This window comes from Meriones unguiculatus, chromosome 6, assembly GCF_030254825.1.
Source record: "Meriones unguiculatus strain TT.TT164.6M chromosome 6, Bangor_MerUng_6.1, whole genome shotgun sequence".
Classification (NCBI taxonomy): Eukaryota; Metazoa; Chordata; class Mammalia; order Rodentia; family Muridae; genus Meriones; species Meriones unguiculatus.
In genome coordinates this window covers 45,565,297-45,686,818 of record NC_083354.1, presented here as the reverse complement: position 1 = coordinate 45,686,818, position 121,522 = coordinate 45,565,297, and the positions used below count along the sequence as shown (strand labels likewise).

General features: G+C 39.2%; 1 protein-coding gene across 8 annotated transcripts; it reads right to left on the bottom strand.

Moving 5' to 3' along the window:
• Nucleotides 1-3,871: 3,871 nt before the first annotated feature.
• Nucleotides 3,872-119,762, bottom strand: Atp2c1 (ATPase secretory pathway Ca2+ transporting 1). Of its 8 annotated transcripts, none has more exons than XM_021639865.2 (29): nt 96,622-96,760; nt 96,153-96,335; nt 95,303-95,314; nt 63,996-64,106; nt 61,174-61,290; nt 60,206-60,295; nt 58,396-58,431; nt 55,027-55,088; nt 53,831-53,939; nt 46,906-47,061; nt 46,135-46,203; nt 45,014-45,089; nt 41,922-41,988; nt 38,353-38,477; nt 37,511-37,608; nt 35,575-35,670; nt 35,397-35,486; nt 32,875-32,979; nt 29,032-29,188; nt 26,434-26,604; nt 24,674-24,771; nt 16,728-16,778; nt 15,871-16,037; nt 14,364-14,432; nt 11,955-12,071; nt 10,263-10,410; nt 9,722-9,817; nt 6,962-7,103; nt 3,872-5,573 (listed from the first exon to the last, which is right to left on the bottom strand). In XM_021639865.2, the coding sequence occupies exons 2-29, from the start codon at nt 96,156-96,158 to the stop codon at nt 5,443-5,445; spliced, it is 2,772 nt and encodes a 923-aa protein (XP_021495540.1). In that variant the 5' UTR covers nt 96,159-96,335; nt 96,622-96,760; the 3' UTR covers nt 3,872-5,442. The 8 variants fall into 8 exon arrangements, with proteins under 8 accessions (XP_021495540.1, XP_060241362.1, XP_021495539.1 ...); XM_060385379.1 differs by having other exon boundaries at nt 96,153-96,220; nt 96,622-96,757; XM_021639864.2 differs by having other exon boundaries at nt 96,529-96,667.
• Nucleotides 119,763-121,522: the final 1,760 nt, after the last annotated feature.

Sequence of the window (121,522 nt, the reverse complement as noted above, 5' to 3'; positions counted from 1 at the left end):
GCAGCTCCAGCCGGAACACCTTCACTTGTCAGCTTCTCAGTAACAGCTCCGCATGAGTGATGCCATACAGGGGATTAAAAGAAATAATTTAACATTCATAGTTACAGCTAATTTTTGGGCTTTCCAGACCAGTGCCACCTGAAAAGATAATTGTGAAATATAATGGAATCCTACTACACAACTGGACGGATGGCTATGAGGAGAGCTGCATCAAAACACACTACTATATAACTTCCTCAGGTTCATCTAAGCATGAGCTGCAGTTTCTCATGTCTTCCCTACATAATTCTTTACACAATCAGCTACGTTATGTAATACAAACTTGTTCTATACTGCTTCATGGATAATGTTTTGTAAGCCTTGTACACCAGCCTCATTCATATTATGGCTGTAAGATGCAGACCTGACAAACAGGAGCTAACTGACCATAAGATGGCACCAAAATGCCACTTCTCAGCTAAGATTCACTTCAGTATGCTTACAACAGGAAAACTTTATATATGTATTTCTAAAGTATTTTAAAAGCTGTAAGAAAGCACATTTTGTCAGATTTAAAGACATAAATAAACCACCTCAAAACAAATCTTTTAATCAAATCTAACCATTTGTCCAATTTCTGCTCAGAGACATTGGAATATGTGCTTTCTGTAGAAAGCATTATCAAGAGGAAGAAATGCAACTAATACTTCTAAAATAAACTGAGTGTGGTGGTACATGCTTTCATCCCAACACTCAGGAAGAGCCAGAGGCAAGTGGATCCCTGAGTTTGAGACCAGCCTGGTCTACAGGGTAAGTTCCAGGACAGCCAGGGCTACACAGAGAAACCCTGTCTCAAAAAGCACCCCCCCACCAAAAAAAAAAAAAAAAAAAGGAAGAATATTTTAATTTTGATGGGCCTAACAGCTACAGAGCCACCACAGAAATGTAAGCTACAGAGGATTTTGTCAGTGTGGCTAGAATGGACAAAAGGGTAACAAACAAGAAAAGATGACCAAGGACAGTCCTACTACAACTACCACTCTGAGTACACTCATGTATTGTACACAAGAACACTGACAGGCTCAGAGTCATGCAAACAAACACCACGGAAGAAGGAAAGCTAAGATTCACATTGTTTTCAGTTTTCTCCTCACACTTGATCCTATGATTCAATCTTGAATAAAAGTTCTTTTGCCTAACTTCTGCCTAGATTTATAAACAGTGACTTGAATTTCTAACATTTTTCTAAAGATGAAACCTTACATTTCCCCCTCAAATTTATAGCAGTGTTTTCCCTTAACAACCTGTACGGTGCAGCAACAGAACCATCACACACATACACCCCTTCCCCTTTCAAGGCATCTGAAGCCATCTTAAGCTGGTCTCTGCTTCAAATACAGGTGAGATCTGTGATTCTCAAAACTAAGGTTAATGAATACTGCCCCCAAAACTGGACATAGTGCTCTAGTCCTGTATGAAAGGAGGCAAATGGGGCCTCGGCTAGAACAGGAAGCAGAGCTCTCTACTTCTCCAACTCTTCATCAAGCACGCTGTTGTCTAGTTTTGTACCATTTGCCCATCACACAGCACACTTTAAACTATAGTGCTCTCAGATTCATAGACACATTCATTCTCTCTCCCTCACCTACTAAGAGAATCTAACTACAAATACTAGAGGTTCCTCCAATGGTTCAGACCAACATTTCCATTTTAATAAAAGACTCCATTTGTATGCTCTGTAGCAAAGGAGACTACCAGGTTCCTACCACTGCCTTTGTAATGTATCTCCGTTTGCTGATTGTTAACTCCGTCAAACGTTTTAAAGAATCGTGTTCTGTCAAGATGAGCTCTCTTACATTTATTTATTACTTGTACATGCTCATGTATATGAGCACAGGTGGTGTGGTGCATGCAAGGAGCTAAGAAAACATCCTGTGGAAGTCAGTTCTCTCCATCATGTGGGCTCTGGGGCTTGAACTCAGACCCTTCCGGATTAGTGGCAAGCTCCTTTAACCACTCTACCCATTTTATTAATTTGTTTTTGTCAACCTCAAAGATACCATGAGCTTCTCATGTCAAAAAGCCTGTGTCCCACTGAGGCCTGCTCAGCTTAGGACACTGTCTCAACAGTTCGAAAGCATCTCTTCCAGTATGCCACAGTTCAGCAGCTCTGCCTTCACCGCCTCCAGCCTAACTATTCAGCTCCTCACACTACCCTTGCCACCCAAACAACAGAAACTCTGTTGGTTTCGTGTTCCTTCTACTCCCCACCAAGCCTTCTGCGGATACTCTACTGTTCAGCTGCAAAGGTCCACTGCCTTTTGGCTAGAACTTCCCCGTCAAAGGAATTGGTAATATGCCACTATTCCTAGGAAGTTTTTTTTGTTTGTTTATTTCTTTCTTGTTTGTTTGTTTGTTTGTTTTTTGGCAACTGTCTCCCACAAAATTGTAATATTTTAGACAGTATATTTCACACTGACCTCCAGAGTAACCTGAAGCTCCTAAAGTAAGATAGTATTTATAAACAACACTGCCACAATATTTACAGAAAATTATGTCTGCTACATGAGCACATTATCCATTATCAGCAATAGCCAACTCTTGACAACTACAAGCAAAAGTCAAACCATCAAACCAAAGTCTAATTGAACTCAACAGTCATATCAAATGCCAGCTAAGCTCATCACAAAAGCTTGTTCAGCCAGAGACCTGTGGGATTAATATTTTATATCCTCATATGTTGATGCATACACACCACTTACAATTTAGATTACAGAGCTTAGTCTGAAAAACCACTTCAAACATTTTCAAATGCCAAAGTGAACTGTGTGCTGTATTTATTTTGATGTATATATACTTTTTAAATAAATGTACAAAGATCACTATTGACACTGATAAAAAATAGCTTTAAGTTTTCTCATCTGCTTTTCCTGTCCAAGAAGTATTGAAGGGCAAGAATGTCATTGTGTTCCTAGTACGCTAGGTACTAAATTAAATGAAAATATAATCAATTCATCTCACTTCTTCGATGAGTCATTCAAGCCAAACACACTGCACAAAAATTGCCAGGCAACAAAGGCTGAAAGCAGTATGATGCTAATTAATTCATAAAAGAAATGGTTACTGTTGCTACCAATTCATTTCTGTGAGAAACTATTTTAAGTGTGGAAAAAACTCAACTTACTTAAGATATACATCAGAAAGATCCCAAATTAAAGCAATTTCAGAAAGATTACCATTGTATCAGATGTATGGTGAGTGACTGTAAAATGTAAAAAACAACATGTCTTGTCCTCATGCAGGTCCTCAATGCAGCTGAAAAAAATCCCATATCCTAGAGGGTGGGGCTCCTCAGGTTGTATAACTTCGCTGTTACTTCCCTCGGGATCTCCCAGTGCCCAGCACAGCATACCTGTGCCTTTAGCTTTTAGCATTTGAGAGTTATCTACCTAACTGGTGAATTATTTCAAGGTCATCCCTTCTTTGATGTTTAGCTACTATGCAACTAAATAACTTAAAGAAGAAGTCCTACTGGGAGGGAGAAAAAAAAAAAAAATCAAAGGAACAGCCAGGGACAAGTCCTAGGACTGAGTGAAAATTAAAGTTGGATGTAAGCACAACTAAATGATCCATGCTTATTTGGACTAATACAATTTATAAAGTTGAAATCTGGATCTGTACTGCACATTGTTTTCAAAACTACAAAACTTTCTGTATCCTTCAGCATCTACAGATATAATTTTAATATTAACAACACTAACTGGAAAGTCATTAGTGAACTTATGAAAAAAATCATTTTATTTTATAGTTCAAAAACCAAGAGAAAAGATAGGCACATTCATTTCATGAGTCATATTCTCAACCTATAATGTAAAACAAAGAAGACTGAATATGCACTTAATATGTATTTTCAAGTCTGTAACAGAATGTAAAAACCATTATAAAATTTAGCTATGAGACATCAAACCTTTAAGAGTTGATCAGACAATGATTTCATGTTCCACCTAATCAGACAGAACAATGTACACTTGACAGTGCAGACATTCTGGCTCCTTATGCTCATGCTTCAGTAGTAAAGACTCAAACAACAGAATTCTCCTATCAATGACAGCACATCAGTGTTAACATTCACCATTAATATTCAACAAGGTTAGGAACAGTTTATCCGACAGCTTATGAAATACAAAACTCAACACTTACCTTTACTTTGTCAAGCTTTTATAAAAAACTGATGGTATTACACAAAGCAAATCATCTATTTCCCAAGCATGCCCAATGAAATAGAAGGCAGAGCACAAATGAATGGTAGAAGGGACAGACGCAGGGTTGTGCTACACTCCAGGCCAAAGCAGCTGCCTAGAAGATTCAGAGGACCACGGCCAGCACAGGATCTTTCAATATACACCCTGGTTCATATGCTATCTCTGAGTTTGGGACTTTTTTATTTTCTAAGTTTAATAGTCTACTCGCTAAGAAATAGGCTTAAAAATACATATATGAAACAGTACTAAAGGACAATTATTCAGCTGAAGTGTTTGATTTATAAGCAAGGAATGACAAGATGATACTGACAAAGTATTTTTGTATTAAACTAAGATAAACACAAGGACATATTAATATAATCTGTTATAAATTCCAACCGAGCCTTAACTTTTTTTGACTCTACGACTGTGCATTAAGTACAATTACTTTAACTGTAATACCAATGACAGCCATGAAACAATTCTGTTAGACCAAAGACTCATACCTCTATGAAAAACAGAACAACTACAAAAAAAACCAACCATTTAAACTTATTAAGAAGAGCAAACATTTACTTCAATTGCAGTATATGCTTTTCAGTCACAAAAAGAAAGAAAAGAACAGTGATCAGACAGTGGTTGCATCCTGTGCAAAAAAAAAAAAACCTTGAAATACAAAAATGGTAGCACAAGGTGTCAGTCTGCTTAGGTTGCAGGAAAAAGGAAACAGTAACTGAAATATGGCACTCCTGGCAATTTATAAACCAAATAGAATGCCTTTGAAATGATTAAATTTATTTGTGTATTAGTAAGAAAGCCCCACCACCATAAATAGTACAATATTTAAAAATAAAAAAAATATTTATATCCATCTAAGACAGATAGTGTATTTGTACATTAGAGCTCTTTAAGTGCAGAAGGTGGTTCAGGTTTTGCCTTTTGTATTTTTTAGTTCAGTACTTGCCCATATGTTTATAAAGTTCCACTCAATTGAAAAAGCCAATTCAAATCAAGGAAGGTGTTATCAAAGTTGCATAATTTCACTTGGGACTACCAACAGGTTAAAGGTTCAAATCAAGTCTTTAACATTAATATTCATTTTTAGTCAATGGAAAGTTAAAAAGTCCTTAAATCTTCATTATCTTCTTGAACTTGCCCTTCTAAATGATTCTCAGACTGCAATTCCTAGTTTGCAAATTAAAAAAAAAAAATGCAATATGCATCATACTTCAAGAAAAGACGATGATGTCGAACTAGCATTCTTCTGGATCTTTTCCCTGCTTCTTTCAACCTTCTTTATAATTTCAGACACAATGCACACTGACGAGGTAAGACCCAAAAGAAACAGCAGATCTGCAAAAAAAAAAATAAACCGAGTTTTACAATTCTTTGAAATGCATAGCAGTAGATTACACTGTGTCAGAAGTATTTCATGAGGTAGAGATCATAAGCATAAATTTAAAATGTTGAAATTGAGGGAGAACAAGGTGGCTTATATATAAAAAGTCTTGCTGGGCAAGTTCAATCCCAGAACTCACAGTGGAAGGTTAAAAGCAACTCTGAAAGCTGTCCAGACCTCTGTACATGTGCTGTGGCACAAGTGTCTGTACACACATATAAACACACACTAATAACACTTTAAAAAATCTGTATGAAAGGGAAATTGCAAATAACTTGCCCAAAGTCACACAGCTGAGAGAGAAGTCAGACTAGAACCCAAATTCTCTGATGATATTCCCTGAATCCTAAGATCACGTGACTAACTTTTAATAATAACACCAAGGTTGGTTTCCTATTTGATGGATCTCAAGTGCAAAGCACTATTCAAGAGGCAGACAGATCTCTGTGAGTTCAAGGCCAGCCTGGTCTACAAAGCAAGTCCCAGACAGCCAAAGCTACACAGAGAAACCCTGTCTCGAAAAACCACAAAGAAGTATTAACAGGACATCTGGCTCAAAGTGCCTTTCTAGTGATTGTTAAATTTTGCATGTTACATTTCCAAGCCTACAAGACTGTCTTTTAATAGTATTCACACTATCTCTACTTTTATTTATCTTTTTTAAAGATTTATTTATTTATTAAGTTTACAGTATTCTGCCTACATGTGTGCCTGCACACCAGAAAAGGACACCAGAGCTCATTAATTATAGATGGTTGTGAGCCACCATGTGGTTGCTAGGGAGTGAACTCAGGACCTTTGGAAGAACAGCTCTTAACCTCTGAGCCATCTCTCCAGCCTGTACTCTTATTTACTGCTTAAAAAACTGGAGCTATTTTTTAATTTTAATTTTTAAAAAGCGGAAGCAATGTGAACATAGCATTAAAATATTAAAATTAAACTAGCTCAGATTTCAAAGTAAACTGCAACTTATACCAAAAACATATCGGAGACTATAAAACTCACTTCATAAATATACCAATTAACATACATATATATATGTATACTTATACATATATATATTATGAACTACAATTAATCTATAAAAGGTTTTCTGAGTTTCTGTATTTCAAAATCATAAAATATGACTTTATAACAACTGATAACATACAGAATGGGGGGGAGGGTCAAATAAATGAAAACCAGTTTTCCTAGAATATCCTAAAATGAAAATTTTAAAGCCCTTTTGTTATGAGTCCTGACAGTTATTTTTTATTTCCTATTTTAAAACAGCTTTTCATTACAACAAACACATTAAAAAATACAACAACTATCAATGGCACATAGACAGTATTTTCTTTACCCAGTATACTTAGGCTTTCGGTCTGAAAAACCTTCTGAAGTGGAGGAAAGTAAATAACAAGTAACTGTCCCATGATGGATCCAAGAACTGCATAGCAAAACATCTTATTACTGCAGAGTCCAATCTCAAACACAGACTTGGTCTGTTGGTGAAACAGAGAGTTCTAATTATTCCACCCTGCTCATAGAAAGAACACCATGATTATACTTGGTCCAATTTTGAATAATTCTATCAATTTAGGACAAAATGTCCTACATTTATTATTTTTGTAGCACTCTCATTTATCAAGAAAAAGTGTGGGGTGGATGCAAAGATTGTAAGAGCCAAAAGTACAGGATATCTGTAGCAGAACAGCATCTGTTGGTGTGACAAGGCTGCTACACATGTCAGGGATTGCACGTAAGCACACACAAGCAGCTGTGACTGCATGCATAAAACTATAAGATGCAGCTAAACCTGGGCCGGACAGAAAAGATCATGAAGTCCCAACCCTAGCTGGGACGCTGCTGGCAACTGATGGCTGCTGAGGGAGAGAGCGTAAGTCTCTTCATAGGTATGGCCCCTGAGAAGTTGGCCGTGCTCAGGTAAGATGGTCCTGCAGCCATGCGTATATGGGCAACATTAAGCAGACTCACTGAGTCTAAAAACAAAAGAGCAAGTGAAGTGGGGAAGGAGGCAATAAGGGAAAATTTGAGGGGAGAGGAGAGGCAGATATGAGCAAAACATATTATATGTCATATGAGATTTTCAAACAATTAATTTAGCAGGTCATATTTATATGTTTATATATGTGTACACAACTACTAACTAATAAAAAGAGGCCATTAAGTCAAAAGGGAGTCGAGATATGAAGGACTGGAGGAAGGGGACATGGGAGAGTCTGGAGGAATAGAGAGTAGGGAAATGGTGTAATTATATTTTAATTAAAATTAAAGAAAAATAATTGCAGGCTGGAAAGTTTAATCCCCCACAACAAAGTGAAAAGCAGGAGTGACAGTGCTTCCTGTTATCACAGCCAGCCCTGGCGGGTGGAAACAAGAAGATCTCAGGGACTCAACTGGCCAGCCAGTCTCACTAATCAGTGAGCTCTAGCTGTAGGTTCAATAAACAACTCACAAACTAAGCTGGAACTCGATACAGGAAGACAAACTATCAATCTCTGGGCGTCCAGGAGGGCATAAGTAGTCACACATACCCTCTCATACAGCCACACAAAATGAAGGAAAAGTTTGTTCAGTGTTGCACACTTGCAATCTCAGTTCTCAAGGAACTGTACAGGAGGATCTCAAATTCAAAGTGGGCTTAAGCTATACAGTGATACCATCTCAAATAACAAAAGCAAAAGGAAAGAAAAAAAGGGCTCTTGCTTAAGAAGAGTCATGTATAAAAATGAGCCCATAAAAAGAAAACTTCCTTTAGTGCCTGTGGGTGGTTTAAGTAAGAATGGTCCTGGAGGCTGGAGAGATGATGGCTCAGTGGGTAAGAGCACTTGCTACTCTTCCAGAGGACCCAGGTTCAATTCCTAGAACCCACATGGCAGCTCACAACTATTTGTGACTCCAGTCCTAGGGGATCTGACACCCTCACACAGAGGTGCATGCAAACAAAACACCAATGTGCATGTAAATAATAAATAATTTATTAAAAAAAAAAAGAATGGTCCTATAGGCTCAACTACTTGAAGGCTTAGTAGACAGGGAGTAGCACTATTTGAGAAAGATTAGGAGGTGTGCCCTTGTTAGAAGGAGTGTGTTACTGGAGGTTGGACTCTCTCTCCACTCCCTCTTCTCCCTTCCCCTCCACCCCCGCTTATGGATTAATAAGTAGCCTCAGCTGCTTCTCCATGCTTACCTTCCACACATATTCTCAGTCATGATAATGGACTAACACTGAATCTGTAAGCGGGCCCCCAACTGAATGTTTTCTAACAGTCGCCTTGGTTATCGTGTCTCTTTTCACAGCAACAACACTAAGACAGTACCCTAAAGTATTAATAAATTTTACTCATATTGTATGAATTCTTTTCTATATGTTCACTAAGATAGGCAAACCCAAGCCCTTACCCAACAAACACAATTATGTGTGTATGTAAAAAGTAAAACTGCCTTTCATAAAACAAACACAAGTACTAGTTTCTAATAAGTAGTCTAAACTAGTGATTACTCACTGTGCTTGGAAAGCTCTAGTGTGAGAAATGCTAATAAATACAGTTAAGGACTCATAAAAGCCTTTAAAGGGTAAAAGACTTCTTAGGAGCCAAAGAGAAACAACAGTGTAAAACAGCAGTGAATGGCCATACAAAGTAGACTAGTTTTCAAGGACACTGCTCTCAGAGTGTACCCCAGGTTCTGGTGCCGGCAACATTATTTTCTCTCAAGAAAATGCAAACATCACTTAACATACAACATGGGAAGAATAAGAATCTCAAACTTTAACACAATGACAGATGTGACAAGGTACAAACTGTCCTTCTAACAAGGCTCTCTAAAATGAGACTAGAATCTTTACAGCTCTGTGGTGTCTGTCCTACGTTCAGATGTTAGTCTAAACATATCCTATAGCTATCTAATAAACTGAAGCTTGGACACCAACTGAGATCAAACGTACACCTTCATTGATGGCCGTCACACATCATTATAGAGAGATGAATGACACTAATCTGTGGCTAAAAAACCAAAGCTAAAATATCCATGATCTCTGTCTGCTTTCTATTAAGGCTGTTTTCAAACAGACAAACTAAGTGAAAAATTTTAAACATACCTGAGACCTGGAACTTAGTGCATTGAACATGTCAAAAAACACAAAGCAAGTGAAAGTCATTGTTGTATCCCGTGGTGTTATCACATTGTCTCGAAGCTGCCAAGAAGAAAGACAAAATGACCTCTTTTTTGTTTGTTTGTTTGTTTGTTTGTAGCTGAATAAAATGGGTAAATACTGCATGCTTTTAAAATCAAATGCACTCATTCTAAACATGAAACCTATCTGAATTTCCTACAAATCACTTAGTGAATAAATATGCTATAAATAAAAGTTTTAAAAAAACCTCATGAACTATGTATCAGGAATTAAAACACTGGCCCTATTTTAATACAGCTATGCAAGTACTTAAGATTTTCTTGTCCTCCCCAAATTTCCATGCACATACTTTACTTTTTACTTAATGGCTTTAGGTTATATTCTCTTAATCCATATTTTTCATTCACAGGACTCTTCACTTGCCAAATCTGTACAACACCCTGAAATAACTAAGAATCCCACAAACAGATGCATGTTAACACAGCAGTTTATCCAGGGAATATACCTCTCGCCAGAAGACAAACAAAGTCCCACAAACAATGATTATTGATGAAACAAGTATTTTAAGTATCAAATTTTTTGTCAAAATGCTGTCTTTCCAGTTTCGAGGAGGTTTTCGAATGACATCTTTATCCACTGGCTCTACTCCAAGGCTGAAAGGCAAAGAGAACAAACATGGTACTTGGAAATGTTGTTTACACTTACTTTTACAACCTAACTAGCTTTAATTATCTGGGAAATTAAATACTTGCTTTCAAAAACAAAATGTTGAATCATAAAGAAAATTGGCTGTGATTATTTGGAAACTACCACTGGTGGACATGCTGGCATATGTCTCTAAGTACCAACTACTACCATGAAGTGAATGGGGAACCAAGGGAGAAAGAGAGGAGAGGAAGGGAAGTGAGGACAAGTGACACTACTGATTTTGTCATTTTCTAAACTCTCACACTTATGCATGAGGCAAGGTATGATAGGCAACTGATAGCCAATTTTCAAAAACAAAAAACTTCGTTTACATATAAATTGACTTTTCAAATCTATAACCTACCATGAAAACAATATATTTCATGCAAGGATGTCTTTGATTTACTGCAAGGGCCATGACAGGCCAATCACCTACATTAAGACTAAAGTAAGAGACACTGAAATATTTGAACACATATATTACCAAGGCTCTTTAACAGAATTCAGTTATGAAACTGAACCTAGAGATGGTGTTGATACAGTATTATGAAAGTGTCTCTTACACAGTAAAAGCCTGGGACTTTTGTTAGACCTCAGTCAGAGTCACAACTCTTATCCTACTATGTACTCAGCATGCGTAACATGTGTTTAAGAGAATAACAGAACCTATCTTGCCTTGGATATCCCACGTAACCAACTTTTACAGTGTGAGCTAATGCATACCTATAATCTTAAGTTACATGCCCCTGACCCAGAGTAATACATATGTGTTTTCACATGTACTATAATCATTTGCTGTAAACACACAACAGGCTGAAAGTGGCCTTATAAAATGGATATCCTTAAGTGCTGAAAGCAGCATTAGGATACTAACCAATGCTGTCTGATTATCTGGGTTAGTGGAGTCACTGACTTAATTTCCTTTAAAACTCCAGGTAAAAGTATTATAAAGTATCTCTCATTCCTTTCACATGTGACGCTTTTTGTGGTGTTCAATAAAGGAGCCCTTTATTGGGGACAGATACGATAGACAGACACAGAGACAGATACACAGACATGCAACACAGCCTTCACGCACCATAAAATTTCAGATTCACAGTCAGAAAACAGAAGACAGAGAGAGTGAAACAGAGAATTTAAATGTTGGCTCACTCTTGGTTAGATAAGGATAACTGGGTGGGGGAAAGGAAGGCATCTCTGATTGCTTCTGCTAGTGTAACACCAATGCACCAGTGGCAACTGAGTTTGTTACTAATGCGTTCAAACTGACCTTAGGAAGTTTCTCCACTACATCCAGTTCTTAGAACTCAGCTGATGTCCTGAGGGCAAGAACTGCGACTGTTCCCTGTCACCCTCACACAATGTAAAGGGTCAGAACTACACTGAATGAATGGACAATCAGGGTATAAAAGATATGAAACATGGTGCTGAAAAGTCCCACGATGAAGGTTTGATATGTCTTATTCACAGCTGCCTTGTCTTTTCAACTTATTCATAACTAAACACTTACCTTTGAGCTGGGGGTCCATCCATAATAATATTGATCCACAATATCTGCATTGCATTGAGAGGGTTAGGGAAGTTCATTAACGTAGCCAATGAGATTAAAGTTAATGCTGCTATACTCCTGTTGAGATAGAGTCATTTAACATTAGCACAGTAAATTAAACACATTTTACTAGCACTTAAGTCTCATGTTCCTGAGGCTGGGAGCCAGCTAGTTGTGAAATACTTGCTAAGTATGCAGTCCTGCATTTAGATCCTCAGGACCCAAGTGAAAAGTCAGGGTCAGTGGTGCACGCCTGTAATCCCAGTCCAGGGAGGAAGAGACAGGAGGGGCCCTGCAGCTTGCTGGGTGGCCAGTCTGGCTAATCACTAAGCTCCACGTTCAGTGAAAACATGTTACCAAAAATTAAGGAAGGAGATGACTGAGAAAAACATCCAATGTCAACACCTAAGCTCAACACACAAAGACAACATACACATCTATGTTCACACTCACAAACACATTCACTATACATACAAAAGAAAAAAAATATGTGCCAATATTTTAACATTTCCTATTATTTCAGCTGATCTATCCTTCATTCCTATGGCTATTTTGTTAAGAAGTGAAGAGGCGTTTCTGGAAACAGCCTGACTTTGCAGCCCAGGGTCTTGCTAATCTAGACTGGGATGGCTCAACAGTCTACTCAGTTTTCAGGGTGCTGGGATCCAGAGTGAGAGCCACTCTGATCAGCAAGAGTATTTTCACAAAAGTCTTTTTTTTTTATGCTTAAGAAACAACAGCAAAAGTAGTAAGACCTCCTAATCCAGACAGAGGCTCTCCCTAAATAAAACACACCAGGCCTCTGGAAGTCTCCTGCCTCAGCCTGATAGAATGCTGGGTTGAGACATGTGCCTCCAAGCCCAGATGACAAGAATTTTTAACCTACAAAACAAGTTTTAAAAATATTTAACAATTTTTTTGGCTATAAAAATATCTATTTTCAAAAAAAGATAAATAAGAAATACTACTGAGATTTGACAGACCCCTTTCACATTTGGGGAACAATTAAATAAATCCCAAAAGTTTATGCAGATATCATTCAGTATTCATGGGAACTGACCTGGTTGCAGGATCCCCTTCAAATGCCAAGGTCCCAGTCGCTTATATAAAATGGCAAAATAGCTACTATTTATGCATTTCCTATTATATACTTTAAATCATCCCTATATAATTGATAATATCTAATTTGACCTAGACAGTATGTTAATAACTGTTAATATATTTCTTTTAGAAAACAACTTATAAGCAATCTTCAAGAATATGTCAAGACTTTCTAAGCATTGTTTAAATTTTACTTTTCAAATAATCAAGAAAGCGGACATGGGGTATGATGATCTATCCTCATTTAGAAAGACAAATGGGATATACATTGAACATATGACAGGAGTCTACCGCAGAAAGCATCTGAAAGACTCTACCTAGCAGTGCTCCAAAATAGATACTAAGACTCACAACCGGCAGAGTGCAGGGAATCATACGAAAGAAGGGGAGTTTGATGTGGAAAGGATAGGAGCTTCACAAGGACCAAACGTATCTGGGCACAGGGTCTTTTCTGAGATGGACACTCAACCAAAGTCCATGAGAGGATAAAACCTAGAACCTTTGCTCGGGTGTGACCCGTGATAGCTCAGTAATCAATTGGTTTCCCATAGTAAGGGGAACAAGGACTATTTCTAACAGGAACTCAATGACTGGCTCTTTGACCTCCCCACCTCCCAAGGGAGGAGCAGTACTGTTAGGCCACAGAGGAGGACTTTGCAGCCAGTCCTGAAAATACCTGACAAAAGGGAATCATATGAAAGGGGAGGAGGTCCTCCCCTATTAGTGGACTTGGAAAGGGGCAGGGAGGAGATGACGGAGGGAGGGTGGGATTGGGGAGGGAATGAGGGATACGGCTGGGATACAGAATTAACAAAATGTAACTAATGAGAAAAATAAAATTATAGAAAAAAAAACAAAACTAGAATAAAAATAAATATTACAAATGTTTAAAGAAGAGGTTGTGGTAGGATAGACAGCAATATAGACAAACAAGTAGAAAACCAAAGCGAGAGAAGGAGGGGTGTAGGTCACAAGACACAAGAGTCCTGTGTGGACTTAAAGATCATCACTGGGGCTGGGGAGATGGCTTGGTGGTTAAGGCTCTGGCTGCTCTTCCAGGAGACCAGAGTTCAGTCCCCAGGACCCACATGGCAGCTCACACCTGTCTGTAACTTCAGTTCCAGGGGATCCAACACCCTTGCATAGACAAATGCAAGCAAAACACAAATGCACATAAAATAAAATTAAATAAAAAATTTAAAAAAATTATAAAAAAAATAATAATAATTTCTCTAGAAAACCCATAGATAAAAGCTCTTGCAAACTTACGTGCTTAGCTGAAATCTAACAAAATTTTTAATGTTATTATAAATGCCTTTACCCTCTTCAATTGCAGACCTGAAATTTAAAAATAAAGAAATAAGAAAATATCACATAAAATGTGCCCATATATTTTGAAAATAAGTTTCCAACAAAGTAACAATTAGTACCTTTTTAAAAATATCTACTGTTAGGTACGATTAGGAAACAAAAACATTTTAATTTACCGAAGAATTGAGTTCTATTTAAACTATTTTCATTATACAAGATTCAGTTTCTCATTCTTTAAGAACAAAAACGAAACAAAACAAGAACGATAGGCCTGGAGAGATGGCTCAGTGATCGAGAGGGCGTTCTGCTCCTGCAGAAGACCTGAGCTCAATCCCCAGGATGTCAAGTGACTCACACCCCACTCTAACTCCAGCTCAAGGGGAACTGCTACCTCTGGTCTCCATGGGCAACTGCACCATCATGTACACTAATATATGTAATTAAAATAAATCTTTTTATAAAGCTCAACATAAAAATCACATATTACCTCTCTCCACACAAGACAATATTATAAATTTCTGAACCTGATACAATGACATTCTATATCCTTCATAGCTCATTTTTCTTAGTATGTTAAATTAACACATGTCAAAAATTAAATGGTGCCCGCCAGTGGTGGCACACGTCTTTAATTCCATCACTCAGGAGGCAGAGACAGGTGGATTTCTTATTGTTCCTATATAACTATTAGATTAATATGCTGTGAAGAATTTAAAGATGTGATTTACAAAAATAGTACTCAAGAATTCTCACATTCATTGACAATCTAGGAAAAAGTACATTCTTAAAATAATTGCATCTTCCAGGATGTTTTTCAAGAATAGGGAGAAAAAATATTTCTCTCCTTGAAGAAAGCTGGCAAATGTAGAGCGCTGAGCTCCAATGTGAATCAGTTTAGGCCATATCTGGGTAATAAAGCATGGCAGGACTCATGATCAGAATTTATCACTGCAAAGAGTGAGGTTCAGGTCATTCCACGGGTAGTGGAAAGGGAGATTTACAGACCTCCGCCACTAGCATTACACTGGAGTCTCAATCAACTGGAAACTATGAGAGCAAAGGCATTCAGAGCTAAGGAGCAGGATCATGAAATGTGGGCACCAAGAGCGCTTAGTAATATTAAAAAAAAAAAATACGCATGAATGTGAACTTAACTACTAATGCTACATACATGTCTCCAGTAATCTCAGTTTAACTACAATAAAGACTCTGGAGAAAGAGCCTTTCTGGGTACATTTCTATGCCCAAAACAAACGTGACAACTAGCTAGCACTCAGTAAACAGTTCTTAAATAGACTTGTCACTTATTTTATCTGTTCCATTTACACAAATAATTTTCTCTTGATTATATAAAATAAGACTATCAAAAAAAATCATGTTTTAATCTGCCCAATACTGCCAATTCTTCTCAAGGTGAATTATCTGAAGGTGAACTGTATGAAGGAGAGAAAAACAAATGTCTTACATTATGGTTTGGAAATCATCATCCACCAAGATCATGTCTGCAGCCTCTTTGCAAACATCTGTGCCAGTCTGGCCCATTGCTACGCCAATGTCTGCAGCCTTCAGAGCAACTGCGTCATTTACGCCATCTCCAGTCATGGCTACAACTGACCCGTTCTTCTGCAGAGACTACAGAGGGCCAGAAAAATAGGGCAGAGAGAATTATTCTGATTTTTTTAAAATCAGATAATGGAATAAGTATTTTTCACAAAATTAAGATGAGAAAAAATATAACTTCATTTTCAGTCAACTTCAATGCATCAAAGTCTTTACATAATAAAGCTTATGAGCTATAGTTACTAGCATTCCCATCTAAAACAACTGTATATCTGAAATGTGACAGTCAACTATACAACTAGGGGACTCTGTCTTCCAGAGAACATCTAGCAATGTTTGGTTGCATTCTGACTGTCTTGAGTTGTAAGATGGCACTGGCATCATTTAGTGACCTACTTCTAAAACATAGCTTTATTAACAGACTTGTGAAAATAATAAGCCTTTTTGATACTGTTCACTCTCATAAAACATCTTTCTTATATTTACACAGTGCCTTACCATCACTAGTCACATTGGGATGATTTAGCTACAGATGCCTGCCAGAATACACTTCTATACTGTTTAACTTCGACTGCTTAAAGGGGCTACACTGGAAAATACCTTACAGCTTCCAATACTTCCTATTTCAACTAAAGTGTTATTATTTCTCTGGCAAGCTCTTCCAGAACTGTATGTTTTGTCTCACAATACTCTTTGTAATGAAGACAAAGTAGCAATATTTTGTATAACATATTTAAGATAATTTAGTTTTCAGGCACTTACCTTAATAATTTTCATCTTGTGTCTCGGGCTTGCTCTGTAAAATACTGCAACCTGTTAAAACATAGTTACATTAAAATTCTCCAGTGTTAACAAGAAGCAGTATTCCTAAGTAATGACATTTTTATTAACTTAATTTGGCACAAAGATTGAAACTAATCAATGCCATATATTCGTCAACATCCACTTCATGCAGGGATTAAACCTTTACCAAGGAAAAGAGTATATTACATTCTTCATAGGGAACACAAAATCTAAACAAGTCATAACAATTTATATAATTAGGATAAAGCTATGAAGAGAAAACAGCTTTATTCTTGAGAGTATTTCAGAAATGAAAAGAGGGGAAATTTTCTTCTTTATCTGCGTCCTTACAACACTGGTGTACATCAGAAACAACTTTTCTCTTTGGTCCCTCTCCGAGAGGACCAGCTGCTTCCCAATGTCTGAGAAGTCATTTTTACAGTGTCATGTAGGGGTTCCTTGTCTTGCAATACTTCACAAGTCTTTCTTCACCTGGAATTCAAAGCCGCTTAGTGATCAGATTTCTCCAACCATAATTAATCTCTTTTCATCTGTGCAATCCTTTCACTGTGCTCCGATGACAGCGAGAACAGTGTGTCTTGCATCCTTAACTTTCACTTTGTTTTAGCCCATTTTCTTAGGCAACACTGCCAGCCCGTACAGCTCTCTCACACAGTACCACCAGGGGAGTGAAAAGGGGGAGCTGACTGTCATGACCCCATTCTCTTTCATAAAACCACAGTTGTAAATGTCACCGATTCACACTTCTCACTAATTGTAAGCATTCATGTTCCAAATCTCCCGGCCTCTCATTTCACAGACATCTCAAGTTCAGCATCATGGTCAATCTTTCCAGTACCAAAAAGCCACAGTGTTTTTTATATGCATACACACTCTTCTCTTTTCTAAGGTCCTGAAGGATTATTTTATATCAGATTTCTCTCCTCACTCCTCTAGTCCAACCCCTCCTCTACTTTTGCTCTCAGTGGACAACTTTATTTCTTACTTCAAAGAAAAGCCACCCAGTATCTGTGTCCAGTATTTTATAACCCTAGTGATTTACTATGGATGAACTGATAATCCTGAACTACTTGAGATCATTGCCCAAATTCTCAAAATCCTTCCCTCTCATTGATCAGATTTTTTTTCCTCACATTTAAAGTGAGAACCCACATTCCATGCCCTCCCATCTTAGCTTTCATCTCCCTGCTTCTTTTCTTCCTCTTCTTTTTCATCATCATCTTAAAGTCATGCCATCTTAAAATTTCAATCTTACCTTCTAGATTTTCTTATCTGTCTAGCCTGTTTGGTTTTGGTGCTTTGGGGCATTCATCCCTCTTTTAAAAATTTGTTTACCTTAAAACATAATATCCACAAAGGCAAAGATCTTTCCCTCTACCTTCAACGCTTTCAAGGTATATGCCAAATGAATAAAAAACTGAATCTCAGCACTGTCTATACAGACTGTTCCTGATTCCACTTTAAGTCTTAAAACAAGAGAATATTATTTTTTTAAAGCAAACATTCTGCTGAACTACAGCATCCATTACTGATTATGCCCAATGTCCTATGGGAATCATGTGATGCATATTTGGAGACTATTCTTAAATTAAGAATAAAGTTCAATTTCTATTCAGATAGTGCATAGGTCCCTCCATCTGTATTCTGGCTAAGGCCATTTTATGTTTAACTAGAATTTAATCTCTTCATGGAAAATTACCCAATTCTATTCCCAAGGTCAGGATGCCCAAGCTAACTTATCTTAGCTTCTGCTTGTGCAAAACTTTCCCCTGCAGTTGCCAAGCAAGATAACAGGACATAGTTTTTCCCTTTAAAACTCTCTTACCCAAAACACTTGGTGCTACACTTAGGTTGCTAATGCCTGAGTATAGTCCCAGCCAGCTGGAATAGACTTTCAATTGGCAATAAACTGTGTCTGAGTGGTCATCCCTGGTGAGGTTCCTGTAAGATTTAAATATAGCTTAAAAAAAAAAAAGCCATATATATACGCAAACCATACTTGTACCTACATATGTAAAAGTCTAATTATTCAGAAATTAATCATAAAGCATACACTACACTGAAATGCCAACATTAAGTGTTTGGCAAAAGCCACAGAATGTACAATATATTCAAATAAGGACTGATGATGAGTAATAATGTACTACGTTGTGCCTCTGTTCTACATAGTTTATTTTCAAAGTTGGCAAGACACTTCTCTGTAACTATTCTAGGTTACCAAAAATGAAGAGCCTGGTACTGTTTGACTGAAAATGCACTCCTTGATAGATTAGCATATTTATTAGTATGTAATAAATATATTAACTATTATAAGATTTTAGCATTTCAAGACTTCTGATTTTATCTCAAAAATAGAAGCAGCCCCTTTCAGACCAAACAGATCAATCACAAGCCAAATTGTCAACGATTACTTGGTCTTTCTCATGTGATACATATCACCACACAATATAAAATGTGTTCTTAAAGCACCCAAATAAGTTATTCTTGCTGAGTAAAAACAATGAAATTTAGCAAATGCCAAATTAAAGTCTAAAGAAATTATGTCCTACACTAAAAAAAAAGTTACTAGCAAGTGAAGTGTAACACTATCTTGCAACTGAAATCAAACTTAGCTCTCTAAGAACTAAACTCACTGCATAAATAATCCTTTGAATTTTGTTATCTGTTTGTCTAGTAAAAGAGAGTAGCAGTTACTAACCAACAAAGTACAACCACTACAGTTTGGAAGTAAAAAGTGAGGAAACAGGAAGAGGACAGAATAGTGCAAAGCTACATTACAAAAGAAGATAACACAGCAAAATATTAGAGACGGGAAAAACACCAAAGAAATATCCACAAACGGCCTACATATTTTCAGAAGCTCTCTGCAATAGCATTTCACTCTTCCCTGTTAGCATTGCTCTGGGTATCAAATTCCTGACCAGCATCCACAACTCTTTAGACTGACATAGACTGACTAGGTATGATGAGGAAAGGAAGTTAGGGAGAAAATAGGAAAGCATTAAAGCAGAGGTTAATGAGAAAGAGATTAGAGAGATTAGAATAACCCATCAAAGGTCCTCAAATCTTCTAGAAGATTGCCTACTGATGCAATGGATAAATGGTACAATGATGATTAAAATAAAAATGTATAACCTACAGAAAGTGAAACAATACACAAACCAGGATTATGAGGATTCATTAATACGCTGAATAAACAAAGATTTAGTAATATATAAAACAGAAAACAAAGAATGATGAGCATACTCAGTTCTACCTATGCATAACAGGACACATTCTAAAATAAATCACAAATGGAAAATGCTGAGAACTCCTAGGTATACTTTACAAGCAGCCAAAACTCGGCTTCCACATACCTAACTGTTCTAGGTAAATAAATAAACCCACATGTAGATTTTGAAAGATTCAGAATGTATTGTACAGAATAACAAAGAAGAAATACTGAAATGGCAAACAGATGTTAAGATGTCAAAAACTAGTAGACTGGTAATTTAAAGCTCTTATTTCTACAGTAAGAAAAAAGTCTCTGCAAATTAATCAGAAACAAAAGCAGGTGAAATAAAACCTGTTGGGCTGTCAAAGGTTTACATGAACACAAGATGAAGGAGGAAGAACAGTCCTGCTCATTAAAGATTCCATTAAGTGAGCCAGGCAGTGCTGGCACACACCTTGAATCCCAACACTCAAGGAGGCAGAGGCAGACAGATCTCTGTGAGTTTGAGGCCAACCTGGAATACAAAGTAAGTCCAGGCCTATTTTACAGAGAAACCCTGTCTCAGGGGTTTGGGGCGGGGGGGGGGGGGGGGAATCCATTAGTGTTTAGAGAAAGGGCTCATTTAAAACACATCAAGAACCTGTAAAGAAGCGATGGTATTGTACAATCCCTCTCCTAAGTTGGATACATTTAACCAATTCAAAAAACTAACTTCAAGGCTTGGGCCTTATTTTATTTTAGTCTCTTTAGAATACTGACAGGGTATCTACCATAATTAACACACACACACTCTACTTGTGAAATATGATGTCATCTGTCCACGCTAATGATATAATTTGGAATTTGCTTCTTCCTTCTCAAAATACCTTTTAGGCTTGTTTCCACAGTGCATTAGCATTTTGTCAAAGAAACAGAGGGAGAACTAGAAAAAGCAAATGCAAGGCTGGAAGCTCTAGAAAAAGGCTGAACAAATGTCTAGTGAGAAAATGTTTAACTATAAATTTTACAATCACTTGGAATGTATACTCCACACCTCTGGAGAGGCCAATATCGGATTTATTTCACAAATAAACAATAAGGTAACAGAACTACATAAACTCCCATTCAAATATGTAAACATCCTTCCCAGCCCCCCCCAACCCCCACCACCACTTAATCTCAAGCAAAGAAAATGTTCCTGCTGCCCTGAATGCTCTGAAACAACATCCATGAATGACTATGGCTTAATAACACTTCAATTTTGCCTGAGTAAAGAATGTATTTTGCTAGAAAGCAGCTCCCCCCCACCATCTGTTTACTCAAAGCAGCTTTAAGTCCAGGGACTCAATGCCACTTTGTTAAGTAGATTGTAAAAATATAAATTGACTGAACTTTGGTCAAATCATTTCAGATCAAGAATTTGGTCTACAAAAGTAATTATATCTGAAGTTGCATGTTCAAACCTATAATTAACACATGATGAATTTTTAAGTTACAGCCAGGGGCTCTAGTACCCATGTCATTCCACTCTCACTGGCTCTAAGATATCAAACTTTATAATTGCCCAAAATAGAAGTAATTAATGTGCCCTTCAAATCAAAGTGTCACAGTCATATGTTCCTGTAAGAATCATAGTAAACAATCAACTCAGGAAAGGGCATGGTGATGCTTGGTCAAAGAGCCAGCCTGGAAAGGCTGCTAATGGTGTAATTTCAACCCCATTACACTCTTGAAGTATAAAGAACAATTAAGTGAAACAGAAGGGATGTCCTATGGCAACAGGACAGTTCTACGTAACACCAATGGTGAGCAAAGTAACTACCCATTTGTCAAAATCCCCTAAAAGTAGTAAAGCTGGGGTACATATTATTTCTTCAGTTACCCTGAAAATCAAAACTTATGCTAAAGAGTATACTAATTGCTAAAATTTTTTAGGTGGGGTAATCTATCCTCTAGCCAGTGACTATATATAAAATATGTATAATGTATGCACTCTTGGTTACTACTGTTATCATTAAAACATTATTCACAGTAAAAATACATAAACTAAAACTTCACTAAGAAAATGGTTTTACAGCAGGACACGGTGGCACACTTTTAATCCCAGCACTCGGGGAGGCAGAGGCAGGAGGATCTCTGTGAGTTTGAGGACAGCCTGGTCTACAAAAAAGAATGCAGGACAGCCAAGGCCACACAGAGAAATCCTCTCTCAAAAGACCAAAAAGGGGTGCGGGGCAAGGAACAGACAGACAGAGAAAGAAAGAAAATGTGTACATAAACACATACATACCTTCCAGGTATGTATAAACTCACGCACAGTAGACAGCCACACAAAATATAGTATACCCATTAAAGGCATATTTTCTACTTGTATCTCATGATTTCAGAAATGCTGAAGTTCCATAAAATGAATGTTAAGCTTGTGAACATATAAAGTACAAACTAGGTTTCTGTTAAATATGTATTTTAAAGTTCACAGTAGTTTAGCCTACTATGCTATGTGGGCATATAACTTCTGAAATGTCTGTATTAGATTATTAATAATTTGAATTATAATTTACTGTTCAATTTTTCTATAATAAACACATTATTACTGAAAATTTCTTCTAATCAGAAAAAATATAAAAATATAATCTATATGTACTATATAAAATATATATAAAAATCTGTAAGTTGAGATATTGATATATTTTAAGGAATTCTGTATTCTAAAAAGTCAGCTTTTAAGTATAAATTGAAATAAAAGAGGCCATACAGTTTATTACTGGCAACTGATGGCTAAAACACCTAACCAAATAAATTCCAGAGAAGTACTTATTTTGAAGGACATATAAATACATATATACAAATATTAACAACATGGAAAAAAATAATGCTGCCCAACTTTTGTGACGTCAACTTCCTATATCCCTGTGTATGTGACAACCAGTTATGTAAGGCCTCCATGAAGCAAACTTCATGTAAGGAAATTGGCTTTAAAGAAGTTACTATGTTATACAAAACAGGAATGTCTTTTTTTTCCTTGTAAATACTTTGCTACAAAAGCATTAAAAGCAAAGATTAAAAAGCATTTCAGTGCCAAACCATCAGCCTTTCAACAGATGGTGCTGGAACAAGGAAATACCATGCATAACAAAGCAAATTCTGACCGCTGCAATATATACAAAAATTAAAATTCTAAATGATCACTGGCCAAAATCAAAAGCACTAAAACTGGGGGCTGGAGAGATGGCTCCACGGTTAAGAGTACCAGCTGCTCTTCCAAAGGACCCGGGTTCAATTCCCAGCACCCACATGGCAGCTCACATCTGTCTATAACGCAAGTTCCAAGGAATCTGACACTTTCACACTAATGCACATAAAAATTAAATAAATTATTTAACAAAAGCGCTAAAACTATAAACCTTCTAAAATAAAATCCTCTGTTATCCCAGTCTAGACTGATCCCTTAAATAAGAAATCACAAGTATGACCCATGAAAGTAAAGATTGATAAGTCAGACTTTATCATATTAAACACTTCTCTGTAGTTACACAGGAAAAAAAAGCTGAAAAGCTGAAAAGGCTACTATATGATTAAAAATATCAAAATTAAATAAGAAAGCAATGTAATTTTCAAAATACTTAGATCATGTAAATAAAGACCATAATATGACAAACAAGTACATAAAAATTATTTAAAATTACAACTTTTTGAGGAAAATGCAAATGAAAACCACAATAAAGTCTTCCTACATACCATGAGAGCAGTAAATGACCACTCAACGGGTAGCATCACTAAAGAGCAACAGGAACATTCCCACACTGCTACAAGAAGCTCAGCATCGTAGTGCCAATGTGTCACCCAATGTGGAGTGTCTTACCAAGTTAAGAACATACCAGCCATGTGACCCAGAAATTACTCAGGTATTTTCACATGAGTAAAACTGACTTTCACAAAGAAACTGATACACACAGCTTTACTCACCGTCAGCAAACCCTGAAAAGGCCCAACTGTCCTTGACCTGAAGAGACACAGCGCAACCACACAGTCACACTCTGCTCAGCAATTTAAGGGAAGTGGAGAAGTAGAGTCCTAAGACACACAGCAACACAGTGAAGCGAAGAATCAAACTCAAAAGCCTCATCCTTCATGATCTTATTTTTACAGAATTCAATGAAAGATGAAACTATAGGAATAGGAAATGAATCGCTGCTGCCAAGCTCTAGACCTAGAAGAGCAGTTGAATATAAGAGGTCATGAAAGAAGACTTGAGGTTGGGAAGAAACTATTCTGTGTCCTGTTTGTGACAATGTTTGTAAGTAATGTATGAATCTGTCCAAACTCAGAACTGTACTCCAGAATAGGTGTGTTTAACTGTCTGTACACACCTCAATTTCTTAAAAGGTACAAACAAACTCAAGCAAAAATAAAAACAGAATATAAGTTGTGTCAACTAGCTGTTCTCTTTTCACTTTTTACACATACAGCCCCTTGGTTACCAGTCTTTCCGCAAAGGAAATGCAGTTTTTACCAGAGGTAATTTTACAAGGTTTTCATAATGATCCCATCATAAATAACAATATGGTTTATTTCAAAGAAATTTCACTTCAGAATTTGAAGCAGCAAATTTGGTGAACATTCCTCACTGGCAAATGCGAAGTTTCACTTCGACGCCCACAGCGGCTGGCATTCAGGACACAGGCTCTCGGTATTAGTCAAGCGAGCTTACCTTTGGCACTATCTGTGAAAGCTGCTGGACCTCCATCGTGTCCACTTCTTCTCCAGACACTGACTGGGAAGTTTTAGAGTACAATCCCAGACGACTAGCTAAAGAAAAAAAACAAAAGAAAAAAATATATATAATTAACCAAGTTTCTTTGCTTGAAGAGTTGGTAAAATTATGATCATTTAGTGTGATTTTTTATTTACTTCTTCATAAGGATAAAAACTATACCAAGGGATCATAAGACAAACAACCAGTAAGATAAAACTATCTGAAATTCAAAGCAGGTCTCAAGTTTCTTGCTTGATTATTTTGTTTGTGTTTAAATTTAAGCATAAACAAGTTTCCCTAAGCCAACAAACCCTAAAAAGTAAAATTAGATCCATCAATTTCTGCTCGATAGCATAATTCTAAAGACACTGAGAATGTATTATAAGCAAACACTGGGGGCGGAGTGAGTTGCATGCAATAATGTAGTTGCACATAAACGACAGTACATGTTGAAGAGCTATTCTCCCAGCGTCTTCATTCTACTGACCCTTCTTTTTTTCACTCAGGTAACAGTGCAGTCTTTATTCTTAGCCAAATCATACTGTTACAGCTTTGACTACAAAATACATAGAGGGTAGGATACTAATCTGCTAATGCCTTTTCCCTCTAGGCAAAGAGTGGATTTTTTTTTTCCTTTTTCTTTAAATTATAATTTATTACAATTTATTCAATTTGTATCCTGGCTGTGGCCCCTTCCCTCATCTCCTCCAAATTCCACCCTCCCTCCCTCTTCACCCCCTATGCCCCTCCCCTTAGGTATCAAAGCAGAGGCTCAGACTTATAGCCAAACTTTGGGCATAGTGCAGAGAATCTTATGAAAGAAACGGGGAGATAGAAAGACCTAGAGGGAACAGGAGCTCCAAAAGGAGACAAACAGAGCCCTGGGGAATGATACCCCAACCAAGAACAATGCATGGAGAGGACCGGTCAGATGTAGCCCATAAACTTTGTCTCCAAGTGGGGTCCCTAATAAGGGAAACAGGGACTTTCTCTAGCATGAACTCAGTGGCAAGCTCTCTGATCACCTCCTCCTGGGGGGTGCAGCCTTGCCAGTCCACAGAGGAAGACAATGAAGCCAGTCCTGCTCAGACCTGATAGGCTAGGATCAGATGGATGGGGAGGAGGACCTCCCCTATCAGTCTACTGACCCTTCTTAAGGTAACAAGTTTGAAATCTTTAGCCCAGACCCACCACAAATTAATAAATTCAGAATTAACAGAGCCTGGCAAATGTTACATTTATACTTTCTAGGCTCCATGAAATTGGCACTTATACTACTCTCCACTTTATATTTCTGAAGGTAACTATAGATGACCTTCAAACCATATGAGTACACTTCTGAAAAGAAACAAGAAGTATAGAACAAGCTCTCCTCTCAGTGTTTATGTTCAAGTCTGCTTTGAAAGTTATACTTAAACTGAAAAGAAAATCTCAACTGATCCCTGAGCTAGTGTTCAGCAAGTGAATTATAAAGCTAAAAAATTCAACTACCTAAAACACAAATGATTTCATAATGAGTTAGTCATGCTTTCAATATTCTTTTCTAACTAAAATCCAGTTTGCCAACAATCTTTTGTAAGTTTGAGCAAAAACAGTAAGTTGTTATGTAATCTCAATAGCATATAAACATTATTTCCTAGCTGATGTTTACAAAAGTATACACTTCAGTGTTTATGAAAATTTATTGAAACCAAAATGCAGCAGCTCAGTTATACCGATTGCAATTGCAGTCTCCTGTGAATCTCCAGTGATCATTTTGATCGAGACTCCTGAGGCAATAAGTGTTGTGACAGCTTCTTTCACACCAGTTCTAGGAGGATCAATGATTCCTACCAGGCCAAGGAAGGTCAGCTGTCCCAGTTCCGGACCAGAAGCCAAGGCAAGAACTTAGGAAATAACAAAACACAAAACTGGAAAATACTGGTTGCGAAAACACTGAATTTAGCTAATAATAAATCACATAAAGCTATAATGTCATCTGTAGTTACTCCATATTATTTACAATTGAAACTTACCACATACCAACACATTGTAGTTCAAAGGTTCTAGACATAAGGTTGCTTTTAGGCTATTAAAAATTAAAAGAAACCAGGCATGGTGGTGCACGCCTGGAATCCCAGTATTCTGTAGGCAGAGGCAGGGATATCTCTGTGAGTTCAAGGCCCTCCTGGTCTACAGAGTGAGTCCAGGAAAACCAAGGTTACATAGAGTAACCCTGTCTCAAAAAATCAAAAAACAAAAAAACAAAAAAACAAAATTAAAAGAAATAAAACCAAAGAACTATTACCAGAGAAAACAAACGAGAAAGAATTAAGAACATTCTTTCATAGCAACCACATGCAGCCACCATGCAAAGAAACAAGCTCTTTAGAAAATAAAATTCATTATATAAGAAAAAAATGGTTTCATCAAGAATTAAAAACCCAAATTTAAGCAAACAGGTCTCTTTAAAGTTAGCTTCTAATATAGCTTCATCTGAGAAGGCTATATTAATTGTACCCAGCCTGTATGTATACAATTTCATACATGCTAAACAGTAGAAAGAAAAGTTCATCTATAAAGTGGTATTACGGTCACTAATACCAAAAAGTCTCTTTGCCTTCAAACATTAACAAGCATTTCTTGCTCATAATTTTAGCTCTCTAAGAGCTCATAACTATCATATCATTACATATAGTTTCTTGTCATCACTGGTAGCAAGATTAAACCGAATGTCATGCTCATTTTCCAAATATCACTCATCTTATTCTCAAATTTCTGTAACCTCTGGTCATTACCATTATAAATCAAAATGACAATCCTGGAGCAGGGGGATTGTGAGACCAAACACTTACTAACAAGTATCCACAAAGCACACTAAACTTAAGTGTCTCAAAGGGAGCATGCAAGGTCCCAAAAGAGACCAAAGTAGTACTTAATATTATTCAAGCAGAAAACATACATGAAGGATTGAAATATCAAAGTTGAAGGCAAGTCACTTCTATTTAAGTGTGTAGATATACTCTGAAGAAAAAGAGCTACCTGGCAATCCCTGATGCTAAGATAGAGGAAGAAGGCAATTAAAAAAATAATGACAAAGAATATCAATTTATGTGTTAGCTAACCCTAAGTATGGGAGATCATTTCTGCATACTCCCCAATGTAGGGGTGGCACTAGCCCAAACACTATTATTCTGTATTTAGGCACTCATTAATACTAATAAAGACCTACTTAAGATATTCTTTAGGTCAAGACTTGATAAAGAATGTTTATACAGAAGTCCTCTGACACAGAACAATTACTATGGTTTGAATATAATATTTCCTATACAATGTTTTCTGAGGTTGTGGAACCTTAAGGATATGGAACTTACCTGGAGGAAATGGGTCACTTTAAGACAGAACTTAAAGTTTTTAGAGCTCACCATCCTGGCCTTCTCTACTGCCCTGAGATATAAGGTAGCAACCTCACTCTCCTGTTGATACCATAAGATACTCCTAGCACCATGATGGACAGTTACCTTCAACTATGCATAAAAATAAATTCTTCCTCAGTTAAGTTTCTTCTTATAAGATAGCTGGTCATAATCACCAAAAAAAAAAAAAAAAAGAAGAAGAAAAAAGGAAAAAAATAGAAAAGAACTAAAATATATTAAAATTTGAAAATTTAGGACCACAGGCATTTTAAAGAAACAACTTTGTAAGAAGAAGCATTACTATATCAGTTAACATTTTAATGTATACATATTAATATTTAATATTTTATTTGCACATTATAGTAATAACAAGGAAAAAAAAGACCTAAAAGATAAAGATCACAGTATTTCCTAAAATTCTATGAAACAAATGTTTTCCTCTAACAATTCTAGTCCAGTCACACTGAATACTAGAGCTAAACCATGTCTAAAAAACTCAACAATTGTTCAGCGAAATGTCCCAGCAAGTAAAGACACTTGCTACAGAGCCTGGCAACCCGAGTCTCATCCCTGGATCTTACGCGGTAGAAGGAGGAAACTGATTTTTCATGTGCTATTCACTATGCCACCCCCCCACAATAAATAAATCCAACAGGAAGTTGTAGAAGACAGTTATTTAAAATATCCATCCTACATTGAGACTGCTGCCGACCTATAAAGACCCAAGAGGTCACATTTTGCTCTATTCTTGACTTTCTATTGTTTGAGGGCCGGTTCCCCAACTGTCATAAAACACGACACCTCAGAAATCACAATGGTTCTGATGCCTGGAGTAGACAGCTCAGAAGTGAAGTAGGGATTCAGCTGCAATTAAAAGACCCTTTTTCCCCAGAGGGACTATACGCAAAACAGCCTTACCTCTGAGTCCTGCTGAGCCCATCCGTGCCTTCTCTTGTTGGTACAAATCTCTCTGCTGCTGGGTAAGTGCCAAAGTCTGTCCTTTGTTGTTGTACATAGTACAATACTTAATCACCTGTTCATAAGCACCCTTCATAAAACAAATCTCTGGTCCGTCCTAAAAAGAGATACATACCAAGTTTACGTTCAAATATTCAAACGGTATATAAATATATATATATGAATCCAAAAAGAGACATCAATCTCTCATGATCCTTAGCAAAGTTATTCTAACCCAATGCTTCAAGTGGCTCTGACTTAATTTAAAGATTATTAACACGGAGTTTGCTGTATGTTCTATAAAAACATCTGTCCTATCACACTTTACACTATAAGCAACACTTTACTAAGTCTCAAGTTGAGCACTGTGAGATCCAGGACATGGTTCTTCACCATGCAGCAGGGAAATGAAAGCAATCTAGTATCAGTCCAAGGGTAATGGTTCAGGCTCTTTATTAATGACTGTGTATCTGTATCTATGCCTACCTACGTACCATGCTCTTTAATGCCCACAACAACCTTGTGATTGGGAGAACTAACAGACTTCTTCCATTTATCATAGTAGAAGTAATATTTATTGAGCATGTACAAGGTCCCAAATTCAATCCACAGCACAGGAAAAACAAATACAAAATAATCCCCAGTAGCTTCTAATGAACACCTGCAGTCTCTATTAGACCTTCTCGTTAAGAAGGCCTCATTAACAATTTACAATTCTTTCAGCTGTCTTCTTTGGTTTGTACCTCTGAGTTTTTAATATACATTTATATTTTGACTCAGTTAACAATTTATGAGCTGTTCACTGTGATGCCAATTTGGTCAGGTATCCTATATTCACTCTCCATATATCTTTACAATATAACGGAACTTGTCAGAACTTAGAGCACGACTCCTCCATACTGAGCCAAGCACAATAATGAATGCAGTGGCTCTCTAACACAATGGCTCTCTCTGCACCCCTTAACCTGAAAGTCCGATGTGACTTGTTTCATCCTGTAACTCTGGCAAGCACTCAACCATGTCCAGATGGAAATTTAGGGGCCACAGCAGTTTGCTTCCTCTCCCCCTGGCTGTGACAGTATACACTCGCTCTCAGCCACCATCCACCAGGATTATCAGCAACTACAGCATGGAGGTATCCAGAGCGAAGGACTTCCGGGCAGTGTGTGGGTGTTTACATGGACTATCCTCACTGATACATCAAATCATACTTCTCTTTCTGTTCAAGGTTTGTCATCCAAAGTTAGTATCTATTTGTTTTTATTTTTACTTAGCTTCATTTATAACTCTCATCTATTCTTCCTAAACTCTCCAATGTGATTGTTCACAGGATAAAAAGAGCAGGCAAGCAGCATTTCTCTCCTTTCACTGGAAACCTGCCTCCTTTAGTCTTCCTCTTTTCCCTTTCTAATCTGAGATGGCTAAGTTTGGGGCCTGTTGCACTAATGAATCAGGAACTCCCCTTAATCCCATCCCCAACCCCCAAATCAAAGTCTTCCTTTTCCTTGCCTTAGCCAACAATATCCACCTTTGTACTCCCACATTTCTAAGTTCTCCTTGTTTGGAGGCTTTTCTGCACAGTCTCCCAAGTGCCCAGTGTCACAGCATAAAGCACGAAAGAGCCACTAAGCCGTCTTGTGATCATCCTCTCACCTTACCTCTTTACAGGGCACTTCCTCCTACTCCAAGCACCTCAGGAGGATTTACCCATGCTTTTTCCCAAGCATCTCATCACTTTTCAGCCCTATAAGGGAGCATTCTTTCTTGGTTATGGACCTGGTATTTATCCCCTTACACTACCCCCATTTAACATAGTTTTAAGCTCACTATAAAACCTAAAAACCTTTCTATTCAGGAAATAGTTCTAGCATTATCTAACAAAATTTCATTTCTTTCTTGGTTTTTTTTTTCCTTTGGTTTTGTCTGTTTTTGTTGTTTGTTGTTGTTGTTGTTTGCTGTTGTTTGTTTGTTTTTCTAGAGACAGGTTTTTCGTTTAGCTCTTGGCTGTATTGGAACTTGATATACACAGACCAAGTGGGCACTGAACACACAAGAGATCTGCATACCTCTCTGCCTGAGTGTTGAGATTAAAGGCATGAGCAGCATAACTGGCACAATCGTACTTGCTGTCCGCTCTATGCCATTCCCACTGATACATGTGTCATCAATCTCCAAAACTTCATTACCTAATCTTCTAAGCTACTCCACTGGCTACTTCTCACTTTCTACTCTACTTCTGACAGTTATCAATTAGCACTTCTCCTTAAGCATTTTACCATCACTTCTCATAGCCTTTAGGGATTTCCTTCAACATCTGGCACGACCTTTGTTCAATTGCTCTGAGCCTATGTCTGCTAGTTCAGTCTTTATCCTTATACTAAACACTTGCCCAGTTGCCAGAAGCCCTACCTATCCATTTGGGCTCACAACTAAAGAACTAGCAGCTCACTGGGCACTGATAACACTAATTAGCTAGTGGAGCAAGGAAAGACCAAAAGTAGGGAAGCTTGGTCCTTACTATTGAAAGACCTGGGAGCTGTTCCAGCACTCTCCAATATTCTTAGAGGCAGCCTTCACACACTCAAAGAGACCAGTAAAAATAGGGCTTAGAGGCTTGTTCTTTATGATGACTTTCCCTCAGTCAGCTTTTGGCATTAAGCCTGCCAGCACTCCACTCCTATCCTCTGGTCAGACCTCCTATAAAACAATACTAACAGTATTAATGAAAGAAGCAGAAAAGGCATTTGGAGAAGAAGGGTTTCTACTGGTTCCTTCACTGACACTCAACCTCCCCTCCCATTCTTTCCCTGTATTACCACCTGCTGTTAGAAGTACTTATGAGTTTTTATCTTTTATTCTGAGATTAAAAAAAAATAAGTATTTATACTGTCATATTCAAAAGACTTCTCTAAAAACAGACTAATTGAGCCATTCTAGTTATTTTTAAATTAGCAGTTTGCCCAATCTGTCAGGCTGACTTCCCCTCTATATACATTGAATGGCATTTGTGTGTTTAAGTTTTGTCTGTTAATTCCACTAATTGCTTTCATCTTGCAGGAGTCTTCAGGTGGGAAAGTGAAAAGAATCCCACAATTAGTGTAGTTTTACTTACTCTAAGGCTAAGACATTCCTTCAGTGAAGAGCAGTTCAACAAGATAAAATCATAATTATAATTATAATGAACTATCACTGAGAAGAAAATATCAAGAAAACCAGATGTCAAAAGTTCTTAATACCTAAGACCCACTAAAGCTGTCAGCTCATAACCAAAACTAGATATTTCAATACACAAATTCTATAAAGAAGAGTGTCATAAAGACTTAAGTACACTGTGATTGTTCTACTCTAAACCAGTGGTTCTCAACCCTTCCATACAGTTCCTCATGTTGTGGTAACCCCTAACCATAAAATTATTTTCCTTGCTATTTCATAACTGTCATTTTGGTACTGTGATGAACCATAATGTAAACAGCTGAAATGCAGGATATTAAATATGTAGGATATGAATATGCAGCTATCACAGGGGTCATGACTCACAGGTTGAGAACCACTGCTCTAAGGCAACAGGACCAATTATATCCAGCGATTGGTTAGACCTAATGGTAAATTAAAAAATAAAATTGTCACCTAAGCTGAATTAGATGTGTTCTTTTATGATTTTGAAGTGCATATGAGATAAAGCCTCACCCTATAGCCCAGGCTAGCCTTGATCTCATTGTGTGGCTGACTACAAACTTCTAGCAATCCTGCTTCAGCCTCCTAACTGCTAGAATTATGTATAAAAATGTTTAAAGAGCAAGATACCTGCTGTGCTCGGTGTATACACTTAACAGCCATCCACTTTTGCTCAGAACTAAAAGGGTATTCAGCCTTTCTGATATAGTCTTGTTGTAGGCCATCAAGTCCCATCTGTAAGAACAAAATAAAATAAAATAATTCTAACCAGCATGTGTTTATTTTTCCCTTTAACAAACAATGTAAATCATAACTTGAACATGCTGAGTTAAGAGAACTGCTTTTCCAAGTATTGGTGAAAGAATAGCAATGCTCTATCTATAAGGACTGCATTTGCCTGAAGAGCGGTACTGAATTTCAACATCCAAGTTGGCTACATAGACAGAATACTAGACTGTATGTACATAAAGCCTTCATTCTACCAGTTCAAATTCTGGAAGACAACAACATACACATAAATAAAAGTGCCTGACCAACACTGAAGATGAACTTTTCCAATCAAGAAAAATCTCATATTTAACTCTTATTAGCAACTGGGATGCTTCCTGTCTGTTGCTATTATCTTTATCCTAAGCCTTTAGTCCACTGTTGTATAACAGTTTCTATCAGATTCTATCCTGCAAGGAAGGTAAGCAAAACAAAATTGTTTCAGGAAGTTCCTGACCAGATTCACTAAACCGGGTTCACTAAGCCCCTCCCTCCCCAACTAAGCAATGAAGACTGCTGAGAGGCACTCTCAGACAAGCCAAGCTACAAAGAGGACTGAGACAAGTTAGTCTCCTAGAAGAAGCAGAAAGCAACTGAGGTGCCTAGAAGAGGTTTAGATCAGTCACTTGGGAAGGACACTCTACAGCCTGTTGAACTGCCTTCCAGGCTGTAAAGGATGCTCCAGATTTCCCAGCTTTTGCGCGCTCTCACTTATGCTGGGGGTGGACCTTGGTGATGCAGCTGACTTTGGGTCACTTCTGCTTCTATACGTAACTCCTCTCCCATATTCCTGTAAGTAACCCAATAAAACTCATTGGTTCACCAAGCTGGACTTTGGCAGGGTCTGTAGTTTGGTCTGCCGTGGGTTTCCTATAGCACATGCGTGCATAGGTGCATGGGTGCATGGGTGTCTTTCTCTCTGCATGTCTCTGTCTGTATCTGTCTGTGTGTGCAGAGGCACATGCACACACACACACAAGGAAGGCAGAGAAAAGGAAGGGGCAGAGGGAGAGAGAGGAGATTGTTGTGTTTCTCCCTAGGTCTTAGAAACTTTGTTACACAACACCTAACACTCTATAAATTGTAACTAGTAATGTCATACAGTTGTTCTCACTCCCAATCCTTTGATCCCTTTGTCTCTTAGTCCAAATATTCAAATGTATTTTAGAACTATTAAAATGTCCATGTTATTAGTTTTTATTTTCTTCAGAAATGCGTTCAGAGTTCTCTTGGCATTCATATTCCCACCAAATACAATCTAATTAACAATTTCCCTCGTTAACCAACACCCTTCATTCCTTCCCTGTTAGCCAGATGATTAATCTTGACCCATTCACTCATACCTATTTATCCCGTCATGCTTTCATTCGAGCTCCTTCCTAGCTATGCTCACTAAGCCCTCTCTGTCAAGCCTCCAGCTGGAGCCTGCTCTACCTTTTCTTTGTTAGAGATGTCAATATTAACGCCTCCAGGAAATGGCTAGTAGCTTGTTAAACAGAAACACGGGAAATAACTCATACCCTATTCGTGTTTTTATTCTTATAAATGCTGTACATGTTTTCTTACTTATAAGGCCAGATGATAGAGAAATGCACCTTTCTATAGAGCCATATATCTTCCGAATCTGCTGGGCAGTGGCTTATTTCAGGGTTAGACTGCTTGTCTCCCATATGGAAGGTTGTGGGTCCAATCCGTTGTTTACATTACAATGAACAGGAGAGTGACTAAAGCCAAGAATCATCTTGCTGTAGGAATTTGCAACTATCTGCTGGCTCTTGTTCCTTTATTCAATTGCCGTGTTTTCTCTAACTATTCTTAAAAGTGGGAAAGGTTATTTTTCTTATGTAAATAGCAGGTTTCTCACTGAAATAAATGTAAATTTAGGATCTAGGCTCAATCTGAACAGGTTCCAGGAATAATACTTCCTCTCTCCCAAACACAGATTTTACTAACACTGACTTTGGGAAGTGGAGAGAAGGAAGGAAAGGTCAAAAGGAGAAAAAGCTGACTTCCTATTACTACATTAAGATACATGACGTCACTAGAAAAATCTTATTTTTTACTAATGTAAATATCCAAAAGTATTTCAGAATATTATCTTTTACTCATCTGCAAGTATTTAACAGCAACTACACAAACTTATAAAGCTTTTCACATAGAGATCTCAAAATAAAAACACATCCATCACTGGGCACTATTTCGTACCATGCAGTGAGGAGTAATTTATACTGAAATGGTTCTATTCTGTATATTCTGACCCCCAATGCAATTAAAAATAATGGAAAAACAAGTCTTGCCGAATACCTAAAAACACAGTAAGGATGAATCTGGAAGGTCTTACATTCTGCTGGCAGAATAATATCCCACATGCCAAAAATACATACCTTCATTGCAAGAGCAATTAAGGCTCCTTCGGTTGGCTTTCCCATCAGAGTGTTGTTCCTAATTACAGCATCATTGCACACACAGCCCGCCTAAAAGAAATGTATATGAACTATAAACCCATCACACTGGCTTAAGTCATTATGAAACAAGTTAGCAGTTTGGGCAATATAATTTTACCTCAACAATTCTGCTAACAGCTGGGTTATAGAATCCATGAACAACATCACCATCAACAATGACTTCACCAAACTGATTATAGCCAACTCCAGTAACCTGAGAAACATGAAGTCAGATTAATGACACAAACAGTACAATAATGAGACTTAACTGCAGCCAAACAACACCCTGAGCTATATTCATGTCATTTTCTAGTCATGCTTTGGGAATACAAATGCTTGGAGACACAAATGTTTAACAATAAAACATACCTAAAACTAACAATTTAATGTTAGAGGAACAGAAATTCTATTTAGGATACTAATTAAGCTAAAATGATATTTTTGTCTATTTAATACATCACATAAAGACAAGAAAACCATGAAAAATCTCTCACATAAGTGAACTTAACTTCATATAACAGTGTACCACAGCTTGCAAAAACCCTGAAAGCCACTATTACCATGTGCCTCTCACACAGACCCAAGTACAGGTAACAGCTGGAACCTGGTTTCCAGGCAGTCTTACACAGAGTGAAAGGCTCACCCTGGAGTTAACAGACTGCTCTGATAGCACAGTCATCCTAAAAACCATACAAGCAACACACCCAGCAACCCAAGTGGCTAAATCTAGCCAAACAGCAATCACAATGAAAATTCTAAAGTTGAGAGAGGGGAAAAACAAGAAATCATTTAATGTTTAACATACAGTGCTGGACTCTGAAGAGGCACTAATATTTTGTCTGCCATACATTCAAGCATAGTAACTCCAACTGCACTTTGCAAAGAGCAGCACATAACAGCATTAGGTTTCTTCAAGCAAGCCTAACAACCTAGATTCAACAATCCCACTTTAATATTCAAAGTCACTAATTCAATAAGATTCTATAATCTCACTTTAAGGACTATGGAAAACAGACCTAAACAAACCCAAGCATAAACTTCTGTCGATTTTTCTAATGTTTGTTTTCTTTGATGAACTATCTCTAAATTTTAAAAATTCTGTGCCCTTCATAACTACAAAGACTGTTCTAATCAGAGAGTCTGCAAAGACTGAGAGGGCATACAGCTAGCCTTCCTCCAGCATCTAAAAGAAGAACAGTAGAGACTGTCAATATGTAAGTTTATGTAGTTAATCATTTATTGATTGATTCAAGTGCTTAGTATGTCGTGGGTACCGCTGGGATGGTCAACATAGCTCCTGCTCTTAACAACTCATCACTTAATAGAAAAGAGGAAAGAAATTTTTGGCTGGAATAAAGACTGGAATGCAAAGAAAACATGGAGCATGGGACCAGTGCTCAATGCTCAGCAAGACTTTCCTGAAGAGGTGGGAGAATCAAAGCCAAAGATCAAGAGGCGCTTGGCTATTTTACACAGTGGGCAGGCAACGAGGGTCACAGGGTAAATTCTGTCCCACAGAACCATGAAACTAGCATGTTTCCTGTATCATCAACTAGGGAGGATAGCTAAGGGATAGCTAAGGAAGAGGAAGAAAGGGGCAGCACAGCCACTTAAGAGCCATAGGTCAGGATCCATAGCACAGCGGAGAAAAACAGAGTAACTTAGGGGTGACATGCTCAATGCATCTCTACAAAAGGCTCTCCAAGTACAGAGTGTGGGAACCAAAATAAATGTAAAAAACTAGTCGAAAGGATGTATCAAAAGACCAGGTGAGAGAAATGTAACATGGCCTAGAGAAACTAGCTATAAAAAGATAGGCAGGTCACTTAGTAGGTCAAGACTGGCAGGACTTGATGATGAGCGGATGAAGGAGGGATTTAAAGAAATGCCAAGGGATCCAAGCTTCTATATTGTACACACAACATGAAACAAGTGATAAGATCACATGTGAAGGAAAGAGATTTTGGAGATAAAGCATTCGAATTGTTGAGCATTTTAAACACTAAGTTTATTAACAAGAGAAGACTATTTTTAAAAACATAGAAACTGAATACCTCGGCATGCAGGCCATCTGAAGTAAAGATGTGAGTAACAGTCATTTCATTCTTCGTCAGGGTTCCAGTTTTGTCTGAACAAATCACATTGCAGCAGCCTAAAAATACATCACTAGGTGTCACCACAAGAACTAGACAAAAACCGATTACCTTAAAAAAAGTGAATGAACACCTGGAAACAGTGTTCAAGCCCTCTGAATTCACAAGCCTTTGGTAATTATAATTTCTTACATTATGTTTGTTTCATTATAAAGTAAAGTTTCTAAAGTCAGAAACAAAATTTAGATGTTTACTTTTTCTTAGGTCCTACAAAGCTACTTCATATTGGTTTCAGCCAATGACGTTCAGAATACATTTTCTAGGAAGTCTGAAAGAGTCTGATTTTTAAACCCACAGAATTTCTTGAGTCGGAGTTTTTCAAGGTATTACAAACAATAAATTGAATTTAAAACATTTTGGAGCACCAAACTGTTTTTTAAAAAGTGGTATTTTAAGAATAAAACTGTTCAATCAATATAACCAGGATATACTTATGGTTCTTACAATAACAAAGTCAACCCAAGGAGGAAATTTTGAGCTTTGTAATTATCAAGTGTCAAAAAAAAAAAAGTGTTAATTTTGCTCCAAGACTTCATTTGTAATATGGAAACCAAAACATGATCTAAGTATTAGCATACTCCATAATGTATAAAAGATCCCTCCTGAGAAATGAATTTTTACTTGCTTATTTTGAATGTTAAAACCAATCCCATTATTGCTGGGGCCCAGTGTCATTATGACATTAATAAGAGAGAAACTGTAAAGCACAGTGACTTTCTGCCTCAGTGCTCTTCAACACTTACCCAGCGTTTCAACAATCGGTAGTTTCTTCACAATGGCCCTTTTCTTCACCATTCTCATAACACCAAGGGCTAGTGTCACTGTCACCACAATAGGCAAACCTTCAGGAATGGCTGCTACAGCCAAACTATAATCAATAAAAAAATTTAAATAAAATTAAAATGTAAGTTTATTAATGTTGTCACAAAAGTATTCCTTCTCCTGCTTCCTAATTTTAATATTCTATAACCACAATTTACTTTTCTCATTCTTTTGTTTAGAGGCTGATTATAAGGGCTAGAAACAAGGAACATTTAGAAATACTTGGTATACCAGGCACCCTGACATGAACACTACCTTTTGTCTCTTGTTTAAGCAAGGTGAAATGAAATCATTTGCTCCTGGGCTTCCACTAGCCCTTACTGTACCAAAAGGCATACATCATGATTTATAAACCACATCAACAAGCCTTTTCAATCTTTCACTCTTAAGTCATTTTACAAATTACATACAGAAGAATAGATTAGAAACAGCTTCATTAGAATCTTTTTTAATCTTCCTCCAAAACTATTCCTTGTTTTGACAGTCCATATACCTGAAGTGGGTAACATCCTCTGGTTCAGTGGACTCTCCCACTGCAATTAATAGAGTGTAAACAGATTTCAAAAGACATTCCCAACAGATTCTTACAATCCTGGTTCTTCTTTGATGGTCCTGGTGTTTGAGGTTGCTTTTTACTTTTTGTTTGTTAGGGTCTCGTAACCCTGAACTAGCCACAAATTCAGATCTTCCTGCCTCAGCTGGTTAGCAAGTGTGGGCCACAATACCCAAGAAGATACACTTCTGCAGCTGTTTTGTCAGCAAGCAACGCTTCCAAAAATGAGGGCTCTTAGCTTACTGGGAAAGGACAGAACTGTGAAATATTTCTGTTCTTAGATTTTGAGACATCAATTACAGTGGTAATTTTCCCATTTCTGCATAACATTTCTTTATAATCACCGTTATACTCAGACATTTTTCCACTTACATGTAAGTAGAATAAGTGAACAAAAATAGGCATCATTAAAAATGAAAGAATGTCATCATATATTGTTTTTGTAAAAAGGAATAGTCTAGATTCTTATTGGAGACTTTATGTGATAAAGTCCTTGGTGCAAGACTAACTGGGAGAAAGGGCCTTTTCTGTTTTGTCCTTAGATGCCCTCTACACACTCCTCAACTCAGGAGCTTATAGCCCTGATGCTTCAATTACACGGTTAACTTCACCCATTTTAAAGCACAAAGAATTTCTAGCTGGTTTTCTGTATTCTCTTTTGTCTGATAATTGTCTAGTTCTGTCAATTTTCCTCTTTGCCATTATGGTACAAATTTCTAGAATTCTCACCTTTGTTCAATGAATGCCTCAAAAATTAAGTGATTAAAACAAAACAAAAAACAAAAACCTCCAAAGACCACCTTTAAAATACCTTTTATATTTTCTTATATGGGAATGGGATAGACTGGTCAAAAAGCAAACAAGGACACCTGAAAGAGTAGTAAGATACTGATGGTGTATCACTACATCAACCTTCAACTTCCAGGCAATTCCATCATCCTTTTGTACATCACTCATTTTAGGTACATACAGAAATTATTGTTAAATTAATTCTTAAAATGTTTCAAGAAATGAGAAAAATTAGATCACTAAAGATTCCTTCATGAATCTTACATTTATACATGAATCCAATGGACCCATAGTTTTTATTCTCTAATTTTTTTTTTTAATTTTTAGAATGTTGACATATCCTGGAAAAATTAAAAAAAAAATACTGTGAATCCTTATAAACAGAATTAGTTTTAAAAAGGGGTGGGGAATACTGAAGAATTACCATATGCTAACAGTACCTCAAACATATTCCCCATTTTTATTTCATATTTAATGCCCCCCACAACACACAGTTTTTCGAACAAGAGTTTTAGCCTGTGCTCTAGCTACTTTACTATGTCACAAATATCTTCAAGAGGTGCTATCTCTTTTCTCCCTATATATTCCTTCTGTACTGAATTTGTCCTTTGGAAATAAACACTGATTTCGTTGTTTTGTTTTCTTTTCTTTTAATATTTGAATTTTTCCATACTGGTCTACTACAGAGAAATGCTACTCAGAATTAATTTTCCTTAAGTTGCCTATGAGTTCTAGCCTATCAAACATGCCCATACATCATTTCCCCCTTTACTCCCCTTAACAAATATCCTGAGCATTTGCTCTTTATAACTAATTAAATTAATACTTGAGCTGGGCATAATCTACAGATTTATAATCATATCCCTCTGCTGTTGATAATCAGTGCTCCATCATCTTACAATGTAATCTGATGTTGCTATATATGAAAAATGAATGTTTTCCTTTCTTCACCTGATTAACTCTCACATCTTTTCCCCTAGTGACCTGATACAGAGTATTGTCCAATTTGTCGTTGGGCCACACTATTTATAATAAAGGGGATCTGCTGACCATCCATCCCTGAGCTGAGAAAATCATATTATCTTACAAGAAGCCACAGTCATATATTACCTGAATACAGTAACTCTTTTAAATACACCTGCTTCTTGTAAGCACTTGGTGGTAGATGAGGCTAACTGTAACCCAGGAACGCCTGAGGTAGGAACCTTTGTGATGGTGTGCCTGCGTGAACAGCTGCACGCTCTGCTGTCTTCAGGACACAAACACCACATGTGGTCTGTGAAGTGCTAGGTTATAGCAGTTATTACAACTTGTAGAGGGAATTCACAGATAATGAGAAGTCTGGGAACCACCCATCCATACTTGTGCTATAGCTGGCTTGTGTTTGTCAGCCTCAGACGATATATGGGGTGTAGCCTATAGACTTTTCCATCTGGCTTGGTATACGATGAATCCACTAAGTCTGGAAACACCCAGGCTGCACTTTATCTTAAGACACTCATACTGCTACTGCCTCCAGCATGGTTTCTTCTTACTTCCTTTTTGGAACTGATACTTGGTGAAATTTTCCTTGTTACTTCTGTCTCATCTTTCAGGGGTTTTGTTTTAGCTTTTGGTTTTTGTTTTTCTGTTTTATATCTTGAACTTCACACTGAATTTTTAATTTCACCAATCAGGATCTTATATTTCCAGGATTCTTTGTTCTCTACAACAATCTGTCACTCTTCAATGGATGGCAAAAGATACTTGATGTTTAGAGATTTTTCTTTTTCTTTGGAGGCTGATTATTCAATTATTACACTATGAAATACAGTTTTCTCTTTCATATTATGAGCTTTTGAACATTCCTTGTCTAGTTACAAAAATACAATAGTGAGTTAACAGTCCAGTCATTTAGTCTGCTTTTTCTCAGACAAATAGTTTTCCATTTTCCCATGATATTACTTCAATATATGGTTTCTGTGAGGCAAATATCATAGCTATATATACACTATACACACACAGAAACAGGATATGGCTTTTGAACTATTTAAGTAGAGACATTACACTCCTATGAGCTCCATCTAAAGCCAAGCTGCATGATTAAATAAACTGTACTAAGAAAAGAGAGGCAAGAGCCTGCATCTACAAACAAGTATTAGAACTTACCTTACACTAATAGTAAACATTTCCAGAATGTCTTTTCCTAGTAACCAGCCAACCAACATGATGATACCTAGAACAAAATCAAATACTTACAATCACCAACAAAGGATAAATTAATAAGCTCCAGGGTAAAAGAAAAGTCTCCGGACAGAGAAGGAAAAGTGTATCAGATCACAATGAAGGCCTTGCAGAAATCACTAAGCAGGATTAAAGTCCCTAGAGGCTGTCCTAAATGGGTGTGTGCAAAGGCTACAGCTTCACCTCCAGCTCTGCTGCTCCCATTTATCTCTTACAACATAACTGACAGTTTAAAGGATTGACAGCATTTTCATGGAATGAAATTGGAGAAAGATCTAAAGAATACATTTACTATCAACTTTGCAAACTTAACACTGTAATTTAACTTTACATACATTAATATGCAGACATCACACATGAAGTTTGTACTTCATATGAAGGTTTATTTGGAACTATCTTAAAGAGACTGAGATTTCTTACTAAAATTCTCTTCAACTTACCAAATTCACTAAAAGCACCTATAAATAGATATAACTGAATAAAAAAACGCTATAGGAAAAAACATCAGCTAAAAGCGAAAGCATTATCTTTCTACCTCCCAAGGAGACAAATGTTTACCAAATAGCCATAAAGAAAACAGATATTTTAGGAATTGTTTCACTGAGACTACAAAAGGTAAAGGATTTCTTTAAAATACATTATTAACTTTTAAAACACTAAGACCTAACAATAAAAACAATGGGAGAATTAGGGGGAAAAATCTACACTAAAATTCTAAATTAACATATGTATTTTATATAAAAAGATGTTATTTCAAAACACTAGATAATGGATTATAAAATTAATAGTACTAAGATAATTAACTTTGAGTAAGAAAGTTACAACTCTAACCTAACCTATAAAATGTCAAGGATAAGTATTCTGTTAAATTTAAGTTATTAACAGATACATAAAAACAAAAGGTACTTTTACACAATTCCATGCAATTTTGATGCCATCTTTGTAATACACAATGTTTAAAGCACAGAAAATACAGCTTTCTCATTAAAACAGTTAGATTTCATTCTAAACTTTTCTATTCACTCTCTGAGAGTTTCACACAGTATATTAACTTCCCCCAGCTCCTCCTGGACACACATCCCCACACACATTTCCCCCTCAACTTCAAGTCTTCACATTTCCTTCGTAGTCCACTGAGCCCAATTAGTGTTGCTCTTATGCACACGGGTGCCAGGCCATCCACTATAGTGTGGACAACCTACCAGGGGCCCACCCTGACGAAAACTGACTCTACTAATGAGCCATGATTGCCAGTAGCTCTTCAGTTCGGAGTGGGGATTCAAGAGCCTCTTCCCCTATGCCTACTAGAATATCAACTGGCTTCATCTTGTGTGAACTAATGAATTACCTAATTCAGCTGCTCAGAATTAATGATTGCAGTGGCCCTGTCACCTTCTGAACACACTATTTCTGACTCTTACAAATTTTCTGGCCCTCTTCTACGTTATTCCCTAAACCTTAGCGGCAGTATGCTGGAGTGTGTCACTCAGGGCTGAGTACTCCATTGATTTAACTGCACTTGGACTAGTCGAGTCTCTCCATTGCCCACCACCGACTACACTAACCCAGCTTCTTGTCTGACGGTGAGAGCCGCACTCATCTAAGGGTATTCAGAAGATTGCCTGATGCTGTGTCCTACAAAAAAATAACAGGTTCTCCTCTAAGCCTGTGACCTCCACAGCCTTGGGTTTTTGGCCAGGCTTACAGTTCCAGGCATAAGTACCTTGCTGTGAAGCAGATACTCTCTAAAGGAAACAGTAAAAGCAAGCCAGGCAAAGTGTCACAGACCTGCAGTTCCAGCCTCTGGGAGGTATAGGAAAACTGGAAGGTATAGGAAGACCTGCAGTTCAAGGTCATCTTTGGCTATAGAGTAAGTCTGAAGCCACCATAGTCTACCTACATGCTACCATAGTAGTAAACAAGTATTAAAATTTAAACTTATATAGTGGCTGGAGGTGTAGTTCTAAAGTAAGCATTTGACTAGCATGTGTGAGAGGCTGGGTTCAATCACCAGCACCAAAAACAAAGCAAAGCAAAAAAAAACAAGAAATTAAGAATATTTCTACAGCAATATTCTTCAAGTAAACATATATATATATATATATATATATATATATATATATATGAGGATGGGAGCTACTTTGGACGATTAAAACTTAAAATTACTTGGATACCAGTTACCTCAACAATTTTACTTCTAAAAGTGTATCCAACTAAATAAACAACGATTACAATATACTATTAACGATCTGGCTGGAAGAATAATGGCTATGAATTAAAAATAACCAGAAAATCTAAGTAAATAACTGAAAATATGTCTTGTTAGAAAACAGAATAAGTCTGTTTTCTGCTTTACACCATCATCATCTTAGTGACACGCTGTTTACAATAGAGTATCTGAAACAGAAGGAAGGAAGGAAGGAAGGAAGGAAGGAAGGAAGGAAGGAAGGAAGGAAGGAAGAGAGGAAGGAAGAGAGGAAGGAAGAGAGGAAGGAAGAGAGGAAGGAAGAGAGGAAGGAAGGAGGGTGAGTGAGGAATGGAGGGAGGAAGGGAAGGAAAAGGACAGAAGAAGGGGAACAAAACAAAGAAGAGCCAACAACACTATCATAGCTAGAGAGACAAATACTAAAATGTTTAGAGAAATATTTATTGACTATACATAGGAATTATACAATTCTTGTTTTATCTGTTTCCAGAGTTGGTTTTATAATTTAAAAAAAAAAAAATTAGTACCAGGTGAAAAGGAAACATGGGGGCAAAATAATTTTACCCTTTACACTCAAAACAGAAAACCCAAGAAGCAAATAAAATGGCTCAGTGGGTAAGGGAGCCTGTCATCTCGCCAGACATCACGAGCTCAATTCCTAGCAGCCAGAAGATGATAGAGAGAACTGACTTCCACAAGTTGTTCTCCAGCCTCTAAGCATGTGCACATATATGTGAGAAATAAATAAATAGGAAAAAAAAAGAAAAGAAAACCCAAATAAGAAATGTATACATACTCACTCTTCTCTTACCTATTATACCAAAGGAGTAAAAGGACAGCTGTTTGCCTAAAAGGTCCATGCTCTTCTGCAGAGGAGTTTTTGGTGCCTTGAAAAATTGGAGAAGACTGTCACAATAAGTTAAATTTAAAGTATTTTCCAAGTGCCAGAAACTCTGTGAAGTACTTAGGTGCACATTCCTGAGTTAAGCATACAACTCTCGTAGAGGTTAACCCTCCACCTTCACTGAAGAAACTGAGGCTGACGCACACAGTGCAGTCACACGGAACCTGTGAAAGCTTTCCGCTTGAAAGACCTGGCAGACTTGAAAAGGTTTCTCAAACTGCTTCCGAGTTAAAAATCTCAAAGATAGATAGATAGATAGATAGATAGATAGATAGATAGATAGATAGATAGATTGATTGATTAAATTAAATTAAATTAAAAAGGAGAAGAAAAGAAAATCTCTCCTGCCAGCTTCTCCAAGACTTCATTACTATCAGCTGTTCCTATCATTTTCCAATTCTCTTCTCTATAGCCACAAACATGCTGGTCACCCAGGTTTATGTTTTACTCTGTGCCTCACGCCCTGATCTGCTAACATTCTTCAGTGATCTTTCACTGCCAAGCTTCTTGTTCCACATTACATCACAAAGTGGGGTCTTGGTAAGTTAGCTAAGAAATCCACATGATTTTCAAAGAGCACAGCATTTACAAAATGCAACTTTTACACACACACACACACACACGTTGTGTTAAAATGTTGAGTAGAAGATATTACCTGAAATAAACACACAACAGTAATCCTAGGGACGAAGGGTGACATCATGACAGAACATGTGCTGAGCACATTCTACACATTGGATCAAATAGCTACCCAACATAATAACATAACAGAACCATTTTCTCTAAGAAATAAAACCTATGTGAAAACTGGCTATAAATCTCTTTCTAATATAAACAATCATAAAAATTAAAAACTTTTAATTCAACTCGGGCCCTTCCAATTTGGGGATTACCAATTGTGTTTGTATATCCTGAAGAAAATACAGTTTTCAACAGTATATCCAAGAATCTGTAAATACTTACTTTTTCACTACTTAAGATAGAAAATTACAGATTTGAAACAAACCAGTGACACAGTAAGCACTCACTTCTTCTGCTTGCATCATCTTAAAGACTTCTCCAAATTCAGAATTTTCTCCTGTTCCAATGACAATACCCTAAAGGTGAAAACAGAGAAATTCATTTCTAGTCAGATGGAATTACTGCCGACCAAAGAAAGAAGAAAGAGAAGGGGATTGGGAAAAGAGGTGGAGAACAAGGATCTTTCATTTCCTTTCTTTGGTCTTACCTCCAGACTTGAGCTATCTATCTTCTTAAATCCCTTTGCAAATGTACATGTTTACATTACTCTTATTAATATTTACTCCTTTATAATACAGACCCTGGAAACAAAGTGACCCGGATCTGAGGCCCATGTTTTAAAATTTAAGTGTTTCATACTCAATAAACATTTAATTCTGCTTCCTGTAGTTCCCCACTGCACTCCACTCCTGTGAATGAATCGTGACTTTTATATTGGTAAAGTATCAGAAACCAGGAAACAAAGTAGTTGAGATACATCACTGGATGAAAAATATGTAGTCAGAACATTATTAGAAGTACTATATTAAAAAATAAAAATAATCAAAAAAGAAGAGAAAGAAAGAAGAAATAGGTAAGTGGAATAGTTCAGCAAACAAAGGCTCTTGCTGCCAAGTCTGATGCCCTTCATTTGAACCCTTGCAGCTACACAGAGGTAGAAACAAGTGACTCCACAAATTTGTCCTCTGACCAAGTATCTTTTAAGTTTTTTGAAAGAATAGAAAAACATTTTTTAAAGAAACTGCTTTTTTTTTTTTTTAGAGAAAAATGACCATCACCTTTGCTTTGCCACATCTGACCAGTGTTCCCATGAAGGCAATGTTACTTCTTGATGCAAGGTCTCCATTAGTAGCAGCTGCTTGAGGAGCTGTCACCTTAGAACAAGGAGTTGTCTCTCCTGTCAAGCTGGACTCATCAATGGAAAGATCCACAGCCTTGGAAAACAAGTGTTCCACAGATTTAAACTTACAATGCATTTCCCATTTCAGAAGTTCATGACCACCATTTCTTCCAGTATTCACATTCCAGCCATTACATCATGTTTTATAGCCATTACTTTAAGACAAAAGACCAGATCGATATAACCATATATGTTAGATGAAGTCAACAACACCTGACACATGAAACAAAGAATGCTTACCGTAAGGATAGGTTAGCATAAAATTCAAAACACTACTAAACAGCTGACACTACAGCTAAGAAATTTTCCTAGCACAACATTATTGCTTAGTTTTGTCAAGTCTCAAAGTGTTCACCTTTCTAAGCATAGAAAACGCCATTTTAGGTGAGGAAAATATTATTTATGTGATCTAGATCTATTTTTGAAAGCAGAGCCCATAAAAAGAGTATTTCCCAAGTATAGGGAGCAGAGAAAGCCCTGAGTGAATGCAGTACTTGGGGAGTGGGGGGGGGGGAAGCTGACATAGGCACACTCATGCCAAAGACCAGAGCCTCAACCCCATGGGAATGGCAAAGCCTCCTCCTTCACCCTCACCGTGGGAGGATCGGAATTTAAGCCTCAGAAACCACACACAAAGTCAGGCAGGGTGGTGGCATGGGCTTGTAACCCCAGGGCTAGGAAATGCAGACAGGAGCCTAGGGCTCACTGACAGCAACCGTAGACTAATCTGGGGCCTCAGAATCCAGTAAGATGCCTTGTCTAAAAAAACAAGGTGGATAGCACCTGAGGAATGACATCCAGGTTGAACTCTTGTCTCCAAACATAAACATGGGCACTCACACATATACACATACACACAAAATATATTTTTAAGGATACTGAAATTCATTTTATCCCTTAGTAAACGCTATGTATTGCTGACCTTCTGACTCAAGTGCTTAATGAAGAAAAGGTCCCTGCGATTTTGATAAGTAGATTTTTTTTAAAACATGTCTATTATCTGCAAACTGCCACAGAGAATCTTATACCATCCCTCAAAAACACAGGTAAGAAACATGACCTTGGGGGCTGGAGATATGGTTGTAGCAGTTATGAGTACTAGCTGTTCCTCCAAAGGACCCAGGTGTGAACCTCAGTATAGCAGCTCACAACTTTCTTAACTCCAACTCCAGGGAATCTGAGAAGCTCTTTCAGCCTCCTCAGGCACCAAGCATGCAAATAGTGCACCAACACACATAAAGGCAAACCACCAATACCATAAGATAAAATAATAAACTTAATTAAAAAAAAAATCATGAGTATGGCTGATTTCACCAGAAAAAAATTAACTAGCATAAACCCTCCATAAGAAAGCCTATATACATCAAACTTAAGACTAGAAAAACCTAAGTGAATTGTTAACTATGCTCAAAGAATTAACAGAACAAGAAACATAATTTATAGAAAATAGCAACAGAAAGTACGTAAGGAAATAATTAAAAATCTAGGAGTAGGGACTATGGCTCAATGGTAGAACAATGACGTAGGTTGCATTAGGGCCTAAATTATATAAGACATGACAAAGTTCAATCAGTATCTATCATATAAGCCAGAAACTGAAAATAAAAACTGAACAAGAAGTGATCTAGAAGTCACTTAATCAACATTAAAATTTAAAACTTAAAAAAAAAAAAAGCAATCAACAACTCAAAAAAAATGGAACAATTAAAAATCACCAGTCTATAAACCAGGAACTCAAAACAAAAACTGAACAAGAAGTGACATAGAGGTCACTTAATCAACATTAAAATTTAAAAATTAAAAAAAAAAAAAAGCAATCAACAACCTGGACAATGAGACAATTAAAAATCACCAGTCTAGAGGCCAGGGGGTTGGTTCAGAGGTTAAGAGCACTGCCTATTCTTCCAGAGAACCCAGGCTCTTTTCCTAGCATCAATTTGAAGGCTCACATCTATCTGTAACTCCAGTACCAGAGGATCAGACAGATGTCCTCTTCTGACCTCTATTGGCACTAGGCATCTCTGGTGCCCAGACATGCAGAGAGAAAAAAATACTCATAATAATAATAATACATTTTAAATAAAAAAATAAATAAGAAATGCTTAAGAAATCACTAGTCTAAAAAGCAGAATGAAAAAGATAATAAGAAAAAAGAATACAGATGAATGATTTGTGTATGAGACCCTGGATCTCTATGTAAGAAACCATCAAGTAAAACAAGACATCGCAAGCATTTCAGAAGAAAAGTGGACAGGCAGAAAGACTATCTGTATATATAGCAGCGGCAACTTCCCAAACTTGGTAAAAGGCACAGATCTAAATAATCAAGAAGCTCAGTCAAGCCACAATGAGGCAAATTATAAAAAAAAAAAAAAAAAGCCTGGCACAATGGCACATGCCTACCTCTCAGGGAGGCAAGTTTGAAGCCAGCCTGGGCTACAAAGTGAGCCCAGGACACCCAAAGCTACACAGAGAAACCCTGTCTTGGGAAAAAAAGCAAAACAAAACAAAAAAATGCTGATGTCAAAACTCTTTAAAACAGAAGGAAAATCAGGCCCTATCATGTATTATGGAGTCACAAGAAAACTAACAATCTAATTCTTATCAAAATCCAAAACAGAGGTTTAAGGAGCTGGCTCAGCAGTTAAGCGTATTTGCTGCTCTCAAAGAGGACTGGGGCTTGGGTCTCGAGACCCACCAGGGTCATTTCTTGCGTGAGGACAGAATGTACTCCCCACCCTATTTTTGAGGCCAGGGTTCTCCCTGAACTGAAAGCTCACGGGGATGATTAGTGTCCTCAACTTGACAGAATCTAGAATCACTCAGGAGACGGGCTTCTAAGCATGTCTGTAGGGCAGTGGTTCTTAACCTGTGGAGGATGACCCTTTGGGAGGGTCACATATCAAATATCTTGCTTTATCAAATATTTACATTATAATTCATAACAGTAGCAAAATTAGTTATGAAGTAGCAAATGATGAAATAATTTTATGGTTGGGATAAATAAGGACCTATACTAAAAGGTCACAACATTAGGAAGGTTGAGAACCATGGTTGTAGGGTAAGATCTATACATTAACTGAGGTAGGAGACCTACCCACTAGAGGCAGCACCATGCCCGAGGCAGAGGATTCAGAACTAAGAGCACAGGAATCAAACAAGCTGAGTGCTAGAATGCATACAAGATAGCCAGCTGCTCCAAGCTCCTCATAGCTTGCCTTCCCTGTCATGATGGGACTATAACCTTGAACTATGACCTAAATTGTTTGTGTCCAAGTATTTTACCATACTATAGGAGAGACACTAACATCATGTGGCTATACTGGCTGGCCAGCAAGCACCCAAATCAACCTATTTCCACCATAACTATGAGGTTCCAGACATACGCAGATATGCATGGGTCCTAGAGATTCAAATTCAGGCCTTCTTTCGTACAGTACTCTAACCCACACAAACCGTCTCCTCAGCCACAGGGATCATATTTCTTAAACTATAGGTCATAACCCAGGTTGAGATCACATTAATTGTAAGGGGTCATGAAAAATTTGGCACAAGTGAAATATTTCTTAACATTCAATAAACAGAATACATTCCACATCAAATGCATAATGAATCTGAGTTGTTTCTGCCAGGACTCTCGTGTGGGATTAAGGCAAATTTTTCAATAATTTCAGAAACCACCCTAAACATGCTTCTGCCATTTTGTGCTATGTTGTTTATGCAAAGTGGCATTCTCAGCATTAATGATCATAAAGTGAAAATACTGATGAATTCTGGAAAGTGTCTTGCAAGATCAACTCATCAGGCAGAATTCAATTCTTTTTTGAAAAAAAGATTTATTTACTTTTATTTCACCAGTGTTTGCCTACATATATGACGTGATGGCTATTTTTACCTACACTGAGCACTTCCTCCATGGAAATTACAACACTGTCCTTTCTGGAGTAGATACTATTCCAGCTACAAATTGGCCTTGCCAGGACACAAGCATCTGCAAAACCACTACACGTGAACTGAGAGAATGCCTTGTCCACCACAATACTGCATTCCACACTGTACTGCTTCCGACCAAGAAACTCATTTCTCAGCCAGAGAAATACGAGAGGTCCCACAATCATAGAATCCACTGGTCTTACTAGGTTTCCCACCATCCTTAAGCAGCTGGCCTGACAGAAAGACAGAACAGCCTTTTGAAGATACAGTTGCATCACCAATTAGGTGGCGGGGCAGAGTTCTCCAGAAGGTAGGCAGTATATGCTTTAAATCAGAGTCCAATAAATGCTATGATTCCTCCCATAGTCAGGATCCACAGGTCCAGAAATCGAGGGATGAAAAATTAAACACTTGTACTCACTATCACCCCCAGTGACTCACTAGGCAACTTTCTGCACCCTGTTCCCACCAGGGGGAGCTGTAAGCTTCCAGTTCAATGGAATGTTTGTTATAATTCTTGGCAGGAACACTCTTCCCACTAAAACAAAAACTTCTGGGCATGACCACTAAGAATATAACAGGGCTGTGATGGTTATTCTCTGTTGTCAACTTGACAGTATCTGGAATTGACCAAAATCCAAATTTCTGGATACACCTGTGGGGAATTTTTTCTTGATTAAATCATTTGAGGTAGGAAGACCCACTTTGAATCCAGATCTGTGAAGTGGGAAAACACACCTTTAATCCAGATTTTTGGGGGTGGGAAGACCACACCTTCTGCTGGTAGTCTATACGCAGGACATGAAAAAGGAAGCTTGTTCTCTCCGTGCCTTAGAGCTCTTGCTCTTGCTCTCACTGGCAGCCTATTCCTTCACTGGCATTACAGCCTCTTTTTCAGGATTCCAGTGTATACTGAAGACCAGCTGAGATATGGACTGAACAACTCCTGGATGGATTCTTGGACCTTCTATCGGTAGACAGCTGGACCATACCCTGTGAGCCATTTTAATAAACCTCATGTGTGCACATGTGTAAGTGTCTATAGATTATGTATAGAAATATTCATATTCATACACATACATTCATTCTATGAGACCTGCTCCTCAAGACAACAACAACAACAACAACTAATAAATATGCACATGCATCATATGCATCACTGGTGCTCACAGGCCACAAGAGAGAATCAGATCCCCAGAAACTGGGCACTGATGGTTCTGAGTCCACATGTGGTTGCTGGGAATCAAACCCAGTTCTCTGCAAAAGAAGCAAGTATTCTTAACCACTAAGCCATCTCTCCAGCCCAAAATTTAATTCATTATGTAAAAATTAAAAAGTATCTCCATCTCGCTGGTAAACCTGTTTTTCCCTTTAATAAATGGTAAATTATATGCATACTGAAGAATTGTTTTAAGGGCTTCTTTGTGGTTTATTATCTATCAATGCTTGATTTACAGACATATATACCTACATTTAGAGTCACAGAAAAATTTCTCAGGTAAAAAGAAGTCATGTTTCAAGTATAAGTGGAATGAACTATGTATATATCCATAAAACAGAAAATTATATGGAGATAAAAAGTATTAACTAGATAAAGTACCTGAAAACATGTTAAGTGAAACAGACAAACAAACAAAAAGTATGTATTATACTATTTAAACTAATGAAATGTGTAGAATAAGCACATATCTTAGTGTCAAAAAAATCAGTGGCTGTCAGAGGTAAGAACACAGTGAATGTTAAAAGATAAGGAGTTTTCTTCAGAAAGTGATGAAACTCTTTATAAACTCTTTATAATTAGAGACTGTGGACGGTTACACTTCAACAATCGTGTGTATCTTGTCATATGTGACTTAGATCTCTAAAAATACTAAGGGCAAGTATGGTGGCTTCAAGCTGAAGAAGAAAAAGGACAGCTTGATCTATATTTTAAGAGCCACTCTGATCCATATTTAAAGAACCTATGTTCTTTAAAGATCTATATTCAAATGAACCTGTCTCAAAAATATAAACAACGGATTTTTAATGAACTGTAATGAGGTGGGTAAAATGACACTTTTGGCAGGAACTAGTACAGAATCTTGGGCCACCAGACCATGACCCCATAATTTCTATGCACCACCGGAGGAGGGATGCACTGTTAGGGAACTCTGCCTCTCACTGACAAAGTAAAATACACATTCAGTAGAAACCACGTTTCCATTTTTACTTTGCTCTTTTCAAAGCTTGCGATATGCTATTCTCATGTGATGCTGGGCAGTGAAGTATCAGACACAGCCTCCTGAGTAAGCAGTCAATACATGCATGGTGGGCCTTAAGCCTGACAGGTTAGGTACACACAACTATTTTTGGCTTACAGGGGGTCTTTTGAGACATGATCCTACTGAGTCGTGAAGCGTCTCTAATGGAGAGCTCCTAGAGTCAACTCTCTTCCCCTTCCCTGCCCCACACCGTTTTCCATTATTGTCGCCATGTTGTATAAGTCACGCTGTTCCCGGGGACATCAGAAGTCATGTTTCTTCTCTCGGTTTCTACATTCTTTTAACTCTCTTACCTGACTACTGAGTTCATCTCACATTAAAACTGGTCACACATCACTGGATTCCCTAATCAGCAAAATTCCATCATCTCTTTCTGTTTGCTGTAGTACCTAACTCAGATTTCCATAAAAGTATACTAGCTGACCAAGCAGATGCCTCTGAAGATCACAGCAGAAACAGACACCTATTACAAGTGAGGAAGGAGCATGCGCATGCTTGTCATCACTTCAGTCAGAATACTGAATACTTCAAACAAGCTACGTGTTAATCATTAGAACTGCTAGACCTTTAATTACTCAATATCCAGGTACCCAGCTACCCTCAACTTACCTCAAATAAGCGTAAGTCCGCAGGAACTCTGTCCCCCACAGACAGGCAAACTGTGTCACCTGGAACCAAGTCTCGGGCAAGTGTATGTTCCAATTTTCCTTCACGTACACTGCAACATGAAACAGAAATCATCACAGTAAGGAAACTATACTATTTCCCTTTAAAATTACATTTAATTTTAGTGACTGTCTTAGGAGGAACATTGTTACTTCCAAAGAGGTACGTCAAATATAAACATTAAGAGCACCGGCTAGAAAGAAAAAGCACGGTGGCTTTTGCTCAGGACTCAAGTGTGGCTGGTTTCCAAGCACCCACGTGAGACAGCTCACGACTGCCTATAACTCCAGCACCCAAGAACCCAACACTTCCTGCCTCCTCAGGCACCTGCACTCACATGCACATACACAGACACACACACACATAAATATAGTTTTAAATAACTTAAAAAATTAACATATAAGAACAAAACAAGCTAGGCATCATGACACATTCCTTTAATCCCAGCATTTGGCAGGCAGAGGCGGTTTGAAGTTGGCCTGGTTTATAGAGCAAGTTCCAGACCAGCCAATGCTACATAGTAAGACCTGTCTTAAAAACAAACAAACAAACAAACAAACAGGTAATGGGGGAAGGGAATTCTTGGAAAAATTGATTGGCTACTCAAATATGAGATGTATTTCATGACACTGCATCCATCATTTACTTAGCATGCTCGGCATGTAATCTCCCCTCACATGAAGAGTCCTCTGGATGACGCACTTCAAGCACAAGCGAGCCACACTGGACACAGCAGCACCCTCAGCTACACCCCTGCCCTCCTACAGGGTGACAGAAACAAAGAGGATCCCCACAAGTTCCCAGGGGGCCAGAGTACACGGTGGTAAAGAAGAGGCTCTGCCTCGAAAAACGTGGCAGGTGAACGCCAACACGAAGTGATTCTCTGGCCTGCCCAAGTGCGCCACGGTCTGAGCATGCCTACACTCACATGCATACGAACATGTGCACACAGTTAAAAAGAGCCTGTTGAATGAACAAGGCTCAAAAACATCAAAAGCAGTAGGATGTTTGCCATATTTAATATAAATTGCCTCTTCTCTGTATTAAAACAAAGCTGGACAACAATACTTATGGTGCCAGTAACATTCAATTTCTATTTTTTAGGATGTAGAAATCTCTTTCAAATAAAAGGGTCATACCAATGGCATTCTGGTGGCACAAGTTTACTCAATTCTTCTAGAGACTTTTCTGAACGATATTCCTATTTAGACAAAAAATAGAATATTAACAAAATTACTTACATAGGAATCCAAATATATATGGTCTTTTTAGACTAAAATATTAATTTAAATTATTGCTTAAAAGTTTCTCCCAATTCATATTTTGATTTATTTATCCTTATACTCCTAACCCATAAAAACTTGTCCCTGAATTATAGTAACCAAAAAAATTACAAAAATTAAATATTCCCACTACGCATTTTAAGTCAATGTACAAATCTATGATTAGAAGAAAATGAAAGCCAATTATTGCATCCAAAGAGTACATTGAAAGTTAAGATAATTGAGTCTTGTTTTTAAGTTAATTTTACATTTGGTGTTTAGTGACCAAAGAAGGCAAACTATTAACCTGTATGTAATGTTTGCTTTGAGGATTTAAGCCCACACTAACCACACCAGTTTGGAAACAGCAACGTGGCAGAACTATTCCGACACTCACTTTTCCCATCACCCTGAATTACAGGAAAGGAAGGCTTCTGAGGCCGTCGGGTGCTGTTCTGCAAAGGCACAGAACCGACAGCTATGGCTCAGACACGGCCTCCACCTCCCGTGCTGCTTAGGCTAGGCTTCATAGGGCGCCTAGGCCTTTCTTGTCTCGCGTCTGAAATGCGCACATTAAAGAGCTCCTATCCTCACAATACCCCACAGAGTCTGAGTTTTAACATAGTCAGTGTTTTACATGGAGTGTGTTTTGTGTTTTAAATGTAGCCGAGATCTGTTGCGGATGTCTCCATGGTAGTTTTATTTAATGTGACACTAGCTACTTTTCTCGTTGCTGTGGCCCGGTACCTGACAAAAGTAACTTGAGGGAGAAAGCGTTGTATTTGGTCTAAAGTTAAAAAGGGTGAGGAACAAAAAGAGGAATGAAAGCTAAGTCTTGAAATATCTGCCAGTACTTGCCAATTCTACCCATCAACTACTTCAAATGAGAATGCAAAGCTGAGTAAGAATATCTCAGAACTACATCAACTACTATGGAGACAAGAGAGACATAAGCAAAATATAAAATATGAAAAATTATTAGACATTCCTCTAAATACACCAACCATATTGAAGAATTTGGAAGTTTTATACAAAAATTCCATACAAGTAGAAAAGACTGACCAACTGTAGTCTCTAGTAACTAATCAATATAAGCTTCCAGTCTTTATCTTTAGCACTCATTGCATAACAATACAAAATAGCCAGACATCTGAAGGGCTGGGTGTAAAGGAAAATGATTGGAAGAATGATTTCTAATTTAGTTGTAAAACAGTTTGCTGCTTTCTTAGACATGTTTGAGGAAAGGAGTCAAATCTATATAAAAAAACATACTTATTATTAAAAATGAAGCTTTTCATAACGTTTTGAGGCTTTTTTAAATTTCCCATCTATTGGGTAGTAAGGTAAAATGTCCCATAGGCTCCTGGGTTTGGCTCCTTGGTCCCCAGATGGTGGTGCTCTTTCTGCTGGTTGAAGCGTTAGGAGGCAGAGCTTCACTGGAGGAAGTGGGTCACTCAAGCTGGTCTTGAAGTTGTATACTCTAACTCACTTGCTGCCAGCTCTCAGAGCCCTAACTGCAGATTTAAATTCAAGTTGCCACCTCACACTCCTACCTCCTGCCACCACACCTTCCCTAAATACAACACTTTCTCCCTCAAGTTACTTTTGTCAGGTACGGGCCACAGCAACGAGAAAAGTAGCTAGTGTCACATTAAATAAAACTACCATGGAGACAACTGCAACAGATCCCGGCTACATTTAAAATACAAAACACACTCCATGTAAAACACTGACTATGTTAAAACTCAGACTCTGTGGGGTATTGTGAGGATAGGAGCTCTTTATTTTCCAAAGAGGGCAAGTTGCTTGGGTTTTTCATTCAGCAGTAATACTTGTATGGAATCTTTCATATACCTAATATATTAATGAAGATCCAAGAGGAAGCTGATTGCCACAATTTAGGGTGAGGGATTCCAGTTACTGGCCTAGTATAGAATGTATCACGCACTTAGCAGGAGTGAGTACCTTCCTTAGAAGATGCAAAGCCTGGAATGACTTATGGTGTTTACCAGCTCCAACAGCCCAGAGGCAACACTGTTGTAAGAAGATGACCCACCTTCCACCCTTCAACCCTGAACAAGAACACTGGTGTTCTACTAAAGGAGCTCAGAACTTCCAAGTAACCGGACTCCAGCTGGCTTTCTACACGGTTACTACAGAACTAATAGCTTGCTGTGTCCGAAACTACTTTAAGATAGCAGAACAGTGACAGAAGTCACAAGAAATAAACTGTACATGGATAATTACAATCACTGTCTTAACACTCACAGCACAGGCCTCAGGACACAGCACTATTACTCTCCCTACACAAGATTAGTCCTTCTGATCTTACTAGCCATATTCAAAGTGAGACCTATACTATCTGGAAACTTCTGAACACTTAAACAGAAAACAAGCTTATAAAACTAAGCCTGTGTGTTTTTATCCCTATACTTGATAATCTGACAGAATGCCTGGTGTGTTTTGATCCTTTCTTCCCACCCCCTCCTATTTTTCCTTTTCCACCTTTTCTCTCTTCAACAGTTTTAACATGTGGCCCATGCTGGCCTGCAATTGATAATCCTCCTGCCTCCACCTGAGTATTGAGAAAGAAAGAAAACATAACACCATCTCCAGATTATTCAGAATAATCTTTTAAAAAAAAGATTCCTCATGTTTCTTTTGCTGTTTGAATGGGAATACAGAACAGGAAGCATAATCACCCCTTCTGAGGAAAACAAGAAATTTTAGAAGGACAGTAAAGGACTACCAATAATGAAAAAATAACTTTAATTACCACACAAGACTAATAAGGTCGGCAAAAAAGTGCATTGTTAACTAAGAGAAATCAAAGTAATCTAAAGTAATCTACGAAGCTTTCTTCAGATGGCACCTAATAAAGGGCCCATTCAATTCTACACTCACTTTTTGTTTTATTCATCTAGACTTAACCCTAATAGGTGCTGGCCCAATTTTATAACTGGAACAATTCTTTGAACCAGTGGATTATGTTAATGTGCTTTTTTTGATTCCAGCTGTTTCAATCAGAGCAGCAGCCTGTCTTCATCTCACTACCCAAGTCAAAGCACTGCCTTCTTCTCACAACCCCCACAATTGGCTATTATCTGAAAATGTTTAAAAATAGTAAATTATTAGGATATACACGACCACATAATAAATTCAGATTATTTGACATAACTCACTTGAATTTGTTTTTAAGTAATCAATTAGTATAGCACTCTTACCTTGGCAAAACAAATCACTCACCTGAACAAAGGCCACAGTGACGACAATAAGTATTGCCTAAAAAACAAACAGCCTTTTCAATCAGAGAGTAACAAGAAGTAACTTTTAGCCACATTGCATCTCTCTGGCTACGCAAGCTCAGGAGAATGGAATTTAGCACTAAAGCTAGTGAGAGAAGAAATCAATTTGCCTTAAGGCCTGAGGGAGAAGAATGTAACAGCTAACCAAACAGCTTCCAAAACTTTCTGAACCCACCCAAGCCCTGGCAAAGTAAGGACTAGTTTGGTTTATGTGGGAAACATCTGCTATTTTACTTGTTTAATTACTTGTTTAATTTTAACTCCTACAATACTACTTTGTACAACAAATTTAAAAATAGCCTTTTGTGGAAAAAGAAATTTAACTGGGAAAAAAAAGTAGTCCTTTTTCCCCCCATGCTGATTTGTCAAACACATGGTAGGCAAGGACTCTGCCTGGGGATCTAACCCTCGATCCCTGGGATCTAACCCTGGGATCCAACTGATGTGTTGTAAGGCAGAAGTAGCATAATATGGGAATTTTTTAATAAATCATGAGGAAAAAGAAAAATCAAGCCTCAGACAAAAAAAAAAATTGGAAAATGGATATGGCGTTATTTGTCTTTTAAGAATACAGACATTTTTATCTACCACACTAAAACTCCACAAACATCACTTAAAAGTAAGTATTGCACAATGCAAAACTGCAACAATGAACTTTTCATAATCTGGCGCATTAAAATCTATTATCCACCTATCTTTTTTCCAACTAAATCCATTGCTCGATTTTCTTCTATTGAAATTTGATAACCTCAGATATCAATCATTTAGAAAATGTTGGCTCATCTAGTTATTCAAATATAAATGCTGACATATTTACTAAATTGAAAACTTGCTAAAAATCACTACTAATGTCATTAGGGTTTTAAACATGGTAATGCACAAAACTTTACAGTAACTTGAATTACTACTTGAAAGCCTATTCTTATCACTAGCAAAATTATTCTTTTAAGAAAAAGCCTGGTTCACCTCACAACTGCCCTTCCTAGAGACAATTACTGTACTTCAATCTGTATTTGCTTCCCATTCATCACAGACTATTAATAACATACACACTCAACAGCCAGAGTTTTATGAAATTCACTTTACTCCTCTATCAAGAACTCCCAGACACATGAGAAAGGGTTTTCTTTACTATGCTGGCCACAATACCCTGGGGCTCGCTATCCACCTGACTCTACCTCCCAAGTAGCACCGCTGCTATTAGATGTGTGTACTCCCACATACAGGTATTGTAACTGTCTGAAGAGAACAACAGAGGAAAAAGTGACTACAGCTACAGCTTAAAGCCACTGCCAATTGTGCTAAAGCTCACACAGTTATAGACATCAAAATGTTTGCCATTAACACAAAAAGAAGAAAAATTCAGTGTTATTAAAATAGTTCTCATGTTACAGATTCCCTGAATAATTACTTAGTCAAAATATTTTCAACTGAAAAGGAATAGAATTTTTTTTTATTTAACATGAAAATTATAAAATACTTCTTATACGTTGTGAGACTGACTGTACACGCCTGTAATCACAGCAACCTGGAAAGCTAACAAAACAGCACGGTTGAGCCCAGGAGGGCAAGCCCAGCCTGAGGAACAGAGTAAGAGCTTCATCTCAAACAAAACCAAAAGAAAATCACTACAACTAAAAGTGAATTTAATTATTTTTTTAACCGGATTCATTTTAATTCACATCAATTTCCAAAGTGAAAACCTAATTTACACCACAGATTAAAGATTAAACGTAAAAGGCTTTTCTTACCACAGTGATACTGACAGCATCATCAAATTGATGCATTAAAACACTGATGACTGCAGAAGCCAGAAGCAGCATAATGAGGGGATTTTTAAACTGGAAGTTAAAAACAAACAATTCAACACTCTTGTATGAATGACAATCCTGCTTTATATCTCAATAAAGGCTTTTTTTTAAGCACATCATTGTAAAATTAGAAGAGTCTATATGTGATTTATTTTCAAGTTTAAAAGCTATAAAACAGTTCCTTTTCAGAGAAGGAAAACTAAATATCAATCTAGGAACAAGGCCCACACAGGCCCCACCATCTTAAAGCTTCAGTTCTGCTGCTTTAGACAAGCACATGTTCAAAGCTCTGCTCATTACCTGACAATGCCTTCATTAGAAAGGCTGAGAAATGCTCACAAGTATCTAATTAGTTAGCACACCAAACTTTCCTAGTTAAAACTAGCCATAGAATTGTCCGACTTTTTACACGAATGTAATTGTTAACAGTTTTTTTTAAAGATAAAGGTAATTATGAACAGCCATAATCTGCTGTGAGCTTACTATTTTCCTGAGGTCATCACCAATGGAGGCAAATGGAAATCATAGATCATAAATGGCAGTTTGGATATAATTATGCATTTAATATATCTAAGCTGGCCAAGATGCCTCACCACCAGCCTTCTGTAGCTAGGAAGCCTAAGCTCGGCATCCAAGAAGCCACAGTCTACTGGTGCTTGCTGACAGCACAGCAGTAAGAAAATGCTGCCCTGCAAGCTACACTCACCTTTCATCATCCTTTTACCTGAAATCAAATGGAGAGTCAGAACTTAAACTATAGAAATTCTAACCTAACATGTAAATTTGTAACCAAAAAAAACAAAACATTGTAAAAATATTTTCTTTTTCTCTAAGTAAAGCTCAGGAGATTCACAACTATAAAAGTCAATGTAAGCTATACAGCAGAGACAAAGAAGAAAGTATCTCACCTGAGAAATATACTTCTTCCATAGTGGTTCATCTTCACTGATATCAAACTCATTCCAGCCATGGAAGGCTCGCCTATGACTAACTTCAGATTTATTTAAGCCATTCTGAAGATCAGCCTATTAAATTTTACATTAAAAGTCATGTAAAATGTTAGTCAGAGAGTACAAAGAAAACATAAAAGAACACGTTGTTGTGGATGTAAACATGTTTTTGTTTTAATCCCAGGTGTGGGGCTGATTCAAACTGTCCACAGCAGCAGGCCATTTGCCTCATTCGGGCTCTGAGAGGGGCTCTTTGCCAGCTGCAATTAGTTGAAGTCTGAGGACCTTGAGGGGTATAAATACGATAGCCCAGAGGCAGAAGGGGCTGCAGCTTGGAGGAGTTGGAGGGGAACTTCTCGCTGCTTACATTAACTTCTGGATTTCCTGAGGACGGATATTGGTATTGCCCCAAAAGAATCCTATGACCCTAACCAACAGGAAGAAGTAAGTAAAGAGGATTATGTCCCCTTTCTTTCCCTTACAATCTTCTTTTTCCCCTACCTGGGGTTGGGGGTTGGGGGTTGGGTGAGAGGTATAAGCTTTAAGGGACCCCCAAATAAAGTAGCATTTGAAAAACTAGTGCCTACAATACACAGTATATGATTGATTACATTAAAAGAAGCCTTTTAAATGTATATGAATATTCTGTTTGAATATGTATTTATTTTGTGTATCACATGCTTAAACTGCCTACAGAGGCCAGAAGAAGACATTGGATCTGCTGAACTGGAGTTAGGGACATAGAAGCCAATGAGTGAGTGTTAGAGAACTGAACTTGGGTCCTTTGCAGGAACAGGAAGTGACCTTAACCATTGGACCATCTCTCCAGCCTCTAATATCACAGAAAGTTTCCCAGTTGTATGGAACCCACACCCATAGCTGGACAAGATTAACTGTAAGGGACAAAGAAAAGCTTTCTGAAACAATAAAAATGTTTTATATTTTAGCAGGCACGATGGCTCACACAATACCAGCACTCAGGAGGCCGGGGCAGGAAAATTATCTTATGTTGAAGGCCAAGCTGAAATACACAGTGAGTCTCAGACCACCAGTTTAAGTAAGCTACAGGGTAAGATCCTGTCTTAAAAAGAAAGCTATGCATCATTAGTGGTGGTCATATTTGTCAAAATATACACTTAAAATTAGGTGAGCTTACTTCTGTTTTGTTAAATGGACATGTCAAACTATCTCTTACACACGTATTTATATCCACAGACTGGTCAAGTGTTCAGACTCGATCTTCTTACCACAAATAACTGTATATGAAGACTTTCATGGTTAGTCAAGGTCCTCCTGAGCATAACTGATGTCTGAGTGCTTAGCATTAAACATGACACCTAAAATCACTCCTGCCAAGGCTTAGAGAGAAAGGGAAGGACATAAGAGCCAAACGAGGAGGGGAGGGCCAAGAAACACCACCTTATGGTATGACAGAGCTGCTGTCTTATAAGCATGACATGAAGTTGTAATCGCCTGCACAGGGCCTGAGCAACACTGAGTCAGTAAACATGCAGTCACAAATTGGGATGGGGGTTTATGAAGCCCTGCCCTATCAGAGGAGCTAATGGCTGTCAGGACCTCCTAGAGAAGTCATGTCATCAGTGATGTAGCCACTCAGGAGTTATTGGTGCTGGGGTGTAGAGCACCACACCCAGGCCCACCCAACTAGTCCTATAAAAGCCCTGTGGGCCACACAGAAAAACAAGACATGTAGTGGGATGGAGACCTGGTGGGAGGAAGGCCTGGGCCGGTGAATAAGAGAGTAGAGGGACACATGCGACCAGAATGTATTCTATCCATGTATGAAATTATCAAATATTAACTTTTTAAAAGTACACTGGTATTTTATGTAAATTTTCTCAGTAAACAACAAGAAATAATAAAAGTAAGCCATAACTCGTATTTTAATTAGTTTTTAATTTTTTTTCAAATCAGTGTCTCCAAAAGAATATTCGATGGGCTACAAATTCCCTTTTTGTTTTATGAGCTTATTAAACCTAAGACTGAGGTTTTTGGGTTTGTTTGTTTTGCTCCTGTATTATATTATATTATTATATCAGAATGAAAATTTGGGTGTCTTAAGTTACTAAAAATAATAAAGTTAACATGAACTTGTTCTTGGGACATGACTATCATCTAAGTCTTTCAGTTGCTATCACAATTTTAAGAGTCATAAAATGAAATGGCTAATATCCCTGAACAGGTTAAGAGTTAAGTAATCAAGCTTTCTAAACTTAAATTTATTTAAAATAAGTGGTTTCAAAACTAAGTAAAAACTGAAATTTTCTCAAAAATGGATACCAATGTTTTTAAAGCAAAAATTAAAATGGCTGAAAATTAAAACTACTCTTTTTATATTTGACTAGAATGTACTTTTTAAAATTCAAAACAGAATAAAATTACTAAAAGTTTTCTTGCAACCCTGAACTTGTACTTAGCTTTTACTTTATCTTAGAAAATCTAATTAAAAAAAAAAAAACAAATCCTAAATCCTAACAACACTAATGTCACTAATGAAATCAATTACTTCCCTAACCCAACCGAGGAGCAGCGCAAACAGGTGCCGGCTACACCCCTCCTCTTGGGCCCGGCTACCACACACAGCTATTTAAATCAAGGGCGGCTTCTCCACGACTCCAACCACATCCCCCGTCTTGTCGGCGTGCTTAGCTGGGGACTATTATGCTAGACAGCACACACCAGTATTCCTATCACTGAAGAAAACGTGACAGGTCTAAATGGCTGCTTTACTTCCCCCCTCCTCCTCACCGACCACTTACTTGGAGAATGCCTGCAACCTCACTGACTGGTAATTCACTTGCTTTCTTTGATGTCAGTACAGGAATCATTGTCTCATTTTCACCATTAGGTATTTTTTGAAAACGTGCAACCTAGGAATAAAAAAAATAATTACTTGGATATACCAAACAACTAGAATGTAGTCTAGAATAATAAATGAAAATTCAAATTCACAGCAACTCATTTTCCTCTTAAAGTCTGCTCCACTCAGTTATGACTATCTGAGTATCTAAGACAACACAATACTAACATTTTTCTTGAAAGCAAATTTCAAAACCACAAACACCTAAGACCAGGTTTAATACAAACTCTTCACATTTCATTTTTTAAAGATGGAAATTCTCCACCAACAAAAGACTCAGAAACCAAAATCAAACAGATGCTTTTCTCTCAGATTCTGATGACTATGCACAATCATAATCCTATAAAGTCCTTACGTTAAGTCGAGGGCCAAGAGCGCTAAGCTTTCTCCACTTCAACTGTTCCCAAGTTCACTTCTCTTTTTGGAACACCTGGCTACAATTCGAAACACCTCGACAGCAAGCAAGACTGAAAAGCAATTCTCACACCAGGAGAAAACTGAGAAGCTCAAGAGACCAGACAAGCAGAGGCAGCACAGGTTAGTTGGCGGGTTAGGAACATGCAGAGTAAGTCACAGAAATGGCAGCAATGATGACAGCTATTTCATCCACTTTTATAGATATCTACCAATAGTGTTCACCACAACTCTAGAAACAAATACACAATCAGATTTGCCTTCGGGCCTAAGCCAAGATTCCTTACAGACACAGATCTGAAGGAAAAGAGAGTTCAAGGTGCCTTACTTGCTACTTAAACTGAGAAAAGCATCCTTTGCCCAACACCAGAGCCACCTGGTGAAATAATACTGAAGCTAAGACATCCCTGCTCCTATTAAGACATGGGTTTCTAAGCTGAAATTATCAATATATTCTGGACAAAATTTCCTAAAATCTCTAACTATCCTTTAAAACAAATGTGAGATCAATAAATAATTCATAATTCTATTACTACTAGTATCTATACACTGAACTACTGTATATGTATAAAAATCCTTTTGACTTAGTACAAACATAACCAAAAAGCAAGTAAACAGCCGGGGGGTGGAGGGGAGTTGGGAGAGTATCCCAACAGCACGATCATGTTCTGGAGCAAAATACTTACTTTCTAGTTTCAGTTATTAAAAAAGCATTACTGAATGTTTACATATTGTAAAGCAAATAGTAATATTTTACATTTCTAAAAAAGAAATGCTAGTGACAAAATTCTGAGGACATTGTATATTACCTTACTCTCCTTGAAATCATTTTGTAGCACAATGTTTTCATATAACTAAAGAATTTAAAGAAACTAAATTTGAAAATTTCCTAGAACCACTGAAATGCCTGCTTTCTAATTCATAAAACAAACTAACATGGGGGCCTTTACTGAACCATCTTGAGATATATATGAAGAAAATGTAATGAGAAACAAAACTATTGCTATTTTACCTTGTAAGATCACAACAAAAATATCTTAAAGATAATTGTATTCAATATAACAATGAGAGTAACAGTTGTTTATTTCTGAAATGGTTGAACCTTAATTTATTCTTATATAAAACAGAAACAGGAGTATCTAAACAGAGTTGATTAATTCAACAACTATAGCATGTGATCCACAGCAACAAGAAATTGCATGATAGCAGGCTGGAAAGATGGCTCAGTGCATGCTTGCCATATACACTAATGACCTGCATTCAATCCTCAGAACCCACAGAAAAGCTGGGTAAAGCAGGGCACACTTACGATCCAAGAACTAGGAAGCAGAAAGGCAGATTCCTCAAGCTAGCCATCCTAGTCTAAGCAGTGAGTTCCAGACCATTGAGCCACCCTGCCTCAAAGCAAACTGCACCCAAAGCTGACCTCTGTCAGCACCCACACACACAAACACCCACAAAGAATGCACATCACTGTTTTTCTCCTACAAACTAGTCAATTATATGTATTTATTCACTTCTATAATTAGCTCAAGTATGTCAACACACAACTTATCAAGATGGGTTAGACTTACAATGTTTCAGTAAAAATATTTTTCTATCATTAAGCTACTGTCTGGAAATACAGTTCCGTGGTGGGGTGTACGCTGATGCCAAACATGCTTAAGACTCTGGGCTAGGCCCCAGCAGGAAAAAGTCACTGAGAATTGCTAGCTCCTGCACTCAATACCCAGTGTAGGAGCCTTATTCAAATTTTTCAAGAAATCTTTTGACAAATCGTCTATATAAATGGTCTACATTTGAGCACACTTCATTCAGAGCCCTTCAAGGGCATTCCATTGGCCCAAAAGAGCTGAAACCCTCAAGAAATAATACTTCACATAATAAAGGATAAGACAGTAAGTAAAGGAGTGTAGCAACAACTCTCTAAGCATAGCAAGGGCTGTTTAGACATGCTCTCCATCTGCAATCACATCTACTGTCTCAAGCATTTCACAGTGGAGGGAGAACGAAACTAAAAGCAAACCCTCCAAGCTCCGCCCAGAGTGCTGGATGGAGCTTCCTGTCATCACCCACTGAGGCAGACAGCAGAAGCTTATCTGAAAATGAGGCGACAATGAGCAGTAAGGCATGTAGGAGCCTCCATGAATGAATGGAGGCTGCCCTTTTGGAAGGAACTGTCTCTAGAAGGCTGCTGACCCTAAACTGCTGAACAGAGGCACCAGGAGAAACAGATCATAAAACATGCCTGCCCAAGGAGGGAACCACTGAGGGAATTCACTGAAGAAAGACAGCAGCGGGGCTGGAGAGATGGCTCAGAGGTTAAGAGCACTGACTGCTCTTCCAAAGGTCCTGAGTTCAATTCCCAGCAACCACATGATGGCTCACAACCATCCATAATGATATCTGGTGTCCTCTTCTGTCATGCAGGTGTACATGCAGGCGGAACTCTGTATACATAATAAATCAATCTTAAAAAAAAAAACAAAAAACCGAACAACAAAAACCCTTATTTAAAAAAAAAAAAGACAGCAGCAACCCCTCTGATGCCATGAAGAGGCATCATCTTGAGCTGCAGAAGTGCTGACTCTGCAGGTGGAGAAAGCAGCCATGGGTTTAAGAATGAGACCCATGTCAGGAAGAACTGAAAGAGCTTTATGCTTTTGTTTCACAACTACACAGCCTCGTGTATAAACTGTGTGCCGCAGAGAACAGCTGTCCTCTGGAGGTCTGAGTGCCCGGTTCTCTCTTCATTGGGCAAGGCTATCAAATTTCAGCTGCAGTCACAGTCACAGTCATTTCTATGCAGGTCCCACCTTCCTCTCTCAGGAGAATGCTGCTTTCTCTGTTTACACCATTTCAAACGAATCTTAAAAGACAATTTTCTTACATCCTGAAATTTGCAGTCAATGTAAGTTTACTCCATCTGTTTTCAACCAGATTCACTTTCCAAACTCATTCTGAGGACCCCAGGTACAAAAGGGAAAATGCTGACCCTGCTGTAGGGATCAACAATAAGGGTGATGGACAGAACAATCTGATCTGGAAAGTAAGCAGCCTTTAAAGAGTAGACCCATATGGTTCTTATCAAATCTGTACCTACTCATGTTTTTATATCCACCATACATACACTGTTTAATGGCAGTCTCTTTCCTTCACTGACACAAGAAATACTGAGTAATCAGACTCAGCTACAATGCATTCAGATATTTACTAGGCTTTTCATAGTAAGAAACTGGGAAGAGACAGGTAAGATATAGAGGCATAAAATAAATTTGGGTTGAAAGTTAATCCCGGTGTTGCTCAAGCTTGTTCTGTGAGTCCAGACATGCAATCTTATCCATGGCATAAATGAATATTCTTAACATTCCTGGGAAATCCTAGTTTCCTGGTTTTAGCCTAGTCTAAGGGACAGAATAGTAGTAATTATTATTTTTAGACAAGGTCTCTCTATGTAGACCAGGCTGGCCTCAAACTCAAGAGATCCCAGTCTCTCCCTCCCAAGTGCTGGGATTAAAGGCATGTGCTACCACACCCAACAACAAGCAGATTTAAAGGATAAAATGGTATATTGGCAATGCTAACCATCTCTATAAAGAAAAGATGGAGACTAACCATAAAGGTGAAAACTATCTCATTATCCCATATATTAATGCAAACTGAGTCCAGGACACACAGTTTAAAGCATTAGAATCTTCCAGCCAGTCAGGGAACTTTCTAAAAAGCCTGTCTTCATTTGAGAAATTTTATTGTCAGTTTTTAATGTTTGTTCTTTTAAGCATTTGCCTTACTTCACCCCAAGAACTTTATAAGTATACACATGCCATTCAAAGTTATGTTTTAACTTATTTACTGCACTGGAGTAAGTGGTTTGCAGTAACAGACTATGCCATTCTACTAAAAAAAGAAGGTAGTAGCCTTCAAGTCGTTAGGAGTATAGGAACTGAATTTCCAAGGGAAAGGGTGGAGTCACATCTGTGTTAAGAATTTCTACAGGGCTGATAGAATAATTACAATTTTCATAACTGTAGAAAGAATGTTACTGCTATAAGTCCCAGTTGTCTTGGCTACATTAGGCCTCTTAATAGCTATTTATTGCCCATCTCTGTTTCTGACTTAACATCTTATGACTACCAGGGAAATCCTTTAAGAATCAACTGACAAGGCACTAATTTTTATCAACCCAAAGGCTAAGCCTGTCATCAAATAGGACTAACAGGACAGACTAATAATGTGGATAAGAGAACCTTCACAATATGGTGTGACTGTTAAATGTACAGCTACTACAGAAACAATTCAACAGCTACTGCAGATTATTCTTATGTTATTAAGCAAGCATTTGATCTTTCTTAGTTAAATGAAAAGTTATTTCATCTTTTAAAGTCTAAATGGTTTAGTTAGGTTTAATTTTGAGAATTACAAAAGATAAGATCAAGCTCAGCTGAAGGTAAATGCATCTTAAGAGATACTGGGACTGCCACATCTTATTTAAAGAAGTCCACTGTCTATGGTCTCAGCTGTCAAATATGCTTATACCCTACCTGGTCTTAAACTTATCCTGAAGACTTTAGGGTAGAGCAACCTCTCCTCCAGTGATAGAGCCTGCTTTGCAACTGAGGCTCTGATGTAAATCTCCAGCGGGGAAGTGAGGAAGGGACCTGAGCTTCAATTTACCTTAAATTCCCTCCTCAGAGCCTCCATTTTTAAAACTACTACAATGTGGATCACTAACTCATGCAATAAACCACCCACAAACAAATGTCCACCGGTACAACCACTCCCTCTGTGCTCTATATCCTACAAAGGTGAATTAATTCAAGAGAATAGTCAAATAATACACACAAACACACACACTCAAAAACTGTAAAACTTTTCAAATATTTAGAATGTGTAAATCATTAATTTAAATGTTGGTCTTAAATGCATTAGACTCCTTCAGAGTTCCACTGAAACCATATTTTCATTATATGAAGAGTCCAGGATTTAATTTCTGTTGTTTTTATGGCAAGCACTGCTCTGTACCAGTTTCTAATCTGATATATATCAGAACTGCACCGAAGCTGCTATGGACTGAACTGCATCCCCAAAATTCACACTGAAGTCCCAACCCCTGAAAGGGTTGGAATTTATAGAGTCCCTTTAGTTAAATAGGTTCTGAGAATAATGCCTTCAAGATAGGTTAACTGTCTGACAAAGACAGGGAAAGCTTCTTCTCCCTTACCCACCATGCGAGGAGATGAGCAGCACCTACTGAAGGGCTCCTCACATCCTCCAGAGCCTAGAGAAACAAATGTTTGTTGTTTAAGTCTATGAGGTCTTCCATGTTCTACTGCAACAACAGAAATGCCCTGAGACATGGACCTTATATGTTTTTTTATAGTTATGGTAACATAACTATATAGCCACCACCTCCAGAGAGCATAAATCATTAGGTCTGGAGTGAAGCAAAAAATTACTTATTTTTAAAAATTCTCCATGCTGAGTCTAACGTGCAGCCAAAGTTAATAATCACTGACTTGAATATGAAGAAGGCATATTATAAACAGAAGGGGGAAAAAAGCCAGGATGACAGCAGGTCCAAACAAGAACTGAAGTTCACAGTGATCTCCACAAAGCAAGCAGACTTAATTAAAAAAGCAACTGCTTTACTGGCTGGGAAGTGGCAGGTTCAACCTCTAGAACCACATGTTGGTGCACATTTGCAATCCTAGTACTCCTGAATGGGAGTAAGAAGCCATCCTGAACTACACAGGAAGTTTGAAGACAGCCTAGGCTATATGAGATCCTGCCTTTAAAATTTTTAATTTAAAAAATGCTTTCTAATTACAGCCACAAGTGAAGAGGACACTAAGTAATTCGATCTTAGAAGGATTAGAGCATACATACATCAACAAAATCCAGGTAGAAATTGTACTTTTGATACCTAGATTAAGTTAGATACAGAGAGACTCACACATTATCATTATAAGTAGTCAAAGTTTGGTCCCCAAACTCTCCAAACTCCCAAACCCTACCCCCACAAATTTCTTTCACGGATGTCCTGGTTCAGGAGCCAGCCAGTATTTTTATGTATCGTTCTATAAGCCCATTCATGCCCACACTGTAGCACATTCCACTGCATAGATAACAGCATGGTTCAACATGAAACCAAACCCTTTCAGAGCTTTAGATAGGACAAGACGGCAGGCTCTCCCAACTTCAAATACAAGGGCTCCAGCATCAACAAAAAGCTAACTTTAAGCAAGAAGTCTTACAACTTTAAAAAAGAATGAAACAAATCCTTTAGCTCACTGTCGTCACAGCTTGCTAGTGAGGAACAGCAGCTTTACAAAGCCTGGCTTACTGTACTGAGTCCTCAACACTTCTAAACCAGACCTAAAGTAGCAGATGAATTTCTGACAAGGTTTAAGTACTGATGCTTCTGCACCTGAGAACCACCACTACAGTCAAGGTCAGACCGCATCAGCTTCAATCAGCAATTCTAAGCCCATGTTTGCCCAGCCAGGAACAACTTGTTTATCTTCTGAGTTCCTTCCCTCAGAGAAAGACTAGAAAAAAAAAAAATACCTATTTTAGTTTTAACAGGATTCCAAGATAAACTGTTTCAGAAAGTGTGTTATCAGAGCATATGACAAGTATTTAAATTCTAGGGAACATTAGTACATATGCCTCATCCCACTCTAGATCTTTACAGGGGTCTTAACCATCTTTTTGACATCTTGGAATCTTTTGAAAAGTTCTTAATAACATCAAAACTACTAATAGGAAAAAAAATCAGTAGGTTTTGCTGTCTTAATGGGCAATTATGCAGCGAACAGAAAGGGGATGTTACCCTCCACCTTTCAAAGATCTTCCACTGGAAGCACAAAAGAGGAACTGATCTGAAAAATAGCTGCCCATTACCTGCGAATTACAATGTTTTCTACAAAGACCAGGCAAAGCTATGAATTCTACTAAAAGGGCTGAGTTTAAGGCTTGTATCCACCAAATGCTATTTTATTGGCAAATGAAGCTGTGCAAACAGGAAGTCAAGCCTCTTCTGATAAGGTTCTTCAAGGATGACACCATCACAAAGGGCTAACCGAGGCCAGCAAGTCTCTCAGAAAGGCCAAGTCCCCTTAGATTGAGATCTCTGCTCAGCCCTCCCAATGAGGAAGTGCTAGGATGGCAAGGCAAAGGCAATGTGAACACATTCTCATGAGATAACGCACAGGCGAAAGAGGCTAAAAAGCCACTTCTGTCTAGAGACGAGTAGATACCAAAATATTCGGGAACATCCACAAATGCTTCTGTAATATTCAAGCTGACAGATGGCCTTCCAACTGTACTTGCCAAAAGTACCAACATAAAAATTCTGTCTTACAGTCTACAGGGCAAAATGGAATGACTTGGTTCTCAAACTAGCCCTAGATCAATGCTTCTTAACCTTGCTGCACCTTAAAAATCAGAAGGGAATTTTTTTGTTTTTTGGTTTTGGTTTTGTTTTGTTGGTTTTTTCACTTCTATAATCCAGACCCAGACAAACTGGATCAGAATCCATATTCCGTCCTGAGACTGAGTGGATTCCAGAGATGGACCCTTTTTTATTCTCTCCCATTTACAAGTACAGGAGCTAGAAGAACAAACATACTAAACTTTTCAAAGAGTTCAGCAAAGTACAGGCTGTGGAAACTCTACAGAACAATAAACATGTTCTGTCAACAAACTGCAAAGAAAAGAAAGGGAACCAGTTTCAAACTATAAGATATTTAAATGATATGTCAACCAAAGGCTCTACATTAGCAGATGGAGGCAGTAAGCCTCCCAGACAACAATTAGGCAAATAAAAGTTACTTTTACATAATAGTGGCTCTACAAAAAGAGAAAGTAGGAGGAGCACACAGAAGACAAGGCCATGGTAGACACAGCAAGACAGTAAGTCTTTGATAAAGAAAGGCCTCACCAGAAGCCAGTGGTATAACCTTGTAACTTTGAACCTCTAACCTTAAATCTGTAGAAAAGCAAGTTTTGTTTAAAATACATAGCAGCTCAGGCATACTAATGTAATTGTCCTTTTAATAATGATGTGAATTTTAATCACTTTACTAAAATGGCTACTGTTGGCATAATGTTTTTTTTAATGTATACACCTTACCCTTGTTCATTCAAATACTGATTTCTCCCCCACCCCACCCCCAACTCTCTGGTTTCAATCCGGATATTGCATTGTGATACTCACTCTAAGCATCTTGTCTCAACTCTTGTGTAAACACAAAATAAAAGCAACTAAATACAATGTTGAGCAGGGAGGAGCCAAAGGACAGGAAAGAGGGGAGGAGCCAGAAGGCAGGAGAGGAGTGGGAGGAGAAGGGGCGAGAGGAGAGCAGAGCTGGAGGAGAGATCTTGGAGGACATAGAGCATGAACCAGACCTAAGATTTCACAAAAAGCAAGTATAATGTGGGAAATCTAAATGTTAGGAAACAGAGGGCTTGGAGGTTTAGGAGGGAGTAAATATTGCCCATCATTGTGTTCTAGGTTAACTAAAAACCCAGTCTCTGTGTGGTGATTTGGTTATACAGCTGCTGAGGATTAACAGCAGCATTACCAGAAGATAAATCAATAGTAAATATTAATCGTCTCCTACAACAGGCTACCTATGAGGTTGGGTTTTTTTGGCTATCAAATTACTGTTTGGGGATTTATAATTAGTACATTTCATGTACTTAGTTACTTTGAAATTATGTAAAATATCAGGTATTTTATCATACTTTGCTCAATAGATACTTTTCTTTCCAATAGTACCATTAGCAAATTGTTCTATCTACACAAACTCCTTGGGTCCTTTCTGATTTCTATATGTAGCTTTATGCACGTATAGCCACATTGTACATCATGGACCTCCCATTATTCTATGGATTAATAAATTACACAATCATTCTATTGCTCAAAATGTCCCAGATGTGACCCATTGGGAGCACTGAATAGGCTGGCGTATAAATCCTTCTGACCTGTGCTCACCAATTTTTGAGTATTTCCTTAGCACAAGATGTTCCAAGATTATTTTTGTATTTTCTCAGCTACAGCACTGGAATTAAGCATTTCTCAAACAAGCTTTGGTTCCTTTTATTGAAAGCAATATTCAGAAGTGTTATAGATTGTAGGGCACTACAACAGAGAGTTAAGGAATTTTATTTATTCATATACACACACCATGTTAATCTTGAGTACACAAAAACATACTCAAAAAACAAGTGTTGTAACCCACATCCATTCTTTCAATCTCTCTACAAATCAATCTGTTTCTAATCAATCTGTTTCCTTCTGCACAAATAAGGGACATGGTTTCTTCTCTTTGATTTAGGGTAACACTGATTGCAGGTACTTCTTTTTACTTAAGAGTATATATATCCAACATCACTCAGTTATTCTGAAAGCTCCCTTATTCTTACTACTGTGAGTTTGTATAGCATAGTTTTTTCAACAATTGCAAACAATGAACCACAAAAAAAGCATTTCATGTTGGAGGTATGACTTCAAGAAAATTGCCTGAATAGAAGACAAAAGGCAAAGGCAAATATCATCTGTGGAGTTGTTGAACAGTGCTTAATTCTCTACAAGGGACACACATGAGCACATGTGTAGGGTCAGAGGACAACTTACGGTCATCAGTTCTCTCCTTCCAACATCTGTTTTCCTGTGGCCTTGTCATTGAGGTGGGCTGCTAGACTAACAATGACAGCTAAAAACACGGTATCTCCATATTTTACCTGCATTTCTTTGAGTGAATCTGAATTATTTTCTTACATTCAGAGTTGATTTTAGTATTTTACAGTAATTATCATTTATGTACTTGGACCTTTATCAGGTTTTTTCCATTGTTAGAGCTCTTTACATAATAGATATCTTAGCCTTTACTATAATCTAGGGCAGACATTTTCTCTTGACAGCTCTCCTGCCTTTATGTTTTACAATACAGAATTTCCATTTTTACATAATAAAATTCAGTGATCCTCCCTTACATGAGCTCCATATTTTGAGTACTCTTAAGAATGAGTGTATTTTAAGAAAGAACTGTAATGCCTAATTCTACTAACCTATGGTACTCAATAATTAGGCATAATTCTATTAACCCTATGGTATTCAGTAATTAAGCACATGATGACAAAATTGCACAATGTTTTTCACTTACGTCCAGCCTGGCCAACAGAGCATAACACCCTTTGTCAAAACAAACAAACAAACAACAAGAAAAGCTGAACAGAATAATCATGTAATCATGTACCAGTAGCTCTGCTTCTAGAAATACAGCCAAAACGGTTAAAAAGACGCAGATACGTAATCTCTAAGGTTCATTTCAGGATTTCTCCAATAGCCAAAAAGTAAAAATAACACTGTCCCTCCAACAGTGAAAAATATAAATACAATGTGGTATATGATAGTATTCCATTCATAAAAGAGATGTAATGATGAATGAACTTAGAAAGCATACTAGATGAAATAAGACAGGCACACAAAACAAACAAACAAACAAAAAACATTTAAGTCCACTTGTGTTACCTAGAAAACACACTAGTCATAACCAGGGAATAGGATTGGTGAGTTAGAGTTTCTCTTTAGAATGATAAAAAAAAAGTTAGCCACATGTTACAACTTTCTCTTTCTCCTTCATTCCATCTTATCTGCTAATTCTTAATTGCCAGAACGCTCAAGCACTTTCTTCAAATAAAAAAAAGGTAAAATCAGTAAATGCTGTTACTGCTAAAACCCCACCAACCACGCCGGGGGAGGTGGCACATGCCTGTAAACCCACACTCGGGGAGTCAGAGGCAGGAAGATCTCTATGAGTTCGAGGCCAGCCTGGTCTACAAGGAAGTACAGGACAGCCAGAGCTACACAGAGAAACCCTGTCTTGGGAGCCCACCAACCTTCCTTTCTACACATCCAGTCCATCATACAGCCAGTTGTTTTACATGGGATAACATCTTTTCTTCTAAAGCATTCAGTGTCTTTACTCCTAGAAATAATACTGGCAATTTCACTACACTGATATATTGGGCTATTCTTTATTTATTGGGCTATTATTTATTATTTATTTATTGACAGTTATTTTTACCCTATTATAAAATACAGTAGACCAAAATATATACATATATATATATATATCAATGACCTTTTATAAGATTTAGCTCAATGTGCTATATTACCTCTAAATATAACAAAAAAATCCATTTATATCCTTCAATAAAAGTCCCTCCTAGTATACCTTAAAGTTTGAACTTTTTTCTTCAACAATGCAATAAGAAATCAATTATAAATATTCTATCGTCAGAGTTCTTCTAATACCAAAACTTAAGAGATGCAGCAAAAGTAGTACTAAGAGGAAAGTTGATGGCAATAAATACCTACATTAAAAAAAAAAGTCTCAAACAACCTCCCTTACACTTCAAGAAAACAGGAAAGGCTGTGTTGAGAATATAGGTTGGCTGCTGAATACTTGTCTAATGTACACAAAACCCACAAGCTGAAGCAGAACCACATTCAAGGTCAACCCTAACTACTAGAAAGCTCAAGGCTAGCCTGGCTAAAAGGAGACCTTGTGTAAGAGAACAAGAAGAATAAGACAAGAACTAAGAGGGGAAGGGAGAAGGGAATGAAAGGAAGGAGGAGGAAAGGGAGGAAGAGGAGAGCCCAAAGTCAGGGACAAAGATCAGAACAGAAACAAATGAAACAAAAAAATGGGTGGCATCAACTAAGAGTTGGCTTTTCAAAAAAGATAAAAATGCCACACCCTTTACTAGACTTAACAGAAAAAACTAAAAGTCAGAAATGAAAGAACCATTTTAACCCTAGACCCACAAATACAACAACTCCTAGAATACTGCTTTCAGCAACTGTCTACTGGAAGTTGAATAATCCAGGACAAATGGATAAACCAAAATAGAACAGAATTCAGAAATAGGTCTATATAAATCCTATAAATGGATCAAAGATCCCAAAGTTATACAGTAGGAAGGGTATTAGGAAAACTGCTAATCTGCAATACAAGAGGATAAGCTCATGCCTCATCTCCCAACATACAAATATTGCATAAATGGAACCTAACACAGACTCAAGCTCTGAAACTATAAACACCTCAGAAGGAAACACAGGGAAAGCTTTGTGTCATTGGTCTTGACAATAGATGCATTTAACATTGAAAAAAATAAACAAGTAGGACTTTATCAAACTAAAAAGCAAAATCTGTAAGCACAGAGAAGAAATATGTCAGGACAAAAAGAACCTACGGTAGAGGAGAAAATGTTTTCAAACTTGGATATACAGCAGGTTAATCTATAAAATGGATAAAGAACTCTTAATAAACCCATAGGTATAAAACATCATTGTTCTCTCAGAAAATAAGCTAAGTATAAAAACAGATATTTCTTCACAGAATATATACAAATTGCCAATAAGCACATGAATATACTCAATATCATTAATAATTAGGGAAACTCATCAAATCCATAATGACATATCTCACACCTGTACAGTTGATTACTACAAAAAACAACAAAATATAACCTAAGTATCAATGAGCCCTTGAACATCTTTGGTTTTATAGTTTAAAATTAAAAATGCCAGCTATAAGTTCATGTGTTGAATGGTTAGTCCCCAACTCATAGTATTTTGGAAGAAGGTTCTGGAAACTTCAAGCCATAAAGCCTAGTTGGAAGGCATAGAGCACTGAGGGCATCCCTCTGAAAACTGTGTCTGATCCCTAATTCCATCCTGGCTCTCTCTGCTTCCTACTGGCAATAAAGTAAACAGCCTCTTCTGCCACATGCTCCTCCATCACAGTGAATGGAGCCAAAGCCATGGACTGAACCCTCTGAACCCAGAAGCCAAAATAAGTCCTTCCTTCTTTAAGTTATGCTGAGTATTATTAGTTCACAGCTGTGCAAAAGTAAGTACTAGGATGTTGTTTTAGTTAATGCTCTACTGCTGTGAAGACACACCATGACCCAGGCAACTCATTAAAGGAAGCATTTAATTGGGCGCTTGCTCACAGCTTCAGAGGGTTAGTCCATGACCATCATGGTGAAGAACATGGCAGCAGTCAAGAAGGTATGAGACTGGGGCAGAAGATGAGAACTCGCATCTGATCCACAGTTGAGGCACGGAAAGACTGGAGCTGGCATGGGCTTTTGAAATGTCAAAGCCCACTCCAGTGAAACACCTACCTCACTAAGGCCACGGCTCCCAAACCTTCCCAAATAGTTCCACTAACTGGAGACCAAACATATGAGCCTGTGGGAGTCATTCTCATTCAAACCACCACAGACATAATACAAAATAGCACAGTCACTATGGAAAAGAACAGCTGCTTCTCAAAAACCTAAAAGATAATTCCCAAGTACTCCAAAAACTTTGGAACCAAAAACATAACTCACTTTGGTTTGGTTTTTTTGAGTTTTTTTATTAGTTTGTTTTTGAATCTTGATTAGAAAGAATTAAAATCAAGATCTCAAATACTTTAGTTTTCCAGTGTTCTTTACAGCACTATTCATTATGTAATAGGTACAGGTGTGGAAATAACCTAAATGTCCATCAACAAATTAATATTTAAAATGTGGCATATGTATACAGTGAGACGTTATTTGGTTTGGAAAAGAGAAATTCTGCAAAATGTAGAATACAAACCCTAAGTGAAACAGAGTTGCACAAAGACAAACGATGCAGGATTCTATTTACATACAGGTATCTAAAATATAGCAGAATTCATAGACTTAAAGTATGGAGCAGTAGACACTGAGGGCTGGGGAAAAAGGGAAGGAAAACAATGAATTACTAAATACCATAAAGTTTCAGCCACACAAAAATGAACTGGGTTTATAATCAACAAATGTACACTTAAAAATCTGTTAGCAAGTTACATCTTTTTTTGGTTGGTTGGTTGGTTAGGTTTGTTTCTCTTTCTTTCTTTCTCTCTCTCTCTCTCTCTCTCTCTCTCTCTCTCTCTCTCTCTTTCTTTCTTTCTAGAGAGGATCTCTCTGTGTAGCCTGGGCTGTTCTGGTCTCGCTTTGTAGACCAGGCTGACCTTGGTATACTTACCGTATACTGGGTAATCTGTCAACCTGACAAAATGAAGCGTGATCTGGAAAGAGAGAACTCAGTTGAGAAAATGTCCCGACTGGACTGCCCTGTAGGAAGGCCTGTGTAGCATTCTCCTAATAAAGATGTGAGAGGGCCCAGCCCACTGTGGGTGGTGCCAACCCTGGGCAAGTGATCCTCAGTTGTGTAAAAGAAAACAGGCTAAGCAAGCCAAGAGGAGCAAGAGAGTGTGAGCAGGACTCCTCCTCCCTGATCTCTACTTCAGTTCCTGCCTCCAGGTTCCTGCCTTCAGTTCCTTGCCCTGCCTCCCCTGGATGATGGTCTGTGTAAAGTGCAAGCCAAATAAACCCCTTCCTCCAGAAGCTGGTTTTTGTCATGTTCTATCACAGTAGTAGAAAACAAAATAAACATACCACAAGAAAACATTTAAGAGAATTTTTTTTGTAATTAAAACTTGACCTCTTAATCCCAAATTTTAGCAGCTTTATATCAAAGTAAAACAAAAGTGCTACATTTCAATTTCCAGCAGAAGACACTAAACCATGTCTGATTTACATAAAGCCAACAAACCAATTCCAAAATGTTCACGCTGCTAGTTTGGGGCAAATGCCCTTTTCTCAAGAGTGGAGTTTATTCTTTGTAGAATCCACCAGCTGTGCTTTTTTTCTGCCAACCAATGGCTGCTTGGAAGGTACAATCCCAAAAATGAATTCAGTCAGTGCAAACCAACAAAAGCTGGGTCTACAAAAGCCAATCCCAACATGAATAAAGGCAGGCAAAAGCAAAATAATAACAATAAAGCAGGCAAGAAAATACCACATGCATGTTTTTATAAGCAATAAAGACAGAGCCCCAGGAGTGTGTAGTCAGGTTACACAGAAAGCATGCTTCCTGAAAAAGCAAAGACTCTCGGGACTGCAGGTTACAAGAACCAGCACTGACCATATTGTGTCATGTGGATGCATCAAGTTAAATGAAGGATTAATGAAAAACTAAGCTAATCAATCACACTTTTTCCTTAACTGTTCAAATTAACAGTATGTCCCTGATCAAAATCTATGTTTTCTTACAATTAAAAATAAAAATGGGGCTGGAAAGATGGCTCAGCAGTTAAGAACACTGACTGTTCTTCCTAAGGTCCTGAGTTCAATTCCCAGCAACCACCTGGTGGCTCACAACCATCTATAATGACATCTGATGCCCTCTTCTGGAATGCAGGTGTACATGCAGATAGAGCACTCATATACATAAAATTAGATCTTTAAAAATGCATAAAGAAGGAGAGGAGGGAGGGAGGGAGGAAAGAAAGGAGGAATGGAGGGAAGGAGAAAGAAGTGTGACTCAGTGGTTAAGAGCCCTATTATTCTTCCAGAGGAAGAATTGGTAATATGAATCAATTTTTAAATGTAAAACTCTACGGTGTTTAGTATAAGAAGTCTAAAAACAAAAACTTATAACTATAAAACTTAAAAATGTTTCATTTTAAAAAAATTATCTAATTGCCCTTAAAGAACCTACCATATATGTTTCTATTATTCTCTTTAACTTTTAAAAAAAAACAAAACAAACCCTAAGGCTGGTGAAGTACCCAACATACAGAAAAGCACCTGTATGCATAGAAAGGTATGAACAGGAAGCTGAGGCAGGTTTAACCCTTTTAGCTATTGAGTGCCAGTGTAAACACAGTTCCTTACCTGTGTTATATCACATAACCCTGAGGAAACCCTTTGAAGAAGATACTGTTGTTTTTCTTATTTCATAGTTGGGGTAATTAAAGGAAGAAATAATTCGCCCGTGATAAAGAGAAACTAACAAGACTAAAAGTGTGGCCAGGAAATGTGCCAATACCTGACTCCCAAAGAGCTCAAGCTCTGTCGTGTATATTGAAGCCAATCAGGTAGCCTAGAAGCTTCAAAAAGTAAATCACTGAGACCAGCTTCAATCACACTCTGAAAACAAAATTTGGCTAAAAGCAAACTCAGAACCCTTCTCTTTTTCCTAACACACAATAAAATTCCAGTAACAGACCAAGTGGATGGCTTCTGAAATCTGTACACAGTAAGCGGTGATCATTTAAAAGCAGTATTCATGCTAGGACTCTAGATTACACTGTCTGCAACAAGACATTTTATCAACTCTGTCATGCTGAAGCCAAAAACTAGTAATGTCTGGCTAGGTGAGCCAGCAGTAGTAGCAACTCAGAACACTAGGTGTTCCAGGCTGCATTCTGTTTAATACTTTATTGGCAACTCAGATAATCAGTACTTCTGCAAGGTGACATCAAAGCAGGCTTCATTATGGAAATAAAACTCAGAGGAGCTCATCAGAACTCACCAATGTATAGAAGCAATATACCTCCACTTCCTCTTTGCAAAACTAAATGCCTACTAATTACAGACAAATGTAAAAACCTACTACTAAGTACCAGTTGGTAGAGCTCTAGAATAGTAATTCAGACAAACATGAAAGTAAGCTGGGTTTATCCACCTCTTCAAGGGCTGTGAAAGTCTCTCCTCGGCGTGACTTCAGTACTTAAAAAGGCAGATACCACCAGGGGAGAAGCAAGCTCAGAACACTTGATAATAATCTAAGAACACCTTAAGGAGTCTATGTACTATGTACGGTGTAGGGCATTACTGGAGCCTACTTGGAAACCTGTCTTACTGTGGTAATATTTCTGGGGATGATTTTCAACATTTGAAGGGAAGCAATTAAATTTTTTAAAATAAGAATATTAAAGAATTATGGCCTGGAAAAGAGACTTATGAGGGCGGTGCTTGACCATTACCCAGATTTCAATAAGGTTTCTTTAATTAAAGAACACGGCAGAAACAGTCCAATACTTCAGGATAAGAAGCCTGACATGTGCCTAAGAACAGAATTAATACAACCAACCCCAACAACTGCCAGAAACTCCTTAGGTCAGCACTGGAACCACTTCCTACGGGGTAGGAAGTTGGCCCCCTTCTGACCTAATCGTTGTGGGATTAATCTGGCCAAATGCAGGGGGTTTCACTGTCACTGTGAGCCCATGGTAAGGTGCACACAAAAGTCTCCAATTCTGTCGGGGAAGCCCTGAGAAGATGCTATGAAGTGTTTCCCTCCATACCGAGCCCTAACTTACAGAGCACGGCCTCTATAAGGCTCACATTAGGCTAGTCTTTAAATGTCTTCACAGAGGAACTAAATCTGGCAGAGTCAGGACAGCATTGCTCAGTGACAGAGCACTTGCTCAGCATTCACAAGGCGCTGGACTGGCGCCCCAGCACCACAGAAACAAAACCCTAGCATAATCACAACTAGTAAATCAGGTTTTTTTTTCTCCCGTGCTTACAATGCTTACAAATGGAATAAAAGGTTCTAAATGCTATAAAATATGTGTACTTAAATATTCGTTCTAATCCACTTGCAGTAGAGCAAATATAAATACCCAAAAGAATGCATTTACCTCTGGAGACCAGCAGGGATTGTACAGAGAGAGAGAAAAAAAATCTTCTTCCTAAAGTATAGTATACTCTTTTAATGATGTGTTTTACAAAAATAAAAACTTGCTCCTCTTTTTTAAAGGGGGGAGGGAGCCATGTCATAAGAAGATGAGTTTGAGATAGACGTGGCACTGCTGTGCGTCCCGGCCCTCCTGTGCCCAGAGCAAGGCTGTCTCTCCACACTGTGCCGCCACCTTCTGAGCAGACACGCTTATTTTTGCTTTCCTTTTTTATCATCGCTATAAACAGAACCAAACAACTACAACTGCTTTTTTAAAATTCAATTCATCTTGGACCCTATGTCACCAAAGCTGCTGCAGCAGACATCCCAGAACACAGCTACCCTGTGCAAATACAGGTTACACTCCCAAAAGAGACAATATTGATGTGTTTGTTATTCTGGTAGTTACTGCTAAACAGACCTCCAAAACACTGTGCCAAGACTCTCCCACAACATTCAGGAGCTTCTACTCTGCCTGTAATCTGGCCAGGGCCTGGTATCACCACACTTCTAAATGCTCCCAATCGGATGAGCAGAAAATCATTACTAATGTGTAGGTTGTTTTTCTGCTTTTAGTGGGAAGTGTTCAGACAGGATCTTGTTATGTAGCTCAGGCTGACACTGAACTACAGATCCTTCTGCACCCAGCCGGTACTTGTTCTAATGAGTTCACTTCGTCACCACGAGTACTGAAACCTTTCTGCTGCTCTTGTGGCCATCTGCAATCTCGTTCTGTGAAGTACATCCCTGTGCCTTTTGCCTTTTTTCTCTACTATTTCTTGTAGATTAAGTCTCTTGAGGTAACTCCTCTCTACCAATCACTTCAAGTGCATATATAATTCATTCTGAGATTTCACATCCTGCTTTTTTCTTAAGTTTTTACCATTCCAGCTTCACATTTCCTACCTAAGGTCATCTAGCCATCCCTATAACACTTACTGGATAATTCATCTTTTCTCCAAGTTATTCTTTGTGGAAGCTAGCAAAGAAGAGAAGGAACAAAACAGCTGAGTGTAACTTCTCACAGCCTCTGTATACAGTTTCCTAGAATTAAGGTCATAAGTAATAGCCCAAAGGCCTTTATTTGTGGGGCTGGAGAGACGGTTCACCACTTTAGAGCATTTGCTGCTCTTGCAGAGAACTAGAGTTTGGTCCCAACACTTACATCAGGCAGCTCACAATTCCAACTCCAGTTCCAGGAATCTGACACTCACTTCTGGCCTCCTAGGGAACCAGGCACACATGTGGTACACAGTCATCTATAGAGGCACTCACAAATACACATTTAAAAAAAAGTTATATTATAATAAAATATTATAATATTTATAATATTATAATATAATAAAAAATATGCATTTTAAAAAGTTGTGGTTTTTTTTGACCTACGTAAGAATACTGAATCCTCAATAAAGGACAACTCAGGGCATTATCTATGAAAACTCCAACTACCTTTTACAGAAACAGAGAAGCAGATTCCAAAACCCACACAGAAATGCAAGGGAATCAAAGCAGAATAAACTGTCTAGAAAAAGTTGTTCTCACATTTCAGTTTCAGAATATACACTAATCAAAGTAGTGTGATGCTGGCAACTGCATGGACAGAGGCAATGGAACAGAGCCAGGAGATAAACATTTATGGAAAACCAAAAGTACAAAGACAACTCAAAGAAAAACGGTCTCCTGAATGGATAGTACAATAATAATATTCCTTGAAAAAAAAGACAGCTGGATTTTATCTCAGAACTGATCAAGTACAAGAGCTAAACTATAAAATGCTTATAATAAAACAAATCTTTATCATGTTTAAACGTCATGGTCTATAATCAAAGCACAGACAACAAACAAAAACATAATCTCAATTTTAAAGCTTATGGTAAGTGGAAGAAAAACCACAACATCAAGAAAAGAAAAGGGGAAATACTTGTAAAGGCCTAATAAATAATTGTGCAATCAACTCCTATACAACTACAGGATATACTTCCCTCCAGTATTAAGATATTTATGTAGAAATAGAGAAAACTTCTATTTATCAACTCTTAGCTAAAAATTAAAAAGCAATGTTGGTATAATGTTCTTTTGGAATTTATACAATTTACCCTTGTTCAATCAAATGCTGATTTCTCTATTCCCACTATCTGGTTTCAAGCCAGACACTGTATTGTGATGCCTCAAGTTTGTGTAAACATGGCACCATTTGTTCTTTATATTGTCAATTAAACAACCAGCCCCAATGCTGAGCAATGGAGAGGACAGGGCGGGACATCCTAGTCCAGAGGGGAGGTGAGAAGGAAGCGAGTGGGAGGAGAGCAGAGGATCCACGGAACAGAACAGAACTTGGAACTACATGGAGAGATGAACCAGACCTAAAATATGACATGTATAATGGGTAAAATCTGAGTGATAGGAAACTATGCGGGTTTGAAGGTTTAGGATTGAGTAATCATTGCTCAGCACTGTGCTCTAGGTTAATTAAATAAATCTTAGCCTCTGTGTGGTGATTTGGGTATACAGCAGGTTTAGGAATAACTGCTGCTTAACTAAAAGATAAATCTATAATAAATATTAATATCCCACAACAAAGCAAATAACCAAATTTTGAAGTGGTTAGAGACCTGAATTTCTCCAAATATACACAAATGGCCATAAGCACATGAAAAGGTGCTGGGCATCATCAGTCACTAGGGAAATACACACCAAAATTAGAACGTACAGCCACTTCATACCCCCTGGGATGGTGAGTAAAGCGAGTATGGAAGAGTAAAGTGTAGGAGACTATGTGAGGGAATTATTTTGACACCTGCCCTGCCAGAAAGAATGAAAATTATCAAATACTGCTGCAGTTCCTCAAATAAACACAGTATCACCATTTTGCTGAGCATTCTACTCCTACATATATACTCAAAGAATGGAAAACATACATTCATGCACAAATCTATACATGAACAATCGCAGCAGTATTACTTATAACTGCTCCAAAGTACAAACAGTTCAGTGTCCATCAAATGATGGATAAATATGATACAGCCATACCTTAGAATATTATTCAGCCAAGAACAGGAATAAAGTGCTAATACATACAAAAACATGGATAAACTGAAAGAAGCTAAACATAAAAAGTTATATATTGTTCTATTACATTTATACAAAATGTTCAGAATAGGAAAATCCAAACACAGAAACTAGATTAGCGGTTACTAGGAGCTGGGGAGGGTTAGAATAGGACGTGAACACTTAACAGGCTAGAGACTCCTTTGGGGAGTAATGTAAAAGCTCTGCAGTCAGACTACACAGGACGCTGCGAATGTGCTGAAACACTGAGTCACACTTCGAAACGGGATTTTGTGGCATAGACAGTGTATCATTTTTAAAAAGGTGAAGGTCAAAACAAATCATGATTTACTACAACAACAGAGAATAAGCGTTTAGCCAGGTGACTCCAGGTCTAAAACAAGGCATCTAGAGCAAAGAAGATTCATCTGAGGAAGCAGCATCACACACTGACAGTCTTGGCACTCTAGCTGGTACAAAGTCCCCAGTGTGGAAGGAAGGAGGACTGAGAACTGTAACTAGGGAACCAGGCAAGCTGGCCCAGGGGAAGGACTGCTACAGCGCAGCTCCTTGCACTCCAACTGCTGTCAGGCACAGTAAATGCAGCACTGCCCAACTGTGAGCAAAGCCAGTCCTTTTATAAGCAGCTCTCTACTGCAAACAAATAGAGATGTGGTCACTATTTACTTCAAATAGGTTTAAAAATAATTAAAATCAAACAAGATGCGGGAGGAGGCTAAAACAGAATCCAAATGGAAAGAAGTTGAACCTTATCTGCATTGCACATGAAAACCCAAGTAGGCAGGGACGAAACCAAAGCAAGGATCTCTGTAAAGGAGAGTTGCCTACATACAGAAAAGCTAATGAAAAATAGTTTGTTCTACTTTAAGATTTATTTCCTGTACCAGGGAGATAGCTCAAGAGATAAAGGCACTTGCCACACAAGCCTGGTAACCTGAGTTCCATGCCCAGAACCCACAGAAAGGTAGGAGAACAAACTCCACCAAGTTGTCGTCTAGCGTCCCTGTGTAACACGGTATGCACAATCAAACATCTGCATCATTCATAACACTAATAACATGTTTAATGTATTTCTTATGAAATACATTATGAAATGGTTGTGAGTTAGAATTGAACAAGTCAATTACTATGGGTGAGAACTTTGAATAGACATACAGGAAGTGTGGAGAGCAGAGGAAGCCTTGAATGAATACGTGAAGAGCAAATGAAGTTCTACTGTTATGGGAACAGGCAAATCCAGATGCCTCAGACCCATGGGAAATGACAAAGACATCCCCCCCACATGCTCACAGCCCGGGTGAGGTTCAGAAGTACAGCAAAGCCTTCTACTGGTGCAAGTGCAAATGACGGCAATGTGTGCAAACACTAGTACCCTCAGCTTCCTCCTCCAGATGGTCATATCCTGAGACCGCTCACCTACAGACACTAGCTAACCCACCACACCACAACCCCTTGGTGCTATACATAAGTAACAGAGGTTCCTGGTTGCTGCAAAGTTAGAGAGGTTCCATGAGAGCACACAACCTATGTGACCGCAGCTTTTCTGTATGTGTGTCTGTGTGCCTGTCCTTTCCTCATTCCCTCACTGCCTCTATTCAGGGTTCCAGGTCCAAGCAGCAGGAGGAAATAGAGGCTTCAATAAATACTACACCAGAATAAACTTTGTGGTTCCACAAGTTGGAACAACCCTCAGTGTCCACTCAGAATGTAGGTATAGTACAAGAGACAGATAAGGAAATAAAAACATGTAGCTGTGCATGTTACTATACATGACCTGCTAACTCATCCAACAAGACCTCAGGAGCTCTGAGCTCACCTGCCAGCCACATGTCAGTTCCTAGATACTGTTCTCCACATGCTCCCAGCTCATTTAGGAAAATGGTATGATTCCAATTAACAAACAAGATGCACCTGCAAAATCATGTGCCACCAGAAAGTATATTAGTACTATCAAAGTAAGAATGTATTGTAGAAAGGGCACGGGAATAATTTGGTCAACACAAGAGGCATAGGTAAATAAATCTTTAAAAGAGGAAACTGGCAATCATTATACAAATATCACAAAAGCAACTGTACTTCCAAGAAACAGTACAGACGGGAGAACTGGCCTAAGAAAAAGAAGACAAAGCACAAGGGGCCGTCAGTGTAAAGTGCTTCTCCACTGGAGGAAGTGCTCAAGACAGATTATCAACTATTCTATCACAAAGGTAAAAATAACATATTATTAACTGCAAAAGGGAAACTGATTTTAAATGGAGAAACGGGGCAGGCACGACCTTAACCAAGTCATCATCGTAATCTTACCAGTCATAAGACATACAATCATGAATAATCAATGATCTAATGAACTTAAATCAAGGGACAACTAAAAACAAAAACTATCACTCTTGAAGTGTCCAGCTCACATACAAAGAAAAAAGAAATAGATTAGAAAACATGACAGATGGAAGGAAACAAGGACAATGGCAACTAAAAGGAAAGATGGCTCCTGAATTGAGCTAAGAAAGAATATTCTGTAAGTAAGCCAATTTTAGAAAAACTTTTCTTTGACAATTAGATTTGCATCCAACAGAAAATAGTCACTCTTGAATTCTACTGCTCCACAGAAAGACTCTGGCACTGATGTTGTTTTTTAATCAAGTGGGCATACATCATTAGTATTGGTTTATACAAATTACTGAAGCCACCTGGGAGGGAGAAGAGGTAAACCTGTTACTTTTTTACTACCTTGCCTTAGCACTTGAAGCCTTTGTTCCCAACTCTCATCAACTGTGGTAACAATGTCAGATCCCATCATATTTCCTAGCAGTATTTTATGTGATATTCACTTCATTAAGCAATTAGCTGGTGATCTTCACTTTGCAGGCTATTGCAAAGCAAACTCTTGTGAAATAGTACTCATTGTTGTGATGGATGCCCTTCTGCCTGCTTGCCAGCATGTGTGCCTGCAGGTGCAATGAGCTACTAACCCTTCAAAGTAGTTTACCAGCAGGTATAACTGATTATTATAAAAAAATCATCAACTTGGGTGGGAGGCAAGTGGCTACAATCGAGATGTAAAGTGAATATATAAATTTTAAAAATAATCAATTCTGTGCACTACACACTTAAGTTGAAGGAAAGTGCTTTTGCTGACATTAAATGCACAGTAACTTCTGACCTCAAAGAGTTGCCAACTGGAATTTTTGTAAATGGGTAAGGGGAAAAATATTACAGACCCTGACAGTCTGGGCATATTCCCAAAGACATGGTTCACAGAGCTGGGAAAATGGCTCAAACAAGCATCCCCAGCACCCATGTAAGAAGCCAGCTGTGGCCAAGCACATCTGTAACACTGGCGCTGGGGCTCACTGACCAACCCATCCAACCCAAGTATGAAGTTCAGGTTCGGTGAATGACCCCTTCTCAGAAATGCGGTGGAAAGCAAGAGGAAGAGGCACTTGTAGGTATACAGCCATGCATGCACTTACACACACACACACACATTTTTACTACTTCAGTCTTGATTTTAAAAAGAAAAAAATTCTGAAGCAACAGATAATACTTGCAATGTATTTATGGTCTAAATGTAAAATTAAGAATTTAACCCCAGTGACCAGAAGCTAATACATTTGATATAGCTTTCAGTATTTTTGTCTAAGTTAATGAAATGCTAAAATCCCAAACCAAAGAAGCAAATACTTAATAAAACCACAAGAAATGCACTAATCTATAAAAGCTACTACAGGCTTTCTTGACATCTAGCTTAGAACTAAGACAAATACTAAAGCCTTTGAATCCTAAGCTAAAATATCAATAACTAAAATTTTTCTAACTCTTTCCTTCAACTAAGTTAACGAAAATCTGCATTTGCTTTGCAGCTCTTGGCAGCTAGACACCTGTACGCGTGACCCTATTTAAGCTAAGAGTACGCACCACCTCTTTACAAAGAAGGAAACCAAAGCTCTGGGGTAATTTCTTGCCGCCGTTTGGGGATAAAGAACGCCATGGAGGAAGATGGAGGAAGGAGGTGCTAACTCGTGCGCGGCGCAATGTTTATCAGCATCCTTGCTGTCTACCCACTGGATGCCAGCAGCCCTGCTGCAGCCGTGGCAACCACTCATGTCCCTAGATACCGCCAAAGGCGCTCTGGAGTGTGAAATTACCCCCAGATGAGAGAAGCAGAGTAAAAGCCAACATTTCATTCAATTAACAATATGTATGTGCCAGACCCCTACTCAGACTGAGTAAGAGACAACCCGAGGGTCTCTACCCACGCAAGAATTCACTTTGAGCCTTCGTCTTCCAACTGAACTGGTGTTTAACTTAAAACCTCTCTCCATACACTGCCCTGTAAGGCTCATTTAAAAAAAAAAAAAAGAGTCGGCAATGGTCACATCTTTGCCTGGGGTAGAAAGGAAGCAGGAATTCACAAAAGATTGGTGACTAGTTTCCAGGTATCAACTCTGGGTAAAAGCAGCCCTCACAAGCATAAAGACAAGGACATAGAAGAGATTAGTTTACACGCCTTTACAAAGTGTACTATGTGCTGTTCATGGCACTCCCAGCATGAAAGGCTTTTGCCTCCTCTGAGGAAATGTAGCAAGGACACTCCACAGAACAAGGAAGGTCTGGCCCCAAAGAAGGCCTGGGCCAAATATTTCTACTCCCACCTACGTAAAAACTCAGATGAAGAAAACCAAATAAATAATCTACTAAGGAAATGCTAAAACGGCCAAGCAAAGTGTACTAGAACCATTATGCATAAAGTGGGGAGGGGAGGAAGGGGCACATCGTAACATATATGAATGAAATGACAACATCAATGGCTAAGTTTTGGAGGGCTACAAGCGAAAGGTGACAGGATGAGAGGAAATCCAGAACATGGCTGAAGTTAACTTTGCCTGAAAACATCACTGCAATGTTCCTTAGGAAAGTGTTACCCTTCCTGACTGCATACTGCTGGGTATCTGACTCAGGATCTTGCCCAGGCCAAAGCCAATGAGCTGCTGAAGACAGCACAGACACGTTCAAAAGCATTCAATGTTCCACTTCAGCTGTTCTTTCTGTTTTTCTGTGAAGGGCTGAATATCAAACTGCCTAACATCTGCTGCAGTTAAATTCTTTGAGTAAATAAAAATAATTTCTTTAAAGGATGCTGCCAAGTCATCCTAAGAACGTCAGGTTGCATTACTGTGTGAATCCTGGGAGCACAGACACACAACTTAAGGTCAGCACATTTAAAAGTGACCACATGTCAAAACCAACAAGCTTCACTTAAGCAATTATAATTAACAGGTACATTATGTAAATCGAAATCCTAAATTCTCTAAGACCTGAAGCAGAAAAAGAGAGCAAGCAGAGACAAATTAGATGCCAGTTACAGCCACCCTAAGATAATGTTCCTTTAACCACTGTCCAAATCTCCAACCTTCTCACATTGTAAACCTTTTCTAAATGTATCACAAATCAGTGCACAGGAACTGAACTCAACACAATCTGAGTAATCTACTTATATACTAAGATTATACTCTTACAGCAACTTAAAGCCAGAAGACAAAGGATACAGTAACAAGTGCATATAAATCAATGAGTGAACATAAACCTTGGCCATTAAAATTCATGAAGAAATGTGACAACATAGCCTGAACTAGTAAGGAAATTTTTTCTTGTGTGAAATTATGAAACTATCCTGAGAGCTCAGTAACCAATTTTTCCTTCCTTTTACCATTTGACCTCAGGAAAAGCACAAAGCTGTCATAAAAAAATTGCCCTGAAATCATTACAAAAATACTATCTTTTAAAGAAGGTCAATTCAGGATTTCTTGAGCTAATCATAAGCTATCTTACCCCTACTTTCACACCTCAGGTAAGTCTTCTCTGTGTAGCCTTGGCTATCTGGCTGTCCTGGAACTCCATCTATAGACCAGGCTAGCCTAGACCTCATAGAGACCCACGTGCCTCTGCTCTCCCAAATGCTGAGAATAAAGGTGTGCTCCACCACCCCCTGGACAAGAAGCTGTCTTTTACCTGTAACAAAGGGGTAATTTTAAATTCACCCTAACTTACTTTACTAAAAAGATATGGTATTCTTGCCACCTTTAAAACAAAATTCAACCCTGTTTAAATAAGAGCTCCAAAGAGCACCTTTGGGCCTCAGGGGTGTGTGCCCCTGACAACTATTTTGTTTCATAATGTTTCAATTAACAGAGCTTGATTCTGTTGACATTAAATGGTAAGAATATTAAACCAATGTAGGGCTCGTGTTTTGGTTCATCAAGTTCCCTCAGCATGGGCACCTGAGTTCAGATCCCAGCAACCAAAGAAAACCTTGGTATAATGGCTGACACTTCTGTAACTCCAGCTGGGGAGAGGAAACCAAGAGACAAGTGGGACCCTGCAGCTAGTCAATCAGCCTGGCTAAAGCGGTGTCTCTGGGTTCAGTAAGAGACCCTGTCTCAAAAACTAAGGCTGGGTTGACAGCAGAAACTGATCACTGCCCATTACACTCATGCACGCCCATATGCACACGTCATACAGGTGCATAAACACACACACGTACTAAGTTAAATCAAGTATTCAGAATCCAATTGTGAAAAGGCTACCGTAGCCTGGTGAGATAGCTCAGCACGTACAGACACTTGCCAACAAGCCTGACAACCTAAATTCAAGCTTTAGAACCCACGTGATGAAGATAACCAACTCCCAAGTTGTCCTCTAACCTGCACACAAATGCTGCAGCTCACACACACACACACACACACACACACACACACACAGACACAGACACACACGTCAAAAAAAAAGTGCTAAAGGCTACTGAGTCTATTGCCTACAATCTCTGCAATCTTCTCTGCTGTTTAAAAAATGTTCTTAGACACTCTTTCGGTTTCAAGCCTTTTCCAAACCTATGAAGAATAACTTATAGACAATACTACAAATACAGTAAATTACGTTTTCCACACCTAGAGACTTAAGATACTTTTATAAGTTGGAATTAAACTAAAGCGTTTTCTTTTCCTTCTCTTTCCATCTCTACAGTCCCCACAAGTAGTTTCTTGAGACATTTCAAGATAACCATTTGAAATTGAGTGACAAACTACTTTAAAAGTATAAATATAAATGACATTAAAAAAAATAGGAGGTGCTTCTAGCTGGATGTAGCATTTCCTGAAATCCTGAAGATTATTACATTTCTACTCAAGAGTTAAAGACACATTCAAAAAGTATAAAACACATTAAACTCTTAGAAAAGGCCAGATTTGTTAAAGACTAAACCAGTCAACATGAAAGAAAAAATAAATAAATAAATAAATTATATATATATATATATATATATGAAAAACCCTCCATCTAGAAATGTCTTTTCTAATAAGCCATCCTTTAAACTAGCAACAAATTTTTAAAAGATGAAAATGCTGTATTATCTCAGGTTACTAAGTAACGGTTATCTTGTTAATTTACACTTGTACAGGACTTTTAAAGGATTTAGACAAAAATCCCAACAATTGGTTGTCTAGGACTTAATCCTTGAAAATCCTGGAAATAATTAAGGCTTCAAATGTTCCTAGTGACTGGAAGTATACATAAAGCATCCAGGAGAGTAGCTAAAAATAGGTCATGCTTTCCTGAAAAAGTTTAAGTGGGTCCTGGGAGGGGAGTCTCGAAGAATCAAAACCTAGTGCCAAAGCAAATACCTCTACTGTTGAAGACTCAAGTAAATGGATAAAGCCATTTCCTCCCAGGATGTAGCCACTGTAAACATAACTGCTAAGAACTCCTTCCATGCAGATGTTCTAGTGAGCCACTATCAGGTAGTCCTTCACAGTTCACACCTAACAGTGTAACTTATCGCCCACCTCCTGGAAGACTGTTTCCAGACAACAGCAGCCTGGTTTAATCACTCATTGTACACTCCTTATTCCCTTAGATCCCATAGAGAGACACCAGGTTTCCGGACTCTTGACTCTCATTCACATGGTCTGTTGTCAGTCCTGACAGGATATTTTTAATTTTTATTTATTTATTATTTATTACAATTTATTCACTTTGTAGGCTGAGCCCCCTCCCTCTCTCCCTCTTCTCCCCCTATGCCCCTCCCTAGTCCACTGATAGGGAAAGTTCTCCTCGCCTACTATCCAACCGTAGTCTATCAGGTCTCATCAGGACTAGCTGAATCACCTTCCTCTGAGGCCTGGCAAGACCGAACTCCCCTCAGGGAAGGTGATCAAAGAGCCAGCCACTGAGTTCATGTCAGAGACAGTCCCTGTTCCCCTTACTAGGGTACCCACTTGGAGACTGAGCTGCCTATGGGCTATATCTGAGCAGGGGGTCTGGGTCTTCTCTATACATGGTCCTTGGTTGAAGTATCAAGTCTCTGCAGTTTCCCCCTGGGCCCAGGTATTTTTGGTTTTCTTGGTCTCCTTGTAGAGCTCCTGTCACTGTATTTCTCTTTAACATGTATAATTGCACTACTAAAAATAAAATTATCTTGCTTCTTTTGAGGAAAAAAAAAAAAAGCTCTGTCAACCACCCCTCTGGCTTCACTTACTATACCAATCCCCCAAGATGGCAGTATCCCATTCACAGACAATTAAACTTAGAAGCCAAGAAAGCTCAGAAGCACAAGGTCAGATTTTGGGGGGCAGGGGAAACTACTGCCCTCTTGCAATGGCATGGTGGAACCCTAACCTCTACTTAAAGCACTAACTCTACAGAAAAGTCCTTAAGCTCACCCCCCCACCACCACCACCTAGTAACAGTCATCCTGAGCATTTTGGCCACCTCTGCTCCCCATTCCAGCAATGCATTGTTATGACATTAATGCCAGGTGGTATAATTGTATGCATCAAATAGTGGACTAGGCTATTTACAATTAACGTTTATTGACTACTTATTGTATGCCAGATGCTGTTTTGAGTGCTTACAACAATGTCACAAGGCAGCTACCATTACCCTTATTTTTATGCATAAGAAACCAGAGCACAAAAAGCTTTAATAATCTGCACAAGGACAAATATTGTGGAGATGCAGTATTCACAGTGAAAGGCCCTGTTCCATGTGGTAAGACTCCAGCATTCCCCTCTCTGCAGTGTTTCTCAAACATCACCTCAAGTTTGTGAGCTGCCCATTTTCAATCCCAACTTATAGATGAAACTTGGGAAAGGTGAATTTTTTTGCCTGAAGCCACATAGCTTTGCAATAGGACAAGATTTTAATATTTTGGCTCCATAGTTTCTAAGTTGTTAATACTCGGAAGAGGGTACAAACTAAATGAAAAGAAATATAGACCTATTTTAAGATAGTCAATTGCTTTTAGGCTATCTACAAGTTCTTCTAAAAATATTTAGACAGGAAAAAAAAAACATGTTAAGATAGTAAGAAAAATCATCTCTTCATGGTCAAAAATAATGGGGCAGAAAAGCCCTCAAGTCTTTAAGACATTTATAATCTTTTACTATGAAGCCACATCATTCTTGTGTGGCCATAAAATAAGGACACACTCCTATCTAACAGCCACCCCCTTCTACCTCAGCAGATACATACTGGCTTCATTACTCATGCTCTGATTCCTAAGACACCAAGGAAGAAAACCGACAGCCAAGTATCCACCTACTTCAGGCTACTCTCCTAAATCTGGTAATATTCTCAAAATAGCTCACAGATGTACGATAACTGCGAGATTTTTCTTACAGGGATTTTTACTAAACAGAAACCACTGCATGAATGGACTCAACATTGTCTTATGAAAAACAAACTTGCCTTTCTTAAATCTCTAAAGGACAAGAAGAGAAAGGGGGCTTAGAAAAACAATTTCCGTAACACCAGAAAAAAAAACACAACTGCTCTCCTCAAGACCAAATCAGCGTAAGTCCTCTGCAGTTACACACTTTGGTGTGTCAGAAAGCGCATTCCACCAATTAACCACCGAGAATGAAACTGGGTGAGGTAACCATGCCTCTCATCATAATCCTACATATGCCACAGTTCTCAAACAGCACAACAGATTACTGCATCCATGAGAAACACCTATTTTAAAATCTCAAGTCCTACTTAGCCAATCAAGCTGACGTTCTCAACAATGGAAAAAGCATTCAGCTTAACTGCAGCTCCTGTGTACCAAATAAAGATTTTTAAACCAAGCGATTCAAGGGAAGGGGGAAAACAAGGAATCATTTGTTAAGTACCTTTTCTAGCATCTTGCAGCCCAGTCAAAAAAGAAGGGGAAAAAAAAGAAAGAAAGATGATCACACATAAGCCAGAAGTCAGTACAAACAATAAACATGGTTGGTTAAAGAGGGAAGAAAAATCATTTATTCAGTTATTCAACAATTTTTTAAACCTTAGTGCTATAAATAAAAAGCATTATTTTAATGAGGCCAAAGTCGAGTAACGTGACAACCGAACGCGTCCAAACACAATGTGTAATAGGGACAAACAGGTTCCGCTGTCAACATCCAGAAGATGTTTTGAAATAGGGTGGAACTTTAAAATGGGGAAACTCTCAGAAAATTCCGTTGAATTCATGGGTTGGGTTCTTTTTTAATTTGTGAGTTTAAAAAAAAAAAAAAAAGCTTTTTTTTTTCCAAAAGTAGAATTTATTTTAAAATCTTTTTATAATTCAGTCACACACTCTAACAAAGCTCGATATGCAAATATACAGAGATATGATCCATAGTCGTCTCCTCCCATTTCCATTTCCCATCCGCTGACTCCTTTCAAAGAGCTATAAGGACATGCACAGATGCTATCTCAAATGAAAACTTCCGTCCCATTACCTATGCTATAGAAAATAACAATTTCCCAGGAAAGCAGGCTCCAGCTGTCACCCGCAGAACCTTAATCCCCGCAATGCCCATGTTACCAAAATAAATGCTAGATGCCCTCAGGGAAGCAAATCCTCAGACATTCCACATGCAAAGAAAAAAAAATCAATTAAATAAAAAAATTAAAAGGTGGGAAAAGACAGACAACTTAAAAAGCAAACCACCACACCCTCAACTCTGTGTTGCAAACCCATCTGCCAGGAGCCTTTACCTTCATTTTCCATCGAAACTGCACTCGGGTTGATGGCTACAAAGTCTTTAGTGTCAGCCACGGCCACACTGGGAATAGAGAGGAGAGGAGGGCAAGGAAGAGAAGACCCCGGAATCCCAGGCTGTCACCCCCGCTCCCGGCCACGCGTCCCACGGCTGCTCCCACCACCCCTAGCAGCAGCATCTGCAAGAGAAACCAGAGGAAGCGGAGCTGACCAGAGGGAAGAGGAGCAGGGCGACCCCTGCCCAGCCGCCACCTCCCTAACCCACCCCCAGCGTCGCCCGCAGCGCCAGCGCCTCACACCAGCCGGGCGGCGCCCGAGAGGCGCTCCGCGGGCATCAGACATCCCCCCCCGGACGCCCCCATCCCTCCAGACCTGGAAGTTTCTGGAAATGGGGCCAGGAGTGGGTACCCGGAGTCCTCTCCGACACCCCAGACGTCCCCCTCCCTCCAGGCTGCGAGGACTCACTAGCGGGGCTGCGGGGGGCGCGCGTGGCGCCACACGGAGCCCAGCCGCGTCCCGAGGACCAGCAGGACGGCGGCGGGGAGGGGATAGGAGGAGCGGCGACGGGGTCCGCCAAGCTCGGCCCGACGGCTCCGCGCGGCTCCGCGCACGGCCGAGCAGCTCTGCTCCCGCCTCCGCCTCCTGCGCTCCGCCCCTCCCCGCCGCCCGCCGCCCGGCGCGCCCTGCACTACCCGGCCCGCCGCCCACCGAGCTTTGTCGCTACCACTTCCGCCGCGGAGAGGCGCGCGCGCAGGCGCACTTCGGCCCTCTGCGCGGGTGAGCGGAAGTGCAGTGAGGCCGAGCCTGCGGGCCGCGATGGACGTAGACCCGGGCAGCCGAGGATCGGTGGGAGTGCGCGCGGGGCCCGAGGCTCCTCGCGCGCTCTCGGAATGGCTTCTCCCTGCTCTCTACACACCCACCAGGCGCAAGGGGTGGAAGCATGCCAGTTCCCCTCTCCGGGCGCACATTCCCTCCAGGCGGCCCGGGAGTCGAGATGTAGAGGCAGGCACAGTCATGGCCGCGTCCCAGAGTCGCCTGGGCTGTCTCTACACAGCTCTGCAAGTCTCTCCCGTCCCGCGGCCGTCACAATCTCCTGGGACGACGCAGGGAGAAGCTGGTGTGCCTGTCAGCGACCTCCCACGAGTCGGGACCCTCCCTTGCAAACACCTGCTCTGGCTGCTTCTCTGGGTCTTTCGAGGGCCAGTCCTCATGGAGCCAGTTTCCAAAATTCTGTCCTGGCCAGGAGTGTATTCCGAAGCCCCCTGTGTCATGATAGGGTAAGGTTCAGGGGAGACAGCTCGAGGGAGGACCCTCGACCATTTTCCTTGAGAGTATGCAACCAAAATAGCTGGGATAGCAGCTCGGAGTCAGTCGCCCTGCCATCGTAGCTGAAGAACCGATGTTTACCTTGGCCGCTATCGTTTTCCTTTCACTTAGCACCTCACATAAGCCCCTAGTAAATGTGGTTGTTGTTGTTGTTGTTGTTGTTTTGATGAAGAGTTGCTAAGTTTGGTGAGCACAGGGAGCCGTTAAACCAGTCTCTCACCTAGAACCACTAGAGGGCAGAACTACACCTGTGGCCAGTTCTTGAGCATCCTGTAACTACCCCTCCCCCTCACCGGGCAAATAAATAAATAAATAAATAAAACCCTGGCTGCTACAGGTATTTTTTCCTCCGTGACTAAATAACCATTACAAAGTGCTCTATTATATCGGGCCCTGTAACAGCCTTCCCACACGCTCAACAGAATGGACCAAGTTGTCTGTCTTCCCGTATTAGGTGCCTGTTGAGCTAATTTAGAATCAAAAATTCTGGACCGCTTCGAGGTTGACACACACATTTACTTTGACAAAAAAGCTTTTGCCAGGCGTGGTAGTTCATACCACTCTTGAGAGACAGAATCAGAGAAGGGTGGCCACATTGTGAGACTAGGCTAGTCTAAAACTCTGTAATAACTCTTATCTCCAACGTTGGTATGTATGCCTGAGGCTGTTTGTATGCCCAGTGACATAAGCCTGTGGCTTCTATAATAAATTTGCTGTCTCGTGTGCAGTTTTACAATCAGCTTGTAACAGTCATTAGTACTTAATGAACATTAATGCTACAGGCATACTTTAAAACAATGTTTATAAAGTATATTGCATGATATAAACACTTAGAATCCATATATAGACTATGGAAAAAGTAATGTCATTATTGTGCTCCTTTTATTTTTGTCAGCTTGACACAGCTTAGAATCCATATATAGACTATGGAAAAAGTAATGTCATTATTGTGCTCTTTTTTTTTTTTTTTTTTTTTTTTTTTTGTCAGCTTGACATAGCTGTTGTCATCTGGCAAGATGGACGCTCCCCTGAGAAAGCATTTCCATCAGGTTGGCCTACAGGCAAGTCTGTGGGGCATTTTCTGAAGTGATTGATGTAGGAGTGCCTGGATCACTATGGGCAGGGCTGCCGATGGGCAGATGGTCCTGGGTTATAGAAAATGGCAAGCTGGGTGAGATATGAGAGGCAAGCCAGCAAGCAGTGTTCCTCCCCTGGCTGTGCTTCTGTTTCTGACCTGGCTTTCCTCACTGATGGACTGGATTGGGACATGGAAGCCAAATAAACCCTTTTCCTTCTTAGGACAGAAATAGGAAAGCAAATTAGTCCATCTGTATTGTTTGGACTAATTAGCTGAAACTATGTGTGTTGCTTGGGGTCGTTTTGTTTTTGTTTTTGTTTTCTATTCTGTACCAAATCACTACTCCCACCCTACCCAATATCAGTAACCACTTCTACCTCTTGTGATTGAAAGTTAGCACTTATTATGCATATAATTTACATATGAAAGCTTTAATTAAAACTATTAAAGCCAAAGTGGAGGGTCACAAACTCCAGAAACTCTTCTCTCACTTCCTCCTCAGAGCATGCTGGGCCCTGCTGTGAGGTATGGTAGGGCCAACCCCACCTCACCGTGTGACAAAGGGACCGAAATGCAGTCAACTGTAAATAGACAATACATGCATGGAATAAATACTCCCTTTTCCTTTTATGTATAAAATTGTTGGAAGGGACTGAAAAAGCAGGCAAAGCGCTGCCAAGGTATAAGCTTGTTACATGAAGAGTAGCAGAAGAGTAGCTGTAATAAGACTGGTGGCCATGAAAGAAAATGTAGCAAGTTTCCTTGCAGCACACCCTAGACTTTTCTTAGAAATCAGCCTCCGAAAAATTTGGGTTTTACTCCTTTTGTTTTGAATCTCTAACCTACAAAATTAAATGCACCTCAGGCAGAAAGTGGTCCCACGAGCTGAGGCTGTTTCTCAGTGGTGGGGCACTTTGTTTCAAAGGTCAGCGCCACCAAGAAAGAAAGTGGGGTGAGGAGATGAGAGAGAAAAGTGGTCACATGAGTGAGAAAGGGAGAAGTGTGACTTTTGTTGTTGTTTTGGTCTTTTGAGACAGGGTTTCTCTATGTAGCCTTCACTGTCCTGGACTTGCTTTGTAGACCAGGTTGGCCTGGAACTCACAGAGATCCACCTGTCTCTACCAGCCTGAGTGCTGGGATTACAGACATCTGCCACTGCACTCAGCTAAGACGTCTTTTCTTGGGAGAAAAATTTACAATTGGGGACAAGTGAGGAAGAATGGTCATAATGCTCCAATTTTATTCCTACTGTTCCTTATTCTAAGAGGATATGAGCCACCTTGTTTTTAATGTTAAATTATAATAAAAATTGAACATTTGGCTGGAGAGATGGCTCAGTGGCTAAGAGCACTGTCTGCTCTTCCAGAGGTCCTGAGTTCAATTCCCAGCAACCACATGGTGGCTCACAACCATCTATACTGGGATCTGATGGCTTCTTCTGGTATGTAGGTGTACATGCAGATAGAACATTCATGTACATAAAATAAGTAAATAAATAAATCTTTAAAAAATTGAACATTTAAAATATATGAAGACAAAACACTTTTTATAAGTTAGTCTAGTCCAAATATTTTTTTTACCTAATAAAGGACATGCAGTCTCAAGTATGACATCTGTCATTTTTTTTAAAATCCAGATGATAAACGAATATGGGTTATAAAACTTAAGAAAAGTTATTTTTAAATGTTCCTTCAGCTAATATCTTCATTTAAACTTTTAACATCACCTGAATGAAAGCATTGAAATTGTAATAGTTCTACTTCCTAGGAAGAGTAAGCAAGAAAAGGTATGCCCTGAAGTTCATTATCTATACAATTGGTCTAAAAATATTACTGAGCATGTTTATGGACATGTATGTATGCTCATGATTTTGTGTGTGTGTGTGTGTGTGTGTGTGTGTGTGTGTGTTCCATCTCTAGCACGTGTTACAAACCAGCCTTAAGTACCATCTTTAGAAACACCCTTCACTTCCTTTGAGGCAGGTCTATAATTGGCCCCGGGCTCCCTAGTCAGCCTAGACAGACTGGCCAGTAAACCGCAGTCATCCTCCTGTCTCTGCCTCCCCAGAAACAGAATTATATGCACATGCTACTATGCTCAGCTGGAGATGGAACTCAGTAAGTTTTCTTGTTTCCAACACAAGCCTATGACTGGCAGAGCTGTCTTCCCAGGCTCTAAACATTGAACATTTTTCTAAACTATAGAAAGATACAACCTTTTATTGTAAATTAACCTACTCCAACTATACAACAGAATCTTCCTTATACAATGAAGGGCATGTGAAGTGTCAAGTATGAGGAAAGGGGGTCACCGCGAAGAATGTCATATGAAATCAGTGTCTAACAGCTGCCTGCCATGACCACTATACATCTGCTTGTTCCCGTGTTTTACAGTGCTACAGTAAAAGTTGAAAGCAAGAACTTCAAAAGTTGAAGGAATTAAACAGAAGTCACCTGTGTTTGGTTAGTTTAATTGCACACAGATCCCTAAATACTATGCAAATATTTTATCTCTCACAGAATTCCATAGGCTCATGCACATTTAATAGCATCCAAGATCTGAAATATTTGATGAGCCTGAGAAAAAGACACTGGGGAACTTTAAAGTATACTCTTAATCTTTATTTTTAAAGTTTGCACTGAGTATGTCTCCCCACTCTACAGATTCTGAACCTAGAATGTTATTTGGAATTGTTACTGAATAGTGCCAATCTCTCATGTTGGAGATAAACATGCCAAAGGGTGCAGTTGAGAATAAGAAAAGAAAAAAATAAAATAAAACAAGATGAATGTGTAGCTGCCCTCAAATGGCCCAAATAGACACACAGTATCCCGAAATTCTGTAAGACTTATTGTGAAATGTAAATGCATCCATTTAAAAAGATACCATCCTGAGAGCTGGTGGTATAGCTCATGGCAGGTAAGCCTGAGTGTAGCCTGCACCAAGCCCAGGCTCAAGCCCTGGCCCCAAAATAAAGGAAGAAAGGAAATATGACCCTATCTGATATTCAAACTTACATAATTCATCTCTGTCCCCAAAAGATATTACTGTATGTGACATATATGAGATTTGTTGAGTAAAGGCATAATCTGAAAGGATGTCATTGTAAGTATTTACTGTAGAATAGACAAAGGCGACCCCACTTGAACTTTCCCACTGAGCTTTGCTATAGATAAAGTTGGGTGCAGGAATTTAAGGGATTTTCAGAATGTAACAATGTAACATTCGTCTTCAAAACCACAAAGGGGTTAACTAGGACTACTTGATCAAAGCAGGAGTCAGTCCTACACAGTACCAAGCACTGCCCAAAACAGAGGAAATTGCATGAGATTTTGATTACCCAGAAACCACTTGAAGTTTAAAGCCAAGGATGCCAAGGCTCACACTCCCTTACACATAGGGAATCTCAGCTTCTCCTGCACTTTGGGTTTGGATGGCATGCATCTCAGTGCCTGACAAAAGCCGGACTGCTTTAATCTCCCGCCCAGTTTTCAGCCATGATCTCAGGGGTTAAGGAATCTACTCTTCATTCCTGGGAAGCCAGTGGTGAGGAAGCAGCAGGCCGGCCTTCCAGTGCCCAAGGAAGTTTTAATGGCTGCTAGTATATATTTTCTGGTGGGCCTTGCTGGTAGCTTGGTTATCATAACTGAGTTTCGGTGTTATGTTCATAGGCCATAAACACACAGTTTTGGTGTGTTTGCAGTTATCACTAGGCCTCTTCTCCACATTCAAATGCTTTCTCATTTTCATGTAGGAAAAAATATCAGTCTCTTTATCCTGCTGCACTCTGGCCTGGAAAAGCCTGGAAAAGCTTGTATTTCTTCACATTTTCAAAGCAGCACATTTTAGGCTTCAAAGTTTTCTACTCCAACTAGAAGTGTGTGTGTGTGTGTGTGTGTGTGTGTGTGTGTGTGTATCTTTGCCTGAACTTGTCCTGTGTCCCTCCATGACCCCTGAAGAAATCATTTCTCTCTACTGTGTTTCCTATGGTGCAAACAAATGAGAGAAGGTGCCATTATGATAATAAAGTAAAGAGGGATATACTCAGGACAGAAAATAGCTCAAGGCTAATGAGAATTCTGAAGCTTAGCCCAAATCAGAGTCATGCCAACAGACTGTTGCAGCAAGTGAGCATGCTACACAAAACATAGACTCCGCATCAGAGAGATGGCTTACAAGATAGTTGATTTAAAAGGAGGAATTTCAGTTTGGCAATATGACTTGGGAGAAACACAAATCCGAAATCAGCAGGGAAGATTTTTGTGCAACACAAGCAAATTGTTGAAATCTTTAGGCTAGAAAGTTCTTTGCTACAAATAAAGATTATATGGAAAACCAAAAGCCCTTATGATATGCCTTTAAGTAACTTTACTTTTTGTTTTTGGTTATAAGAGGCAGTTCCTGAATACCTATACCCTGTATTAAAAGATGCTAAAAATAATTTGATGTTGCCGAATATTCCCTATTAGGGTGAAATGGGGGTTGAAGGTGGCAGGGTACTGGAGCTATGTCTATAATTTGAGAACAAGCTGAAGATTCAGGACTTGACTGGTTCCTATTTCAAAGAGCCAGACCCAAAACTTTTCAAAGAAACTGGTACATCAACCACTGGGTATAGTATATACCCAGTAGTAGTATAAATGGAAGTATAAATAGTAGCATAAATGGAAGTGTTCTCACAAACTAGAAGTGACATCAGGCTCTTTGACGGGTGGGGAGAAGAGAGATCTCAGTGTTGTAGGACAAGTGTTAAAGTCGGTATTGCACGAACACAATGAATGACCCTCAAATACCCACACCCTCCCCCATCTCTCAGTGCCACTACCACCAGCAGCAGCACCACCACCTGTGCACTTGGCGGAACTACTTCTCAGATCTTACTAGGACCAACTGAACCAGAAAGTCTCAGGGTAGATTCAACGATCTGTGATTGAACAAGATGCCTAAGAATGCTGAATGCTTGAGAGGGTTACAACCATCTTGGCGCACCCCCGCCCTGCACACACACACACACACACACCAAACACATCTCTAGTGACAAGTGAACAGCAAGGATGAAAAAAAAAAAATGAAGGGAAGAAGGCCACCAACCTGGAGCCTGATATGCCCTGGGCTTCCTGTTATATGAGATAATAGGTTACATTTTCTGCTGCTTGTAACTAGAAGCATCCAAATTGGTAGATTGAGTGAGAAAAAAAAAACTTAGATAAAAGGTTAAAATTTAGCTGGTTATTCCTATAAAAACGTAAAGAGTTTAATGCAGTATGACATGTGAAATAATCAAAATGACAAAGTATCATGCCAGTCATTTAAAATGCTTAAGGCAATATTGATGGGAGGGTACAGAATAAGACATACATCAGATGACTGAACTAAGGGTATGCTTCTTTTGAAGGCCCGTATCAGCAAGTGAAATAAAACTTGGCTCTTTGCTTCAGTGGTTCTATGGATGAAGTTTTGTTTTTTTTATTTTTTTAATTCAAAAAAAGAGATGTTTGAAAAATCATACAACTGCACCTCATTCTCAAAAAATAAAGTGACGTTTAGACATTTTGGCTTTTTATGTAGCTGTGTGCCCTTGCACCTTTTGTTGTTGTTATTGTTCTAAGCTGGGCCTCAAACTCAGGGCTTCTTACATGCTAAGCAAGACTTTCACTACACTGAATCTGTAGGCCAGATTTGTTGGGGTTTTTCTTCTCTTTTCGTTGACTAGTGACTATAGCAGCAGATTCTACATCAGGGATGAAAACTGAAGTTCAGTGTGCTTCTTATTGCCTTAGATGATTTACTTTCCAACAAACTTAAAGATAGTTAATTGTGTAGGATTCATACATGTACTGGTCTTTAATCTGCCTTAGAGCAGGTGAAAGCCTATAGCCATTTTTAGAAAATTTTTAGGGATTTTAGAATGCCTTACAAACATTGTTCATTGCTCTCTAGATGAAATGATCAAACCTGGCTCTTTTGTTTAACAGGAGAGAGTTCTTGGGATTGACATACAAATTATATACTCTACCCCTGAACTACACAACCAAATTGACTCATTTATACCATGGAAAAATACAAATGTGCTGGAAAGGGGAAAATGCCAAGACTGAACACTTGATTAAAGCACTTAATTGTAGAAAAAAATATATTTATTTATTTAGTTAGTTAGTTAGTTAGTTAGTTATTTTGGTTTCTCTGTGTGGCTCTGACTACCCTGGACTTGCTTTGTAGACCAGGTTGGCCTCAAACTCACAGCAACCTACCTGCTTCTGATTCCTTGAGTGCTGGGATTAAAGGGGTACAACACCACACCCAGATTAAAAAAATCAATTTTCAGTGAGGAACCCAAACCAGACATTTGTTTAGTGCTTTTCGATAGAGACAAAGCAATCCTATGAGGTAATCTGACTCGGTCGTCATAAACCTGTGAGGCAAACAGCTCACTTGCTTCTTAGAGCTCACAAAGCTGTGACTCACACAGGAGACACTCCTTGCAGAAGGATTTCCTCCTGCCCGGTGTAAAAGCCATCTTTGATTGCCTGCAAATCTATATGGTGCCCTGCTAGAATGTGAACAGCGCTCCCCAGCTTGCTGACCATCCCCTCAGCTCACTATCTTGCTTTACTCATGCCTGGCCTTACTCTGTTCACAATGAACTCACACAACTCTGAGAGGGACTAATTCCAGAATCTAGGACATTTGTCCTAGAGCTCCCTTGATGACAGTCAAGACTATATTATTTAATTATATAGTCATTGTCTTGGCTGCTCTCAGTTATTGTCTACAATCTACTTGTTTGTTTTTATTTAACCTTCAAATGTCATTACTGGGGAATTCATGCTCCAAGCAGAAGCTTTTCAGAAATCTCTTGGGTTTCTCTTCTCAGAACTGGAAAGGGCCGCTAAAATGAGAGTGTAATCTTATGAATAAATAAGCAGAGGCAAGTATTTTAGAGAGATTATTCAGTAGGTAATTGAGACATGTTCATTAACATGCTCTATTGAAAAGATCAACAGAATACATATTAAACATATGTCTAGGATCTAAAAGCCTCTCAACAGTATCAGAAATACTGATTTCATCTTTCCAGCTAAATTTTTCTGGGTCTTTAACATCTTTTTTGTGTATGAAGCAAGAGTAGGGGCAAGGAAAATTTATTTGTTTAATATTAAGACCATGGCGACTTTAGTTTAGATCATACAGAGGGCAGGTCAACTATTCTACCCTTTTGAAGCCCCGTAATTTAAATCCACAACTAAAATTCCCACTTGCCTCTTCAGTTTAATCAGTAAACATCTATAAAAGAAAGAAGTAGATAGATATGAATATGTATGTTAGAGTCTTAGAGCAAAGAAACTGCCTCATCATTTCTTGCATTAGTAAGTATTATGTAATGCTTGGCATGGGGCTGCTGCAGTTGAAAATGGTCAATTAAGAACTTTTCCAAGCTGTAAGTCCTCATTACTGTTCCCCTGGCGTTACCCATGATACTGCATCTTTCTAAGTGGCACCCAGGCTGTTCTTGAGAAAGATACGGCAACCCCTATCAGCTCCGATTCTAAAAAAACACGCAGCATCAGCTAGCCTCCATCCATAGTTCTCAAAATGGGGTCCCTGCCACCAGGGAACTTGTTAGAAAGGCAAATTCTTGGGCTTCATCCAGCGCTACTGAATTAGTAACTCTGAGGGTGAGGTCCAGTAGTCTGTGTTTTAATTAGTCCCCCAGGTGAGTCCAATGCCTGCCTAGGTTTGAGCACGAATCTGCAAGAAGCATAAAGCATTCATCTAAAGACCATTTTGATCATGGTAAGTAGTCTTTAATTCTAAGAACACAGTGAGGTGCACATCAGTATTTAAAGCCCTCTCTGTCGCCCTTAAATCACGTGAGACTCGAAACTCTTTCAAGTAGATGCCTATTGGCTTAAACCCAGTTATCTAAAAACACGAGAGGAAAGCACACATTGATCATTTTTGGGATCACACTTCTCGCCCTGTAACCACCTCTGCACATCACACCAGACATACTTTGGGCAATAAAGACAAAAGACAGAGAGCAGTACCATGGTTGTAATGCCAGCTATGAAGCCAGTCTTTGTTTCCTGATTCCAGGCTGGACCTTTGGAACAATGTCTCATTGACCAGCCGTTATCAGGCTTTTTAGCCAGACCAGACTAGTAAGATGAAAGAGAGACTTTTTTTTTTTTTTTAACAAAGCAAATAGAAAATGCCATTCTCTTGAAACTGGATCCTCCCCCATGAAAATAGTTTCATTTTTAAAATAAAAAAGGTTTTGGTCATGTAACAATTAAGAGGCTATAACAATTTTGAAGACATTTTGTGTAGATTTATATTGGAGACAGAACAAGAGCTAAGGTTTCACACTATTCAGTGTTCTTTTAAAAATTTTACTTTATGTATAAGCAAGTTTTTGTTGTTGTTGTTGTTGTTATTTTTTGTCTGCATGTGTGTCTGAGCACCACTTGTTTTCCTGGTGCCCTGGGAGGCCAGAAGAGAGTATTAGAGCCCCTGGAACTAGAATTCCAGATGGCTGTGAGCTACCATAACAGCACTGAAAATTGAACCCAGGTCCTCTGGAAGAGTAGCCAGAGTTCTTAACCACCGAGTCATCTCTCCAGCCCCCTCTACAAATGTTTTAAATTTTCTCCTGTGCTCGAGAGAGGGTTCCGTAGTTAAGAGAACATGCTACTGTTCCAGAGGGCCTGGGCTTGATACCCAGCCCCCACATCACGTGGCTCATAACCACCTCTAACTTTAGCTCTGGGCGGGGCAGGGGGATCTAGTATGTATGTAATTTTAAAAAGAGCAATATACTGCTTTGCAGAAGACCCGGGTTCAGTTTTCAGCACCCATATCAGGTGTCTTAAAGCCACATGTAACTTCAGTTCTAGGGTGTCTGATTCATCTGGCTTCTGCTGGCACATGTACTCAACTGGTATGTACATACCTACACACACACAGACACACACTCATAGAGAGAAGGGGGAATTCAAAATTAGTTGTAAACATGTATATTTGCTAAATAAAGCTAATGTGTTTCTGTAATTTGCCTTGTTTTCTGAGCTGTTTTTATTGATAAACTGTGGCCTAGTTCAGTGATAAATATTGTAACACAGATAACGGCACAGATGCAGTCAGAAGCATGGCTTACATGTCAAAACAGTTATCCATGGATGCAAAAAAAGGAGGAAAATTCAAGAGCTTCCACTAGGAAGAGGACCCAGGGAAAGGCTGGGCCTCCGAAGGCATGAGCAATGAACACAGCAAGAAAAGCAAACACAAAGGTGACTCTTTACAGGATATCAAACAAGTTACAGTAACTATGTTATAACTGCAAATACCAGATGGGTTTGCAAAAGCTTGATTACTTCTTAATGAATTTTTAAAGACTTCCTTTAGTGCGGTTATAATTTTTCTACTATGTGGTCTTTAACAGCAATAACATGCTCTTACCCTCCACGTGTTAACTTGCTTGGTTAGAAGAATAGTAAATGATGTGTTTAATATTAATTAAGCTAATATAGGCGTTTGAGACCTATTTGTATTTGCAAACAATCCCTTAGCAAATAAAAAATTCCCTTGCAAAGATAAGTGAGGACAGAGAGACGAGAACCCCTGAGACTTGCCAGCACTACAACATCCCCAACTTACATCATTCTATTTACAAAACTCCCTTCCCTCAGTGAGGTTGGACACTGCTGCTCAGGATAGACCGTGTAGGCCATCTTTTTGACGTACCTATGATGTAGACTCTTGTGTATTAAAGTGTAATGCCATTTTTAAATGATGTTCCCCCATCCAGGGCAGGTTTTCTTGGAAGCCAACAGAAGTTAGGCTTTAGGGAACCTCACTCTCAAGATCCACTTCAAGAATAAACTCTAGAATGTTCTCACAGTCTTGCGTCTCAGTGAAACTTTGCAGGTTATTTGAATCGCAGTTGATGTTGGAGCACTGGTTTCTCCATCCTGTGCCATGTAAGTGACCATGGGTATATCTGGATCTACCTCAAGGGAGCCTGAGGCCGGGAGAGCATTTAGATAGTTTTAGGTTTAGTGGCAGATATAAACATTGTTGCTAACTGCCCCGGTGGAGAAATGACAACCAGCAATGTTGCTATCTCCATGTCTCATTGTAGGCAGCACCTGAAGGATGTGGACAGTACAGGAGAAACAGAGCCAGCAGCTAGTCTACTGTTCTTTCTAGACTTAATTTATAGACAAATACAAATTAACCATGACCAGGGAGTGTCTGCATTCTTGTTCTCTCATATGAGGGGGTCATTAAAGATCCCAGACCCCCAAAAGGGGGTCATTTTAGGATATTTCAGTTAATTAGTAAAAAAAAAAAAATTATCCTCTACATTTTGTTATGTTTGTGATATTTGTCATTCAACTTTGTAATTGTTGTGACTTATTTTAAATATTAATTTTGTATCATCATTGATACTTATGGCTTCTGATGTTTAATTTAATGTGGCATTTTCACTGGGCTAATGATGGCCAGCTGAATTGTAGCTGGAAAGACATGATTTCTATTGGCGAGAGTGAAAAGAGATAAGCATTTGAATCAGTAGCTCAGTGTGTGCAGCTCCCAAAGGAACTTAAAAGCATAGGAAGGGCATGTTTGCTCCTTCTGTGTTGAGACCTTCATCTCCTGTCTTCAGTGTTCCCAGTTCTCAGGCCCTCTTCCCTGGACCAAATTAAATTACCAACTCTTCTGGTCCTTCAACTTGCAAAGGAAAGCACATGGGAATTCTAAGCCTCCATAATCCTGAAATATATACATCATAAATACCCATAATAAATATAAGTATCTTGATTTAAAAAAGACACATCTTCCCAACACTACTTACCTATTTCTAACCATTACCTTTGTAAAATTTTTATTTCTTTTATGTGAATTGGTGGTTTGCCCGCATATATACCTGTATACCACACGTGAGTTACATGTGTGTACCGGGAATTGCGCCTGGGTCCTCTAGAAGAGCAGCTAGCACTTCTAACTGCAGAGCCACCTCTTCGGTTCTGTTCCCCTTAGTAAGTTTAAGAAAATGAAAGGGGGAGAAATGGGACAATCAGGTGGGGGCGGGGAGTATTGGATCTGTGTCTCGAGTGGTGAGGTTGTGTCAACAGATCTGGATCCACAATCTTCCTGCCACCACTTATGAACTATAGACCCAGTTATTTCACCTCTTTAAATGTCATTTCTCTTAGTCACAAAATGAGGGGGACGCTACCCACTTTGCAGTGTTATAAGGACAGTGTTAGCTGAGGACTGTTCTAAAAGACCTTGCCAAGCAAGCGCTTAGCACAGGTAAGACATTTGATTAAAAACAACAACAACAGCTTAAGATTCCCTATTCTAAAATGTACAATATCATTATTTTTCCCAAGTCATATCTCCACTAGGATGAGCCAGCAAAAAAAAAAAAATCAATAATTTGCTCATTTTCAGAGCAGATTTGGAGCAGTACGACGTATGTAGGGATTTTGTTTCTTTTTCTGTCGAGACAAGGAACTGTCTGTACATTGTGTGAGAGTGTGTTGTCTTCTGCTCTGAACAGAAATTGGCAGTGTCGTTTGTGAGCTGTGGAAGGAGTGAAGTTGGGCAGCAAACCTCTGTATTTGGGATCCTGAAGGTCTCCCAGATGATCACATAACAAAGAGCCCCAAGCCCTGATGCTATTGAAAGATGATGGGACATCAGGATGAAGAATCTACGGAAAGGAAGGCCTCTGAGGGCATTCCCTCAAAAGGGATATTTCAGACAACAACCCTTCTTTCTCCCTTCTTTCCCAGACACAAAAAAAGTGGGTAGTTTCCTCTCCCTAAAGTTCCCGCCATGGTCTCCTGACTTGCCACCAGCCACCAAAATGAGAAAACTTAACCATGGATTGAAATCTCCTCTGGTGTTTCATCAAAGAATCTGATGAACACACAATTTAGGGGCCGCATGAATGTACGAGGGCTTGCAGTTGCGTTCCTGTATCTCAGAGACATAAAAACAGTCCAGGCAGTCACCCGTTTATTCTGCATTTCCAAGGCAGCTGAGTACAGTAAATGGGAAAATTCACAAGCAAATGACAGGATTAGCAGCAGCTCAGAAGTCAGCCCAGGGTCCAGGTGTCTCCTCTGCACAGCTGTGATGATATGAACACGAAGGACAGAGCGTGATCTTTAGATGTTCCCATTGAAAAACAGAAAACTGGCATCGTTACATCCAGGAAGAAAGATTAAAATGAATCAGAGGCTTTACACTGCGGGGAGGGGCTTAAAGGTTTAAATGTCACAGAGAAAAACCTGAAACTCCTCAAGCTCCTATCCATCCACGACTACATAAGTACACGAGGTTATTTATCCTTAGACTGGAGGGGGCTATAAAAGCTACGAAGCTATGGATAGAAATATTCAATGGTCCATTAGGCTCAGGAAAGCTAGTCCTCGGTACAGAAGCTTTTCACCCGAGGTCTTTGCTAGGCACAGTTACATCTCGTTCTTGCTGGAGGATTTGTATACTACTGGAATTTCTCAAGTCATTTGATTCTGTCTTCCTTGCTCTTAGACCTCAGAGTAGTATTGCTCATTCTATAGAATTTTTTCAACTAGCTAAATGAAATTAAAAAAAAAAAAAAAAACAAAAAACAAAAAAACCTAATCCTGTGCTTTTCATCTTTCCATTGCCCACTGATCTAGAATCTTAGGGCTAGAGTGGGCCAAATAAGTCATTCAGTATTCTCTTTGATAAGCAGAAACCACTGTTAACAATGATCTTCAAAGAGGGACAGGAAACGGTGTATTCTGTAAGTGGCTACTCACTCCTTCCTCTTTGACTTAACTATGACATCACAACCCTTGCCTGCAATTCTATCCACGAGTCACGCTTAACGTTTTCTGCAGCCTCTAAAGTACATTGCTGGCTTTCCCCACAAATTAGCCCTATGGATCTTATGAAACATATACACGAACACAGATGAAAGCAATCATATCCTGTCTCTTCCTCGAGGAGCCTAATAAACGGAATTTTTTTTTTCTCTAAGCACTTCTGTCTCAGATTTCCTGACACCCCTTAGCCCCATTTATTCATTTCCATCAGCCTGTATTCAGTGCCCCATGTCTGATAGGCACATTGTGAATTGTCTCTGACCTACTGGTATTAAATAGCTCCACAAATGGATGGAAATTGCTCAGGACCGATACAGCAAAGAAGTCTTGCATGGTTTCCTTAGAGCATATATCAGACCTAGGACTGAGGTGGGGAACCTGCCTAGGGCTGGAAACACAGTGCAGTGTAGACACTTGCCCAGCAGGGAAAGCTGCCCTGCAGGAGTCAGTGCATAATGAAGCTTTGAAGATAGAGTAGGTGTTAAATTAACGAGAGGACAGAGGGGGAACAAGTGGAGGGAAGAGTGGGACGTGAAGTTAACAGGGAAATGGGGTAAGCAGAAGGGAACATGGGAGGGACAGAGGGAAGCAAGATCAACATACAATGAGAAAGACCATCAGAGCCAGCTCAGTCAAGGCCTTCCATGACAGGGAGCCCCATCCTTTTCCCCAGAGCAAGTGAGAGCCACTGAAAGATCACAAGCAGGCGCCTGGGAGGCCTGTCTTTGAAAGACTGTCTGTCCCAAGTGGAATCCCAGGAGTCTATTCTGTGTCTCAGGCAAGAAGTAATTACGGCCTCTGGGGTAAGATTCTGGAAGAGAGAAGACAGGAATCTAGGTATAAGAGTAAAAGGACACGGAGACCACATAGATACCGACTGGGGAACGACAAAGGGCCTGGCTGGGTTACAGGATGCATGGGCGGGGCCGGTTCCCAGCATAGGTCTGTCAGGATGGTAGGTCATGACACGGGGTGATGGTGACTCCGAAGCCATTAATCTCTCCACACCCCCTCAATTATAGGATATCAGGGTATTGGGAACCTTCCCCCCCCCATCAGTTAGAGGAATTTTGTAATTATCGTGATTAAATAGTTTCACTTTTAATGACATATTTAATAGTAAAAAATATTACGGGGCAGCAATTGACTCCCAATGCAACCTACATAGAATTACAAAAAGCCTACACGAGGTAGAGTTAAAATCTCTGCCTCTAGTTTGAATTCTACACAGATACTCTTTTATTCCTACACCCAGATCATTAAATCTTACTCTTCTCAAACCAATCACAAGGACACTGGACACATTCCAGTTCCCTCAGATGTCACTATCAACAGCATTTCAGTATTTCATAACACACACACACACACACACACACGCACACGCACACACACGCACACACACATATACCTGCCAGACATAGCCCAGAGCTTTGTGGTGATAAGTGAATAGCTCTGCCACTGTATCACCATCTCTTATGACTTCTTTATACGTTCTTGCATGTCTGAGTATGTGTATATGTGTATATGTGTGAGTACACAGGCCCTCAGTTCTTTCTTCTATCCTGTGAGTCTCAGAGAATCAAGCTCGGGTCACCAGGCTTGGCAGCAAGTGCTTTCACCAACTGAACCATCTCACCAGCCCCATCATGACTTACTACCAACCAACCAACCAACCAACCAACAAACAGAACCCCACAACTTTTAAAAATAAATAACTTTGGTATAATTTCAAGCTAACCAATTTACCTTAAGGAGCTTAAAAACTTCTCACATTTCTTAGAACATGCTAGAGTAAAATGTGTGTCATTCCACTTAGGAAGGCCAAGCATATATCAGCAACCCTCTAAACCTTATCGGGTATGCTGAGCCTCAACATAGATTTGTTTGGGAGGGGGAAATAGAGTGCCCTCGAGTTTTAGAGTGTTACTCAGGTCAGGGGTAAGAGTCAAAATAAAGGCCCAGTTTTCTAAAGGTCAAAGTCAATTCAAATACTTAATATCTCAACTTTGAAGAGACGTTCTCTGATAAACAAGGAAGGAAAAAAATAAGCTATTGATGAGGCTAGAGGTCTAGCTCAGGGGTCGAGCCTTGGATGTGCAAGGCCCTGGGTCCAAGTCTCAACGCCATTGTTTTTAAAAGGCAAATAGAGGAGGAAGCACAGAAATTGCTTAAAAAAAATTATAAAACTGTGGAGCCTGTTTGACTCAGGCACATTCTCTTAAACCATTGTGGAGAAACTTTAGACCAGCCTCCCAAACAAGATTTGATTATAAGCTATAATTAAAATGTAGTTTTAATTATGCTGTGTCCCTCAGCTTCACAGGAGACCTCTTCTTATCTCAGGTAGACTCAGAGTTGCTGTTAAATGGGCGCGCTCTATCTGGTTGATGGAGCGTTCTCGAGGGTATTGCTTATGCAGAAAGAAATGTTTTCACACGAGAGAATAAGGCTCTAGCAGCCTAGAGCATCTCGAACCCTGGTCCATTAAGTTAGTCAACTCATATTTTCTGACCCCTCCTCTTATCTTCCCCTTGCCAGGGATCTGTAGAAGGAGAAATTCAGGTTGATGGAAGTACTGACGTCCAATTCTCAAAGCCAGGCTCTTCTCTGCCAAGCCTCGTGTCATCGCTCTTACCATCTTTTTCTGTGAATGACAGCGTCTGACCCCTGTGACATACCTACGCCCAGAACTTCTCCCACAGTGATGAAGCACCCTTCGTTCACTCAGCTCCATAAATGTGTCTCATTTGTGCCAGATACATGTTGGGTACCGGTGCTGAAACAGCAAATGAAAAGGATTGTCTTCCTTCACTGGGCTGAAATAAGATTTTACTTTGAGAAGAAAAATCTGAACGCTGCGAAGACAGGATTGGAGCAGTGAGAGTGGATAGGGGACACCAGCTGGAAGGCTATGCTTGCAATAACCTAATGAGGAAAGGTGGTAGGGTGGTTGTGGCAAATTCAATAATTATTGGAGAATTGGCTGGTGCATTACTTGCTCATCACCTTGAAAACCTGCTGATGGGTGGCCATACAGGGAGCCGAGGAAGAGCACTGTGGCTTGCCTGCTTGCCTCTGCTTCTTGCTGTCATGTCTGTGAGTTACTGTTGTTAGAATTAGACTCTAGCTTCTTCAGTCTTCCAACACGGACTGGAGTTGACTGACTCTCTAGGAATCTTCTAGGCCTTCAGCGCCAGAATGGGAATACTAACTCATTCAGCTTTATGGACTGAACAGCTGTGAGGTTTTTAGCTTCTAGCATGTTGATAAAAATTGTTGTATTACCCAACATCTTCCTTGGAAGCCATTTCAATGTGTGTGTGTGTTTACATTTTATCAGTTCTTTTCCTTTAAAGAACACAGTCTTTTGAAATAATCAGGAAAGGGTGGTAAGGAGGAGAAAGGCAGATACGAAGATGATGCCAGGGTTTCATGGTCTGAGCTTTTAGGTTTATTGATGAAGAAACTGGAAGAGTAACCAGTTTAGTTTGGGGGGGGGGTGAGTTCTCTGAACACATTCAATTTGCCATGTCTGCAAGACATTCAGATGGAGGCATGGAATAGGTATCTGGGTATGCGAGGCTGTGGTGTCCTCCCAGTAGTCATTTGAAAGCGGCTGGCTTATAGGCAGTGATTGAAGCTGTAGGAACGGCAGCCCTCATCAAGCAAAAAGAGAACAGACTTTCCAAATGAGCTCACAATCTGGCTCCTTACATTCTCACATAACATCTATGCCAAGTCTGCACTGTTACAAACCGTGATCCCTGTAGGCCGCCCTAGGCTGGAGCCAAGGAACAGGCTCTCAAGAGGAAGAACAGAGTCTCCCTTCCCTACTCCTCAGTGTCCCTCTTGGTCATCTGAGTCACAGCACGGCTGGTCTCTGGTATCAGAAGAACGATGCCTACAAGTTTCATTCATTTCCACTAGCTGGATGCTGCCATCTGAACCAGACCTTGGTTGTTGCCCTAAGGCCAAAAGAAAGTCACTACAACCATGCAGTCTCCCCTGTGTCTGGGCAGACCTACCAGATTCACCTGAGGTCCACCGAGGCTCAGGCTACCTGCTACTACCATCACATGGATTTTGATAAAAATGTCAACGAATCTTCCCAATCTTTAGCCTCGTCACCTAATCACGACCTTAATCTTTTACCTGTTTAGGGACCTCGATTTGTGAAATGTTTTCTGCGTGAGACTTGTTCCCAGTTTGACAATCAGCCATTTACCTGTGGATTGCTCCGCTATACACAGAAACGTCACCACCACCAACAAAACTACCACACAAACCACATGCTATGTCCAATCCTGTCTCTATAGCACCAAGGACAAGGGGAAGAACACCCAGGTGATACTTCAAAGGAAGCACAGTGGATACGAATAACAATTCAATGACCGTGACTTAGACCATGACCCCGGGGCCCCTCCGGTCTACTCAAGACATGGGTAAAAGTGAAGTGTGGTCACGGACAATCTGGAATGTATCATCTGTCTGTGGTACGAGTGACTCTCACACCCACCTTTGCTGTGTCGCAAAGTGAGCCCGAGGGTGTAAATAGCATATGAGGCAAGGTCACATGTGCACGTGTATACTGACACATAGGTCAGCCATTACCACGTTGAATATAGCAGCCATCGGAGCAAACAGACCATCTTAGGAAAGGGAGAGCTGTACTGTACCTCCCCACAGAACCGGAGAGTTTCCCCTCTCAGTCCAAGCGATGAGTCTAAGGACAAGGAGGGCGTCTCCAGTCAGGCCAACAAGAGGAAGAGGAGGAACTTTTTAACAAAGAGGTGTATTTGAATGCACGGGGGAACAGAAGCAGACGGTGTGTCTGGGATACACCATCCCTGCTGGTACTGAAGAGGGAAGACATTGGTGCACAGACGTTACATGCAGTAACAATGAGTCACCCAGACTTGAGAGAGTTGTCCAACCTTTGAATCCCAAGCACCACCACCCCCATCTTCAATTCAGGAGACTCCCTCCGCTGGCCTCCAAGGATGCTTTAAACACTTCTCCCTTGTGGTAGGAGGCACTGAGTGTCAACGTTAGGGCCTTGCCCATGCTAAGTGTACACCACTGAGGCACACTCCCAGCCCCAAACCCCCAAACACCTCTTTTGCAAGCCACCTTCTTCCTCTTCTTCTTCTTCTTCTTCTTCTTCTTCTTCTTCTTCTTCTTCTTCTTCTTCTTCTTCTTCTTCTTCTTTTTCTCCTCACTTCTGAATTTTTGGGACAGAGTCTCACTATGTAGCCCAGGCTAGACTCTAGTTTGTGATCCTTCTACCTCAGCTTTCCAAGAGCTAGAAGGTGTGGGTTGCCGCACAGGTAATACTCTCTATTTGCTTTAAGTGTATTTAGTCTTCTGGTTATAACAAATTATGTTGGTGTTTTTCAGTTACAGCAGCAATAGGCTTTTTTTCCCCTGAGCAAATTTGCTAATGGGTGATCTAAGAAATATGTACAGAAAAAATAGGAGGCAGTCGTTTGCCTACATGGTAATTGCAGTCAGAATTCTGACAGTGGCCTGAGATTTGGAATACTATTTAGGACAGGTCAGTAAGCCTCCTGTTCTTATCACTACGTTGTTAAGAGGGGGAGTGTGGCAGAAAGGATAAAGCCTAAAAACTCATGCTTTTATATTTTAAAAACTCTCCCTTTTATATTTTCTAGCTGGGTGGCTTCCAGGACAATGCTCCCTGTCCCCTTAGCTTTCTGTTGTAGATCTGGTTTACAGGAATGTAAAGAATAGAGGCAATGCGTGTGCAGGTCATTCAAAGGTAGACATCATTAACCTTCTTTGTAACTTTTCACCAAGTTTAACCGGAGTGACCCAATTTCTCTAATTCTGTTAGCCGGCTGTAATTGGCTTTAAAAAGGACAGTATTTCTCCATTAACACATATAGGAGGTTGAAAACACAGCATGATGCTCCCCGTTGTTCCCAGACCACCCCATGATTGGGGAGGTGAACACCTACGCAGCCTAAGCCTCATGTCCCCATACTGGATGCTAACGTTCTTCTGAAGGCATGATTGTGTAGCACCTTCAAAACACACTTTCAGTAGCTGCGTGTGGTGGCACATGCCGCTAATCCCAGCATTTGAGGAGTGGAGGCAGAGGGTGAGGAGTTCAAAGTCAGTCTAGGTCAAACTAGGCTATGTGAGACCAAGTCTTAGAAAGAAAAAAAAAAAAAAAAGGTTGGGCCTGGGGAGAAGACTCAGAGGGAAATACACTTGCTGTACATGCTTGAAGAGCTGAATCCTAATGCCCAGAACCCACATGAAAAGCCATGCTCAGCAGCACACGCCTGGAAGGCCAGCACTGGGGTGCTGAGCGGCACCCTGAGGGCCTGCTGGCCAGCCAGTCTAAACGTCCAGCCTCAGCTTCAGTAAGGCTGTCTCAGAGAACAACATGGAGAAGAGACCAAGCAAGGACATCTTGCTCTCAACCTCTAGCCTTCACACCCATCCCCTGGGCACCCCAACACAGCACACATACATGCTTGTATGCACACACACCACCTACACTCTCTTATACACACAACACAGAGAGATAACTTAATAAATAAGTGAACGATAAAAACAAACCTAAAAGCCTACGGGATTAGTTAAGCAACATAGCCATCTCGCTACACACACAGTACTCAGAATGGCGAAGAAATCGGTGCGCCACCCCCATGCTGTGTCAGCCCATTCTTTCAGCCGTTTTTCCCTTCCCCTGTGGAAGAAGCCTATGACATCAATCCTGGGGAAAACAGAGATGCTGGGCATCACCAGGTGGTTCTCCCACTTTCCACTTCAAAGCCAAGTCACTCTGAGAGCAAACACAGAAATGTTTTTCACTGAGTTTGATACCACAGCTGAGACGGAGATGGACCTAGCCTAGCTCCCTTAATGTAGAGCACCTGAACCTCCAGCATTGGTTAAGAACATGGAAGTAGAAGCCTAAAAGCAATTTCCTCCATAATCATAATAACGGTGACCTGTCATTTTTTTTCAAATGAGGCCTGAGCTTCTGGGGAAAGGAATCGCCCAAAGGCTTTTCCTTCTGCCGTCCTCTGCTTCCATTTCTACCACAGAGGAAAGCAAATGCAGAACACGGGCAATATCTCCTGCCCACTTCTGCCCTTCTGGTTAAAGCACAGTGCATATCACTCGTGACTGGTCATCTTCAGTGTGGTGACAGATCTGTCTTTTACATTTGTATTCCATCGTCATGCTTCTAAATGAACCACGGGATTTAAGTGGGCCACGCATTGTTATTCCTTCCGACAATGCAGCGCAATTATAAAAGCAGTTTTTAGATATCAGTGTATAATGCAATCAGTGTAATGAATACACATGTCTTTAAATGAGAATAACTAGACATTTTAAACAGGTTTTTAAAATGCTTATACACCCATGTACTAGAGTCTCCTGCTGGAAACCGTAGCTTTCATTTGGCTAAAAGGACTAATCATTATTGTGCTCTGTCCCTTACCCATCACGTATAAGAAATTACCTGTTATATCTAAATGATCTCATCAGCCTACTAATGATCTGATTAATCATTAGTAGGAGATAATCTTCATTTCGAAAATTCTGGTGACATTAACATACTCACAGAAACATGCAGGAAAACAAATGTGTTTCTAGGGTCTGCTATTTCATCTATTGAGCTATGAATAGTTTCAAATTTTGTCTTTGAAATACTGAAAAAAAATTATGAGAGCATCAAAGAACAAGCTTCACGGTATGGTAAGTTTGTCTAGTTAATGGAAGAAAGCAAAGTATATGTTTTCCTCACAGAACATTTGCTTCCTCTCAGGAGCCAAATGTTTCCAAGTTCAAGTAAACCCTTGCAAACAAGCCTGCGCCTCCGATTGTCAAGTGTGAGTAAGTGCAAGTTGGATCTGACCTGTGCCTAAGAAAACAAGTAAACCAGCAGAGACTCCTTTCCTAAGCATGGAAAAACCACACCCAGAAATAAGCACCAGTTATTTTTAAAGTGAGCACAAACAAAGTAATACCTGTTCTTCGGCTCTTTGGTTTCTCAGCGTTGATAAGTATTTCCTAATCGAGTGGAGAGGATACTTTTTGAAGTAAGAAAATCTAGATGGCGGCAATAAATTCTCCATAGTGAGGGAATACCGGAGGGTCCTTGTCTGCCCCTCCCTGCCAGCAACCAAATTCAAATCCACTTGGCCTCTGACGCCTAGTGGATTATTTGAAGCTCCGTCACTGTCACTTCCACTGTAAGCAAAGCAGTTGTCCTTCTTAGATCTTCCTCTTTGAGTGAGAGTTCCTGGAGAAAGCAGACAGCTGAGTGTGGCCGGATCATCTAGAAGCCTCCAGAAATGCAATGCCCAGGGGCCGGAGCCAGAAGAAGTTTTGGGGCTGGTGCAAAGAATGTAAACAGCGATAGCAGTGTGACTGAGTGTCCTATTTTGAGCAGCGGTGCTCTGTTGCAAGCTATGTTAATATTAGCTAGCTGGTGACTTTCCATGCCCACAGACTCTCGTGAGGTTTAATTTTAATTCTTTTGACAGTATTTCTGTTTTTTTTTTTTTTTAAAGAGGGCATGACATGTGGTTTTCCCAGTTTCCCTTTAGATTTCTTGTCATTGCCAGTACACACTAACAACCTTCAACTGTGTCTCAGCTCAAGAGTTCATTCCGCCTTGAGAAGCACTGTTTTAGGAGAATCCTTTTGATTATTTGTATTTTTATTCTTCTCTCACACATTACATTCCTACCACAGTTTCTCCTCCCTCTCCTCCTCCCAGGCCCTCCCCCACCCCAAGTTTTCCCCTCACCATCCACCCCCTTCCTCCTCCCCTCAGAGAAGAGCAGGCCTCCTAGGGACCTCAACCAAATACTGCAGAACAAGTTATAATAAGACCAGGCATATACCATCACATCAAGCCTGGACAAGGCAACCCAGTAGGAGGAAAAGGGTCCCACAAGTAGGCAAAAGAGTCAGAGACAGCTCCCCTCCCCCCACAGCTCCCACTGTTAGGAATCCCCACAAGAACACCAAGCTACTCAGCCATAACATATATGCACAGGCTACAGGCTCTCTGATCTCTGCAAGTTCCCATGAGTCCCCAGCAGTTGATTCTGTGGGCCCTTTTAGGAGAGTTCTGTTTTAAAACTGAGCAAATCACACACACACACACACACACACACACACACACACACACACTGGCATTATGAAGCTGGCCAGCTCTAAGGACCCTCAGTGTGCTCTGAGCTGCATGATGCTACCTGCCATGCTTTGCATTAATTGGACAATGGCTGCAAACAGGTTCTTCCCCGAGTTAAAAGGCTTCATGCCTTGAATCCTTATCACAAATCCACAGGCTGAATTCAGAACCATTAAATTCCCCCAGACTTTCTCCTGAGTGTTTGGGAGAGACACTGGTACACGCATACTTCTAACTATTATAAAAAGGATTTGTGCTTTCAAAAGAGAAAAAGGGGGTGGGGGTAAGAAAAGAATACAACAAGAGGTCTGTGGTCTTAACGAATATGAAATTATACATTTGAAAGTTCAATTTCTTCGTGTTCTATAGAGGTCACAGGGTTTGTCCTCTAAGTCCTCAGACCCCACGCCCACTGTGTGTTTGTATGTGTTGTGTGTCAGGGAGTGCATGTGCACCCACACACATGTATGCTGGTGTGTGTGTTGACATGTGTTTGTGCATGCAGCCATGTTTGTGCAGTTGTATATATCCATGTTGGCCCGTAAGCTAGGGGCTCAATGTCCTCCTCTGTCACTTTCCACCTTATTCCTTTGAGACAGGGTCTCAAGGGAACCTGGACTAACTGGCCAAGCCGATTAGTCCCAGCCATCTTCTTGCGTTCTGCTCAGCACAGGGCTGTTGTCACAGGAATATAGAGGAATAAATATAGTGCCAAGCTCTTCATGCAGGTGCTAGGGATTCAAATTCAGAACCCTACTCTGGCATAGCAAGTGCTCTTGCCTTCTGAGCCATCTCCCAACCCCTGCCCCCCACCTTTGTTCTTTCCTAGCCTTTTAAAACCTTCCAGTAGCTGAGTTGATTGGTAGAAATGTTATACCATTCCAGTTAGGA

Coding starts and splice junctions, on each gene's coding strand:
- Atp2c1 (XM_060385378.1), bottom strand. CDS start 119,564: ATGGAGAATTTATTGCCGCCATCTAGATTTTCTTACTTCAAAAAGTAT. Junction 45,090..46,134: donor AGATGATGCAAGCAGAAGAA/GTGAGTGCTTAC, acceptor CAATTTTTCAAG/GCACCAAAAACTCCTCTGCA. Junction 41,989..45,013: donor TTACTCCTTTGGTATAATAG/GTAAGAGAAGAG, acceptor ATTTTGTTCTAG/GTATCATCATGTTGGTTGGC.